We start from the raw sequence: 144,179 nt of genomic DNA on the forward strand, positions 1-144,179 counted from the left end.
GATGTACTGCTCATGTTGTCAAAATGGTTTAAGTGTGTGAGTGCATCGTCAAGAAAGATTATTTGAGGTTAGGATTGTCCTGGGAAAGCTGGAACTCAGAAAAGCCTTAACCAAAACTTCAGGCAGTGTTCTCCAAATCAGAGTTCCATATTCTGTGCCCAGATAAGTTTAACAGTTTTCTTTGTTGAGGGACTGAGCACTTGCACAGTTCCTATGTGTGTATTGTGGAGCTCTAAGGTGAACAGCATATGCAGCTGTATTCCATGTTCCAGCACCCATTCTTCATGCCTTGTTCTTTTCATCAGTGAGCCTAAGTCCAGCTGAATGCCAGTGTTACCCTCTACAGCAGCTTTAAATAGACAAAATATTTCCCCTCGGAACTAATCCAACATAATTTTGTTTGGTTATTTCCAAACTACTAGAATCTAAGTTCCATGAGAACAGTGTTTTTTGTCTGTTTTAGTCACTCTCATGTTCCCAGTGTCCAAGTAGGACCTGGCACATAGCAGGTGTTCAATAAATATTTATTTGAGAAAATGAACAATTTTTGTCCTGCCCTTGAGTCCACAAATCCTCAGTGAAGAGGGCAGAAATTTTGGTACAAGGTAGTTATACCAAATCCTGGTCCATGTGGTTCATATTTCTGGGCTTTTTGTGTGATATTTATTCTTGTTGCTGATATCCCCAGTGCATTTTTTTTCTGGATGGACAAGTTGGAGAAGTTAAGAAGATGAGACAGGTGTGTGGGCCTTGGGTTCTGACTCCACTCTGGTGGTGGTAATAGTAACTAATATTTGAACTGCAATTTTCTTCCAAGTTACTGCATTTGGTTCTCAAAATATCCCTGTGAAGCAGGTGTTATTACCTTCTTTTTAGGTAGATCCGCAGGCTCAGAGAGACTCTCCCGATTCACTCAGGTGGTATTAGATCAGCCTTGATCTAAACCCTAGTCTTACCATGTCAAAGTCCACATTTGTTCCCTGGCACCTGCTGCCTCCCTGGCTGGTTCATATGCTGGGAAACTACTTCCCCTTTCTCGGTTCCCATGTCTGCAAAATGCCCAGGTGATCTCTCAGTTTCCTTCCAACTCTAAATTCTATGACATTAAGCCTTTTCTTTAATCTGTAACCTACTTTTAAAATTTCTATAGCTTTTAAAAGTACTCAAATAATGATACCTTATCTCTACTTGTAATTGCACAGTTCTTTCAAACTCTGATTCAGGCACTAAAAATCAAATAAATTATGAAAAATTTCTTTTTCTTTTAAAGTAATGTCCAGAAACAGAATACCTTAAAAAGAAATGAATTGGTTTCGTTAAGCATAGCACTCTCAGGAGGGTCTTCATTAATCTTAAAAAAATGCCAGAAGAGGATTTTTCTCTCAGCTTATTTCAAAACAACAGATATGGAAGAAAATATAACTTTTCTAGAAATGAATCCATTTAAGAACAGAATAAAAATAAATAAATCTGAAGTATTTAATCACCAAGTAGCTAAATAAATAAACCTCTCCAAAATAAAAAGAGGCAGAGCCTGGTCTTCAGTTTATTATTTACATGGTAAATTCTTTTTGTATGCAAAACATTTGTATTATTCACATATCCTTGTCTGTTTAAACAAGGCACTGGGCCTCACAACCAATAAAGCAAGCAAATTGTATGTGTTATTTCCCTATAGGGTATTTTGTTTAGTCTCAAACTTTTATTTGCAGCCATATAGAAATGATCTATTTTCGGTGTCACATAAAAAAACTACACAGAAAAATCTGTGTTTGCACATCCTATTTTGGGTTTTATTTTGCTAAAAAGTAGGATTCACACTAGCAAAAAACAAGATAAAACATGCAAAATACTTTTGTGCAACCTCAAACACACAACATTCCACTTTTGAAATCTTAAAATTAAAAAAAATCCGAAGTAAGAGTACCTGGGTTGAAAAGTTAATGTTATAAAAGCTAGATTCCTAACACAAACACTCCAGACACTAGTCACTCAGTTGCAAAAAGTTAATGTTTATAAATGTTAAATAAATGTCAACAATGAGGAGACAAGAACTGTAGATTCAAAGTGTACTCCTCACCATGAACTATGAAAAACTGTGTTTGGTGGTATAGGACATCCATGATGTTAACTTGACACAGACACAACCTTAACCCCAACACTATACCAAACTTACAAACACCAAAGAGACCATTCTCAAAACTACTTCCTTTGCCTGCTACTTTTAAGATTTTTTTGTTTTGTTTTGTGTTTTGGTAAATAAAAGACTTCCTCAGAATCGACACTAGCTCTGAGATGGAGAAAACCTGATTCGATAAATGACTATAGTGAAGGCCTCCTTTGAGATACTTCACTTTTCTTTTTAAGAATAATACACTTTTAAATGATCACACACACACACACAAGTGTGTGTGAGAGAGAACAAGTGTGTGTGTGTGTGTGCCTGCGTGTGTGCATGCATACACATGCAAACCCTTTTAAAAGATATTTTTGGAATCTTAACTCTAGGGAACTTTTCTCCTTTCCTTGAAACCAGTCCCTGATAATTTAATAACTTTTTTTTTTAAGAGAAAACCTGCCTACAGCTTTCTGTATAGTCAGCAACCTCTTTGTCCTTGTACATTTGAACTTTCCAAAAATAACAGAATGCTCCAATGTACTTGTTTGCAACTCCTGAAAATCCCCAGGCATTCCCAGCAGATATTTACTCTGGTGCTTTATATTCACTTTCTTAACACACCAAAGGTGAAGAAGGGCCCTGTGCTAGGAGCACATTCATGTCCCACCTGGTGCTTCCTGGGGGACATTGGTGGCTTCACCCTTGGACAAAGAAAAAACACAGGCTTACTCCTAGGGACCTGTCTACCTCCTTCCTTCTCCCTCAGGGAGAAGGGTCACATTCAGGCAGAAGAGCAGTCCCTGGAAGCCTTAGTTCTCAGAAGAAACAGTGTTCTGATGCTTTCTCATAAAATATTTTCAAACGTGCAAAGAGAAAATCCAAACAGGAGTGAGGAGAGAATAGCACCGAGTTGTAAGAGTGCCTAAGTATTGTGCTCAAGTGAGAAACATCCACTCAAACTGCCTGCTTCAAGGCCACGTTCAATAAGCAGAGTAACAGTGCTTCCTAAAAGAGAGACTATACTGTTTCCAATCTCAGAAACTAAGCTTCTTTATCACCAAACAGCTTTAAAATGCTTATTAAACTCATACTGTAACTAATATTTAAAGAAGTTTGAAGGCCCAAGTCTATTTCGATAAATAGTTCAGTAACTGCTAGATCAACTCAGCTCATATAGTTTCAAAATATTGGCCAAAATGGCAAATGAGTATATATCAGTTCATTTTTTCCTTCTAACAGCCAACAACTGTACATGATCAGTGTGCTGTATGTAAAGGAACCTCGGAGAAGGATGGTGCAGATCTAGGTGGGAGGTCCTGCTAATCAGGGGTGCTTATTGAGCCGGCAGGAAATAAGGTTCCTCTTCCCCACCCAGAGTTTGCGCACGTTCTCAGCCTACCCTGCCATCCTGTCTCAGACACTGCCTCTCTCTTCCTTTCCAGAACACTAAGCCTGTAGAGGGAAGGGGTGCAGAGGAAGACTTCATAAGTGAGCAGTCACAGAATGGGGGTGAAATACCTGCACAAGACTGGACATTCATTCTAGTGAACCTCATAAAGCAAAACAAAGGCCAAACACAACCCAGCCTCATTTTAAAATCTCTTGCACACAGCAAAGCAAAACTGGAAAAACCCAGTTCCACTTTCCCATCACAATTCCAAAAGGAGCTAAACCTTCTGGGGACGTTGGGAGTTTTAGACAGAGAGAGGGTCGCTCATCTGCAGCATGTGCCAGGGCCCTTCCCAAGGCTGTGCGATGTGCCCAGCAGCTCCCAGAAGACATCTCTTTGGGTACCTGGGCTGCCTTAGAACATTCAGGTTTGTTAAGTTCTGAAGTCTGATGCGCAGAGGTAGTTCCATGACACTAGTAATGGAATAACACTTCCTTTTTTGGTGAGGAAAGTCCAATGGGTCTTAGCTAACAAGCTCTCAGCTATGGCTCTAAAAATACCCCACAGCGAGTACTGTCTGGCACTTCATCTTGTTGGCCAGAGAAGCTCTAAAAATCTGCACAGAATGCTCCAGATTCTCCATCACTGCTCTGAGCTCTGTCCTTGCTCTCATGACTTCAGGGAAGTGTAAGTGTATCCCTTTAGGAAAGTTACTTGCTGTTTTTCCCTTTTGAGTTTTTGGAATTCTGTCCTAAACATTTGAAGTACGGTTCCAGTCTTGGATTAATTACTAGCTTGGTTTAGGAATCTTCATTTGGCTTCTAGTCTAAACTATGCAAATACACAATCTGTGTGCAGGAGAAAGGAGTAAAATTTTACTTCTAAAAGGCTCAGTAGCTTTCTGTCTTCCCCTAACACCAAAAAGAAGCATCAGCCTCCTTGAATCCTTTGTTGCCAGCAGCATGAGTGCTCCCAGCCGGTCCACAGCAGATGTCTGGGGCTCCCTACACGTTGATGGCATGTGCATGTTTCTTGCACAGTGGTTTATCCTTCTTGGAGTAGAATGGCTGCCCCTCCAGATTCACGTGGCAAACCTGGGACAGAAAGCAGACAGGCATGAGACAGGGCCTCACAGCCCATGAGGCAGGTGGACATGAGCAGAAGATTTCAGTCACGCCTTTAAGACAACCCTGTCACGTGCAGATAGGAGAAAAGGCAACGGCCTTCTTCTCCCCACTACAAATTTGTAACGACAAAAGCAGATAGATGGGTTGAGCTGTATGAAATGTAAGGCATCCAAAGAGAAACACAGAATAAAACTCTAATTAAAATAAAATAATGAAGTTTAATGGAATACAGAAAATATATACGATGCAGATGACCAACTGATGCTATCCAAAATTATAAGGAACCAAAACAAGTTTATAAATCAATATCCATAGAGATAATTAACATCTACAGAAGTAGCATTAGTAAACTAACAAACACATTGGAAACAATTGTCCTCACTAATAATTAAAGACAAATAAGTTAATAAATCAAAAGTCAGCAATGCCAAAAGGGAATGAGGCCTAGTTGTGTATTACGAGGGACATGTGACTCAGCTCAGTCTACTGCAGGGATGCAGCAGCACTGAAGATGAGCCACAGGGATGTGCCTGCCCCATACCCCAGTAATAACACTCTGGAGAATCCTATCTGACAAAAACTATGGCACAGAACAAGACAGCACCATGTGCTCAACTAAAAGCTGAAAACCTCTAAAATTTCTCTTGATTGGGTGATGATTAAGTAAGTTTTTATGGTACATTTTTCCAATGGAATGCCACCGTGAAACAGATAAATCAAATATAGAAAAGTGTATGCAGGGAAATATTATATTTAAAAATGGAGGCAAAATTTTACATCCCTATGATCAACATATGAATGCATTTTGAAGATGGAGACATCAGAGAAAGAACAGCTAGGTAATGACTGTTGAGGTCACTGTGGGTCAAGCTGGATACCAGACACTCCATATAAATGATCTCATTTAATTCTCACAAAAACCTTATGGGACAGGTATGACTTTTCCTCATTTCACAACTGAAAAACTGAGGCTCAGAGAGCCCAAGTGTCTTGCTTAAGTCATAGACCTATGATGTCATAGAACTAGGAATCCATGTCTAGCTATTCTAAGTTCATTTCCCCCATACCCCACAGCACAGAGGGGCTGTTTACTTGAAAATGTTCTGGGCTTCCAGACTTGTACAGGGGTAGCCCTCCAAGTTTGTTGGACTCCCAGTATAGAGGCGGCCCTGGGTGGGCAATATGCTGATGTGTCAGTCAGCAGGGAAGGTCACGTTGGCCGGGATGGGCCCCAGCCTTGGAGAGGGTGCTGAGGATCCCTAATGGGGAACAGAATGGGGACCACATCCAGGACATTGCAACGGTAGAGTTCCCACACACAGGCAGGCATGAGGTTAGAGAAATCACCCTCCTGAAATGAGTTTTGGTCAGTGAGCATGTGTCTACTTCAAGAGAAATGGAAAGAAAAGTGGCATCATGGTTGCCCCATGTGCAAGGCCCTGATGGCCCAGTTGGAGATGTTATACTTGGATCACACACAGCTGCCAATGGGCCCTGAAGGCCAATGACCTGAAAAGGTCTTTGAAAATATTCCAAGTGGATGCCATGATATTGAGTGTAACCAAGCTCCTAAACTGGCTTCAAGCTGCTAGTGACAACTTGAAGTCCAAGAGGGTGGAACTTAAGATCCAACTGGTAAGGAGGGTTTTCAGGGGAAATAGAAAGGCAGTTCTGGAGTGAGTTGGCCAGGAGCTGCCTACCAATATCTGAGGCTCTGGTGGGGAGACCCTACCTGGTCTGGGACAGCACTGGCTCCTTGTGAGAACTTCAGACTGAGTCAGACTGAGAGGGTCCTGGGAGACTAGAGACCAAGGGGTGAGGAAGGGCCAGAGCCTCAGAGGTGACCCACTGATAAGAGGGGGCTGAGGGCAGGAACCATCATAGAGAGATTGTGCTCAGTGTCATTGGCCAGGATGCTGCAGACAGGATGCAAGGTGACTTCATGGTGGAGGAAGACTCCAGCCTACCTAGCACAGGGGCACTGCAGGGATGTACAACCCCAGACTCTGTGGTCAAATGGCATCAGGGCGTGGCTAGGAAGGAGTGGTGGCCATGGACAGTGTTAATGTCACAGAGTGGAAGGCAATGAAACAGGCCAGCAGCAGAGGCCCCTAGGACTGTCCATAAAAACAGTATGACCACCTATCTCCTCCTGATATCCACACCAGTGGAGAAGGGCTGGAAACCAATTAGAGGAAAAGAGGGGCTAGTAGGACTTCTTTCCCTCACTAAGACAGGACTCACATGCTTTCCATTGGAACTCAAGTGCCAAAGCCAGACAGGAGTTTAACACTCTCTCTTACCTACACTGCCCTTCTCAGCCTTCATTTTACAAGTGAACTTTAGAGATGTTGGCTTGTTCTGGTCTTTAATTGTGTTTTCCTTTCAAGATTCTAAATTCCTCAAAGATGGAGACTTGTGCTGGGATACTCTCATACTCCCCAAATTCAAGAAATACTTGGTAAATGGAATTAGTCTAAAATATGTGCTCTCCTGAGGTCTAACTGATGGGAAAACAGTGCATGAACTGGGAGAGCTGGTCCTGATCTTCTTTTATTACTAGGTTCTTTTTTTAAGTTATAGGAAAATAAATGTTCAAAAGTGATTTGGAAATATAAAGTGATGGAAAGAGGGAAAAAAAGACCTCCGTTTTCCCATCGAAAGACTGTTTTCCAAAGATTAAAACCATATTGCACTTTACAATGTCATAATGGGGCAGTCAATGCCAAACAGGGCTAGTCTGGGGGAAGACATGACAGTTTTCCATGCTGATTCTCAACAACCTGGGATCTGCCTGGTCTCTCTGGGTGGATCCTTTGGGCTTCTCCTGCCTGCCTATAATCGGACTTTGAAATCTCAACCTGAATAACCCTAAGCTTTATTACTTCCTCTGGTCGTTCTCTGGGACTTGTGCTCTCAGACAAACACCGTGGCTCAAAGGAACAGACCCATGCTTACTTCTGCCATGGTTCCCTCTCCATGCCACACAGACCTCTCATCAGCCTGCCCTCAGAAAAGAGGCATTCCATGCCACTGTCTTCCTTGGACCTTCTCCAAGTCTTTTAGATTCCTCTAGAAATTGGGTAACCAGACTTGCAGGCAGTGTCTCAGGATCAGACAAGCCTTTGCATGAATGCAAGGGCCACAGAGCCCTGTACTGTGCCTTGCTGAGCCATGGCTCTGCAGGAAACAAACAGCCACGAAGCTAATATATCCACATAGCTCCTTTTATGGAGGGGATGCCCTAATGTATTTAAAGGACCCCAAAAGGCAACTAGAAAATCTGTTCAAAGAGCTGGAAAATCTGAGTAATAGATTAAATTGTGTCCCCCCAAATTCATATGTCAAAGTCCAAAACCCTAGTACCTCCAGCCTACCCAGAGCAAGGACACAACAGTGACTTTATTTAGAAGTAGGACCTTTGCATATGTAGTTAAAATGTAAGTTAAGATGAGGTCATACTGGAGTAAGGCGAACCCTTAATCCAAGATGACCAGCGTCCTTATAAAAAAAGGAGAAGCACACAGAGTCAGACACCCACAAAGGAGAATGCCGTGTGAAGACACAGATGCGCAGAAGGAAGACAGCCATGTGGCACTGGAGGCAGGATTGGAGTCTTGCTGCTACAATTCAAGAAACACTAAGGATTGCTGGCCACCACTAGACACTAGGAGGGCCCTGCTGATGCCTTGAACTTGGACTTCTAGCCTCCAGAACTGTGAAAGAGTAAATCTGTGTGGTGTCAGCCATCAGCTTTTGGTACTTTGTTATGACAGCCCTAGCAAACTGATACACAGAATAAATACAATGCACCCCACGAACAGTGGAGTATAGGAGTGAAGTGTAAAATCTGAAGTGCACTGCAGTAAACTTTATGACTAGGGTTGTCCTTTGCCATAAGTCTATAAAAATTATTTGAATTTAAACTACATGGATAGTTTATACATTCCCCAAATTTACCTTGAGCAGCTCTGATTTTTTAAAAAGTAGTAATAGCACATTATTTTTCTCAAATAAGGTTTTGTCGATTACAGACTCACATTACAGGACTTTATTAGGGAAAACTATTTCCTAACTGTAATGCAGAGTCTAAATGCCAGTAGGCTCTTTTCTATGTCCCATCCCCAGCCCAAAGCCCTCAGAAGGAAGATGCCAATCTCTTGGTAAGAATGACCTGGCTGTTCAGCAGAAATTAATTGCGCATAGTTAATAGTTAATCTAGGGCTTATCTCCTGGCAACTATATATCACAAACAGGACCATTTAGGAAAAGAAAATGATACTCAATCCTGCCTTCTAAAGGTTCTATCAAAAGAAACCTTATCTCAGCCTTTCATAGGTCTAGTCAATAAGCTCTAATCTGGTGTTCATGGTAAAAATTTGGGGGAAAACCCTTGAATCACTTCATCTTATCTAACAACCTATACCCACAGGAAGCCACCTGCCCCTATTTAAACCTGAGTATCTATCATTCACTGCTTCCACCTATTAAGAGCATTGCTAGGGAGACAAGCTGCTGGTCTGCCAGATCCTGGGATACTCTGTTGTCCTTAATGGAATGGAATATAACAAAGCCCCATTGGCTTATAAGTAATTATTGGCTTACAGTGGTTTACAGTGACATGTCAAGGCATCAGGGTATTTGCTGGCTTTTGAAAACAATCAGAATATCAGAATGCCAGAGTTGAAAGGGAATATACAGGGATGGTCACCTGACCCCAATTGGTCCCTCCTGCCCCTTCTCAGAAACCCCAGGCCGAAAACATACTGCGCAAATGAAGCAGGTGTCATGCCAGGTATGCCCCAGGGCTTCGATAAACTTGTCACCAGCCTCCACTGGGAAGTCGCAGCCATGACACTTGGTGCTGAACAGATTGATGTAGTCTGAAATGAAAGGCAGAGTAAGGACCTGGCATCTAGGCAGGCTGAGAGAAACATCCCAGCCACATCGACCCAGTGCCAGGACAACTGCCCAATGCACTGGCCTGGGACAGTGGGGGCAACCTAACTGGTCATTTGTCATCTTGCAGACAAAATACTCAATCCCGATTTTTTTTTCCTTTTCCAATGATTTGCACTCGTGCAGATTCAGGCTTAGTCACCCCCTTGTGTTGGATTGATTTGCAAACACTTTCTGGAATTGTTACTTTCTGCAGGGTGATTTTCTCCTCTGCCTCTGTCACTCTTATAGCCCAAACATACTAATCCTCCCACCCCCAAAGATCATATTTCCCAATAGCTATGCTTGTTTTGGAAGAAGAAGAGCCCTTAACACCTTTAAGAGTTATAGAATGTTCTTTGCTTGGCAATTCTTCCATTATTGGGCATTAGTGTTGATACAAACTTTCACTACTAGAAACAATATTTGAACTACTTTGTCAGGACATGTCCCCGTCTTCCCTAGCCAAGGAGATAACACCAAACATTATTTGTACAATGCTTTATGGTTACCAACCATTCACATATAGATGGCATTATTTACTAGATTCTCAACATCATGGCCTATGTATTAGCACTCCCAGTACAGTGCCTGGCTCACAAGTCAACATGTCTGTGTCCAATGAATGAGTGAATGGATGAACCAATGAATCAGTAAATCAATGAATGAAACTAATCTTTGCAAAATCCCTCAGAGATTGAACTACTATTGTTTTTCTGTTTTGTTTTATCTTGTAGTTGAGTAAAGTGAGGCTCAAAGAGGAGAAAGGCTGAACCAGGGCCAGGGCTGAAACATAGCAGGCCATGTCCCCGGCTTCACCACAGAGAAAGAGAAGAAGTGTGTGTCCTCTCTGGGTCACAGGGGCAGCAGTTCTACTGCACTCACTGTAGAACTCTCCCAGATTCTTCTAGAAAAACTTCCACAAAGTTTTCCTTTCCCCAGAAATATACTTGTCTCTCCACAGCTCTGCCATGGTTGGCTTTTTCTGAGTGATTTTCTGCTCAGACCCCCTGTGGATAGTATTCCCTTTCACTATCTTAGACCACAGGCTGAGAGGAAGAGTGTAGGGGTTAGGAACTGGGGCGCTGAAGGAAGAAAGAACCGCATTCAAATCCCAACTTATACAGGAATTGTTCAAAACTGGGGCAAGTTTTCTAACTTCGCCTTTTAGGGCCTCCTGTTTCTCATCTGTCTGCTGGGAATAACTATAGTACCAAAGGCATGGGTTGTGGTACAGAGCACATAAGATAATGTATGTGAAGTGCTTGGTGCAGATACTCAAAAATATTGGCTTTTATTGTAACCATCTTTGAAACAATGAAAGGAGGGAAGAGAATGTGGTTTGAGTGCTTTCCACATACCAATGGAATTAGTTCTTTTCTATAATTCTTGTTGAATCTTTACAGCAGTTCTGTGAAGAAGTATTATGCTCATTTTGAAGATGAGGAAACTGGCTGTAGAGGTTCCGTTATTAAAGTAGAAGGAGCCTGACAGATGCAAAGTCCATCCTCTTCCATGGCTTCATGCGATCTCCAGGTATCTATTTGCCCTGAGCTTTGGTAAGTTGTATATCTTACATGTTTTTTCCAATGTATGGTTTCCCCTTTGGGATTTAATTATACTTTGTCATGCAAATGCTCTTATATCTATATTACACTCCATTAATCCTGTCTCTGACAGAATACTTAATCTCTTCAGTACGTAGAAATCTATCAAATTACCAGAGCTAAGAAGACATTATCTGCTTCTTTCAGAAAATTATGGCAGATTTACAGTTCACTTTGTGCTCTGTAGGAACTTAACCATGTGGGATAAGAAACAGGGCTGTAGGCTAACCCATCTCCTCTGGAAGTACTTCTGACTTCTCTCTCAGTACTCCCGGTTGGTCTCCAGGTGCCCTGGGCTCTCTCCTCCACCTCCACACCTCTGTATGAACCAGGTCCTAGGCTTGGAAAACCCTCCCTGCTTCATCTACCTGAATCACTGCAGTTCTTCGGGCCGTGGCTTCCTCTGGGAGGTACTCATCCCCCACCCCAACCAACAGAGGTGAGATGGCCTTTCTGAGGGGTTCTCCTGGGCTGTCCTCCCTCCCCATTCATTCATTCTCTCTTAACTGACTACTTTTGTGCTGGCATATCACGTGATGATGGATCTACTTAAGGATTTTAAGGGCCAAGACCCTCTCCTCCATGCTTGGCTCCTTTCACAGTTACTGGCACACATTAATGGATAAATGAAGGACAAACAAATGATCCTAAAAACCTTCTTAAATAGTGATTCCTTCTCCTGTTGTGCAACCTATGGTTTTTCACAGATTAAGCTCTTAAAATGGCTTGAATTTATTTTTGGAATGTCTAGTCTTGCCTACCCATTGATTTTTCTGTTTTAAAAAAATTTGATTCTGTATGACCTGGAGAATTGCCGGTTTGTTTTAAAATTTGGTAGCACAGGTCTCACCCTTATACACTTTTTAAAAAACTGGTATTTTTCCCCATTTGTTCTACAAAAGGAGACTAATTGGTATTGAATTAAGTTTGTGCATGGGTCTTTCCCATCAAGAGCATAATCTAATTCCTCATTTATTTATTTCTTCCTTTATTTCTCCTAATAGGTCTTTATAATTTTCTTTGACTAAGTCTCTTAAGCCCCAAGTTGAATTCATACCCTGTATTTAATGGATTTTATTGCTATTGTAAAAGGATTCCCATCCATCAAATCATAGATACTGTGTGTTGAAAAAGGGCTTAGTGTTTTTCTAGAGCAGTGGTTCTCAAACGCTAGAATCATCTGGAGGGGTCATTAAAACAGATTGCTGGATCACACTCCTCAGAGTTTCTGATTCAGAAGATCTGGATTAGGGCCCAAAGATCTGCATTCCTAACAAGTTTCCAGGTCATGCTGATTGCTGCTGGTCCTAGCACCACACTTGGATTTCCAAACCCAGCTGAACATCAGAATCACCTGGGCGGGAGGGCACCCCATGAAATTCTGTTTCTGTTGATCTGGGAACTTTTCTTCTCTATATCTTTACAGTTTCCTAGGTGACTGTGATACTGTACTATGTCTGGGGAGGTCCATATGAGAGGGCCTCAACCTCCCACCTCTCTTATTGTATAAGATATCATATACAAAAGTGTCAGCTCATCATTGCAGCTAACAGGAATCTTTTTGATTCTAGATCCTCCCATTGGACAAGATTTGGCATCCTAAGATTTGACAAGCCTCCCTTCTGTGTCTTCTAAGTTCTTGATAAAATGATGATGAGATACCACAGTGAGATACCATCTCACACTTATTAGGATGGCTGCTATAAAAAAACTGGAAAATAACAAGCATGGGCAAAGATGTAAAGAAACATGGACACTGGGCACTCTTGGTGGGATTGTAAATTGGTGCAACCACTGTGGAAACAGTATGGAGTTTCCTCAAAAAAATAAAAAATAGACCTACCACACGACCCAGCAATCACTCTGGGCATATACCAAAAAGAACTGAACACAGGATCTTGAGGAGATACGGGCATACCCGTGTTCACAGCAGCACTATTCACAATAGCAAGAAGCAGAAGCAACCCAAATGTCTATCAGCTTTTTTTGTGGGGTTGCCATGGAGGAGGCAATGGCCACAGTGGAACTCTATCACTCTTTTGCAAGCCTCAAACACAAATGTGGCTTATCACAAATTATGAAAGTTACAGTGCTTCTAGTTTATTAATACATCAATTTGTCCTAGCACAGCAGCACTTTTATGAACTGTAAACCATCACCATGTGCACATGGGAAGGGAAAGGACAGGTATTGTATTCTCCCTTTATGGGTGTGGAAACTGAGGCACAGAGTGACCCAGTGACTGAGTCAGTCAGCTCCTGTCAGAGCTGGAAAAAGAATTCACCAGTATCTAAGAACCCAAGACATTTCTTTCACAGTTTATTGTCAAGGGAAAAATGTTTCATTTTGTTTTGCTTTTCCCATGGAGAAACCTGGAAGTTTTCCCTTTCCAGTTTTAAAGTAAACTCACTTACTGTGTTTCTCTCTGTGCCCTCAAATTTTCTACCTAATCATTGCTGCTCCATTAGTCTTCATAATCACCCGCTGGCTTTTCCCCCTCCTACTTAGTGTTGATCTTCTAGTTCTACGGTTTGAACTTCCATGTCCATATTACCTTTGGTGGAAGCTGCCCCACATCCTTTTCTGAAGGACGCAGGCTATGAGCGAGTGAGTGGCTAGTTAGCCAGGCCACCCAGCTCTCTGCCGAGGGTGCTGTCTTCAGAATTCACAATAATTTACTCCAAGTGTTCAGATAACATACAGCATTTTGGCGGACAGAGACACTCTGATTCAGACAGGGAGATTATAGGACTCCAAAGGAACATCAAAGGAGCAGGGAAAAGGATGTATTTGGGGCTCTACCCACTTTCTCTGGTTTAATCGTTACCTCAACTCTGTGAGGCAGGTGTTTATTACCCCCTTTTTATAGATGGGGACAGTGAGGCTCAGAGATGTTCAGTAACTTACTCAAGGGTTACAAAGCTAGATTGAGGTGGGGCCTGCAACAGACCCTCGGACCAAGTCCAGAGCCAAAGCCTTCTCAGACTACATGTTGTCTCCAAATCAAAGTCATCTGAAAGGTGTCCCAGGTGGTTACAAGATGCTGCCTGTGTTCCACATATCTGGTACAGGCAGGGAAGGGAGCAGGAACTGAATGTGTAAAAAAGAAGCTCTAGACACCACTCCCCGCCACCTCCCTTAGGAAGCATGATTCTGCCTTTTGAACCTCCTGACGGTTCAAGTGAACAGACAGGCCGGAGTTCCCTGTGCCTGCCCCCTTTTTCCAGACTGTGGGGCCTCCCTGCACACAGTGGTCCTACCTTTCTCGCAGTAGGGCTCCCCATCTTCCATGTGGAAAAGGCTGTTCCCGAAGGGCTTCTTGCAGGCCGCACAGACGAAGCAGGTGGTGTGCCATGTCTGTCTCAGGGCATGCATCACTTCCTGGGGGCAAGAGCCTCAGCTCAGCATGCAACGGTCTAGGGCAGAGAAGGAACCAGGCCCCTTCTTCCCCCCAGGTCCCAGTTGTTGCTGGAGCATCCCATTAGTGAGCAGGGCAGGGGAGCTCAGGAAGCTGGCCTTGGATGTGCCAAGAAAAGACCCAGGGGTGGCAGAGAAGGGGTTCCTACTTATGCAGCACTTGTGGGGTGCCAGGTTCTTTCTGTGCTTACAAAAGCTGTGATGCTTAACCCACCCTTCAAACCTGGGAGGGGGGTACTGTTCATTCCCACCATTTTACCAAAGGGGCATCGAGGGTCAAGGCCACATGTAGGTGCATGCACAGTGAGGTCAGACTATGATGCAACAACTTGCTTTGCAGAAGTTTTACCACTACTTCAAGCTGTGTGGCCCAGGCATGAAATCATTTCTTACGTCAAATTCATTTGCTCCCTAGTTCATTGGTGGCAAATCTCCTTCTAGGAGAGAAATGAGTTGCTCTCCTGTTAGCAGCAACTTCTTGGCTCCCTAATAGGACCCCACAGTCTCGGAAAGGGGGAGAGACTGGGTGGGGAAGGCATGAGGGTCAGAGGAGAGGGATGCTGCCCACTTACCCCCATGATTTTGGTGTTGCACTTGGCACAGATGGGGGCAAAGAACTGTTCATAACACCGTTCACAGTAAACATTGTTCTGCTCCTCTACAAAGCACATGTCTGCCAGGGAGGTCTTGCAGTAGGCACAGTTGAACTCTTCTGGGTGCCAGGAGCGGCCCATGGCTACCAGAAAGGGACCCCTGGGGAAGCAGAGAATAGCACCTTCCAAAGCAGCCTCACAAGCCAGAGGTCAGTTATTTCAAGACCCCTAACAATATTCATACTTTGACCTAAAAACCCTGACTTTGGTGACTTTTCTAATATAACAATGTGAAATTCAGGTAAAACTCCATGAAAACAAATGTTCTCTGTTGCATCACTTACAGTAAAGAGACATGGCGAAGCATTCAAACACCAGCAGTATGGACTGGGTAAGCGTATTACAGAATATCCATTCAGTTGACTACTGATAATTATATTAACTAGAGTAACGATTGTGGTGCCACTGGCTAACATTTATTAAGTGCTTACTCTGTGCCTGGCACTCATCAAGAAGAAATTTGAATTTATTAACTTGTTTCATTCTTCCTACAATCCTGGGAAGTAGATTATGGTACCCATTTTCAGATAAGGAAACTGAGGCACAGAGAGGTTAGGTAAATTGTTCAAGGCCATAGGGCTAATATGGTAGATCAAGTACACAAATCTGGGTAGTCTACTTCCAGATTCCTAGTCAGAATAGTGGGACAATGAGGAAATGTTTTATATTTTAATTTTTACTTATGAATTTTCTAATTCTTCTCCAATGCATATTACTTTATTTTTACATAAGTGTATTTCTCATACACATAAGCTCATACTCTCCACTTGACACACACTTACTATAAACATTCTATATTCAAACAAGCACCACCCATGTTCCCTGACTTCTAAGCATGAAATGACTTTTCATTTCAGTGTGGTGGTTGCCCACCAAAGTTCTGAGCAGCATAGGCCTGTCTATGGAAAGACCCAGAAGCAGCCCTACAGGAAAGCTGGGTCAAAACTAGCACTGTCAGTTGGCTTGCAACATGCCCAATAAACCTACTGACAAGACCTGTGATTCCCAGAACCCGGCCTTAGCCCAAGGGGGAGGTCCTGGCATGGAGCACTGTGCTGGGAGCTTCACCCACTTACCTCATGGAATCTTCCCAACTTCCCAGGGAAGTGGGTATCACACGGGTATGGAAGCTAAAGCTCAGAGAGGGTCAGACCAGACAGTGAGCCAGAGAGGGACACAGGCTGTGCTGCATTCGGCCTTCCCCCTATACCTGCCCCCCACTCCTCCTGCCCCACCACAGAGCCCAGAGGGCAAGTAGCCCGAAGCCTGGTCCTGCCAGCACCCCAGCACTGGGCACAGCTGGACCATACCGGATGACGTTGTTGCAGTGGCCACAGAGTGGAGTCCGGCTGCTGGCTGGGAAGCGCTCGGCCCTCTGGACGGTGCCTCTGGCCAGTGGGGACACCTGGAGACCCGTCGGGGTGTAGGCAGGGGCTCCTCGGGGCAGAGTCTGCTTGCTGATGGAGGTGGTGCTCTTGCCAGGAGCAAACTTCTGGGAGAAGCTGTCATCTGTCACCCATGGGGGTCGGCTGGCAGACTCTGCAGGGCCCCCACTATAGGCCACTGAGGGTGCAGGGTTATAGCTTGGGGCTGGTGAGGGGGTATAGGCTTGTGCTGGGGAAGGGGAGTAGGTAGGAGCAGGCGAGGGGGTGTAGGCAGGGGCAGGTGAGGGGGTGTAGGGAGCTGGACTGTAATTGGCCCCTGGGGATGGGCTGTAAGTAGATGCAGGCACTGCAAGCCAAAAACACCCAAAGAAAAAGGCGTCAGGAGTCCATTTCTCCCAACTTCCCCACCCCTTGCCAGAGAACTGTAAAAGGCAACTTAAACATTAAAGCAGAATAATTCAATTTTCACAGGAGACAACATCCCTGAACCTCTTGATACCCTCGATTTGTCTTTGCAGCAAGGAGCTAAGGGAGATAAAGGGCAATCCGGGCAGAGCCCTCAGGAGCTTGGACAGGGCTGGGAAAGGGATACAGCTATAAATATCTGCAGCTGTGTAGGGTGGAGCTCAGCCAGGCCTTGCTGCCTGAGGCCTGCAGAAGACAGGGAGTGAGGGCGGGAGGTGCTGGGTGGAGCTCACATCTGGGTACCCCCACCCCCACCCACCAGGGCCGGGAAAAGGGTGGGAGTGGGTCAGCTTGGCCTCAACTGGAAGATGCTTTTGGTTGTACTCTGCCCAGTGATTTGACATCTGAAATGCCTCCATTGCATGCGTTTGCTGAACCTGGACCTGGTCCAGCGTTCAGGACAAAGCAGATGACAGCACAGCTAAGCTTTCAGGCTCAGGTTTCAGGTTTAGTTTCTATCATTTTCTTGAAAACAGCTTGGCTTGATTTGTACGGGGGTCAGGGGAGAGACTCCATTTTTGTTTAATTAGTGGGGGATGTGGGGGAGTCTTGAAGGAGTCATTCAGAGGGAGCCCGGGCAGAGATGCTGGGGTGACACAGCCTAGATCTAGCTGTCCCCTGGCCTGTGGCTGCTTCTGGGGCACCCATGCTGCCCTACATCACTTTGGTAGAAACTGAGAGTGTGTGCAAGTGACTGTGAGGAGGTTACCAGGGAAGTCAGAGTGCAGGAAAAGAATGAACTGTCCACTTCTGGAAGCCCCTCCTCTAGCTCACTGAGATGGGAAGACCTTTTGGGGGCAATAACACAAAGGAGCATTGCAGCTGCTCAGCCAAAGCCCTCTGAGGCCTGGGCCCTCAAAACCCGGGCTTCTAAGGTCTGCTGCCTCCACTGTGCAGCCAGCCAGGGCAGACCCAGCTGCATCCTGCACACATGGGCTAGCCAGCCTCCTCTTCCAGCAAGGGAGATTCCAGAAGCCTCACTTCAGCTCACAGACTGCTCCGCTGGGAAGAGGCCTCATCCCTCCCACCTGGAAAGCATGTTAGGACAGCCTCCCTCCATTCCAGAGCCTGGCAGAGGTGCAGCACAGTGGACACACTTCGCTGAGGGGAGCTGAGGCAGCCCCCATCAGGCTCCAGGCTGGAAAGGAAGGTCTTTCTCAGGCTAAAGTTCTCAGCCTGGTGTCTAGTCTCTCCCACCTGGGTCCCCAAGACCACCTTGGGTGGCCTGTGGCCTGCTGCTCTGACTCTGCACCTTCTCCTCCCAGCTGGCTGGCCCTTGAGAGCTGGGTGACACAAACGGCCCAGGGCTGGGGGTGGGGTGGGGGCCAGGCCTGAGTTACTGAGAGCAGAAGGGGTGAAACCCTCCATAGCCCACCCTGGAGCCATCCCAGGAGTGATGCTAGCTACCAAAGGGAAACCCTGTCCATAAGGCATCTTCTTCCCCCTTACTAAGGGGAGTAGAACAGCCATATAACGGGTTCATCTGGGTCAGCCCCCTTTACAGTTGAGGTCACTGAAGCTCAGACAGAGCCAGTGGCAGAGGAAGTCAAAAACCATTCTTCCTATAACTCTGAGCTGACTCAGTAAAGAACACAAAATGAGCCCAACTTCCAGAAAATCTTGGTGCACCATGTCATCATGACATAACTGTCCATCTGTATGTGGCTCCATGCTCTGGAGCCATCAAGAGCCCTGGGTTCAGATCCTAGCTCTATTACATCCTGGTTGTGTCCTTTGGCAAGTTCCCTAACATCTCTGGGCCTGAATTCCCTTGTCTAAAAATGGCAATAATAATTCTTAGTACCTCACAGGGTTATGAGAATTTGGGGAGGTAAATGTAAAGTGCTTAGCCGAGTACCTGGCAGGGTGTAGGTGTCACTAAATGTTAGTGAGGATGGTGGCGACAATGGCACCTGAAGCCCAGGATGGGGATGAACTCTCAGCTCATCCTGACAGTCTGATGGTCACCTGGGGCAACACCACCCAAGGAGACTGTGGGATGATGGAGGGTGGTGAGGGGGTAGGAGATGTGACACTCTGAAGTCAGATAATCTGGGACTAAGTCTACTCACCAGTGGTGGAATGTGTAACACCCCTGCCTGCCCCACAGGGAGTGGTGGGGACCTACTGGAGTGACATGGTACATGAACTTTGTAAAATTGGGAACCCCAAGTTTGAGGTGCTGTCACCTCCCTCATGACTTTGCAGAGATCCCAAGTGCCCGGAGCAGAGGGTCCCAAAATGCTGGGGGCAGGGGTATGCAAGGAATGTCACCAGGCAGGGGGAACCGGGAAGAACAGCTTCATCCCACTGGGTTATATATAACTGGGTTCTGCACAAGGTTTTTTGTTTCCTTTTTAAATTTTTCATAATGTGGAAGATCTCTTCTAAAAGGGATTAAGAACAAAAGCCCTAAACCTGTGCTGTCCAACACATAGCTCTGTATGGCTGTTAAGCTCTTGTATTGTGGCTAGTCCAAATTGGTAATGCTCTAAGTGTGAAATACACACCAGATACCAAACACTTAGTACAGGAATGTAAAATATCTCATTAATAATTTTTGTATTGATTGTATATTGAAATGATGTTTTGAGTACACTGAGTTAAAAAATATATTAAAACTGATTTCACCTGCTTCCTCTTAGTTTTTTAAAAATGCGGCTACTGGAAAATTTATTTTTATTGGACAGTGCTGTCCTATCACAACAGTGGCTACCAAGTACTGACTGCTTCACAAGCCAGGTCCTTTATGTACATTATTTCATGTAATACTTGCTGCAGTTCGATGAGGCCCATGATGTTTTTAAGTACATTTTACAGATGAGGTATGAGCCTTTGAGGGTTTACCAGAGTACCTGCAAGTTAAGGGGCAGGTGAACTATCGAGGTCAAACTGGAGCTCAGGCAGTCGGATTCGACTCCAGATCCCCTGCTTCATCACTCCCTCGGCAGCAAAACATTCTTTCGCACGCCACTTCCAAATCGGGCCCTTGCCCACTTTGCCCGCTTCACCCACCCTATCCCTCTGCCTGCCAGGCATTCTCTTCCCTCTTCCGGAAGGCCTTCCAGACTCCCTGATCCACCCCCTTTACAAAGCCCGCACCACACGGAGGTCTCAGCAGGTCAAAGGCATGTCCAATCTGGATCCCTGTAAACTGCTTCCTTGCTCAGGGCTACAACCGCCCAGAGCTAGGGACCTTCCTTCCCAAAGGCGCAGGCCAGCATACCTTCTCCCGCACCACGTCCCCCTGCTCCGGTGGGTGAGGTTCGGGGCGCAGGGAGCAGCTGCGTCATGGTCCCCTTCCCTCCGAGCCCTTCAGCCTGGCTTGCCGCGCCACCCCCCGACACGCCAGGAGACTCCGTATCCCATCTCAGAGCCCGGGGCAGTTGCTATTTCTGCTTGACGGAGTTAAGCCTGTCCAAATTAGAAGGTGATACTTCATCTCTAATTGGCAAGTTCAAAAGGCCCCTATCGCACTCGGCGGCCTCGGGAATGTGTAATTAAACAAGGTGATTTCTGACTCATTCCAGGTCCGGCCTGGCTCCCCGCGAGCGCCCGGCCTGCGGGCCGACGTGTTCTCCCTCCGCCCGCGCAGGGCTCTCCGCCCTGGCCCGGGCCTTCGCGCTGCCGCCGCCCGGCCCCCTCCCGGGCCCCAGGTGCTCAGGGGAGCGGCCGCCCAGCGCCGGCGCCAGCGATAAGATCCGGGCTGCGAACGCCACCCTCGGCCCTGAAGGACCCCTGCGGGAGCTGCGGCCCAGGCCAGGCCGAGCTCTCCCGGGCCGCGCGCCGGCTCCTCCCCCTCTCCCGGGCCGGGGTCCGCAGAGAAGGGGAGGGGGCTCGGGCCCAAGTCCCCCGCTTCTCCTTGGGCTGCCGGGCAGCCGCCCCGGGCCCCACCCGGCAGCCGGCCTCCGTGGGAAGGAGGGTGGTGGCAGGCTGACTGTGGCGCGCCCCTGGGCCGCCACCTTCCCTCCGGGCAGGAATGAGTTAACGTCTGCTCGGCCTGGGAACGCGGCGGGGGCCGGCGGCCCCAGGGCTCCGGCGCGACTCGCCTGCCTGGGCTCGGGCCGGGAAAGAGGAGGAAAGGGGCGCCGTGCAGATCAGGCCGTGTGGCCCCCTGGCTGGCCTGCAGAGGAGAGCGGCGGGCTGGCGCGGGGGCGCTGAGGCCCGGGGTCCGCCCCGGAAGGTGTCCCAAAGGACCCGCCGGGAGGGAGCCCTGTCCTGGCTGGGTCGGAAATGCCTTACTTTTGCCGCGACAGAGCCTCACCTCTACCCGCCACTACTCATCCAGAATCCCTTCCACCCTCCCTCCGGTGTTCCCCATCTCTGCAAAGCAGCCACTTTCTCCAGCGCCCGCTGAGATTTCTCACCATTGCAGCCAGCTCCAAATTGCTCCCTAATCCTGTGGATTTTTAACCTCAGAATTTTGTGTCTCTGCCTCTGAAGGGGCAGAGAAGGGCACCTTCTGGGTGCCAAGCACTGTGCTGGGGCCTTAATTTCATCCACAGAACATGACGTGTACAGAGTATCATGCCCATTTTTCAAAGGAGGGAATTCAGGCAGGGGAGATGAGTACTTGCCTCAGAGAACAGAGCGGGCCCTGGGCAGGGGAGTCGGTCTGACGCTAACGCTGCTTCTGCTGCCCTCACTCAACACCGTTGAGTGCTTTATAAAACAGGGCTGGCTGTGGCCCCGCTGCTCTACACGTCAAGCAGCCTTCCCCAAGCAAGGCCCCTTCTCACTTACCTGACTTGTCATCCCCACTCTCCAGCTACGGTAATACTCACTGGGGGTCTCTCATTTCCTCAACAGGATAGTCCGCTGGGTCCACACTTTGCTGTTCTTTACCCCATTGCTACTTGAGCAACTCTGCCTCTCTTGCATGACATAGAGAAGCTCCCTCTCTGCCCTCTTAGAATTAACTACCTTATTCTTTCCCAAACAAGTCATTAACTTCCTCACTTCATCAGTTTTGCCAAATGCAAAAATCGTTTGTGTGTACAATAATTTGAAGGGAAAGAGCAGCTTGGTTTCTACTGCAAGTGGAAAATCATTATTGCTTTCCACATTCAAAATGGCTATACAGAGAAATATGTTGAAAGTATAATGTGTTAAATGAAATATGTGTGCCCACCTAGATTCCTGTCTCTCCCATCCATGCAACTGGCTCCAGGGTTCCACTGTGGCACCCTGGTGATCCATTACCCCTGTGTGTCTGGCTCCCAGACAGCCCCTCCCCTCTTCATTCCCATGTACCCCCTCAACAGCATTCACTCCTTTATTTGTTTCTTCACTCACTACCTTTGCTGAGCATCTCCTCTGTGCCAGGCCTGAGTCAGGTGCTGAGGATACAGTGTAGAAAATCTGCCACAGCCCTGCCCTCCTGGGATTCAGAGTCAGAATCCAGTGGGAAGAAGGGGATTGATGTCAGCACTCAGGGCCTGGATGCCAGGAGCCCTTCTGTGAGCACATCCTATAGATCAGGGCACACAGGACCTTCTCCAGCCTAGGAATATACCTGCTAAAGAGCTCTTAGATTCATTGAGTAGGGACAGGCAGGGGAAGGTGGGGAGCAAGGCAGAATGTAAATTGCCTTTAGGCTCTGAGGAGCAGGCCCAACTTTGCCTAGGAAAGCAGGAGACATGAGTCTGAGCTCTCGTCCCTGCAAGGGGGCCCCAGGCAGTGATGAGAATGGGGACCAGACAGCCAGTGAGCTCAGCCACGGTCAGGCCCTGCAATGACCATTCTGCTCCCTGTCACGTATGCTCTCCATGCCTCCAGTTATCCTGCCTCAGCTGAGGAAATCAAAGACCTGTCAGGCTGAGTAGCTAGCTTGCCCAGTGTCACACTGTGATGCAGTAGGTCTGTTCAAAGTTATTTGAAATTTTTTTATAACTCATTTTTGTTATAGCTGCATGTCCTCCAGCTTGAGCCAAACCTAGACTCCTGGAGAAACAAACTCCTCCCCTCTAAACCCTCTCTTCCCTCATCTTGAGCCTGGAAATCCCCAGCCAAGAACCTCCTGTTCCTAAGAGCTGTGAGTCTCTAACCCTGCCTGACATTGCCCACCTGTCTCCCCAGGGCCAGAAGCAGTCTCCATGGGATTCTGGCCCAGAATTAGGGGAAGGAGGGCTGAGCCTCATTACTAGAGCCTTGCTGACCACCATCCTACTGTGGACATGGCCTTGGATCCAACTTGTGGAGCCTATACACTGCCTGACAGCCTTCCATACCTCTTCTGCCTCTCACCTGGCTGGTAGACAGAAGGCCGGATGCTGGCGGTGGTGACAACCCGGGGCTTGGGTGCAGGGGCAGCTGAGGCCTCACAGTATGTGTGGGCAACGGGTGCTGGAGAGGTTGCTGCTGCGGGCCTGGAGGCAGAAGCCTGGGGCCTAGAATCAAGGAGGCAAGAGTTAGAAGCCAGAAGGACAGCCCCACCCAGGCCCTGGGGCCTGCAGCCCTGGCAGGTTGGCTCCCTATATTCAGGAGCCTCTGAGAGGAGGAAGCCTGAGAGAGGTGATCCTGGGGAGCTGCCAGAGCAGTAAAGGAAAGACCATGAGGGTCTTGGAGAGAGGAAGCTCCTCCTTGGGTGCTGAGTCTTTGTGAGTTTGATTAGAGCAGCAGAGACACCTTGAGAAAAAAAGTCCATTGCTGGTGCTGCTACCTTAGAAGAGAGCAGGGGAAGCCACCAGCTGAACAGGAAGACCCATGGAGAACCCTCCACCCCCATGGGGAGAGACTGCCGGGGCTGGGGCTGGCACGGGCAGGGGCAGGAGAGAGGAGAGAGACAGAGGTGGCCAGAGCTACCCCACTCCCTCAACCTTCAGACCTTCTGGGCACCCCAGTCTCAGCCCACCGGGCCTCCCACTCCTCCTCCTCCTTTCTACTGTTGCTGGAGGAAACAGTAGGTTTCTGGGTGAGAGTGCTCCAGGAAGTACTCATGGGAAGCCAGGGGACAGGCAAACACACACACACACACACACACACACACACACACACACACACACACACACACACACACACACACACACACACACACAGGCTTCTCTTGCCTTCTTCCTACTGGATCAGCTGCCAAGAGGCCTAAGGCAGCCTGTTCCCACTTGTGACCCAGGGACCATGGGACCAAAGAGATGGTGAAAAAAGAGTCCCAGTTCATTGCCCTCAGGAAATGCTGTCTTTAGCCTCTCCTCTTGGAGAGTTAAAGGCTCCAAGAACTCCTGGAGTTAAGCAGCCTGTTTAACTCCGTCTGATCTAATGTTTTCTAGTTTGTCTGTGAAACCCTCTCTGCCCAGTTTTCTTTTTCAATTAAAAACTAATGAACATTTTACTTTTCTAAGAATGAGATGAACAGGTCCCTGGTTTCTCTCTGCACCTTTCACATCCCAGCAGGGACCAGCTGACCACACCAAGGGCAAATGGGCTATGGATGGGGGTGCTGGAGCAGCCAGCCCCTGGAAATAAGGTGTCCCTCAGCCATGGCTTCCTGCCACCCTTCCACCTGTTCCGCACGGGCCCAGGGCCTGCACACCTGTGCTGGTCAGAGTCGTAGGCTGACGGAGTACCTTCCTCCTTGGGACCCTAGGAGGAGGCAGCCCTGAGCTAAAAAGCCACTGCCAAGCTCCTGAGTAGATCCAGAAGGGTGTGCAGGACTGCCCCAGACAGGTTGGAGGTAGAATGAGCCTCAGACAGAAAGTCTCCCAGACCTGGAGGTTGCCCTGCCAGGTTGCCACATTTCTGGTTGAGTGAGGCCATTGTCTCCCCTCCCTGGGCTGCCTGCCCTTCTCTGATAAACCCCAGAGGAGTGGGGCCTAAATGGAAAGGAAGAGACAGTGTCCAAGGGGTGCCCAGCTTCCACTGTGGTGGGAGACAGCCAAGGGTAGAAGGCCCCATCTTAGCTAGACTCTCCCACCAGTGAAAGATGCTTCCCAACATCCCAGGAGCTATGGTCCTGTGTTAGGGATTAGTGTTGATGGAGGAAGTGGAGGCTTAAGACATCCAGTAAGAATTCTGAGGCCATGCACCAATGAAAGGCTGGGGTGTCCATTTGCCTCCCCTGACTCCCCCTAGCTCCATCCCAGCCCCTGTGCAAGAAGGGGAGGTAACTGGGCCCAGAATGTGGTCCTCTGCTCCCTTCTGCAGCAGCCCAATCGAAGTAGCCCCTCCAGGTCCCTCTCTGACCTCCACCTGGGCCTCATCTCTCTTTGCAAGACAAAGGAAGGAAGGGTTTGCCCTGCTGAGGGAGTCCCAAGGGCCCCAGGACACTGAGGCCTGGAGCATGGTGCTAGTGCCTACTTTTGAGCAGAGCGCCAGTGTACAGAGCTCCCCGCCCAAACTGGGAGGCATCTTGCCACTCAACAACAGGAACATTTCTACCCTCCTACAGTTTCTTCTTAGTGCCCTTATCTGAAGAGATTCTGGTGGGCAGAGAGGAAGCATCTTGTTAAGTAACCCCCAGGAAGCTGGGATAAAACAAGCCCTGGGGGCCCAGGTTGGGCTTCCCCTGGAGGTTTGGGTTGGGCTGGAGAAATCCTGCATGCAGCACCACCTGGGTCATTGTGAAGCCCGGGGGTCGGGGGCCCAGCACACAGGCCTGCCCGCCACTCTGCTCACTCTTTGTCCTGTCTCAGGCGAACCAGGCACATGTAAATCCTGACCCAGAGAGGCATGTCTTTCCCAGCAAAACACTGAGAGCTGTCTCTGACCCCAACACCATCTGACAATTCCATGCAGTCCAGAAAGAGCTGGGCCCGCCCAGCCTGTTGCACTGCTTGGCTGTTCCAGAATGACCCATTCAGCCTGCCCCTTTGCCTTCCTGTACCTCCCTGTACTCCTTTCAATGCCCCCCTCCTTTGCTGGGTATCCAGGAGGTCGGACTGGAATGCAGTAACTCACAATACTCCAGGGCATTTTATGTGCTAGGTGTTTTGCATATACCTTTTCTATCCCGACCCTAAACAGTAGACTTTTAGATAAACATCTTAGCAGATTAGGAAACTGATGTTGGGAGAAGCTAAGTCACTTTCTGAAGGTTACAGATAGTAAATGGTGGAGCAGAGATTTAAATTCCCGTACACCAGGTGCTTCTGGCATAGCATGTTTCTCCATCAAGAGAAGAGAGGGTACAGGACGAGAGCAAAGTTAACTAAATATCTGACCAAATCTGACCTGCCCTCTGTGCCCAGGTCAATGTTATCTCTTCTGCAGAGCCTTCCTTGTCTTCCCTGGGCAAAAGGGATAACTTTCATTCTCCCTGATCCCAGTCTCAAGAACACACTTGCCACGCAGTCTCTACTGAGTTACTGAGTGTGTGTGTGTGTGTGTGTGTGTATGTGTGTGACTTTTACCTCTCTCAGCACATGTGCCCCTGATCTCTAACTCTGTCCTCAGCCACACACAGTGCGCTCCCCTGAAACACACTTGCCCTTGTGCTCGCTCTCAGCACCAAGCAGTGCTAGGCTTGGTTTCCCCAGAGCCCTGGGGTCCTAACCACCTTGGATGAGACTTCCTGAGGGCCAGACACAGGTGCTGACAGATGGCCCAGGCGAGGCCTTTCCCGGGGTCAGGACCGGCACCTGCAGGCCAGTTACCTTGGACTGTCCGCAGGGCTTGAGGCAGGGGCTGCAGCAGAGGTGGCGGCACAGGCAGTGGCTGCGATCAGGGGTGGCGAGGCTGCGCAGGGAGAGGCAGCAGTGGGCGGCTGGGCAGAAGCGGGCAGCAGCGGGGTGGCAGCCTGGCTGGTGCACACTGGAGCATGCTCAATAGGGGTGCTGATGAGGCGGACCGAGAAAGACAACAAGTCAAGGGGGCCACTCCACATGGGGGCGGTGGCCACAGCAGAGGCAGGCTGGGTGGAAGGCACTATCCATACTGTAAACAGAGCAGGATCTTCCAGAAGGCGTGACCCCAGGCTCAGGAAAAGAGACCTCCTAGCACTCCAAGAGGGAAGGGTTCAGACCATAGAGAGGATCACAGCAATATTTCAAGCCTGGCAAGATTCCCTCCCACCCCCGCCCCACCATTTTTGTGTATTCCTAATTTTTCTTTCTCAGTATGTATTATAAGAACAGTGTGGTAGAAAAGTTGATTATCAGTCAAGGTTCCTCCCCTATCCTGTTTTCCTTTCGCTTTTGCCCTTTTCCATTTATCCAGAGGCTTGCACTGCCTTTGAGAAGGGGTGATAACAATGAAAAAAACAGAGGTAAGATATTTGAATGTCATGGGCTTAGGCTCTAGAGTGGTGAGAGCCTGGCTTTTGGCTGCAAAGGACTCAGGGTGCTGACAATACATTTGATCTACCATGCCAGACAGAACAAGGGGATCTGAGCCAGCAAGGGAACAACGTAGCATGGGGGATTCAAGAATAGGGGTAGCTGCACCCCTTTTCTGGGTTAACTCTGGGGAAGTAGCAGGACCCCTGGGTCCCCATACCCATAGTGAAGGGACAGGCAGACCTGAAACAGAATCCTGAACTCCCATCATGTGGCCTGGGTGCTGTAGAGGGTTTCCCACACACCCAGGAGTGACACGGACATGGCTCTGAGTACCTACTCATCTGAAAGGCCCTGTAATTGTGAACCAGAGAAGTGACTGCTCTGCCAGTGTGAACCAGTGTGACCAGGTGGGATGGGGATATCCCAGCAGATGCCAGCACACGTGGACCATGACCAAAAACCAGGTTCCCATGTGCCCCACCCCACCCCTTCTGGCACTCTCTAAGGGCCTCTTCCCCCTACAAGAGAAGAGCATCAGAGCCTGAGGGATGGGATTAGATTAGTGCCACCTGCAAAATAGGGCAAAGAATACAAATTAAATTATAGGAAAGCAAATAAATGCACATTCTTTGCTTATTTGGGTCATTGGACTAAGATTTGTACTTGCTACAACAGCAGCAGGATAAATGACTTCCCTGTCTAAATAAATGTAAGTCATTTGTCATTTATTGACCTCTTATAGACAATGTGCCAGGCATGTGTCTTTAATTCCTCACACAACCTCTGAGGTGGGTATTATTGACTCTACTAATAATGAGAGAATGGAGACTGAGGGAATCCAAGTGCTCAAGCTCCTAGAACATATCAGTAGTGACAGCAGGGTCTGACTGTGGTGCATTTGGATTTGAAGCCTTACCTACTACCTCAAGTGGTGGAAGGAAGAAACTTCTGGAGGGAGAAAGAAACTTCTTGTGATTAGTCCAAGTAGAACCTTTCCCCAACAAAAAGCAGTATTCTTCGGAAGAATTAGAATAATAATCTCCCTCTGAGTGCTTACCATATGGCAGGCTTTGTATTACATGGCTATATAAGTATTACTCCATTACTGCATTTGGTCTTTTCAACCTCCTGGGCTGTTGCTATCATGATCTCATTTTAGAGATGAGGAACCTGAGGTCCAGAGAGACTGAATCTCTGCTAAAACATCACACAGCTGCCAAGTGACAGAAAGGTGCGAAGGTAATCACTATACCTCTTCTCAGACTTTAATATGCACATGAAGTTGCCTGGGAATCTTGTTAAAAATGCAGCTTCTGGTTCAGTAATAGGTCTGGGGCTGAGAGTCTACATTTCTAAGCTCCCAGATGATATGGATGCTGCTTGTCTGTGGACCCACTTTGAATAGCAAGGCCACTCAGGTCTGAGTAGCAAAACTACAGAGGTCTGTCCCCGATAGGAATGCACATGGACCATGAACTGTTTACCAAAGCATTGCCAAATTGCTGTCCTCCATCCAGCAAGGGTGTGTGGTAGAGAAAGGCATGAAAGTGTGAGAGGGTTGGGGAAGAAGAGAGCGGAGATGTGGCAAGGTTGTGAGTTGACTGCCCCATGGGAGGGAGCACCATTCTTCTCTGTGACTGTGTGGGGAACATCCAGGATGGACAAGGGCAGTGGCCATATCCTGTCCAGCTCTTTCCCAGCTTAGTGGATCAGAGAGGAGGCCTCGGGCAGCCCAGCTCTCTGGCCTGCAGCAGCACCCTGCCACGGCCCTTCCATGAGGCTGCTCACCCACCTTCTATGAAAGAACCTGGCTTCTAGAAGCCATACCTACCGAGCAGCTGCCTCAGACAAGCAGCTGCAGGCCCTGAAGCCATACTGACAAGCTGGCTACTCAGACCCTCCTCTTGGCATGGGCAGGAGTAGCCTGGAAGACCCAGGCTGGCACAGGACACAAGGTTTCCTTTGCAATTCTCCCTGACCCTGTCTTCCATGGGCTTCTAGGAATTGAGGACACTGCTCAGGACACTGCCCCAGAAAACATCTGGGCTGGGGACAGTATTCTGCAGGGCAAATAGGAAGCTGGCTGTGCCTGTCTCCTTTGCTCCAATCCTGTCAGACCAGCTTACCTGGTGCTCTCCCAGGCAGTGCTCCAAATGTACCCTGGGTTCTGGGGGGTCAGGTTGGAGCAGGACCTAGGCCCTAGGAAAATTCATGGTCAACTGCAGTGCCAGGACAAAGGACACACATGTGAGCCTGCTGCTTGGGGTTCTTGCTGAGTGGCCTCCTACTGGGGACCACTGCAGACACCAAGCAGCCAGGGCCTAGGGGAGGTGGGCGTGGTGTTGGATGGCATCCTGGAGGGTCTTGTGTTCTTGTCCAGTCAGTTCCTGCCTGAAGTCCCATGAGCCCCCAGAAAGCCCAAGAAGAGGTACCAGAGAGCAAGCGCTGCAGGGAAGGTACTGGCTTCAGTCCTAAAGACAGTGCTCATGAGATCACCCAGCCTGGTCTTGGATATAGCTGCCATAAAGCACCTCAAACACCTAAATAAAAATTAAACCAAACTCCCTATATTCAAAAGCTCACAGCTGCATGGGGAGGATGTGGCCAGAGGCAAAACAGCCTCTGACAGCCTGGCTACTGTCCCCTTTCAGCCATCTCTTCCCTCAACCCAGCTGCCATCAGGGGGAACGTGCCAACCCTTTACCCCTGCTCTGTGGCAGTGGCCCTGGGTGGAGGGAATGGCAGGGCTTGGTGGATGGCAATGTTGTTACATATGCAGAGGGTGGGGGTGGTACTGGTGGTGATGCTGCGTTATGGGGTGGTCACTGGGCTCAGGCTAGAATCACTGGTGATGGTTGGAGGTGTTATGATTGATCACGCTGGGGGATGGTCACCATTATTGGGGTGATGATACTATTTTTATTGGTTGAGAGAATGGAATATGAAGATCTTTGTTAACTGGGTGATGACAGGACACCAGTCAGGTGACAGGTCTTAAAATTGTCCAGCTGCCGCCACCTAGCTGGCATTCCATCTTGTAGCCTGGTGACTGTTGTTGGGGGCAGCACTGACTGCGTCATTGCTGCACTGCACACTTCCAGATGCCCTGCTGACATCACTGTCTATGCAGAGGACAAACTCGAGAATGGTGTGCAGCGATCCCCAAGACTACAGAGTGAGTGATGTCCTGCAAGCGCTGCTGGTTGCACACTGCCTTCGGAGCACAAAGTACCCTCGCCTGGCATTCCAGCTCTGCACTACTAACCACAACATCTGCCTTCCCTCCATCCCAGCCAAACTGATCCACTTGGGATTCTGAGACCCCCTTTCTTCTCACCAGCACCTCTGCTCCTTCTGCTTAAGGTACCTGTCCAGTCTTCCCTAACTGCACATGCCCCCATCTTTACTGTCCTTGAAAATCAAACACACAGACTCCTTCTTCCAGGAAGCTGTCCCTGATTCTCCAGTCAGAGCACTGCATGTCTCTGGACCTCATATGGTCAGCCTCGCACCATGGTCACTCACAGCCACATCAGCCCTTTCTGATTCCTTTGACACCCCCAGCAGCCAGGCATGGTGCCCTGACTAATGCCCATAGACATAGAATGCTGAATGAGGACATCTCTCCTGTTTACTCCAGAGGGCTTTATGTGGACCCTTGCACTGGGGCCATCCAAGGTGCTGTGTTTGGGGGCCTGGGGTCACTGGAAAAGGCAGGCTGCAAAGCAAACAAGAACCTTCCAGGGCTTCAAGAGGACTACAACAGTTCAGGGGCTGGGGCCAGGAGGCTGCAAGGCCACCCACCAACTCTGATTAATTGGCTCAGTTCCCCTGCCAGTGTTAGGACATCCACTGTCTAGGTAGCAGCCCCTGGCCCCACCACCTACCCTTGGAACTTGCAAATCCTCAATAAAAGGTCAGCCAAATATGGTTGTGTTCCACGATGCCTGGATGTAGGCGGGAGCACATACACTCACCCTCCCCTGTTGGTCCTCCAGCCAGCCTGCCTGCCCCACCAGTCCCTGGCCTTGGCCCTGGAGTCATGCTGCAAGAGGTCGGAAGAGATGGGAAGCCAAGGTAGAACAGGTGAGTAGGGGACTTTGGGGGTGCACCACAGGGTAGTGGGCAAGATAGAGCAATCTCCCTGGCCAGTCCTTCAGACAGGATTGCCAAGGTCGCTGGAGGCAGAAAGAAAACCTATACCCAAGCAGTGGGAGTGGGAGCAAGGCTCTGGCCTGGTTCAGCTGCAGGGGAAGCCCTGAGAGATGGCCTTGGCATCTGCCTTTATTTGCTAAATGCCATCGCTCTCATGTTCTCAGCCTGTGGTTCCCAAAATCTGATGGGCAGACAGGTGGGTGGGGAGGACATGAGCCTGCCAGCATGGTCCTTCCTAAATGCCTAGGGCTGGACAAGGCCCCAGGTGGTTGGAGACTGACGACAAGGGCTGGGGAGTCTTTCTGCCCTTCTTGCTGCCTCAGCAAGACTATACCAGGCCCATCTTCTACTTCTCTCCCCTGAGCCATGGCCATGTCCCACCAAGGAACCCAGCAGTTTCCCTGTGAACTGCTCTTTAGGCCAGGCATGTCTGCCCAAGCCCCTTTTCTCACCTGCTGGACCAGGACTGAGCATGAGCAGCACCTTCTTGGAGAAAGGTTTGCAGAATGCTGGCGGGGTGGGGTGATTTCTGATGGGAAGGGATGGATGGTTTGGCTGAGTGGTTGTGATTGGTTTGGCAGGAGAGGCAGGGGGCATCTGGGTACCCCCCCCATTATACACTGCCCCTTGGGAGGCTATAGCTCCCCACCAAGTCTCAGCACCCACCCCCACCCACCATTCACCCTGCCTGAGCTCTACAGCCTGGGTGGGGCCCTTGAAGCAAGAAATTGACAGCAGCTGAGCTGCCCCAGGTCCCAGGTCCCAGCCCCAGAGGGCACTGCCCCTGCCCCTTCCCTGGTGGCGCCTGTCCTCTCCCCATCTCAGACATGCCCCTCTTGGGCGGTACACACACAAGCACAGCATGACTGGGCTGGTTTGGTTCATTTCAAATCCTCTTTATTTCAGAACAAGCATGCTTATATGTACAGAAGAGAGAACTAGGGAGCCAACACACAGCACAGAGAGGAGAGCACATGCCCCAGTCTCACCACAGCCAGGAGGGGCCTCTGCCTTATCTACCCTGGTGATTCCTCCTCCTCTGCAGAGCCCTGCTCCAGGTTGCCCAGGCTCCAGAGGGTGACAAGGGAGCAAGTGGGGTCAGGGAGTTGGCCTCTCCCCAGGACCCTGATCTACAGGCAACTGGGTCCAGGATAGCACTAGGCCAGGCTGCCTCTCCAAGGAACTGAGGTTGGTGGGAAATTGACCAGTGGCACTTTCTGTTTCCCTTGGTTCTGGGGTGTTATGCTAGCAAACCTTGTCATGTCTTCTCTGACCTATGGCTAAGGCCCTGGGCAGGGGAGCAGAGGCTCAGGCTATTTGGGGGCTGGTGAGGGTTGCAGTGAGGTGGGGTAGAGTATACGCAGAGCTGCGTGGGGCTGGGCCTCAGCTGTCAGCTCTGGGGCAGGCAGAGCAGAGCGACTGCAGCTGACTATCAAAGAGCCCCCAGCACAGCTTTACATTCTCAAGCATCATCGTGGAGCTCACATGCCAGATCTGTGGGCAGGGGAAGGAGGTAGGGGCGCCAGCCTGAGAGGAGTGGGGGGATTCCTGATAGACTTTTAGCTTTTAACATTAAGGATTTGGGCAGAAAGGCCATGATGCCATTTGCGCAATTTGGCAAAACGTGGGCTGTTACGTTCCGTTTCAAACCTTTCCCTGTGGCACAGAGAGAGAGAGAGACAGAGTGACAGAGAGAAGAGAAGAAGAAAGAAAGGGGTTAGGGGATATGACTGCCATTCCCCTGTCAGATAGCTGGGCAGAGGGCATGGGAGGGAGAAATTTGACTTGGAAAGGCTTGCCATCCATGGAGTATTGCCCAGGGGGTCAGGCCTAGTTTGGAGCAAGACCAGAGTCCCAAGGACCAGGATGGAGGAACTGGAGTCCCTGACTTGTGTGTGTGTTGGAGGGGATAGAAAAGGGGCCTGGCTAGTGGGCCTGAGGGCTGGTTGGGCAAAGAGGGGGTCTCTGGGTTCTCCCTGGCCCCTATGGTTAGGGATGAGCAGGGCTGCTTTGGCTGTGGGCTCTCAGGACTGAACCGAATAGGCAGGTGGGTCTAGCATGGTCTCTGTCCCCAAGCTGGGCATCAAGATGGAGGAATGCCTGTTCCTGTGATGAGGCTTTGGTGAGCAAACCTGCCACCTCCCTGTGCTGCCCTGGCCTCTGCCAAGCCTTCTCTGTTCCCAGAGAGTAGCCTTCAAATACCACCAAGTGCCCAGCCCACCAACACAGCCAGGCACGCATGTGCACACACACACACCCATGGGGCCACCAGCACACATACAGAGGGCCCAGACCACCCGCCACTTCCTACCAGCAGGGCCTCTGGGCCTCAGCCCACAGCTTGCTGAGCCAAGGGCATAGGACAAAGCAGACAAGGAATAGCCAGAAACAGAAATGGAAGAGAGGGTGTGCCTGGGACAGACCAGTGCCACAGATGCCAAAATCCTAGACCCTCCAAGATGCAGGGGCCTCTAATATCCTCCAGACCAGAGGGGCAACTTGGTGACCCAGGGGCCATATCTAGACACAAACGTGGTTTGTTTAACCTGGACTGTTTAAAAATTCCTTTAAAAAATTAATTGCTACATCCAGACCATAGACTACTACTCAGCAATAAAAAGAATGAACCACTGGTACGCTCAACAACTGGGATTAGTCCCCAGAGAATTAGGCTGACTGAGAAAAGCCAGTTCCATAAGGTCACAGGCTGTCTGGTCCCATTCAGACAGCATTCTTGAAATGACAGAATTATGGAACTGGAGAGCAGATAATCGATGAGCGATCGTCACAGGTTAAGGAGAGGGTATGAGCAGCAGGGAGGTGGGCGTTGCTATAAAGGGCAACACGGGAAACCTGGAGGTGAAGGAATATTCTGTATTTGTATCAGTGTCAACATCCTGGTTGTGATATTATACTGTAGTTTGGTAAAACATTACCATTGAGGGCAAAGGGTACATAGGATCTCTCTATGTTATTTCTTACAGCTGCATGCCAACCTTCAATGCCCTCAAAATAAATACTTTAATAAATGAATTGCCAGCATGTAAAAATCAGGAAGATCAGATTTAAGTCTTTGAAAATCACAGGAGGGGCAGTGCTGGTCTTACATTTCTGCGTGGCAACAGTCCCATGTCCCCACATTCACACTCAGCCACCTTCCCACATCAGCATTACCTGCAGACACCCCGGTACACCTTGAGTCCTGCTTATTGGGTCTGTGTAAGATTCTGTTTGACAAAAGGGGCCCACTGCTTCTAACACATCTGAAAACCACTTGTTGAGTCCAAACTTTCCTCATAGCAAGAGGAAGCCAAGGCCCAGAGACATCATGTGAACAACCTAAAGCCACGTGGGAACTTAGCAGCAGAACCATGATCTGCTACCCGCCTCTCTGAGGCTGGAGAGAAGGGGCTGAGACAGCTAGGACAGAGGCCCGGCGGCAGGGTCCACACAGCCCCGCTGACAGCACCATGGGCAACACCCACTGACCACCCCACAGAGACCACCCAGGACACAGATGGCCAGTGTGCCAAGCAAGTCCAACAGTCATCAGTGTTCGGTAACAAGGTCACAGGGATGGTTCTGGAGAGCTGGAGACTAGAGAAACAGCTCTACTTGCAGCTGTTCGGAAATTCAGTTAGCCAAAGAGAGGAGCAAGGAGGGGAAGGAAAAAGAGAGAGGGGCAGAAGAGAAAGGAAAGGAGGTCCTGGGCCACAAGGGCTGCTCAGAGACACCCAGGGCATCCTGGCCTCTCCAGTTGTGGTTTTTAAATTGGCAGAACACCAAGGACGAAAAATCCACAAAATGCAGGTAACTTTTGTTACTGACAGCTGTCCACTGTCTCCTTATGAGAAAGGGCCCTGAGCCATGCTGGCACCGTGAGAGACAGCCAAGCAAGCTGCAACAGAGCTGGACATGCCCAGGGGGTCTGCAGGGGGGAGTAGGGAGGAACTAGTGAGTCCCCGTGCTCTGTTGGAGGCAGGGGTGAGGAGAGGAAGAAAACCTTGGCTGGCTGTACAATGGAGAAGCAACTTTGGCCCTCTACCAAATTTTGGGTAAAGACTAGATGGCTTACTGGACCATTTGTGGGCTGGCTTCAAAGAGGGGGGTAGGACAAACTTGAAAATGGCATATAGGAGCAATAGAGCACAGGAGCAGGGGGAGCTGACAGTTCAGTCACACTTAAAATAGCCAGAGACTAACTTTTGAGCTAAATCACACACCATCTCAGTTCAAGCTCCTAACAGACACATTACAGGTACAATGTGTTAAGAAAACATTTCTTAACACAAAGGTTCAGAACTGTTTCTGGAACTGCAAGCCATCATTAGCAGGCCTGGGAAGACCACACTAGGTTTCAACGTCCCAGCCAAAAAGTGGGAGCATCTTGGATTGGCGAAAATGTAGGTTCAAAATGAAATCCACATAAACTCTGAGCTGTCCCCAGAGCCCCACTCCCCATACAGTCTTGTGGCTGCTGCGCACTGGTCAGCAAGGACAGAAAGCCAGCCCAGGGTGGAAAAGCACCTCTGAGCCCCAGCTCCTTACACAGAAGCCATGACAAGATGCGCTAGCCCAAGCTCGGCTCTCCCAGGAAGAGCATGCAGATGATACATTTTACCCCCAGAAGTGTAAACACGATCCCACTGGGCCCCACGCCTCACCATGGAGGGCCCTAGTGGGTTCCAGTGGGTTCCAGGGCAATGCACCCTCCTCATGCCCAGGGCTTGTCCTTCCTTTCAGCAGCTGCTGTGCTTCTAGGGATTAATGGAACTAGTACCTCAATGTAAGTCTGGAGAGCTAAGTCCAGGGGTCAGGGGCCATGCCCAGCATAGCCCTCTGCATGCCTGCTTCCCAGTGCCCAGGCTCCAGACTCACAGGGAACAGGCCTAGAGACACACATGCAGGCAGGGCAGCTGGCCCAGTGCCCTCACAGGGAGAGATGCCCGCATTCTTAACAGCCCAGCAAAGGCCAAAGCAGCCCTGCCCCCTGCCCAGGGACAGAGCTAGGAGAGCCCAGATTCCTCACTCCTGCAGCCTGGGTCCAGGGGATAAAGACTCAACTCCAGGCACCCGCCTCACTGACCTGGGATGAAGGCCCCAAACCAGCATCAGTTGGAGCCCTTCAGGGGCCAGGAATTTCCAAATACATGAATTTGAGAGGTTCCTTCCATGAGTCATGGGACCTGGGGGCTGCCAGGGAGGGATGGGGTTAGGAGGGGCAAGGCTGTGGAGCCCAAGTCCAGGCGCTTACCTTGACCTTTGCAAAGCTTCTTCGTCAGGGTCTTGCACTGTGGGTAGAAAGTTGCTGGTCAGGAGGAATCACAGGGAGCATAAGGAAGAAAAGCCACTGGAGCTCTAGGCATTGAGTTCCACAGATAGAATGGTTACTGCCCCCCAGCCAGTGGCAGGGAAAGGCTGTGTGCTGGGCAGGGAGCATGGGGAAAAAGAGGACATGAGAGGAAATGGTGCAGTTGGGACGGAGTAGTCAGAGGTGTGGCCTGGTGGGGGTCCTCTCATCCCAGCTCTGGCATCATTTTGCCTGCAGGGAGCATGGCAAGCCTGTTGCCCACTGTGGAGTCAGGTAACAGAGCAGAGGGCTAGTGTCATCTGCATCAAGGTCAGCTCATCTTCAAGGGGGGTGGGGCTTAACTCCCTGGCCTCTGTGGGCCTTAGGTGGAGTAGGGCCCTCTGGCTCCTCCGCATCTCCAATTCCTGGCCCTCCCCCAGCCCTCACTTACTGTATTCTGTCCCCGTCATCTGGGCCAGAATGCGGAAGGAGCGGGACTGCAGGTTGGAGGAGCGGCGGGCCCACTCATCAGCCTCGTCTTCAGGCTTGTTCTGGTTCTTGATCACGGCCTGATACACGGGAGAGGCACTATCCACAGTGAGATCTTTAACAGGAAGGCTCCTACAATGCAGAAGGAGGCCGTGGGCGAGCGCCAGGCTGGAACCAGCTCCTGTCCTCCCCACTCCCCTTGCACCCCCACACCCTGAACGCCCGTTGTTGGCCCCACTTGTCTGAACCCATCATGCCCTTCGCCCACTGCCATCTGACAGCCTGGGACAAGGCCTGGGTGCTCAGTGCTCAGGGTGGTCACGGAGGGTCAGGAGGCTCAGATCCCTCCTGCCAACCCTGCCCCCAATGCTAACTCCAGGTACAGGCTGAAGACACCCTACCCCCCAACCCCTCTTTCAAGGAGGAGGCAACAAAGGTCTTCTTGAAGTGATTTCAACCTCTCTGAGCAGGCCCTGGGTTTGGTGCTGGGTGAGGACCGTTCGTTCAGAGGACTCAGAGATTTCCTTAGGGCCAGTCCCTTGTCCTCGTCACACCTTTGGGTCCAAACAGGGAACCACTGACACCATAACTTCCCTGGAGAGGACTGGGAGCCTCCACTCAGCAAAACCAGGGAGCTCGGTAGGGAGGTGGTGTAAGAAACAAGGCACCCAGGCCTGTGTGGCCCCACATTGCCAGCAGACTGTGGGATTTCTGCCTGGGGGAGCTGGCAGTGAAGGAGGGTCACTAGTCCTCTGCCCCAGGACAGCCTTTAAGGGGGGCCTGGCGACCTTCCCTTAGACTCCCAGGGCCTGGCACACAGTAGGTACTCAAAACTTAGTTGATTGAACAAATCCTAGATGAGAGACAGAATGAGCCCCAGAGCCCTTGGGTCCAGGGCCTCCCAGCCCAGGTCAGATACACAGGGCAGGATATGGCAAAAGCTTTACGGGTGCCCACTCACCCCGGCCAGCAAGGGCTGGAGGATCCGGAGTCAGGGTGGACTGAAGTGGAGCTCACAGCAATAACAGCATGCCTCCCCAGCCTATGGCCCAGAGGCACAGCCCTTTTCTCTTACAGGTGCTGAAGCTGAGGCCCAGTGAGGCCAGTCCTCTGGCTCTAGGTTACAGTACATAGGGGCCCCACTGAGTCAGAACCCAAGCTTCCCAACTCCCACCTCAGTGTCCTTTCCATCAGATCCTCTGTAGTGACAAAGGCTCGGGAAGGCCACTTTTGCCCACTGGGCTGTACATACCCCAAATGCTCACACCTGGAGACAGAGCCTAGCCCAGACACTCATCCTACCCAGCCTCCCCTGGCCTGTGGCTATGGCTGCCTCTACCTGCCTCCCAGTGCCCATGTCTTCTACCCTCTCTGGAAGGAGCTAGATGGAAGCGTTGGCCTACACTCTCAAGATTGGTAGTCTCTCAAGTTTGGTCCCCAGTATCTGGTTCAGGGTGGACCACAAGAGCAGAGGTGGAGAAAAGTGTTGAAGGATGACCAAGGCCAGGCAGAGTGGCCCCAAATTCCCTGAGGGCTCTGCCCAGGCCCAGAGAGCTGCAGTCACTGGCAGACTGCCTTTGGGATCAAATGGAGAAGGCTACAGAGCCCTCTAAGTCCAGGCAGGGAGGATCCTGGACTGTCTAGGGAGCAGAGCACAGACTGGGATCTCACTGGGAAGGCCATTTCTGGCATAGGAAGGGGTCCCAAGGATTCCCAAGGCAGAGACTCGGCCTGCTGTCTTTGGGTGAGATGAGCAATCAAACGGCACAACCAGACCTCCCGGGTCTGCTAGGAAGAGAGGGAAGCAGGAGGTGTGGATTGTGCCATGGGAAGTGGAGGTGTAAACCCAAGCCCAGGCCCTGCCCTTGAGCCTGCCTACATGGAGCTTTGGGGTCAAGAAAGCGGATGGAAGGCGTCTGCAGCCATTTCCCTGGAACATGCCCTTGAGGTGATGCCCTGTTCCTCTGCAGCTCCAAGGGCTCAACAAAGCTTCCAGAAGTCCCTTGGGATTCACACTGTTGGCTTCACTTCCCACAATATCTTGCAAAGACAAGGGATGTGGAGACTGGGAGTCAGATGCAGGAAATGTTGTGCTTTTGGAGATTCTGGGGCTCCAGGAGAATATACATATACAGAGAGGATGGAACAGACCATGCAGTCCTGAGACCCTGGGTCTGAGGCTGCCCTCTGGAGCCACCCCCAGCATGGTCTTCTTGCCACCAAAAACACTCCACAGTCACTGTAGCCTCAAGGTACCTCTGGGCACTGACTCCACTCTCCACTTCCCCCCATCAGACTCATCTTTTGCCTCCCGTGAGTGATCCTGGCAGGTGCCAGCTCCTCCAGATCCATCTCCCATGAGACTCCTGGGGAAGGGCCTCCAAGATGTCCCCTTATCACCCTCTCCCCTGAATAATGGCTCAGTGTGGATTCTGACATTCAGGTCTAAAATGTCCCATTGCAGACAGGACAGCTCAGGGGGTGGAGGGGAGCGCCCGCAAAGCACGGCAAGGAGAACACAGGCATGCAGGTCCAGCCAGGTGGGGCAGTGTGATGTCACCACTTTGACTTCTGTGCCATAGTGACATTATTTGGGGCAAACCTCAAAAGACAAGTACTTCCCTGTGTAGGATGCTTGGCATGTCATTTGTGAGGTGGGTGTGAAGAAGAAGGTGGACAGAGCCACCGTCCTCAGACACATCCCACCACACCCACACATCCTCCCGCAACAAGACAGACCGGGGACGGAACAGACACTATGAGGTCTACTTACGCCAGTGGCGACGCCCTGCCAAGCGGAAGAAAGCCCAGCAGTAAGTTTGTGTCCATCATGGGATGGTAGAGGGGCCACGCACACACAGGGTTAGCAGAAATGAGTTATGGGAGTTGGGTGAATAAAGGAGGAAGAGAGAGACAAAAAGAAAACTATTAGTGAGAAAGGAATCATGGACATTAACAGCAGAAATGGAGCATCTCATTGCAGGGAGGGGCCACTCTTACCCACAAGCACCATGGCAGTATCAGCCCAGCAGGGCTAAGTTAGAAGGAAGGGGAAAGCATGTTGCTTCCCAGGTAAGCAAGGGATGGGAGTGAGAGGGGAGGGGATGGGGAGTAGGGAGGAAAGGACCTCTGAGAATCCTAAATTGGACCAATGGTACATAACGTTAAAAAATAATCATGGGTACCCTAGTGGTAAAACCAAATGATAGCAGTCTTTCCCAAGGTGCAGAAAATACAAAGTTAGTGAGGAGCAGTTCTTCATTATTCCCACTGAACTCTTCGGCGACCACCACTCATAAGGGTACCCCAAGGACACACGCGGCAAACAAATGTTAACAGGAAATCCCTGTTAGTTTTTTGGCTTAATCAGGCAGTCTTGTTTTTCTGGGTACACATGAGCTAATGGCTGTGTTTTTAAACTTGCATCGTCATAGTTGCTGCTCTAAATAATGGGATTAAATAAATCAACACTGCCCAGAGTTCCGCAGAGCGGCAGCCATGAGCCTGGAAGGTTTGGGACTCACAGCTCCAGGGCGAGCAAACTCTGCCCCCTGGTGGTCTACAGGAAGTACTGTGTGCCTGAGGCTGGCTCCCCACCACGGGAGTCAGGACCTCTGTACAGCATTCCATCGTTTGGCCTTCGGAGCCTACCCCTTATAACTTGCATGAACGTCATGGCAACAAGGGCCAGGTTCTACAAAGGCCGAAAACGATAGGAATTTTCTGGGACTTTTTTACGCCTCTATTGCTCTTACAACGTCTGTTTTTGCTAGCTTCAGAAAAAAGTGCAACCATCATTTTAAGATTTCTTGCTGAGTTTCCCAGGCATCTGGACTCAAGGATATGATGTTGCCCAACGAGATAATCAGTCAGTTCTGAACATTAACACTAATGGTATTCTCAAGGGGAAAACAGGAAGAGATTGTAATTGTGAGTGTGTGTGATAAAGAAGACAGAGAAAGACACAGACGGAAAGAGACATAAAGATTCAAAAATATGGAGAGAGACTGAGAGACAGAGACGGAGAGGAAGAGAGGTCCCCATTAATTTGCGCCATTAGCAGTTTCATCCACGAAGGATTTTCAGCCAGCTCTTTCCCTATGCAATACTCAAGTTCCTCAATCATTGCAAACAGGCAAATTCCAGGAACCAAGGATGTCCTAAATCCCACTGCCCTGAGGCTGGGCTTCTCTGGGCAAACAGGAGGAGGAGACACCCAGTCCTGGGTGCTCCCCAGGCTCTGTAGAGGGGCTGACTGCCAACAGCACCTTGGATGGTTGATCCTGAGGCCCCTTCCCAAACAAGAAACCCAGTCACATATTGAAATTGCTCTCATCGATGGAAGAATGCAGCAACTTCCCCCTCACCCCACCCCAAAGAATGGCTTAATTGTGAGAATGTGACCCTCATAGGATTCCAGGAGTCTCTTTCTACACCAGCCCCCTCATGGAGCCAGGAAAATGCAGAGGCTGTGAAAAGCTCTTGGAGGAACCACCATATTCTGCAGTTCTCCACCCTTCTCCTAAAGCTGACCATGAGATTGATTCTGCAGACAGAACATGAGGTTCTGGAAGACCCTGGCAAAGGTTGACTGTGCCTCAGGAGGACCAAGGCAAGGAAGGAGAGCTGGTCCGGATGCCTAGTCTTCTATGGTGCCCAGCAGCCTGGCGCCCTGGGCCTCCGCAGGTGATGAGGCTCGGCTTTTGGTGGGGCTGGTGGGTGATGAATGACGCTGAGTGGAGGAGGGGGCGCTTACCCACTGAAGTCACTGCCCTGGGCCTGGGCCTGCCCGGCGATGGCGTCCATGATGGCATCCTGGGAGTACATGCTGATGGGCGTGTTGTACTGCGCATGGATGATGGTGGCCTTGCCGCCTAGCCCCTTCACCTCGATGGGCTTGTGGGTGGACAGGGCTGAGTCCTTCAGGGCGCTGGGGTTGAAACGTTCTTGGTAGTCGGCGCTGGGGGTGGGGTGTGGAGCATGGGGAGCAGATGGGAGCGGGGGAGGCAGGCAGAAGGAAAAAAGGGTGACAGGTGGTATTACATGGAAGGTCGGTGTGAGGGCTGGTGGTGGAGAGATCTCCCAAGGCCTGACCCCAGGTTCGCTGCCCAAGTCCCGGCCCGTGGACGGCTGAGTCTCTTCAGGAAAACCCTCAGTACCGCACCCAAAGCCCTTGGCAGGTTTTTCTTGTCCATTTGGCTTTCCCAGATCCCTGGAGGCCCCGGCTCGGCCTGCGCTACCTCCCAGGGTCAGCAGGGGACGCCAGGCATTGAGAGCTCTCACCACCTCCGCAGGGGAGCAGGGACAAAGAGGACTGGAGAGGGGGTTGGGAGGGGACAGGAGCTGGGGCCACACGTGAGAGGCAGCGGCAGCCCAAGCGAGGTCCAGAACACTCCAAAGGCGAAAAGCAGCCCCGCTGGGCACCCACGCGGATTCTCAACAAGGTTCCTCTGCGAAGCGGCTCGTCCTGCTGGCCGCCCCCTCGGCGGCCCCGGGCTCTGCTCCAGGCCCTTCAGTGCGTGTGTTTCTTCCTCGGAGCAGAGTTCAGTCCTCTTGAAGTCCAACTGCTGTGTGGACCCCGGTCTCAACCCATCGGGGCTTTTGCCCCCGATGTGCACCCCAAGCAAAGACAAGGTCAGGTGCAGCTCTTCTGAGGGGTCCCGCAGGGCCGGAAATGACTTCAGGTTCACACAGGACCCCGCGGAAGCACGGCGCTCCACCCACCACCCACCGGAGCCAGCCTGCGGGTCTGAAGCAGCTGCATAGGCACGGAAGGCCGAAAGCCGGGCGCAGAAGACAGAGCCCTGGCACCCCTCCCCGACGCCTCCACTCCATACTCACAGCTCCACACACATGGAGTCTCCCTCAGGGACTCAAATGCTCCTCCACTCATGCATGCATACACTTGTACACATGCTGACACGGGCACACGCTGTCCAGACGGACACACAGACACATGCTGGGGTATGCACGCAAGCGCACACACATGCTTTCCTTGGATACTAACTTGGCTGGAGAGTTGGCTACCACCTGGGGAGGAAAGAAAGAGCAAAGAAGACAGGACAATCAGAGTGAGGATCCTGCCAGGAGCTTTGAACCGGGGATCCTCAGATTGGCCATGGTGGTGGCGGAGCCTGGGCCCGGCACTGGGGGAGGAGGGGAGCAGGGAGGAAGGAAAGAGCGAGCTCAGAGTAGGAGTTAGGCCTCTTGGTTTGGGTCAGAGATGCTGACAGCAGGGGTTCCCTTTGGTAGGTCCATAGTACCCGAAGCCTTGCCAGGGGGAAAGATTTTCTTGTCATCTTCATGGGTACTCATGCACCATGTACAACCTGGCTGTAGACCCCAGAAGAGGAATCTGGAGATGGAGATAGGACCAGCTGTGACTGCTACTAGAAGGGTGAAGACCCAGGTGCCTCCTGGCCAGACAGCAGCTCTGGATTTACCCTTCTGTAATGGGGGCAGTTCTAGGACTTCTGCTCCCTGAGCAAGAGTTGCAGTGGTGTTGGGTTGTGCGTGCTGCAGGGCATGCTCTCTTTCCCAGAGAAGGGCCAGAAGCAGCTCTGGCCACTCCTCCTGGAGCACGGGGTAGGGGGCATCTGTGCAGTCCCCAGTGACTGCCCTGAAGGCCCTCTGGTTGGGCAATGAGGTAGGGTGGAGGAGGTGAGGCTTAGGAGAAGTGTGGGTCCAAGGCTTCTTGCAGGAAAGCCCCCAACCAAGGCAGCCCAGCCTAGATACTACAAGAAGACCGGACCCTCACTCTTTTCTAAAGGAGGGATTGCCTGCCTTAAGTCTTTTTAAATGCAAATTTCCTGTAGGCAGACCATGGTAGCACCAGGGGCCCCATCTGAAGCCTGAAGGAGAAGAGCGCAGAAGGTCCAGTCCCTGCCCTCCAACTCTGCCACCTTCCCAGGTCTGAGACTCTGGGATCTGGCTGGGAGAGCATGAGACCCAGCTAGCCGGGCCATGGTCATCCCTTGGCCCAAACCCTGGGGAGCTAGGCCAAAGCCAGGGAACCCCTAGCCCCAGGCCCAACACTGTGTCAGAGCTGATTAATTCCTTCTGTCCTCCCAGGTTCAAAATAGCTGCAAGGGGAGCTATATTAGGAAAGAGCCAGCACAGATCTGCCACCACTTCTACATTTTGGCCAGTGCTAACAGCAGCATGGTCAGCTCTTGTGCTGCCAGCCCAGTGGCCCCCTGCAGAGCAGAGGGCAATGTTGGCCTCAGGAGCTGCCTCTGCACTTCCCTTTCCAGGCAGCCAGCTCCTTCTTTGGCATTGTTTCCTGCCCCTTGCGTTGCTTCCACCTGAGGACCTGGAGGCTGGGATGCCTGCAGCAGAGAGCTCAGAGAGGGCCCAGCATCAGGGGATAATGAACCAAATACCATTAGAAGACCTGCCAGGGCCTTTGCACCTGTGACTGAAGGACTAGATCCCGAGGACAGTGCCAGCTCCTGAGGATAATATGGAGGCTGCAGCGATGGTCATGCCTAACTGTCCTCACACTGCATCTGTACCTCTGCATGCCTCTCAAGAAGATACAGCTGCCAAAGAACCACATTGCTAGCTCTCCAGAGAGAGCATAGAGGAAGGCTTCCTTTTGGAGCCAGACAGGACAGAGTTCAAATCCTGACCCTGCTTCTTCTAGTGCTGTGACTCTGCAAATTATCCACCTGTCTCAGCCTCAGTCTCCTCGTTCAGAAAATCTAGATGGCAGTGCCCACTGCACAGACAGGCTGTGCAGACTAAGCAGAATCCTGAATGGAAAGCCCTCAGCATGGGTTAAGTGTGCAATGGATGGATACAGGGATTAGCATTTGCCAGCCCTGTTACCTGTGAGCCATGAACTTAGAGTAGCCCAATAGAGGCTACCCTTCTTGCTGGGATTGCCAGGACTACAGCATCAGCTTTCACTTTGGATAAAGTGCTCAACTGCGCTCTCTGCCCTAGACCCTAACTTCCCTTGGAGGAAATGGTTGGACCCTGCTGCTCTGAGCATCAGGTAATAATTTAACACCTGTCAGGTTCTGAGAAGCCCGTGCCAACAGGAGGGCACCATGAGATGCCTGTCTCCATGCAGGCGGGAGTCAGGCCAACTGGGTGCCAGTTCTGTCTGCCACTTCTCAGTTGTGTGACCTTGGGCAAATTACTAACTCTCCCTGGACTTCTATGTCCCAGCTGTAAAATGGAGGAAATGCTGTCTACCTTGAAAGTTGCTGGAAGAGTTATGTTAGAGAAAGAACACCGACTGTTAGCCAGCTCCCAGCCTAGCATGAGGGCTCAGGAAGGGGAGGCATTACTGTCACTTCAGGTGGGTTTCATGGAGGTCCCAGTCCTCCAGAGGCTGACCTGCCCTCAGGGGCCAGTCCCAGAGAGGACCAGGAAGAGCCACCAGCCTGTCCAAGGCAGGAGCAAGATGCTGTTTCTACTCTGCCATTCCTTGAGTTTTCTGGCAGAAGCTCCTTGCTGGAAAACACCTTGGTCCAGAGAAGCCAGGGACCAGGAGCTCAGACCATGAAAGGCCCAAGGCCAGCTTCACTCAGGATCCCAGACAGAGCTGGAGGATCTGGGGCAGACAGGGGTCCCCAGTGGGGCAGTGAGCTTGTAGGCCACAAGGGCAGAAGGAGGGCATCGGCATGGGCCAGACTGACCCCAGTTGCAATCAAATCCTGTCTCATGCATGCACCTGCTGTGTGACTCCAGGCAATGGTGACAAGTAGCATGCAGTGAGTGTGCCAAAACAGAGCTCAGTGCTGTGCATGTGTTGTCCCAGTCAGTCCTTCCAGTAATCTCTCATGTATGCCTACAAAGGAGAAGCCCTGAACCCCTAACCACTGGACCCTATTGCCTTGACCCAGCCTGCTCTGCCTCTAGCACACCAGTAATCACGTTGACTGCTTGGGGCCATGGGAGAGGTTAAAATGAGAGCAGTGTGAAGGGCTTGGAAGCTAATACACAGGAGCTCTGCTTGGAGACTCCCTCCCCACAGCCTTTCCAGGACCTCCACTCTAGCTTTAACTTCTGTGCTCACAGAGTGCCAGCAGCTAGACCTCAAGGGCTGAGCAGTGGGCTGCCGTTCTCCTGCACAGCCCCTTTCTCCCTGGAGTCCTGCTTTCTTGCTGCCCCACCCTAATAACCAGAGTCAGTCCTGCAAGCCCACTCCTTTCACATCATTGCTGATTCTGCACCCAGCTCAGGTACTCCCTCTCCAGGCAGCCTTCCTAGATTACTCCCAACCCTAGAGAACTTGCCTCTCACATCTCTAATTCTTCCCTGCTCCTGCCTCAGGGCTTCCAGAGCCGTGGGGATCAGCTACTTGCCCCAGAGTTCCTAGAGGCAGCAGGCTTTGTCCTTGTGGGTGGCCTGGTATGTTCACACCAGGGAGCCAGAGTCTTTTGCATTCAGGACCCCCTAGGCTACTTAGTAGCTAGACAGCTGGACCTCAACCTTCTCTGATACTCAGTTTCCTCTGCAAAATCTGACATGTCACCCCAGGTTGTGTAAAGTGCCTGGCTCATGCCAAATGCTAACAGGATCATAATGTTCATTGTTCTCAGCCTGCACTGCCTTATGGGCTTGGGGCTGGCCAAGCTCTGACCATCTGACCAGAGCTCTATGAGCACTGAAGACCCAGGTGACCCCAGACCCCCAGTGGAGAGCTGCATGCCCATTACCTACCCTCCTGGGAGTCCAGCACCTGAGGCTTTCCCTCGGAGGCTCATGTGATACATCTGAGCCATCTCCCTCAGGGTCTCTGCAGAGTACAGGCCAATGGGGTTGTTATACTGCCTTGGCTGGCTTGAGCCCAGCTGGACTTTCGGGCTGAGTGAGTCCAGGGCCCTCTCCGGACTGGTCTTGGCCCCCAGGCTGCTCTGTGGAGGACCGGGCTCAGAAGCCTCCATATGTGAGGAGAAGATGGAAGTCTGGGAGAAGGAGCTAAAGGTCTGCCTGATCTCCGGGGTGCCTGCGGAGCCCGGGCTGGCCCTCGCCTCGGGGTTGGGGCTGGGTGCCACCAGGCTGTCTTTCGTGTCCAGAGCAGAGTCCTGGCACAGGACAGCACCATACAGGGGAGAGAGAAGAGAGCAGTTAGAGGCCACACACATCCCAGCGCTTCTGCATGGACCTGAAACAGAGGTGTTAGTGCATGCCTGCAGCCTGCAGCCCTCGCACAGAGCTCAGGAGGGGACAGACTGGACACCTGCAAGAGAAGGGTTTGGTCAAGAAGAATGAGGTGAGGGGGAGGGAGGCACGTGGCTAATGGCCCTGAGGCTGGCATCCACCTGGACAAAATGCAAAGCCCTCCACACAAAGCCAAGCTAACCAGCCTACCTGCAGGGCTGGAGGAAAGGGGGGTAGTTTTCAGGGAGTTGGGGAGAACCCCCTCTATCCTATGTCTGTTCCACTTTCCCTGAGTGGGGACACCTGCTGGGCATAGCCCAATCTCCTGCTCTACTGACCCCACACTGAGATGCCCCCACATGGCCAGTGAGTGGGGCTGGCAGTGGATAGGCAGAGTGGATGAGCAGGAGGGGAAACTGAGGAAGGGGGGGCTGGCATTTGGTTCCCTCAGTCTACCTCTGCAGCTTCTCCCAAGCAGCCCTCTCCTCTGCCTACCTCCCCAGTCTGCCACCCACTGCAACTCCCCATCAACCTCTTCCTGTCCCCTCTCCCACCCTGCCTTATTCTTTCCCTCTGGACACACAGGGGTCAGTAAGAGATCATGCAGGTCTTACTACACTGATGGACAGTGATTGCAATGGGGTGTGGATGGACTTGATAATATGGGTGAATTTGAAACTACAATGTTGCTCATGTGAAACCTTCATAAGATTGTATATCAGTGATACCTTAAGTAGTTGGTTCTTGTTAGCCCAGCCTCAAGGCCCAGGGTGGTGGTTAGCACCCAGGTGGGCACCCCCATGTTCAGTATTTCATAGGGGCTCCAGTGCATCTGTTGGGGCCTGCATCATCTTCTTGGAGTCAGCCACAGCTGGGGCAGGGGTGGGACGGTCTGATACCCCAACTCATCCCAGCTGGGCCAGCCAGGGGTCAAGCAGGCAGACCAGGGCCTGTACTCCAGGAACCACAGCAGAGAGTAGAACCCCTCTGCCACTAGTCAGCACCTACCTTCTGGTGGGGGATCACCGGCAGTGGGGACTGGATCGGGGGTGCTGCCGTGGAAATGGGAATGGGACGCTTCGACCTGGAGAAACCAGAAATGGGACCCGATGAAGACAGTCCCTCCAGGGCCAGGATCTCCTGCCTGGGTAGGACTGGTAAGGGAGAGCAATGGAAGGTCAGGAACCAGGCCAGAGGGCCTGAGGCCCGCTGTCTGCCCCACAGACTGGTGTCCCCAGGAAGGCACTGGGCCTGACCAGGATGGAGAAGTCATGCCCTTTGAGCACTTTGCACCCAGGGGCCTCTGCTAGGTGCTTTGGGAGATGCCTGAGCAAAGAGGAAGCAAGGAAGACCTTGGCTTCCAGGCCTGACTGTGCACATATGGGCAGCACAGTGACCCTCCTTCTCTGAGCCTCATCTGTAAAATGAGGCACAGACACAGCAGATCCAGAGGCCATCCTTACTTCCCTGTGCAGTCCTGTAGCATAGGGCTGGGCCCAGGAGGCTGCTGCTGGCCAGCCCCTCTCTCAGACCCCTGATGCCACACCCCAGCCTTCCCCCCTGCTCCGGAGAGCTCCCACCTACTTCTGCAGCGTGAGACTCAGGTTGTAGCTGGCAGACTTGATCTTGTTCTGGGCCTCCAGGTGGGTCATGGTGTCTGTGTTGACGCCGTCAATGGCCACCACAAGGTCACCCTGGCTGAGCTGGGACTGGGCAGCCTTGCTGCCGGGTGTGATCTGAGAGGGTGGCAGATTGGGGGAGGAGGCGCATCAGGAGGGTGGACCTGAGCACAGGCTAGTCCTCAGAGAAGTCATTATCCAGCAGAGGCCTGCCAGTTTGTCTTCATTCACTCACTATGGTCAATCCCTGCTGCTCACCAAGCCTGATTCCTCTTCTTGGCGCACAGCCACCACAGTTCCTACTGCTTTGTATCTGAATGTGGCATTGACACTAGCTCTGGCTGGTGGAATGAGGGGGCAAGCAATGTGTGCCACTTCGGGGCCTATTCCTAATAATCATCCTTCCCATCTTGCACCTTCTCTGCTCATCAGCAGAACAGACGCAAAAGACCCAGAGGAGGACAGCCAAGCCACTAACTGGAAGGGACCCAGATCCTGGAATCACTGCTTGGGGAAGAGATGACTAAGAAGCGCTGCATCAGATGTGCATGAGTGAGAAACTTCCTCATAAGCCATTGAGATTTAGGGCTATTTGTTACACTAGTTAGCCTGCTATAACACCTGTATCCCCCAAAATCTCTGGAGCATTTTCCAGGCTCCAGGAGGGAGGGCACATGCAGGAGCTAAGTCTCAGCACTGCTACAGAGACACTGCCAGGCCAGCAGGTGGGGCACACTCACACAAGCATCCTAGTGCAAGTGCCTGGTGCTACCATGGCAGGTGTGTAGAGGCCCAGGGGAGCCATCAACCCTGCCTGGGGGAGCAAGGTTGGCTGGGACATGCAGCAGGACTCAGCACTCTGTGGTTGGTTTCATACTTCCAGAAGGAGAGGTGCAGGCATAGGGGCCAGTTTCCAAATCCTGCTCCCAATGACATCACACAATGTTAGAGTCTGGGGGCCCCACCCCCAATGTGATCATACAGAATGCCATGGATGCTCCGGAATGCCATGGAATCCCATGCAATGTCAGGAAGGCCACACTCCCAGGAACATTACTTGGGATGTCATAGTGGTTCAGACTCCACTCCCAGAGATGTTATGTACAATGCCAAATTCTGGGCACCTGGCCCCCAGTAATAGAATATTGAATGCCTTCATGGCATCCCCCCCTGCAGTGATAGCAAATGAAATACAAAATTCTGGAGGGCTTAGTGATGTCACCTAAAATAATTTGATTTTAGGCTGGCCCCTAGTGACATTACATGGAATGTGAGACCCCCCCCCTAAGGATGTCTCATGGACTATCACGGAGACTCTGGCTCCACCCCTCCGGAGGACTTCACAAGGAATACCATGGAAGCCCCACCCCCAGTGACATCATAGAAAAGAAGAGCCTCTGGGTGCCACCCCCACCGAACTGTGACTGGAGTGTCCATTGGCTTTTCCTCCCCAACATGCCCATCCTGGCTTCTGTGGGCTCATCCCAGTCGCCTTCCTGGCTATACCCCCAGGGACAAGGCTGGCTTCTAACACTGGCAAAAGCCATTTTCTGGCCAATGCCTGGGGACAGACCATCCTAGAAGGAGCCCAGAGAGGACTTGGAGATAGTCCTATATCCTGGGTACCAGGCCTAGGTGGGCCTCTGGCCAGGCCCTGGACTCCCAGACATGGATGGGAGCCTCCTGCCAGGCCCCTCACAGGGAATTCCCATCCAAACCAGGGCCCCCTGCAGTTGCCAGCTCCAGCCCATTCCTGGGTGGGCTCTACAGTGTGTGCTGGAGACCGTATGTGCATGTGATGATAGCAAGACCAGGAGAGCCCTCGCCAGTTGCCACTGACCAGCCATTTCAGCTCCAGGGACTGTGGTACCTTCTTAAATACCAGCCACCCTGTGCCCAGAGTAGCTTCCCCCAGCCCCTGAATTTGCCAAGATGTGGGAAGGACAATAAAAAAACAAATCCCTGGGTTGCGAGGAAGCCATGTCATCTGGTTTACAGTCCAGCAGGGTCTCCAGGCATCTTAGAACTACTTGGCCCTTCTCAAAATATCTATCACCCTTATACCCAGATTCATGGCCATAGTGAGCCTCTACTAATGACAGGAGCATGTTGTTTCCTCCTATTTAAGGGGTTGAACAAATGGTAAAAAAACAACAAAGAAAAACAAAACACTTTCTGGACTGAGAGGAGCCCCCTGAGGGTAAGCTGAGCTGCCCAGCCAGGCCAATCCTGCAGAAAATCGCCTTTCCCTACACCTTCTGGCTTCACATTCAGGCCTATGCTAGCCTGACATTTTATTATAGGCATCTTCAAACAGAAAAAGCGGAAAGAATTCTACAGTGAACACCCAAATAACCACTGAGACTCTACGGTAGCATTTCATTCAATTTCTGTACCACATGTCTATCCCTCTCCCCATTCCATCAACCCATCCTACATTTGAAGCATTTCAGAGAAAGTAGCAAACACTAGTCTGCCTCCATTCAGGGTGAATTGTGCAGTGCCTCTGCGGCCCTAATGGGCTGACCACAGGGTTCTCACACAGCAGGACACCCCCACACCAGAGCTCCCCTAGACACTTCTAACCATCTACAGAGAAAAGGTCCATTGTCTTGCAGCAGGGAGCTCCCAGGATGGTGGCTGCAGACCCCAGGCAGAAGAGCAGGCCTCATGTCTGCAGAGATGATGCCTGCCAGGCAGGACTGGAACTATGTCCAGATCATGCATAAGTATGAGCAAGGACACCAGACTGATATCCAAGAAATGCTGGGGCCGGATCAGCTAGGCCAGCCAGGGGGCCGTCTGGAATGCCTTCCTTTGGGAGCTGCCTTGGGGACATCCTTCTCCCTCAGGCATGGGCTGGCTAATACCATATACCTTCCCACTGGCCTCCTGCCTTCCCTTTCCCTGGCCCTGCTTGGCTCTCCTTCATCCTCAGGTATGGGGTGGGGTGATCCTCATCCCCAGGGAGAGCTCAGCCTCCCTGGGGCCTGGTCAAGAGCCAGACTTCCAAAGGGGAGCTGCCAAGCTGGCTCTGGCCTGCCCCTGGTGCCTCTCTCCCTGCACCTGTGTCTGCTTATCAGGGCTCAGCTGGCCTGGCCGTTGGCTGCCCCGCGCAGGGCCCAAGACCCCTCTGGCTGGTGGGTGAGGGTGCTGTAATCATCTTGTAGGATAGTACTCTTCTAATTCTGCCCAGTCTCCTCAGAGGAGGCAGGATTGAAGCAGGGACCCTAAGGAGGTTGCCCCCAACTTCTGCCCAAAAGCCATCAGATCCCCTCCCCCTCCTCAACAGTAGCCTGCACAGCAGAAGGATGGGTCCACCCTGGGACCCTTGCCTGAAGCCCAGGGCTCTTGTGAGGGCAGTCCTGGCATGAGGTATCTATGTATCTGCTGTCTGACTCTCTGCTTTCCTTGTCTCAGGGGGGCCATCTGGAATGCTTCCCTTGGGAGCTGCCTTGGGGACATCCTTCTCCCTCAGGCATGGGCTGGCAAGGACACAAAGGTGCTAAATCCTTGGAGGATTTTTTTTTTCTTCAAAGTTTTTCTATCCCGTTTTAAGCATTTGAAAGATTCTTTGTAATGACTGTTTCATTCTATCTCACTTTTCGATCTTTTCTAGTCACCAGCCACCTTTCAACTGGGAACCCCACTGTGAGCAGAGCTCCAGAACAGAGGTCCTGTGTCAAAAGTTTCCTGGGATTGACTCTGGGTGTTTGGGGGCCAAGTTGTCCTTCCGCCCTGCTGGGCCATGGTTTAGGGCATGCCAGAGGGGGCACAGAGATAGCTGGTGCCAGGGAGCAGCTGTGGCCCCAGTGACCTGCGGGTGCCTGGGAGGAGGCAGCAAAGTAAACTGCATGGACTTTAGTCTGACACAGGCCTGAGGTTACAGTGTCAGCCTTTGTGCTCTCTGTGTAAAGACAGCAACAATGCCTTTCTCTCGGGATTGTGGTGAGGACTACAGTATTTGATAGGGTATTATGTAAGGATGGTGCAGAGCTGAGAAAGTTTCAGGGAAGCTCCCAACTGAGGAGGTGCACGTACCATCCTGTCCCCAGCCCCTTCCTCCCTGGGATGCCAGAGGGGCTGAGGCCAGGAGGCTGCATCCCCTGGCTCCAAGGGAAACATGATCTGGAGCTGCGGGGGGGGGTGGGGGGGCAGAAGGCGGGGCCAGCCCTGGCCAACCAGTCCTTAGCCAGCCTGCAGTGCCAAACGGAGCCTGAGCATTGCGTGAGGGGGAGAGTCCCAGGGTCTCAGGGAAGCAAGGTGCCAGCTGGGGCTCAGGCTTACCCATGCACTGGCTCCTATTTCCCCAGCTCCCTGGCATGAAGTTCCCAGCCATCACTCCCAGTGCTCCAAACCTTTCTTCGCCTCTAGATCTGCCAATACAGGTGTGAAAGAGGATGTGGAGCAAAGGCAGAGAGTGGATGCCGTGGACTGTGCAACCTCTAACATCTCTTCCCAGCCCTCCCACGCTGACCACCTTAGGGAATTTCCCAGGGGGCCCTAAGTGCATTAAACATTGTGTGATTAAATTACCATCACACCAAGCTCTGCTCCCTGCCCATCTGGTCTCCCCTGGGGCCTTGCTTCCTTCCTCACCCTCTCAATGGAACCTTCTGTCTCCCAAAGCGCCTACTTCCCAACCCCACCCTGGATGATAAACAAGCCAGAGTCTTATCTGTTCTCACAAAGCCTCTCTTTGCACAGAGGAGTCTTCAGGCAGTGAAACTATTCTGTATGATACTATAATGATGGGTCCATGTCATGTTACATTGGTCCAAACCCACAGAACATACAGCACCAAGAGTGATCCTAATGCAAACTGTGGACTTTGAGTGATAACGATGTGCCTGCGCAGGTTCATCAGGTGCAACAAGTACAGCCCTCTGGTGGGGGATATTGAGGATGGGGGAGGCTCTGCATGTATGGGACAGGGGTGTATGGGAAATCTCTGTACCTTCCCCTCAATTTTGCTATGAACTTAAAACTGCTCTAAAAAGCTGTCTTTAAAAAAGAAAAAGTCCATTATGATTAGCATGTATAATGTGGGGGGGAGGCAGGGGGAGGGCTGTGCAACCCAGAGAAGACAAGTAGTGACTCTACAGCATCTTACTATGCTGATGGACAGTGACTGTAATGGGGTTTGTGGGGGAGACTTGGTGAAGGGGGGAGCCTAGTAAACACAATGTTCCTCATGTAATTGTAGATTAATGATACCAAAAGAAAAAAAAAAAGAAAAAGTCTCTCTCTCTCCCTGCCTTAGTTGTTCCAACAGCTCTTGTCCTGTTTCCCTTTCTTCACCTCTGGGCTTCTCTAAGGCGTGACCAGCGGGTCGGCCTCTACCATCTTGCATCACTCTCCCACCCAGCCATCTGGCTTTGGCCCCCACCGCTCCACATACACAATGACCTCCCTGTACCCAAAGCCAGGGGTCACCTTCCCCCGCTAGTGGACCACACCCTTCCCTGGCCTTCAAAGTCTCTCTCTCTTCCTCCCCTTTTCCCACCCTTCTGTGTCCCAGATGCTATCAGTAGAATGCTCTCATGGGCTCATCACTCTCGGTAGGTCCCAGAGAGCACTGGGCCATGGCCTAATCTGCTTCCTATCTCTTAGGATGGATCCTGGGTAGAGGGGGATCCTAGCTCCAAAGAGCAGAGAAGCTGTGTTGGGAATGGAAGGGCCCCAGGTTGGGGGACCCCTGCAATCATGGACAGCCCCTGGGTGAGAGAGGACTGTGTAGAGAGGGATGGAGACTCAGGGAACTGGAGAGACATCTCCTGGATGGGAGGGCTGCCCAGCAGGGCCTAGTGACGTTACTCAGGAAGCCCAGCCTCCTCACACTGCTGCCCCACAAGGCCTTTCACCTGAGGAGCCTGGGGGCTGCCCATGAAGTTGCCTTTGTCCTGCATCCCTGGCCCAATGCCTGGGAGGGTCTGCTCCCCAGGAGCCAGACAGCCTCATGCCCACTCTCTTCAGGCCTTCATGGGGTCAGGGACAGCTCTGTGCACCAGGGAGGGAAGTATGTAGGGGGAGGGCCTGGCCTGGGGACCTCTAAGAATGCATTCCCCATGTGTGACCCTCTATCCTGTTATCTCTCCCATTCGTTCATTTGGGGAGGCCCAGGCCAGCCTCCCAGCAGCCCTCCCAAGGCTTGCCTGACCTTCAGTGGGGCTATAAACAGCATGGCCTGTCAGCACCACTAGGTGCTGCCCAAGAAACAGCACGGTGGCCTCGAAATTCCAGGAATCTCTGGCACAGTTGCTCTACAAAAGTCTCAGCCAGTCCCCCTCCCCATCCCAGGGGACCCTCTGTTCTCTGTGTCCCCACAGTAGATAGGAGAGTCTGACAAATACTGGAGCCAAAATCAGTAAAGGGGCAGAGGTCTCTGGGCTGGTGACCCAGACAAGCTGCTAGTCTGGTGGATGAGACCCTGAGGAGTGGAGGCCTTGGAGCAGAGACACAGACCCCTGCACCCAGGCTCAGCCCCACCCCTGCCCTAGTGGGTATAAAGTATTCTCTCAAGTGCATGTTAGAAAGCCCTCTCACATGTGAGCTTTCAGGAAGGCACTAACCCCACTTTAACATGAGAAAACTGAGGCTGAACAGGTGAACTGAGGTTTCTAAGGTGACACAGCTGTGAGTAGCAGAGACTGAAGTCAGGCACACGCCTCAATAAAGTCAAGGGCCATGCGTGCAGAAGGGGCAAAGCCCCAGACCGTGGCAGAGTGGCTCTGATGGGGGTGGGGGCCAGACTCTGGGGCCGTTCCCTCCCTTCCCCCACTTCCTGGAGAACTGGCTGGGGTTGGGGGAGGATAGGAGTGAAAGGGCAGCTCATGTTGCAGACCCAGCTGCACCTGTCCAGGATAAATAAAGGCATTTCCCCTCCACCCTCCCAGACTCTTGCCTGAACCCCCTTTTCTGTGGGTCCTCAGGCTGTGATCCACCGAAGGGGGGCCTGGAGGGCCTGCTACTGCTCCAAGATTTACTCTGTGGGGCCAGTGGGTAGGGTGGGTTGGGCATGGGAATCACCACTAGCATGCAGGTGGCCAGACTTCTTACAGGAGGAGCCATGGCCTGGCCTGCAGCTGACAGGGGACAGACCACACTCAGTGCTTTTCTACTAGTCCCTCACCAGAGGGGTGAGGGGGCAGATATGTGAGTTAGGGGTTATCAAGGACATAGGGGCTCATGAACAGATTTGAGCCTCAGCTTGCCTGGCTCTGAACTGAGACAAGAATGCCAGCTCTGCTGCCTGACCACCCACCTCAGGATTGCAGGGCATGTGCCCCTGAGTACTGGCCCCCGGCACAGAATGAGGCCCTGCCTTTGCTAATTCCCCCACCACAATATGCCACTATGCCCTGTTGTAAAGGCTTGGGCCAGGACATGCAAGTATCCATTGGCCCTCTGTGAAGGAGGGTCATGGCTGGGATGGGAGAAGTGTCTCCCTGGAGAGCTCTGGCCCTGCACCCCTTTGAGGGAGAAGTTCCTGGTGCAGAATGGCCTTGAGAGCCTCAGTGGGAAATAACCACAGCCCTAGCGGGATGGCAGGGCCCCATGTCCTGGTCTGCCCAGCCAGGGTGGGAGACATTGGAGCCCAGGGTATCAGTGACCCACGAAGGAAATTTAACAAGAGGTTCTAAGCCCTGGGAAGGCCCCAGCAGTGCCCAGTCCAGCTTGCTCCATGTCCTTGCTGATTTGGGACATGCCCCTATGGGAAGCTGAAAGGCCATTATGGCTATCCCCTAATGCCCTGCCTGAGCTGCAGGGTCTATTTTTAAAGGTCCCCCCAGTCATTGGCTCCAATACATGGTAAAATACCCACTCTCTGCAGGGAGGACATTCTTCCTGCTGTCTAGTTAAGGCCTCTGTGCTGCAATTTAAGCCCTGGGCCAGCCAGGGCCAGGTGGCGCATAGACCCTGGGTGAGGTAAGTGGCTATCCTGGGTGCCGCTGAGCCAGGAGGCAAATTCCCACGCTCAGGGATGGGGCAGCGAGCACCAGAAGGATAGGTCTGGGGGGTGGTGGTCTGTGAGTGGCCAGTGGACCCACGAGAGTGAGGGTGGACAGCCCTGCCACCCCTGGACAGGAGGAGACCTGCACCATGGGGGTGGGGAGCTGCACAGGGTCCTGGGGAAACTGTGTCCACTGGGGCTCAAATGCCCTTGTGTTATCATATCACCAGGCAGGGTGTGCAAAGCTCTAGGTGCTTTTTAGTACTGGACCCTGAGATCTCCAGGGCAGTGGATTGGAAGGGTGGAGATGCAGGTTAGAATGAGCCAGATTTCCAGCAGAAAGATGGAGGGCAAGGCCTTTCCCTGCACTGGAGCCAGGCTAGTGCCCCACTCTGGAGGAGTGTGGCCTCTATAGGTATTTTGAGACTCCCAAAGCACCCCTGAGTATGGCTTCTGCTTCTTGGGGTACCATAGCCAGGTTCCATACCCAGGACTGCTCCAGTGGGGCACTTGCTCCCTGCTGCCCTCTGCCAAAGTCCAAGGCAGATCTCTGCTGCCCTGGAAAGAAATCATTTTCCTGTTCCCAGGTGGGCAGTAACCCATGTACCTCTGCTCATCAATCACCTTCCAGGGACAGCCTGGGGCCCCAGCCTGCCCCCTGTGTCCACAGCAGCAAGGCTGGGGCTGTGCCTCAGCATCCCCACCAGGCAGGGCTTATCTCTGCCCTCACGTACCTCACAGTCAACCCTGAGCCTTGGGGCCTTTCAGTGCCAGCTCTGCCAGACTCCCTGGGATGTCCTTACTTGACAAATGTTGCCTGCACACTACCATGTCCTAGGCTCTGGTGTAGATGCTGGGAACACAGCAGTGGTTAAAGCAGTTCCTCCTCATAGACAGCTTCCTCTGATGCATATCTAGCTTCTTGCCTCTCTGGACTTCAGTGTCTCCAGCTGGGCAATAGAGTTACTCCAACAATCTCCAGTGATCTGTGACATCCCCATCAGGCAGGGCTGCTCCCGGATCACAGACATTGCAGAACACACAGGCCATTTCCCCAGGTGAGAATGGGGAACAAGATGTGAGACAGGCAGAAATGCAGCTCTGGGCAGGTGAGGAAGGCCCAGTTCCATGAAGCCAGCTAGTGCAAGGTCCCAAGCAGGCCCAAGACGCTGGGGGGAAGAGGGCTGCTATCTCAGGTCTGGGATAGAGTGGGTGCTGGAGCCCAGTTACCAGCCCCGCCCCGCCCCGAGCCCCAACAGCATAGCAGCCAAAGTCAGCAGTCTGTCCATCATCTGTCTATCTGCCTACCTGTCATCTGCTCTCTCCATGCTAGGAGTGCTCTCTCCCCATAGCAGCTGCCCACTTCCAGGGAGATGCTCCAGGCTTAGGGGAAGGACTTAGGACAGAGCCGTACTCTTCGTCTACCTGCCTGACCACCCTCCACATTTGGCATTTCCTTCTCTGGTCTAAACACCCACCCCTTGCCCATGTTTCACACTCATATCAGGCAGGCCAGCTCGGACCTGAGGCCAGGTAGCTGAGACCAGGGCTATGGCCAGCAGCATCTAGCTGGGGCCAGTCCCAGCCCCCACACCAGCGATGGGACGTGCTTTGCTTTCTAAGAGCCTTGAGGAGGACAGACCCAACAGATGCACACACCCTCCTCTGCACATGTCCCACTCCTGAGGGTGCCAGGCTGTGGGCAGTGCACACTCACCCGGGAGATAGTGAGCGGCATGTTGAAGTCCTTGCCACCCTGCAGACGGAAGCCCCAGGGCCCAGGCCCGGTCAGGGTCACACTGTAGGACATGCTGGTGCTGACAGCGGCAGCCTCTGTGGACAAGGGGAGAAGAGTGGAGTGAGAAGGCCCTCACACATCCATCCGGAACCTCGGCTCCTGCCCCTGGACCCTCCAGTCTTGCCTGCTCTGTCCCTTGCTGCACAGCCAGGCTGTGTGGAGCTCCTGAGAGACTCCTAAGAATAGCTGGGGATGAATGCCATCGACACTGATATCTGCCCTCTGCTGCGCCCATAAATGGACTGTAACCCTACACTGTGCCCGCCCGCCCGTGGTCTCCCAGCCGGTCCACTGTGACTCACCAGGCTAATATAGCCCCTGGGGAGGGGTGTCCGGCACCCAGCGCCACCCCCCACCCCAGGGGGCAGGATGGACACTGGCCAGGTTAGTGATAACGCTCTCAACTCCTTACTCTCCTCTTCCTGCTCCTTCTGCCCTCTGGAGAGCCCAGATGTGCACTCTCTGGCCAGCCGAACCCACCCCTTGGCCCCGGAGACCATAGCTGAGCTCAAGGCCTTAGGCAGGGGTGCTGCAGTTTGCATCTTTGCTGTCCTTTCTCCCTGGTGAGGACCCTGAGGTGGTGCCTTATCTAGCATGGAGCCACAGTGGTACCTAGGACCAAGCTGAGCCTCCATCTGGTCTGGACAGAGCTTCAGCACAGGAGACCAGCAATTGGCTTGGTGTTGTCCAGCCATAAAAATGATCCTAATAGCAGCAGCTCTGGGCATGGCTAAACACAGCTCTGGTCCCCTCACTCCATTATCCCCTGAGAGGCTGCCACCTTAGCCCACAAGAACCAAGGCTCAGAGAGGTTAAGTGATTTCTCCAAGGTCACACAGGGCATGGCCCCAGGCTGTGCTGGAGCCTGGATTCATTCCTATAGGAGTAATTCCAAATAATGGGCTCCCAGTGGCCACAGGCACCTCCCACTGTCCAGACTTAGTTGAAAGAGGTGGGGGGCCCTACCTGTACCCTCTGCCCAGAGTCTGAAAGCAGTCTGGAGCAGGCCCACACCCTCCAGACCCTCTGGGGGCCAAGCAGTTATTCCTGGCTCTCCCGTTCTCATTTGTACTTTGGAAAACTTGACAGCAGCATGGAAAGCTCCAGCTGCCAGCGCCGCCCGCCAGGCCCCCATGTCCTTTGTGGCAGAATGGCAGAGGGCAGGGAGGAGGGGAGGAGATGTCATTTGCTCAGCTGCTGGGGCATGGGGCCAGAGGGGCAGGGAGGGGAAAGTGTGTGCGGTGTGTTCAGCCTGTAACCCAGAAACAGTGTGTCCTGGATTGGGGCCTAGGCACCTCAGGACTTCTGCCAATGTGCTCTTTGGACCAAGATACCTTCAGAAGCCCTTTCCCAAGAGACCTGAGTCCCCAGAAGAGATGGATCAGGGCCTACCCTGGCTCTCAGCTAAGGAAACTGAGTCTTGGAGAAAGCCACTGGGCTGGCCGCTCTCTTGTCCTCTTGGAGGGCTCTGGTCTGAGCTGGACCCTGGCATGTGAGCAATTTCCCAGCTGCCAGCACCCCAACTCATATCCTGGGCCTGGCACATCCAACGTGCATGGTAGGAGGCCCCACACATCATAGAGCATTTGGTAACTTGCCCAAGGTCACAAAAATATCAAGTAGGAGAAGCTGCGGAGGGACCTGTGTTCTTCCCCCAACTTTAACACCTCCTCTGCCCTGTATCATGCAGCCCATCCTGTCCTCCCTGCTCCAGCCTGGCCCAGGAGGTGGCCAGCACCCTGGCCCTCACCCACACCATTCCCTGCCCCTCTCCCAGGCCCCATCCCATCCATCCCTGACTTCCTTGGGGAGGAACTGTCTTGCCAAGCTGGAGGGACCCAGCCACAGGGCATGACCAGTGTAGGGAAGGGAGGGCATCAACCCTGCACAGGGAAGAAGAGCCCAGATCTAGGCTGTACCTAGAGCTGGAGGCTCTTTCTCTGGACTCAGCGCTGCCTGATGCTGCCTCTGGGGAAAGGGAGGGTAGAGGGAAGGATGCTCTTAAAGGGGAAGGCCAGCCTCCCTCCATCTGCCTCCCCTGGGAGTCAGAAACAGCCAGAGAACAGGTGGTACCCACGGGCTGTGTACAAGCTGCTTTCTGATAATAGCATCTCACTTGGGAGTGGGGATGGGGGCAAGCCTGGTCCTTCTCCCTCCTCTTCTCTACCTCCACAATGTGAAATGCGGCTTTAGGACTGAGAGTAACAAGGTGGGGGACACTGGAAGGGGAGGAAGAGAGGTTGCTGTGGGCATAAGAAGCCAGACCCTGGTTCTCCCTCCCTTGGCGGGTCCAATAGGTAGAGAACATGCTTATCCAAGAACTTCTCTGCTTTTTATTATCCTATACCCTGTCAGAGTCACATAGCCCTGGGGTGAACTTAGAACACTGAATCGAAATAAATCACAGGTGCATTACATGCGCACATGTGTTTGATGCACATGCAGATATGTACACGCAGGAAAGTGTGCCCCAAAATGCACGTGTGCACGAGAGTGTGAGCCATGGTAGAAACAGTACGCTGGGGAAAGAAGACAGAGGCGAGTAAGTTTCCAGTGCATGAAGGTCTGTGCTCGGCTTCAGCTGCAGGCTGCAGGAGACAGCGCTATCCCTCCCGTGGTGGTGAAAGGCCCAGCCCGGGTGCAGAGGCAGCTCATAATTAGCTGGTGTGCCCTGTGGAGCCATCACCATTGTCATCACATGGACAAGTACAGCACGCAGCATTTGAGGAGAGGCAGATGACTCCAGCAAGCCAGCAGGCTTGGGCTCCCACTCTTCAGGCTAAACCTGAGTTGCAGGCTGTTGAGATAAATGGGTGAAGACCACTTCACAGGGCAGGACTTTTGCGGTATGGGGCCGTGCACCCAGTACAGCATGGGTGACAAGACCACTTCCAAAGCCACAGGCTCAGGGGCTGATCCTGGGTCTGTGTGTGTGAGGGGGATATGAAGGGGCTGCATGTGTTCCTGGAAGAAAGCGAGAGCCAATGGGCACCCTACATCCTGGGGTCCAGGCTGGGGAGCAGTCCCTTGGTCTGAAAGCAAACAGCACACATCTGTTAGCCCATGGGGTGTCCGCTGGGAGCTGTCTCCCAATGACTCTCTGTGTTCCGGGTTACCGTGTGGTGAGGGAGGTTGCACAGTGGGGTCAGCCTGTCTCCTGGCTGGGGGATGGGCCTTCTCCAAGACTGTGGGCAGTGGTTTGGAGGATGGAGCCAGCAATGTCTAAGGTCGCTTGCAGGATGTCTCTCTCCCTGGGATGTTCCCCAGGCTCTTGGACTCCTGGGGTCCCAACTGAGCTCTCCACACCTCCACCATCCAGTTCCCCACTTCCCTCCACTTCCCTCCACTCCCGTGCAGCAGCCCCAGCATCTGCTCTCTCCCTGCTCCCTTAGAGCCCTCACCCCCTTCCCGTCTTACAGCACAAGCTCCCTCTGCTCTTCCCCCGGCAGGGGCATTCTGTTCAGCCTGTCCTTCCCTAGGTGCTGCAGAGGGGCCTGGGCACCCTGTAAAGTTGCCCCCCAAGCTGACTGTGTTCTCCAAGGGCTCCCTGTCCACCAGGGCATGATGCAGACCCTCAGGCTAGCACCTGGCTGGGCCTCCTACCACCTCCTGCCCCTCTCTTCCCTTCTCCTGCATCCCCCACCACCTGCTTCCAGTGTCCCTTTGGTTGCTCCCAGGTTCATAAGAGTGACATTCTGTTCCAGGACACACCAAGATCCTCGTGCCCACTGCTTCCACCCAAGCTGTTTTCTCAGCCTGGACTACTTAACCCCCAGCCCCACCCCTGCCTGGTAATCTCTGCTTCACCTCCACCTTCCCTGGGGAGCCCTTGGGGACTTGCCTCAGCTCTCAGCACCCTGTGTACTGATACCTCGACATCAGTGCTTTATCACACGTGTTGGCTGATTGCTGATGTGCTCTCCCCCTTTGCCCAGCGCCCCACCCCAGGCCAGTATTCCCTTTAGGACAGGCATGGTGCCTTTCATCATTGCCTGGAATTCACCAGGTGTGGGGGTGCTGCGGGTCTCTGTCCTGTCTCTGTGGCTGTGCACAGTGCCCAGGCTCAGACATGGGGAGGGAGTCCTCTCTGGAGCTGGAGCCTCAGGGGAGCAGTGCTCTCTGGGATGGGAATGCTGGTGGGGCAGATCCTCCACAACTGTGGGGAGCAGCCCAGAGCTCCCTGTCTGGGACACTCAGAGGAACAGTTTTGGGGAAGGAAGACAGAAAAGTGCCTCTTGTCTTGGATTTGCTGAGGCAACTGAGAAAGCCCAGGAACTGGAGGTGTTGTGTGGGTGTGAGCAGAGGGGCAGGGTGGGGAGCTGTCGGCTGAGGGGGAAGGGCAGCCTCAGGGCCTGTGCACACGGCATTTCCAGCGTTCCAGAATATGGCCTTCTCTAATTGCCATCGACATTCCGTTCCATAGGCACTTGGGCTGACAGCTGGCCTTCTTTTAATAGCCACAAGTATTCTGGGTGACATCCTAATCTCAGGGCATTCATAGCAAGCACATACACAGCTTGCAGCTCCCTGCCCCCTAGGTATGTCCAGCCTCCAATCACACAGAAAGGTACACACCACCCACACGTGGTTACAAGCATGGCTTAGAGCAGACATCTTGGGGCACACTCAATCCCATGCCCTGTCTTGTCACAGGGACAGAGAACACGTGCTGGGCACATGATCACACCCATGCACCAGTTACACCCCCCTGGCTGCACATCATATACCCTCATGGTCACACACACTTACACACATGCTGTGCATCCATCAGAGCACAGCAAGGCCACCACCGCCTGCTACGTACATGCGTGGTCAGGGTCATATACTCACACACAGACACTCAGCGGCAACCCACCACACTCATTCCTGCTCAGAGCACCTTGGAGTCACAGAGACTCTCTAGGCCCTCTAGGCAGATAAGGAAAGCAGAGAGGTGGGGGAAAAGGACGATTCCCAGAGAGCATTGAGCCTGCCCATCAGAATAAGCCCCTCTTTCCTGGCCACTCCTTGGGCTACTTGTCCCTTGTCCCTACCCCGTTATAGATTGGCAGGAGCTAGGGCCAGTCACCTTCCCAGGAGCTTCGGCTTCCTCTCCCTGGGGTCTGGGAGGGGCCTCGGCTTCCACATCCTCCAGGTCCTGACTGCAGGGTGCCAGTCTGCTCACTAGCTGGGCACCTCCCCATGCAGCTGTGTCCTCTGTGTCGGTCCAACCCTGGGGGAGGTAGGAAAGCCACTGTGAGATGAGAGGGACATTCACGGTCTTGCCCCTCCCCAACCAGGCCTTTCCCCATCCTCCCCACAGATATGCACTGTAGGGGGACCCACGACTGTTTGCGGGTCTGCTATAAACTATAAGTGTCTGTGCATGTGTGTGTGCAAGCTTGTGGGGTAAGTGTGCTACATGAGGGGCTAGGCCTCTGTTAACTGATGAGATTCACTCCTTGATGTTGTTTCTAAAGTGGTTTGAGAAAGGGACTGCTGACAGCTCTCCTGTGGCCCCTCAGCTAAGACCTCCAGGGATGGGGGCAGTGGAAGGAGGTCAGTGGAGGCTCTTGGTGAGGCCCACGGTGGGCATCAGGGGGCACTACAGCTCCAGGCCCCAAACAGGTCTGACAACAACTGTGGGGTCAGCATCCACCCATGGGCACCTTAGCCAGTCTTGATGAAAGACCACTGTTTTTCCTTTCAGAGGAGGACACAGGCTCAAAGAGGATGAGTGACTTGCCCAAGCTTAAACAGTGAGGACATGGTAGAGCTGAAGCCTGAACCCACATCCCCAGACTCCAGGCCACTGTTCCTCCCACTGTATACTGTGGGCTCTTCAAGACTCCCAGGAGACAGGGGCTTAATGCTGAGAACAAAGGGCCCTGAGCTAGCTACGGTCTGCCTCTCTGGAGCTCCACCTAGGGCCAGAAATGCTAGTCTTTTTGATCTATGACTCTAAACCCCTGGGATGGTGCCAGCACGGAAAAGAGATGACCTGGAGTTAGAAGACCCATGTTCAGTTCTGGCCCTGCTGCTAGGCGACCTTGAGCCAGTCCATCACCTCTCTGGGCCCAGTACATCAGGAGGATGATGCAGTGGAAAGCCACAGGAAGGTTATGAGGGGCAGTCCTGCCAGTGTCTCAGGTTCTCAGGGGTCCCTGAGTCTCAGAGGCAGCCTCTTCAAGATGCCTGAGGCTGGCCTGGCAGAGGAAAGAGTGGCTAGGTGCCAGCCAGTGAGGGCCCAGCATCCTTACCACCTTGTTCTCAGAGCCCAGGGATGGCTGGTGCCTTCGTCTGGAGATCCAGCTTAGGTCCGAGGCCTGACTGTTCAGCGTAGAGCGGTGGGTAGAGCAGTAGCTGGCGTACTGGCCAGTGCACTGGCCCGACATGCCCAGAAGCACCCCCAGGCATGGCAGGTGCTGGGTGATGGCCATTCTGCAGGCACAGCACATCTGGTTAGGCTGCGACAGGCACAAGAGGCTGGGGATGGATGGACAGACCAATACACGGCCAATGGAAGTGGACAGAGAGCCACTGGGGAAATGGGGATGTCCAGACACTGGGGGTATGAGGATAGACAAACAGTTGATGGGATGATAGTAATGGACAGAAAGACTCTGGGAGTCATAGGAGGTGATGAGGAAGGACAGACAGATGCTGGGGTGAAGGACACTGATAGGGTTTGGGATGGACAGTTAGACTCTGGGGCTGTGGGCACAGAGGGAGAGCCTCAGGGTAGCAGGTTCAGCCAAGTGCTGTGTTCCAGCCCTCAAGTGGCTGGCCCAAGCCACATCTCTGCAAATAGGCATAAGGGATGCTTCTGAGTAGCTGCTGAGCTGGATGGGCTAAAGGCTGCAGCTGGCCTCAGCAGGACAATGAGTTACTGACACCACCAGGCAGATGGAAGCACTGAAGGCCCCCTTGTGGAAGAGGTCCGTGGTGGCCTGGATTCTGTCAGCAGAGGGCATGCTGAGCAGAACCACGCCCAGGCCTGCTACAGTCCCTTCAGGATGTCACTGTCTGCGGCTCCTCCTTGTAGAGGGCAGCACTGCTGATCGTCTGTCCTGACTGCCTTTTGGCCTCAACTCCAAAAACCCCATAGTTAGAATTGTACGTTTCCCAGGGAGCTCTGATGTCCCTCCAAGCTGAGCCCCCTGGGAAGCTGGGGCAGCAGAGGGGGTCACACCAGCTCCAGACCCCACCCAGTGTCACTGGCTGCTCCCAGATACTAGGGGCTCCTGTCCAATACATATACAATGCAATACATATACAGTTTGCCGGCCCAGGCCTTCCATACCCATTAGGGTGGGCCTGGGGACCTGGAGCTGGGTTCTGCAAGAGGGTCACACCTGTACTTGGGGTGGGTGATGGCGTAAATGATGGGGTTGTGGATCGCTGAGGCCTTGGCAATGACGGCCGGCACCGAATTCATGTACGGCGTCAGGACATGCGCATACCTAGGACAGAGAAGCTGTGGTGCACTGCCAGCTGGCCCTCCCCGGAGACTCCACAGCCCACCCACCCCCTCAGGAACCTTCTTTCCCTAGGCCAGACCCTGCCAGGGGGCACAGCCCAACCTGAGTCAAACCAGCACAGCCAAGTCAGCCCTGTGGCAGGGACCACATTGCCAAGGAGAATTCTGATCCTAGGTGAGTGGCGCCCTGGGGTGCAGTTGTGGAAGGGGTGCTGAGAGGAAGCTGGGCCAGTTTGGGGGTTTTGCCAGGTCTCACTGTCCCTTTGAGACTGTGCTGCTGGCAATAAACCATACCCACCCCCAATGACTCTGGCCCTCTGCCCAGCTCTTCCCACACCCCATCCCACACCTGATGCCCACTGCTCCTCTGGCTCTCTTAATGACTTCACAGGCTAATCCAAAAGGGCACCAGGCCACTCCTGCACAAGGACAAGTTCTCCTACCCAAACATATCAAAGGATTATCAGTTCTGTCTCAAAAGTGCTTCTGAAGTCTGGTCTATGTCCATGCTGCTGCAGATGTCAAAGACCCCAAACTCTAGCCACAATGGACTAGAGGGCAGGAGGTGAGCAGCACCTCACAGTCTGGAGGAGGCTGGACTCAGGGTGTGAGGATGGCTGGCTTGGGCTGGGGAGGGAGAGGCTGCCCCCAGGGCCCCTTGCCCCTCCCCCATGCCTTGAGCCACTGCTCACCCAGCAAAGGCCATCAGGGCCACAGTGGAGTAAGGGGCCCAGGAGAGCACAAAGAGAAAAATAACCAGCAGCTCCATCTTGGCCATCTTCCACTCTCTCTGCAGCCGCTGTCGTTGCCGGGAGGACTCACCACCGCCCTCAAAGGCCCCGAAAGCCTGCAGAGCCCTAGGAAGAGTGGGTAGTCTGTTCCGATCCCACTTGGGTTGCAGGGAATGTCAGGGTCATGGCCATGTTGGGGAGCCTCCCTAGACCTGGCCATCCCCCCCCAGTGCAGGCAGCCGTCACTTCCAGAAAGATCTCCATTACATCCAGCCTAAGCTGCCTCCCTGTGGTTCCACCTATGGTGTCTTCTTTGCACCCCTCAGACTTCCTGACCGAGTCTAAAGACCCCCTTTTCAGAAGACCTTGTCTCCTGAGACTCCTCTAGGCACCCCGGTTGTGCTGATCTCTAGGCAGCCTGCCTTGTCCTGTGGTCCCCTGACAGCTGGCCCTCCCACATGTGTTCAGCTTGTCTTTGCCTACGTGGAGCTGGGGGCAGGGGCAGATATGGGCCTTGGGGCGTGGTGGGGGCAACCCTGGCAAATGGGTGTGGAGCCCCTCCCATCCAGCCCCTCCTCCGTGCCCAGCTCTTACTGGCCTGTCTCCCGGATGGCCCTGAAGATGAAGAAGTAGGAGTACATGATGACAAGCAGGGGGAGGAAGAACACAAAGCAGAAGAGCAGCATGGTGTACGCACGGACTGATGGCGTGAAGCTCATGTAGTCCCAAGAGCAGGAGGTCAGCAGCCCCTCAGGCACATAGGCACCTGGGAGCCAGGGGCAGGTGCTCAGCCTTCAGGACAGCACCAACTCTGGCTCCTCACCCATCAGGGGCTTTGGATGTGGGGCCTGAGATCCCCAAACACTAGCCCCAGCCCCAGCCCTGCCCAGTGCAGAGAGGAATCCGGGGTGCATGGGAGGGAGCTCTCCAAGCTGGTTCGAACAGGAGATAGCTGGCAAAGCCCACTGCTGCCATTCTTGCCAGTTTGGAACAGAGAGCTTGCCATTGCCCCAGGTCTTACTCCCCTCGGCTCCAGCCAGCTTCCTGGTTCCTGTCCCAGAAGGACAGGTGCCTTCCGCTAACCCTCCTACCTGCTGAGAGGCCTCATACCCCAACCACTGCCTGTCTGACTCCCTGAAAACTCAGCATCAAATGCACCTGTCACTTCCCACCACCCAGGAACTACATGATCTTACCCTCTGTGCTTGGGGATGGGAGCCAAAGTCATCCTCTGATCAGGATGGTGCAGCCTCAGTTTCCCCTGCTGCTAGCCATGCCCTCTAAATGTTCATCAGCCTTGAGGCTCAGGCAGTTCCTTGGCCCCTTCTGCCAGCTGGTGGACCCAAGTCCACCTACCTGCCCCCTGGCACATGCCCCTCCCATTCCCCCCCTGGTTTTCCCAGTCCACTTACTCCAGCCAAAGAAGGGTGGCAGACTCCAGGCCAGGGCATAGAGCCAGATGCCCAGCAGGACAAGCCCAGCCCTCCTCTTGGTTACCACCCCGACAGCAGCGAGTGGATGCATGATCACCAGGTAGCGGTCCAGGGCGATGGCCATCAGAGTAATCATGGAGGTGATGCCAGAGAGAGCCCCACAGAAGGCATAGAACTCACAGCCTGTGGGCACAGCTCCCTGTCCTCAGTCTATGGCAGGGAGCCCAGCAGGCACCCCAAGGGAGAGAGGGTCTGGGGGTGGCAAGTGCTGGGCTCCTCAAGGAGAGCAGCCCTGAGCTCCTCTCCGCCCTGCCTACTTGCCACATCTGGCAGAGGCTGGTGGAGCCCCAGGACAGGACCCTGAGTCCTCCCTCTTGCTTATTCACAGGATTGAGGGCGGTCACCCACTCTCTGTCCAGGAAGGGAAAATCATCTTCTCGTCCAGGCCACCCTCCAGGGTGGGCACCCCCTGCCACAGCCCTCCTCCTCCCTCCAGCAAAAGGGAACCCCAAGTATCTACCTGCCTCCCCAAAGAGCCACCGCTTATAGAGGCTGCTGGCAAAGAAAATGGGAGCCTGGGTAAAGGACATGAGGAAGTCGCTGACTGCGAGGTTGATGATAAACATGTTGGCAGGTGTCCTGAGGCCTCTGCTCCTGTGAGGGGGTGGAAACCGTCAGAAGGCGCTTCTGCTGGGGAGCTTCCCTCACTCACACCTGTACACACACTCACACACACATACAACATGCCCACATACATGCACATGACAAATGTGCACGCACTCAGGGGCAAGCTTCTGGGCCACAGGCCTATCCCACCGGCAGTAAGTACCAGCCCACCTAACAGCTCTGCGGCATGGCTGTGCCGGCTGAGAAGCAAGACCCCTCAAGTTGGCAACTTGCCCCCTACTCCTGAGGGCAACTGCTTTAGGATGAAGTGGAGAACAATGCCTTTCCCAGAGTTGCCGTGCAGCCCCGCAGAAGCTGGGTTCTGGACATGTCCGCTTCTTCTTCTTGTGCTGTGGACTCCCCCTTTGTGACCTATGCTCTTCCGAATTTGGCCGCATGCTTCATTTCTTCGAGCCCCACCAGGCCAAGGTCTCCCGAATGGCTTCTCCCCAGGCTGCTCGCCCTGTGTGCCCACATGCCACGTGCCTTCCCAGGAGCTTCTCACACCTCCTCCCTCCTCAGGCACCTCTCCTTGTCCCCTGCCTCCCAGTGTCTCTGCAGTCTTCACCCTCAGGGGTGGTGAAGGGCACTTTCACAAGCCGCATCTCCTATTATCATCCATCTTTGATGTACATCCTTCCCTCCACCCCCTGCCATTTTCTAAATAAGAACACTAAGAAGTGGCTTGCTCCAGATCACAAGACCCAGGACAGGGCACAGCCAGGACTCAAGCCCTCCTTTGGTGGGCACTGCACTGAACTTACACAGCATGTTGACTCCATGAAGTAAATTGCAGCAGCTCCATTTTGCAGACAGGAAAAGTGGACTCAAAGAATATAAATGATTTGCCCACAGTCATTTCAGCCAACAGGTAGTAAAGCCAGGGGTTCACTTCTCCACCTGCATGTCCCAGCCATTCAGCCTGCTGGTGGAGCAGGTGAGGAAGGAAGCCACAGTTGGTTGCCAGGGGTGCATGCTGCAAGTCTTGAGGACTCAGGCCCCTGGTGCCAGGGCTGCTCTTCAAGGCAGAGGGAAGATGCCCATGGGGGCAGGTAATAGTGGAGGTGAGCTGAGAGCAGGGCAAAATGGATGGACCTGTCATAGGAAAACCTGTGCTACAGAGGGTGAGCCTGGGGCCCAACCAGCACATGCCACTCAAGCTGTTCTGGGCTTGGGACCACTCAGGACTTAGCCCTGACCTCCCTGCCCAGGATCACCAGTGCCCTGACAGAGCTGGCACCAGCATTCCCACCCTGCATCCTGTCCAGTCTCTGCACGGCTGGCCGCCCTCAGTGCCTGGTCCCCAGCCCCACCAACCAGGCACCTGCAGAAGGTGTAGATGACGGTCAGGTTGCCCAGCATCCCCATGAGTCCCACCAGCAGGATCACTGAGCCCAGGGTGTAGTGGGCATGGTCGGGAACATCAACAGTAGGAAAGGGGACCCAGGCAGCAGCCTGAGGCCTGGCTTCCTGTGGAGAGACAGAGAAACAGGGCATTACATTGGCCTGTCACCTTCAAATAGCCTTGAGAAGGAGGGCTAGGGTTTCCAGGTGGGGTAGGTGCAGGTGGGGTAACTGAGACTCGGAGTGGCAAAGCCACTCGCCCACATGGCTAGCAAGTGACTGAGCTGGAGAAATACAGGTCTCCCTAAAGTTGAGTCCAAGCTCCTATACCATGGCACAGAGGCTTCTAGGAGGGAGCTCAGATTGCCTATTGGCAACTGTTAGGGCAGACAGACAGACAGACAGATAGCAGGCACATGGCTGGACTGACTCTAGCTCTCCTTAGGGAAAAGGCAGAGCCATCTCCTGGGTGGACTACATGGGTCCCATCCTGAGTATCCAACATAGTCAGCAATGGTGTTCCAGGCCCTGTAGACTCTGGGGCGGTGCATTCGGTTAGAGCTCCTCTCCTCAGGAGTCCCCCCATGCTCTGCCACCCAAGCCTCAAAAAAGAGGTTGTATTGCCCAATAGTATAACTGAGTAGCACTGACCTTGATGCCTGGTTGAAAGACAGGGAAAGAACTCCCCTTTGAAAAGAAAGCACAGGCTCCCAGGGTCACTGCAAGCAGGTCATGACCCCAAGAGGCCAGTATAAAGGGCTTCAAGGCCCCTCCCCCACAGCTCCTTTCCAGATAAGGGGGAAGTTTGGGGGTTTAGGCTCTGTCCTGCCCTGACATCTGTAGCTACCAGAGCTTTCCCATGCATCCTAGGCCAGCAACCCCCAGTACTCTGAGGGTACCCTTGGCCCTCCTCAGGTAACAGTGTGGCTGGCGGGGTGTAGAGCCCCGGGTCAGATGATGGAGGCAGCAGAAGACAGCCAACGCCTCGCTCTGGGCTGGACTAGAGGTATGCCTAAGGTATCCTTCCTCTCTGGAAGGCTCCACGGGGCATCCAACTACCCTCAGAAAGGAATGGTTGCAGCCAAGGGCAGGTCTGGGTCATTCTAGCCCCATATCCTTCAGGGATGGCCTTCCTGTGCCTTGAATGCTCTCTACAGGAGGGACATTGCCCACACTCTCGTCTATCGGCCTCTTTGTGCAGGGCAGGCTTAGAGAGGTCCAGTAACATGCCAAGGTCCTATAGCAGAGCTCAGGCCTTTCTATCTCCCCGTCAAAGCCCCTAGTGGTCCCCAGGAGGGAGACAAGGGGGACGGGGAGGGAAGGCTCTATGTGCACATGCTCACCCCAGGCTTACCGTGGGACTGATGGGTGTAGGTTGGTCCAGGCTGGAGATGCTGCTTTGGGAGCTATCCCACCTGCTGGGTGATGGTGGGGTGACCACGCAGCTGGGCTCCTGAGCCAGGCCCAGTGGGACTCCTGGTTCTGAAGAAGGGTTCATTCTGAGGTGGCGTAGTCCTCTCTCAAGCCCACAGAGAAGTCAAAGGAATGGGGGGCTCAGGATGTTAGCTGTGCCCAGGTTCCTGACTCTCCTCCATCCTCAGCAACTCTACCTGGTCCACCAGCTGCCTGCGCCTGCATCCAGCATGGACCCAGCCTGGAGCTACTCTTGAGGCTGGTGGCTGCTCTGTGTCCAGTGAAGCACTAAGGAGCGAGTGTCACAGCTGTGGTGACTCAGCCATGGGATCTGTTCCCACCGTTAAGTAGCAGACCTGGGAGTGCACATGCCCAGTTGCTCAGTGCCCCCAGCTCCCTCAGACACAGGTCCCTGGTGTCTGTCCACAGAAGCTCTGATGATGGTAGCATGGATGTGTGAATGTGTGTGAGTGTGTGCGTGAGAGTATGAGAGTGTGTGTCAGTGTGACTGTGTGTGTATGTGCTTACTTCAGGGGAGATAGCCAGGCTGGGCTCCTGGAGGTTGGCAGGTTTTGTCTTCCCCTCTGACCAGGCTCCCTTTCTTCCCCGAGCTCATCACAAAGCCTCTGCTGCCCCCAAGAACTCCCAGGGCTGTCAGTGGACAGGTGACCCTGTGGAGACCAGCCTTGCCCTTTCCATGGCTGCCCCGCCCTCAGGCCCAGCCCACGTGAGCCCATTGGCACAGAACCAGGCTGGTTGCCCATTTCACAGATGAAGAGGCTCAGAGTTTGGGCCAGGATATTGCACAGTCATGGTGAGATCAGATCACAAGGCATTTACTGTTTGTAATTTTCTGACAATAAACTTTTTTATTGAAGTATAAATATTTTTTTAAAACCCTCAAAGCTGGTAGAGACCTGGGAGCTCACTCAGGCCTGCTGGCCTGGCCCAAGATGAATAAAATGTTGGAGGCAGAGGGTCTCCTAGGCCCACACCTTTCCCCGTCTTGGAAGCAAGGAGCAACAAGCCCCAGAACCAGAGAGAATGAAGCTGTGCTCACTTTCCAGGGGGTTCACTTAGCTCCAGGGACATCCTGCTCGGAACGGTGTCCTGTGGCACAGTGCTGAGACTCGTGGAGCCTGGACTGAAGAGATGTGCTCTCTCCTATTCCAGGGTCACCCCAGTTTTTACAAACACTTTTCCTAGAGCCCCAGATTTGCACTGGTGGGTGGAAGCACCCACTCCCAAGAGAGAAGCTACACTTCCCACCAGGCGCCGACTTGCACTGCGGAAGGGCTTCCTGGCGAGGCCTTCTGTTTCAGGTCTTTGGCCTGTGAAAGCTCACCTTAGCAGGGTACAGGAGCATGAGGGACCGACTCCACGTTCTCTCCATAAAACCCTATGTGAACTTGCCAACTGCAGGCTTTGGAACATGGGGAAGTTTGTCTAAGCCAACACTAAGTCCCACAGGACATGCTCCCCGACTCTCCCACCTGGCAGTTAGGAGAGAATGCAGGTGTAGTAGCCAGCACCAGGGTCCCTGGAGATGGGTTTGTCAGCCGGACAGATGAGGACAGACCATACACCAGGGCACCATGGACCTCAAAGCAATGCTTGAAGTCCCAAGGGATTGAATCCCCCATGTCTGGGGCCTTCAGAAGCCCCTGGTCTGCTTTGCAGTGTCCTTTCTCCAGGGCTGATCTGCAGCTGCCCTCAGAGGTGATGCTGAGATCCCCTCAGGGCCCAAGTCCCCACCATCTCCTCCTGCACTGTGGCCCCTCTGGAGAGGGCCCACCATGGCCCTGATGCTCCCCACTTCCAGGCCTCTCACCTGCCAGGCACCGACTATCCAGGCTGAGCCTTATCTCCAAGGGCAGAGTGTGTGTTCTCTGTGGTCACCACTGCCCCGCTGTCCTTGTCATGACCCAAGGCTCTGAGGTGGGGGGGCCCCTGGCCTTCTATCACTCTCCTCAGACTTGTCCTCCCAGGTGCCCAACTGCACCCCCACCTGAGCCCTATTTCTACCCACCTCTCTGCCCCCAACGTCTCTCTCCAAGCTTGGCCCAGACTGGCCCCAACCTCTCCATGCCAATACTTGCTTCCCCATTGACCGTCCCATGGGCCCCACTCCACCCAAGAATCTCAGCCTAGGAACAGACAGATGGGGTCCCCAAACCTCACAGTCCCCACCCTGGCTGATGCCCACTCTCTCAGAGGCCTGGCATCTCTTCCTCTCCCAGCACCAGCCTGGGGGCAGGCTAGCCTCAGCACTAAGTGTCACTTGCACACTCCTAGGGCTTTGATGGCCTGGGGACCCCTGGGCTGAGCGCAGAGCTGCTGTCCCCACACAGTTCCTCTCCAGGGTCTCCCATTTTCTCTTGCTCCTCTCCTTACAGCCCATTTTTCATGCTGCAGCCCTAAAGGTATTTGGAAACACAAATTCAATCAGATAACCCCATGCTTAACCCTTTGATGACTTCCATTGCTCTTAAGACACAGACAAAGCCCTAATGTGGCAATAGGGTAAAGGAAAAGGCTACAGTGTCACAACTGTATGGGGATAAGAAGTCAGTTTTCTTGGGGAAACTAAATCACCATGCGTCAGCGAGAAGCCTGCTGTCCCCACCTCAGTGTCTGTGTGCCTGGGCCAGGCTGCCATCACACCAGCGGCTGTGCACCAGGGCAGGAGCCTGTCCCCTGCTACTGCTCCTTTTTAGTGCACATTCCAGATCAGCCTGTTTTCAGGAGTGAGGAGCCAAGCTCAGGTGCCAGGCGGTCTGGGTGTGGCTGCTCACCAAGCAGAGAGGTGTCTGAGAGCACGTACTGAAGGTTGGATTCAGGCTAGGGGCCGAGGGCCTGATCACATGGGGTGCAGACCCTCTTGTTGGGGAAGGAGGAGCCAGCTTGGTGCCAGGACCTGAACTTCTGAGCCCACTCACGTCACAGTGCTGCAGCCAGGCTGCCTCCTCCCAGACTGCAGAATGCTCGCAGTCCCTCTGCCACCCAGCCTCTGCCCATGCTCCCTCTGCTGCTGAAACTTTCCCCGTCCCTTTCCAGGCTCTCAGCTCAAAGACCACGTCATCAGGTCAAGGAAGCCATCCTGAGGACCCGAACTCTCACCGCCCCGTCCATCCTTTTGGAGCACTCACTAATGGTGCCATTTATAGTGACTGTCATCCAATCAAGTCTGTCTGCCTCCCTGGATCACAAACAGATCTGTTTGTTTCACCGTTTTGACTTACTGCCCAACAGAGTGCCTGGAATATTGTTTCAGGAAAATAAAAATCTCCCTGGTCCTTGCTTCTGGTGACATCCACATCAGTGTCACCTGGAGCTTGTTAGAAGTGCTCCAGACCTACTGAACCAGGTGACCCATCCACATATTATGTGGGAGAGGCCGATCTGAGGGGACACTGAGGCAACCCTGAGATTAGTGACAACAGGGCATGCTGTGATGCCCAAGGCTGGAAGGACAACAGGAGGAAGTGGGTGCTGGGACTCCAGGGGCTGGGGCTGCCCTGCAGGGTGCTTCAGAGAGAGGTTCCCCACGGCACCTAGTGGCAGTGGCTGCTGGCAGGGGTGCCACGGTGAGCAAGCACTGGGCGGGTTCCCGCTGCTCTCCTCTGGGTCTCCTTGCTTCTCAGGTGCCTCCCCATGGCCAAACCTACCGGGAAGCCAGGGGTAAGGTGACAGGGCACACATGTGTCATTGCTCCACCCCAACCCCCGCCACTGCAGCCAGCAGACAGTGGGGGTCCCCTGGCGAGCAGGTCCTTCTGCTGTTCAGTTTTCTTACCCCTCCCCAGGGGCTGCTCATGGAGGGACGGCCCGAGCCCTGGGTGGGGAATGGTGTCTGCTCTCTGCCTGGCCAGCCTGCATGGTTCCCTTGGACCAGCCCAAGCCACCCTTCTGCTCAGCTTGCCCTAGGAGCCTGAGGGCAATCACATCGCCCCCCACCCAGCCTCCAAGGCCACACACCCGCAGCACCAGGGAGATCTGAAGGGGTTGAGTGTGTTGTGGCTCCTGCAGTCTGGCCCACAGCCCTGCACTGACCCGCCTCCAGCTCTTCACACCTCCCTGGCATGGCTCGAGGTGAGAAAAGCTTTCCAGGCCTCTCCGTGCATGGGGGAGTACCAGGGGCACAGGAATTGGGAGGTCTGAGAGTGCCCTGGGGTGGCACAGAGGACCTAAGTGTCTGCACAGCAGGGGGCCAGGGAGGCAGAGGACGTGCTGTTTTGTTAGATCAGGCAGGAGTGAGAAACAAATTAGCAGTGGGCCCTCAGCAGACACTTAACCTGTATTTGTTCGGGCACTGGAATCAATCAGTGCCATGGACACTGTCCACAGGGCCCTGATGCCCACTTTACTTACAGGCATTCAGAGCCCCAGAATTCCTGTCCTTTGTAGAGGAGCCCTGTAAACCCTGAGAGGAAAGCCAGGAGGGCAGGAGGTCCGCAGTTCCTGCGCTTCTGTATTGCTGGCTATCACACCCAGAGTCTGGGGAGGCAAGTCTCTGCCCCCTGGCTGGGCCTGGCAGGCAGCACTGTAAGGCTAGTCCCATGCCATTCCCACCCTGACCACTGCTGGGGATCAGTTTCCACATCCAGGGATTGACAAGGCTATCTGGTTACCCAGAGACTCCTGGGAAACTCCCAGGAGCGGTTGCCAGGGGAATATTAAATGTGTCAGTGAACATATTCCTATAGACACCTGGCCAGCAGTCCCATGGGCCCTCCCTCACCTGGAACTTGCTGTGTTCCAGGAAAACCCTGTCAGGATAGGGCCCTCCTTCCCATGGCCTGAGGGCCTTGCTCCTCTGCTGTACTACAGAGCAGCAGGCACAGCCCTGGTCTTTTGCCTGCCCTGGGCTGAGAGGGGCAATCCATGCTCCGCAACCCCTCCAGTGCGGTCTGCCCATCAGGGGCCATCCAAGTGGCCCAGTGGTCCTGCTAATGTCCCCGGAGGCACCCAAGGGTCCTTTAGGTCCCTATGGCCCACCTGTCTCTCTGTGGCTCCTCTCGCCCTTACTCCCATCTGGAGTGCTCCCACTGAGCTTCCTCCTGTACAGCTTATGACAGCCAAAGTGGGGCAGGCAGGGAGACAGCCAGGGGGCAGAGTGTATACAGCACTGTAGGACCCTTTCCTGTCCCCACAGAAGCACCTATGGTGGCACCTGGGCTTGGCCCTTGCTGGAGCCACATTCTTGGCCTGGGGCCCTGACCCAGGGCACTTAGAGCTGTCCTCTCTGTCAGTGTCCTGCAGTCTGTATGTGTCCCAAGGAGTCTCTCTGGGGTCTCCAACTTCACATCCATCCAAGTGTTGTGCAGTCATCAATTGGCTACAGCAGTGCTCTGTGCCCTGGGCTGGCATCGCTCACAGCAGCCGCACTGGCAAGCTGGCTAGGTAGTCAGGAGGGGAACCACAGTCACCCCCAAAAGTGGCCCCTTCTCCCCTTAGCTGGAAGCTTCTGTTGAGAGGATCAGGGACAGTTAACAGGTACAAGAGAGGAATTAAAAAATACAAAGTCAAGGAAAACATGAGTGAGTCCAAAAGAACATTAACTTGAAAATTGATTACACACCCTAGAGAGGCATGTATGTTGCCACACCCAGCAGCCCATAAACAGCGAGACCTTGCTCCTAGGTTTAAGAAATAAAAGGCACTCCTTAGAGCCTTTGGCATTTCCTAGTGGGCACACAAAGCACTCTAATTGGGACACAGAGATAGGCTTGAACTACCCTAAACATTATATACTTTTTTTGACCTTTTGGTAAAACATGCTGGAATAGCAGGAGAAGCAACCTTCTTCTTCAGAATGCTTTAGCTGATCTTAACCAAGTTCCTGATCTGTTCCCTACAAAATGGGGCATTTGTCTGAGGGAGAGAGGAAAGGAGGAAGGCACCCACTTTGATTTATGACAACCCAGAGCAATCCCTGACTGCTCAGGAGGATAGATGTGGAAGACAAACGAGGCAGAAGGGAAATCTACATCAAGCCCAGAGATGTTCTTAGTGGAGAGAGGTGCTGGCATATACATCTGGCTCTGTTCTCAATGATCACTCCATGAGCTCCTGTTTATCTGAGCATCACATGAGCAGTACTGGAAGATTTCTAGATGAAAACCCTGCGTTGAATTGGCTTTGTTTTTCGATGTTACTGTGGACATGTCAGTTTTGCCAGTGGAATCCCAAAAAACTGCAAACTGTGTAGTTTTCCTCTTGGATCAGTCTAGCAGGTCAGATGACCTCGACTGGCATTCCAGCTTTGCCCCTATGTAAGGATCAGGGAAGTAACAGGGAGCTGCATATATCTGAGACAGTTTCCTCCTCCATAGAAGGAGGGTATTAAAACCTTCATTCATGAATAAGCGTGTCAAGTGCCCTAGCATGCCTCACCAATAGTTGGGGCCCCACGCTTGCAGAAGCTGCTGAAGCAGGAGAGGAGACATCCTGACCTTGCTTGGGACTGCAAGGTTTGTACAGCACAAATGCCTACACAATCCCCCAGGACCCTGGGATCAACCAGTCCTGCACACTGACCTTGAGTGACTCCCTCTTGCCCTCTGAGCCTCCTTCCTTATCTATAAAATGGAGATAGCAATGCCTCACTGGATGCAATGCTTTAATTTGACAAGAGACATGAATCACCCACACAGTGCCTGAAACACAGCAGGCTTCTGCAGTGTGAGGCCTTAATCTTTTACCTGGCTGCTGAAGGCTTGAGATGGATAATGGCCCCTCTTGGGCCAAGGCAGTTCTTGGCAGACCCATGGCCCACTCTCTGGCAGGATGGGCCCCTCCTCCAGCCCTCTGGGTGGGTTGGGCAGAGGGACAGTGGGAGGCAAGGCAGGTGTGGGGGCCACAACCCTTTTCCCAAAGAAGGGAAGGCCTTCAGGGGATGTGGGCTTGGTTATTTGCAGAGCAGTGTATTGTTAGGAAAGGTGCTCATTTTCTCCTGGAAGTCCAGCTAACTCCAGGAGCTGCCAACGGTTCCAGACAGCCAAAGTCAGAGAATGGTGATGGCTGGCACCCTCCACACTGGCGCTCTTAAATTCAGCAGAAAACTTTAGGGTGGACCCCAGTTCACTCTCCTCTCTTTCCTTCCACACTCAGGCCAGCTGGGCTCACAGGTAAGCCCTGTCCCCACCCTCCCACTGGCTCCAGGTCCCCTTGACTCCCAGCCCCAAATGCTCTCCATGGTGCTGCACCTTTGCAGCCTAGGCCTGGAGCAAACTCTTCCACCTTCTCTGACCTGCAGCTGGTTGGGGCAAGGCCTGAATCCAGGCCCCAAGCAGGCCTGTCTGAGCCCCTGAAAAGTAGGGAAAAGGGATGTGATGAGCAGTCCAGGTACTTGGTGCACAGGGAAGAGGAGCCAGGCCTTGCCTCTGCTCTTTGCACTCCAAGAGGCTGTGGTCTCTGCCAGGAGCCCTGGCCTTTTCCTGTTCATCTAAAAGCTTCTTGAAATCCTAGTTCTGAGAGCAAAAACTTCACAGCTTCTCCAAGGCTGGAGGACAAGCAAGCCTCTGGTTTCCCACCAGTGTGAAGAACAGCGGCTCCAGCCGTCTGTCCCCATGCAGCTTGGGGACTGCATCTGCAGAGTGACAGCGCTATGGGATTTAAGTGAGGGCTCCCCCTCCCCTGCCCCCACCACCCAGGTCCCCAGGGATGGGCCAGGGCAAGGGAATTCCTGGGTTTGTTTTATAGCTGTATTTGTGAGATCTAACTGCTACCAGCACATCCTTTAGAAATGAAATCATACTGAAAGGCATATGAAAAACAGTCCTGACCCCACCCTCGTAGTCCCTAGTTCTACTTGCTGGAGGCAACCATTTTCAGTCCTTTGGTATTCCTTCTGCTATTTACCTCCCTATTCATAAAAAAAAAAAAACTTATGCAATTGAGTCGTGTTTAGAAGGATGTGGAAAGAGACTTCTGTTGTTGCTTAAAGCCCCAAAGCAGAAGCCAAGAGGCTTGAGGGTCCCCATGTTGGAGAAAGAATGTCACAGAACTGCTCAACAGCCCTCAGAGGCCCACCCAGAGGAGCCCAGACAGGCCCCTGGACCCCACCCTGGCCAGTGCTGGCATTTGCAGGCACTGCACCTAGGGCTGAAGGCTGAGTGGATCCCTCAGCCCCACTTCTTAGGGATATCTGACTGAGCTATCTGTTGGGGGAGCCCTGATATCAGTCTTCCCAGAGAGGAACCACATGGAAAAGAGGGCTGGTGAGGGGGGGCAGTATCCCAGCATTCACTTAGCCCCCCATTTCAGTTCAGTACCCCCATGCTCACCTTTGCCTGATTGTCCCAGTGTAGAGACTCTGTGATTTGCCCTCTTCAGAGAAGACCCTCCAGTCTTTTACTGTGATGGGGAGATAGCTGTGCAAAGTGGGGAGGATCCCATGGGATCTAAACAGCATCCTGCAATACTCCTTGTCAGGCACCCTCCTCCCCTTCGCCTCCTCCAAGGTACAGAGCGCTGCTCCCAGCAAAACCTTTGGCAGACCCGGCCAAACGATGGTGAATGGTTCATGGTTATTCCCACGGCTAGGCTAGGACTTGGCTTTTCGGGGACTACCGAGTCAGTTTCCACTCATCCACCTGCTTCTAGATTCCAGATTGTTTTTAATGTTTCCTCTGCTGTCCTCCACATCTTTGGTAGTATATGCCTTCTAGTTTCCCATTTACTGTGATTTTAATGGAGTTTTGGAGGGAGACAAACTTATACACATGTGTTTCATCTGCTCTCTTTATCCAGAATTCCCCAGGTTGGTTTTTGCTCTGAATTACAATACGAGGCTGTGCATTTTATGTTCTTGCCCCTTCTCTGTAGGATGAAACGACAGGGTTGGGGGCAGGAGTGCTGGGCTGAGGCACAGCTAGCCTTTGTTAGGATGTCTGCATTCTGCTCTCTCTCCTAAAACTGGTTTATTAATTAATCACAAGGCCGGGGTTTTGTTATTTATTTCGTAGCTCAGTTTGTTAATTACTTGAGGAGTGAATATCTCTGAAGAGGTTTTAATTGACTATTGCCACCCCTGACTTGGAAGTCTCTCCATATATATCTTTGTGCATCAACTTGATCCTCCATGAGGCTTATTTTCCTGAGGTGCATGAAGCAGGATGCCAGGATGCAGGCCTGGTCAGGGATCTGGACCCCTGCTCTGAGGGCTGGCCTTCTTTGCCCTCCGCTATGCAGCATGGATCCTCCCACACAGCCACCCTGGCATGCAACAGCAGCTTGGACTGCGCTGAATGGAAAAGCCTGCTAGAACAAAGTGCCTTAATTTGGGGACTTGAAACAAAAACATTACTTGATCTTATAGAACCCTGAGCCTAAATCCCTAAAGCATGCCTTTCCTCCCTTCCAATCCCAAGGTGAATTGAAAAGCACAGTTGGAACTTGGAACCCTCTCCCTGCATCCCAGCCTGATCTGGAGTTCCCTTGGGTTCAGGCTTCTGATTGTTAGACTTAGACTTGTTGCACAGAAGTGATGTTTCCCTATGAGAAAGAATCCAGGCTGGGGGATCCTTGCTATTTCATTTTCAGCCTCATGGAGGAAAGCTGAGCTGCTCTCTCCTCCAGTGGCCTTGCTGCCCCTACCTCTGGTTAGCACCCCAGAGAGGCTGGAATCAAGGGCCTTGGGTGTGAGCCCCTCGATGTGGGCAGGGCTCCGTCCTGGGTCCAGCACCTGCTGAGGACAAAAGGACAAAGGTCTGCAGGAGCTGGTGGCAGGGCTAGGCTTCGTAGAGGAAACTGGCATTAGAAGCAACCCTTAGAGTCTCCCCTAGAGCAGGATCTCTGGCACCCCCCCATGCCCCAGAAAGGGTGGAGATGCTCCCCTGAGCATGTGCCTCACTGGGGGCCAGCACAGCAGGAGCTGTCTGAGAAGTTGGTCTGGGACCACCCCCTCCCTATCCTTGGGCCACCCTCCTCTGCCCCGGTCTTGGACCTGGCCTCAGCCATCCTGTACTCAGTACTGGCTCCTGACTTGGCCATGCACCAGTGCTGTGTTTGGGTGGGTCTGACCCAGGCGAGGCCCAGGAAAGGTTTCCATGAACCTTCCTGCCTTGCCTCTGCAGCTTTCCATGGGGAGGGACTGTGACTGGTGCTCTGTAGACCTTCGCCCCGCCCTGCCAGCCACTAGGTCCTGCCACCGTCCACCTGCATAGAGCCCCAGGAGCAGTAGCTCTCTTAGCCAGCTCTTGAGGGACCAACCAGAATGCTGCTTTTGATTCAGAATTCCTGGGACTCAAATTCAAGTGCACTGAAATATCAAAGTGGGAAGGGCTCCTCCCAACTTGCAGGTAGGGTAAGCAGGGTAGGGAAGGAGAAAGGCAGCAAAAGATCCCATTTCAGACAAAATCCCAGCCTCCACCTGATACTGCTGGGAAAGCTGGAGTGTAAATTACCCTTGGGAGTTTGTCCAGCCTCAGGGCAAGGGAGCTGAGCTTTCCTTCACTAGCAGGTCTTGGCTACTGGCCACCCTGGGGGTACATAGACACCCAAGCACTTTCAGCTCACTCCAGAGCCCAAGGGGTGAGGAAACTCCCAGATGCCAGTGTTAGAAGTGGGTGGATATACAAGACCATTGAATAGGGGTAGGGGTCACAGGATCTGGGCAAAGCACCAAAAATGCCTGCTGAGTTGAGCAAGTGACTGGAATGTAATTCTCCAGAAGACCACAGGTGCTCAGTGAGGCACAGACTCCCAGAGTGGGAGGAAGGTCTGAGGTCATTACAGGTAGACTTCCAGCTTCTGCTGTATCCTCTCTGGGGACAGGGAGACTCCCTTCCCCCTGAGGGATGAATGCTCCTATTTTGTCATTCTCTCAAGTCCACGAGAGTGTCCTGTCCTCTGGCCTGTGGTGCCAAGCTGCCCCACAAGCTGTTAAAAAACCCTCTGGCCAAAAAAATGAGATTCAAGATGGCAGCATGAGAGGTGAGACAGAGAACTCCTCCCAGAACCAGATACAGTAAGAAAATATACTTAATACAACTAACCCTAAAACAGCAACAGGAAAAAAGGCTGCAGCAGACTGCATACAGACCTCACGAACAGAGCAGACCTCACAAAGCAGGGTAACGTACGAAAGCCTTGATCTGGAGGGACCCAAGCCCTTCCCCCACCCCAGCTCACCAGCAGGAGGAAGAGAAACGGAGCGGGGATGGGGTGGAAGCCTAGAACTGCTGAACTTCCAGCCCTGGAGGTCCTCTTTGGAGTGCAAACCTGAATTGTGTGGTGCTCTGTAGATTGGTGGAGTTGGGGAATGGGGACAGGCTAAGTGCTTGAGAGATTGAGATGAATGAAAGGCAGGCAGTCTGAGAGACTTCCTAGCAGTGAGAGGGCTGCTGAAGGTGCAGAATTTGCATGGAGCTTGCTGCCCCAGAGAAGGCCTAGGTGAACAAGGTGGTCTGGGCGAGCTCTGCCCAGCATGTTGGGAACTTTGAGGAGCTTCAGACACTCCATCCCCCTGGCTGGCTACTCAACTCCAAGGCCCCCCGTTGTGACACTTCCTCCTGGCCTGATGGCACTGGCTTGTAAACCCCCACTCACCCCGCTGGCATCAGGCCAGCCAGAGGGAGGCCCTGCCTACAACAGCTAGAGATGCAAAGCACAGAGGCTTACACCTGTGTGCTTGGCACACTGGCTCTGATACTGGAGACAGGCACTGCAGCCCGGAATCAGGAAACAGCTCTTTCCTCCCACAAGGCACCAGTGCCGCTACCCTACAACCCCCAATCTCACTCTAGGGGCTGAGCAGCTCCAGAGACTGGAGTTCCTGGGCACTAGAGGGCACCACATAGAAATATGAAACGTCAGAGGAATCTGGTTCAGACCAAAATCTCACAAACCCCAGAAAAAGGGCCAAATGAAACTGAATTCACCAATCTTCCTGAAAATGAGTTCAGAATAAAAATCATAAACATGCTCATGGAGGTACAGAAAAATATTCAAGAATTCAGGAATGATTTTAAGATGGAGATTCAATCATTAAGGAATTCCATATCTGAAATGAAACACAGAATAGAGGGATTTAAAAGCAGATTAGATGTAGTAGAAGAGACAATAAATGGAATAGAAATTAGAGAAGAGGAATACAAAGATGCTAAGGCACAGAGAGAAAAAAGAATCTCTATGAATGAAAGAATATTGAGAGAACTGTGTGACCAATCCAAATGGAACAATATTCACATTATAGGGGTACCAGAAGAAGAAGAGAGAGAAAAAGGGATAGAAATGTCATTGAGGAGGTAATTGCTGAAAACTTCCCCAATCTGGGGAAGGAGATAGTCTCTCAAGCCATGGAGGTGCACAGATCTCCCAACACCAGGGACCCAAGGAAGACAACATCAAGACATATAATAATTAAAATGGCAAAGATCAAGGATAAAGACAAACTTTTAAAAGCAGCTAGAGAGAGAAAAAAGATCACATACAAAGGAAAACCCATCAGGCTATCATCACATTTCTCAACAGAAACCTTACAGGCCAGAAGGAAATGGCATGATATATTTAAAGCAGTGAAGCAGAAGGGCCGTAAACCAAGAATACTCTACCTGGCAAGGTTAACATTCAAATTTGAAGGAGGGATTAAACAATTTTTAGATAAGCAAAAGATGAGAGAATTTACCTCCCACAAACCACCTCTACAGTGCATTTTGGAGGGACTGCTATAGATGGAAGTTTTGTAAGGCTAAATAGATGTCACCCAAGGGATAGACAAAGAGTACAGAATATGATTCACAACATACAAGAATGGAGGAGGAAGAAAAAGGAGGGAAAAATAAGAATATTTACATTGTGTTTGTAATAGCATATGAAGTGAGTTAAATTAGACTTTTAGATAGTACAGGAATTACCCTTGAAGCTTTGATAACCATGAATCTAAAGCCTACAATGGCAATAAGTACATACCTATTGATAATCACCCTAAATGTAAATGGTCTGAATGCACCAATCAAAAGACATAGAGTCACTGAATGGATAAAAAAACAAGACCCGTCTATATGCTGCCTACAAGAGACTCATTTCAAACCCTAAGACATACACAGACTGAAAGTAAAGGGATGGAAAAAGATATTTCATGCAAACAATAGGGAGAAAAAAGCAGGAGTTACAGCACTTGTATCAGACAAAACAGACTTCAAAACAAAGAAAGTAACAAGAGACAAAGAAGGACATTACAAAACAATAAAGGGGTCAGTCCAACAAGAGGATATAACTATTATAAATATCTATGTACCCAACACAGGATCACCTACATATGTGAAACAAATACTAACAGAATTAAAGGGGGAAATAGAATGCAATGCATTTATTTTAGGAGACTTCAGCCCACCACTTACTCCAAAGGACAGATCAACCAGATAGAAAATAAGTAAAGAGACAGAGGCACTGAACAATGTATTAGAACAGATGGACCTAATGGACATCTACAGAACACTTCATCCAAAAGCAACAGGATACACATTCTTCTCAAGTGCACATGGAACATTTTCAAGAATAAATCATATACTAGGCCACAAAAAGAACCTCAGTAAATTTAAAAAGATTGAAATTATACCAACCAGCTTCTCAGATCACAAAGGTATGAAACTAGAAATAAATTACTCAAAGAAAATGAAAAAGCCCACAAACACATGGAGGCTTAATGACATGCTCCTAAATAATCAATGGATCAATGACCAAATAAAAACAGAGATTAAGCAATATATGGAGACAAATGACAAAAATAATTCAATACCACAAAGTCGCTGGGATGCAGCGAAGGCCATGCTAAGAGGGAAATATATTGCAATACAGGCCTACCTTGGGAAAGAACAATCCCAAATGAACAGTCTAAACTCACAATTAATGAAACTACAAGAGAAAGAATAAATGAGACCCAAAGTCAGTAGAAGGAGGGACATGATAAAGATTAAAGCATAAATAAATAAAATTGAGAAGAATAAAACAATAGAAAGAATCAATGAAAGCAGGAGCTGGTTCTTCAAGAAAATAAACAAAATAGATAAACCCCTAGCCAGACATATAAAGAAAAAAGAGTCTACGCACATAAACAGAATCAGAAATGAAAAAGGAAAAGTCACTATGGACACCACAGAAATACAAAGAATTATGAGAGAATACTATGAAAAATTATATGGTAACAAACTGGATAACCTAGAAGAAATGGACAACTTTCTACAAAAATACAACCTTGCAAGGCTGACCCAGGAAGAAACAGAAAATCTGAACAGACCAATTACCAGCAAAGAAATTGAATTGGTAATCAAAAACTACCTAAGAACAAAACACCTGGACCAGATGGTTTCACCACTGAATTTTATCAAACATTTAGTGAAGACCTAATACCCATTCTCCTTAAAGTCTTACAAAAAGTAGAAGAGGAGGGAATACTCCCAAACTCATTCTACGAGGCCAACATCACTCTAATACCAAAACCAGGCAAAGACACCACAAAAAAAGAAAATTACAGACCAATATCCCTGATGAACATAGATTCAAAAATATTCAACAAGATATTAGCAAACCAAATTCAAAAATACATCAAAAAGATCATGCATCATGATCAAGTGGAATTCATCCCAGGGATGCAAGGAAGGTACAATATTAAAAAATCCATCAAGATCTTCCACCACATCAATAAAAAAGAAGGACAAAAACCACATGATCATCTCCATAGATGCTGAAAAAGCATTTGACAAAATTCAACATCCATTCATGGTAAAAACTCTCAACAAAATGGGTATAGACGGCAAGTAACTCAACATAATAAAGGCCATATATGACAAACCCACAGCCAACATTATACTTGACAGCGAGACGCTGAAAACTTTTCCTTTAAGATCAGGAACAAGACAAGGATGCCCACTCTCCCCACTTTAATTCAACATAGTTCTAGAGGTCCTAGCCATGGCAATCAGCAACACAAGGAAATAAAAGGCATCCAGATTGGCAAGAAAGAAGTCAAACTGTCCCTATTTGCAGATGACATGATATTGTACATAAAAAACCCTAAAGAATCCACTTCAAAACACCTAGATCTAATATCTGAATTCAGCAAAGTTGCAGGATACAAAATTAATACACAGAAATCTGTTGCATTCTTATACACTAATGATGAACTAGCAGAAAGAGAAATCAGGAAAACAATTCCATTCACAACTGCATCAAAAGGAATAAAATACCTAGGAATAAACCTAACCAAGGAAGTGAAAGACTTATACTCTGAAAACTACAAGACACTCATGGGAGAAATTAAAGAAGATACCAATAAATGGAAACACATCCTGTGCTCATGGATAGAAAGAATTAATATTGTAAAAATGGCCATCCTGCCTAAAGCAATCTACAGATTCAATGCAATCGCTATCAAAATACCACCAGCATTCTTCAATGAACTAGAGCAAATAGTTCTAAAATTCATATGGAACCACAAAAGACCCTGAATAGCCAAAGCAATCCTGAGAAGGAAGAATAAAGCAGGGGGAATTACGCTCCCTGACTTCAAGCTCTACTACAAAGCCACAGTAATTAAGATAATTTGGTACTGGCACAAGAACAGACCTACAGACCAATGGAACAGACTAGAGAGCCCAGATATAAACCCAAGCATATAGGGTCAATTAATGTATGATAAAGGAGCAATGGATATACAATGTGGAAATGACAGCCCCTTCAACAGCTGGTGTTGGCAAAACTGGACAGCTACATGTAAGAGAATGAAACTGAATCACTGTCTAACCCCATACATAAAACTAAACTCAAAATGGATCAAAGACCTGAATGTAAGTCATGAAACTATAAAACTCTTAGAGAAAACATAGGCAAAAAGCTCTTGGACATAACGTGAGCAACTTCTTCATGAACATATCTCCCCAGGCAAGGGAAACAAAAGCAAAAACGAACAAGTGGGACTATATCAAACTAAAAAGCTTCTGGACAGCAAAGGACACCATCAGTAAAACAAAAAGGCTTCCTACAGTATGGGAGAATATATTCATAAATGACATATCTGATAAGGAGTTGACATCCAAATTATATAAAGAGCTCATGCACCTCAACAAAAAAAAGCAAATAATTCAATAAAAAAATGGGCAGAGTTGCTGAACAGACAGTTCTCCAAAGAAGAAATTCAGATGGCCAACAACACATGAAAGATGCTCCACATCGCTAATCATCAGAGAAATGCAAATTAAAACCACAATGAGATATCACCTCACACCAGTAAGGCTCGCCACCATCGAAAAGACAAACAACAACAAGTGTTGGTGAGGTTGTGGAGAAAGAGGAACCCTCCTACACTGCTGGTGGGAATGTAAAGTAGTTCAACCATTGTGGAAAGCAGTATGGAGGTCCCTCAAAAAGCTCAAAATAGAAATACCATTTGAGAGGGGCGGAAGATGGCGGCGTGAGTAGAGCAGCGGAAATCTCCTCCCAAAACAACATATATCTATGAAAATATAACAAAGACAACCCTTCCTAGAACGAAGACCAGAGGACACAGGAAAATATCCAGACCACATCCGCACCTGTGAGAACCCAGCGCCTCGTGAAGGGGGAGAGGAGGGCCACAAACCAACAAGAAAGGAAGTCCTTCCAGCTGTCACTCGTCCCAGTTCTGCAGACTATTCCTATCACCATGAAAAGGCAAAGCTACAGGCAGACAAAGATCAAAGAGACAACACCAGAGAAGGAGACAGACCTAACCAGTCTTCCTGAAAAAGAATTCAAAATAAGAATCATAAACATGCTGACAGAGATGCAGAGAAATACGCAAGAGAAATGGGATGAAGTCCGGAAGGAGATCACAGATGCCAGAAAGGAGATTGCAGAAATGAAACAAACTCTGGAAGGGTTTATAAGCAGAATGGATAGAATGCAAGAGGGCATTGATGGAATTGAAATCAGAGAACAGGAACACATAGAAGCTGACATAGAGAGAGACAAAAGGATCTCCAGGAATGAAACAATATTAAGAGAACTGTGTGACCAATCCAAAAGGAACAATATCCGTATTATAGGGGTCCCAGAAGAAGAAGAGAGAGGAAAAGAGATGGAAAGTATCTTAGAAGAAATAATTGCTGAAAACTTCCCCACACTGGGGGAGGAAGTAATCGAACAGACCACGGAAATACACAGAACCCCCAACAGAAAGGATCCAAGAAGGACAACACCAAGACACATAATAATTAAAATGGCAAAGATCAAGGACAAGGAAAGAGTGTTAAAGGCAGCTAGAGAGAAAAAGTTCACCTATAAAGGGAAACCCATCAGGCTAACGTCAGATTTCTCAACAGAAACCCTACAGGCCAGAAGAGAATGGCATGATATATTTAATACAATGAAACAGAAGGGCCTTGAACCAAGGATACTGTATCCAGCACGACTATCATTCAAATATGACGGTGGGATTAAACAATTCCCAGACAAACAAAAGCTGAGGGAATTTGCTTTCCACAAACCACCTCTACAGAATATCTTACAGGGACTGCTCTAGATGGGAGCACTCCTAGAAAGAGCACAGCACAAAACACCCAACATATGAAGAATCGAGGAGGAGGAACAAGAAGGGAGAGAAGAAAAGAATCTCCAGACAGTGTATATAACAGCTCAATAAGCGAGCTAAGTTAGGCAGTAAGATACCAAAGAGGCTAACCTTGAACCTTTGGTAACCATGAATTTAAAGCCTGCAATGGCAATAAGTACATATCTTTCAATAGTCACCCTAAATGTTAATGGGTTGAATGCACCAATCAAAAGACACAGAGTAACAGAATGGATAAAAAAGCAAGACCCATCTATATGCTGCTTACAAGAAACTCACCTCAAACCCAAAGACATGTACAGACTAAAAGTCAAGGGATGGAAAAACATATTTCAAGCAAACAACAGTGAGAAGAAAGCAGGGGTTGCAGTACTAATATCAGACAAAATAGACTTCAAAACAAAGAAAGTAACAAGAGATAAAGAAGGACACTACATAATGATAAAGGGCTCAGTCCAACAAGAGGATATAACCATTCTAAATATATATGCACCCAACACAGGAGCACCAGCATATGTGAAACAAATACTAACAGAACTAAAGGGGGATATAGACTGCAATGCATTCATTCTAGGAGACCTCAACACACCACTCACCCCAAAGGATAGATCCACTGGGCAGAAAATAAGTAAGGACACAGAGGCACTGAACAACACACTAGAACAGATGGACCTAATAGACATCTACAGAACTCTACATCCAAAAGCAACAGGATACACATTCTTCTCAAGTGCACATGGAACATTCTCCAGAATAGACCACATACTAGGTCACAAAAAGAGCCTCAGAAAATTCCAAAAGATTGAAATCCTACCAACCAACTTTTCAGACCACAAAGGCATAAAACTAGAAATAAACTGTACAAAGAAAGTAAAGAGGCTCACAAACACATGGAGGCTTAACAACACGCTCCTAAATAATCAATGGATCAATGACCAAATCAAAATGGAGATCCAGCAATATATGGAAACAAATGACAACAACAACACTAAGCCCCAACTTCTGTGGGACACAGCAAAAGCAGTCTTAAGAGGAAAGTATATAGCAATCCAAGCATATTTAAAAAAGGAAGAGCAATCCCAAATGAAGGGTCTAATGTCACAATTATCGAAATTGGAAAAAGAAGAACAGATGAGGACTAAGGTGAGCAGAAGGAGGGACATAATAAAGATCAGAGAAGAAATAAATAAAATTGAGAAGAATAAAACAATAGCAAAAATCAATGAAACCAAGAGCTGGTTCTTCGAGAAAATAAACAAAATAGATAAGCCTCTAGCCAGACTTATTAAGAAGAAAAGAGAGTCAACACAAATCAACAGTATCAGAAACGAGAAAGGAAAAGTCACGACGGACCCCACGGAAATGCAAAGAATTATTGGAGAATACTATGAAAACCTATATGCTAACAAGCTGGGAAACCTAGGAGAAATGGACAACTTCCTAGAAAAATACAACCTTCCAAGATTGACCAAGGAAGAAACACAAAATCTAAACAGACCAATTACCAGCAACGAAATTGAAGCGGTAATCAAAAAACTACCAAAGAACAAAACCCCCGGGCCAGATGGATTTACCTCGGAATTTTATCAGACATACAGGGAAGACATAATACCCATTCTCCTTAGAGTTTTCCAAAAAATAGAGGAGGAGGGGATACTCCCAAACTCATTCTATGAAGCCAACGTCACCCTAATACCAAAACCAGGCAAAGACCCCACCAAAAAAGAAAACTACAGACCAATATCCCTGATGAACGTAGACGCAAAAATACTCAACAAAATATTAGCAAACCGAATTCAAAAATACATCAAAAGGATCATACACCATGACCAAGTGGGATTCATCCCAGGGATGCAAGGATGGCACACATTTGAAAGTCCATCAATATCATCCACCACAACAACAAAAAGAAAGACAAAAACCACATGATCATCTCCATAGATGCTGAAAAAGCATTCGACAAAGTTCAACATCCATTCATGTTAAAAACTCTCAGCAAAATGGGAATAGAGGGCAAGTACCTCAACATAATAAAGGCCATCTATGATAAACCCACAGCCAACATTATATTGAACAGCGAGAAGCTGAAAGCATTTCCTCTGAGATCGGGAACTAGACAGGGATGCCCACTCTCTCCACTGTTATTTAACATAGTACTGGAGGTCCTAGCCACGGCAATCAGACAAAATAAAGAAATACAAGGAATCCAGATTGGTAAAGAAGAAGTTAAACTGTCACTATTTGCAGATGACATGATACTGTACATAAAAAACCCTAAAGACTCCACCCCAAAACTATTAGAACTGATATCGGAATACAGCAAAGTTGCAGGATACAAAATCAACACACAGAAATCTGTGGCTTTCCTATATACTAACAATGAACCAACAGAAAGAGAAATCAGGAAAACAACTCCATTCACAATTGCACCAAAAAAAATAAAATACCTAGGAATAAACCTAACCAAAGAAGTGAAAGACTTATACTCTGAAAACTACAAGTCACTCTTAAGAGAAATTAAAGGGGACACTAACAGATGGAAACTTATCCCATGCTCGTGGCTAGGAAGAATTAATATCGTCAAAATGGCCATCCTGCCCAAAGCAATATACAGATTTGATGCAATCCCTATGAAACTACCAGCAACATTCTTCAATGAACTGGAACAAATAATTCAAAAATTCATATGGAAACACCAAAGACCCCGAATAGCCAAAGCAATCCTGAGAAAGAAGAATAAAGTAGGGGGGATCTCACTCCCCAACTTCAAGCTCTACTATAAAGCCATAGTAATCAAGACAATTTGGTACTGGCACAAGAGCAAAGCCACAGACCAATGGAACAGACTAGAGAATCCAGACATTAACCCAGACATATATGGTGAATTAATATTTGATAAAGGAGCCATGGACATACAATGGCAAAATGACAGTCTCTTCAACAGGTGGTGCTGGCAAAACTGGACAGCTACATGTAGGAGAATGAAACTGGACCATTGTCTAACCCCATATACAAAAGTAAACTCAAAATGGATCAAAGACCTGAATGTAAGCCATGAAACCATTAAACTCTTGGAAGAAAACATAGGCACAAACCTCTTAGCCATAAACATGAGTGACCTCTTCTTGAACATATCTCCCCGGGCAAGGAAAACAACAGCAAAAATGAGTAAGTGGGACTATATTAAGCTGAAAAGCTTCTGTACAGCAAAAGACACCATCAATAGAACAAAAAGGATCCCTACAGTATGGGAGAATATATTTGAAAATGACACATCCGATAAAGGCTTGACATCCAGAATATATAAAGAGCTCACACGCCTCAACAAACAAAAAACAAATAACCCAATTAAAAAATGGGCAGAGGAACTGAACAGACAGTTCTCCAAAAAAGAAATACAGATGGCCAACAGACACATGAAAAGATGCTCCACATCGCTAATTATCAGAGAAATGCAAATTAAAACTACAATGAGGTATCACCTCACACCAGTAAGGATGGCTGCCATCCAAAAGACAAACAACAACAAATGTTGGTGAGGCTGTGGAGAAAGGGGAACCCTCCTACACTGCTGGTGGGAATGTAAGTTAGTTCAACCATTGTGGAAAGCAGTATGGAGGTACATCAAAATGCTCAAAACAGACTTACCATTTGACCCAGGAATTCCACTCCTAGGAATTTACCCTAAAAACACAGCAATCAAGTTTGAGAAAGACAGATGCACCCCTATGTTTATCGCAGCACTATTTACCATAGCCAAGAATTGGAAGCAACCTAAATGTCCATCGATAGATGAATGGATAAAGAAGATGTGATACATATACACAATGGAATACTACTCAGCCATAAGAAAAGGGCAAATCCAATCATTTGCAGCAACATGGATGGAGCTGGAGGGTATTATGCTCAGTGAAACAAGCCAAGCGGAGAAAGAGAAATACCAAATGATTTCACTTATCTGTGGAATATAAAAACAAAGGAAAAACTGAAGGAACAAAACAGCAGCAGAATCACAGAACTCAAGAATGGACTAACAGGTACCAAAGGGAAAGGGACTGGGGAGGATGGGTGGGTAGGGAGGGATAAGGGGGGGAGAAGTAGAGGGGTATTAAGATTAACATGCATGGGGGGGTAGGAGAAAAGGGAGGGCTGTACAACACAGAGAAGGCAAGTAGTGATTCTACAACATTTTGCTATGCTGATGGACAGTGACTGTAAAGGGGTTTATAGGGGAGACCTGGTATAGGGGAGAGCCTAGTAAACATAATATTCATCATGTAAGTGTAGATTAGTGATACTAAAAAAAAAAAAAAAAAGGGGCAGTTCCTTTGTGGTGACCTCCAATGAGTTCTACACAAGGGTATAAAGGGCATATAAAAGTGTAGGCAAACGGTCTGTTTGTGTTTATACAGAAGATCAAAGCCTAATTGGGCTACACCAAAAATGAACTAAGATACGATATGAAAGAGAACTTCCAACATCAGCACTCTCTGGAAGACTCATGCCAGAAGATGATCATCAAAAAACCCCAACAACGATCCACGCACTGCTACAGCTGTAGATGCACTCATCCCACCAGCTCCTGGACTTGCCATGGGAATGAGGAAGGAGATATCTAAGCTGGCCTGTGCATACAGTAAAACAACAAGTTTGACTGGATCTATACTGTTGGAACTCAACCAAGAATTAGGAGAAGTGCAAATTGTAGCGCTCCAAAATCTTACAACTACAGACTATTTACTGTTAAAAGAACATAAGGGATGTGAACATTCCCCAGGAATGGGTTGTTTTAATTTGTCTGATTTCTCTCAGACTGTTCAAGTTCAGTTGGACAATATCCACCATATCATAGATAAGTTTTCACAAATGCCTAAGGTGCCTAACTGGTTTTCTTGGTTTCACTGGAGATGGCTGGTAATTACAGGTATGCTTTGGTTATGTAACTATACTCCTATTATGTTAATGTGTGTGTGCAATTTAATTAGTAGTTTAAAACCTATACATGCTGAAGTTACTCTACAAGAAGATATGTCAAAGAAATAATCAATCTTCCCATGTTTTCTTCCGCCTGCTACTTCTATAGCTTTTCTTCTTCCTTCCTAATCACAACCCTTAAATAGAATTCGTGCCTCATATCAAATTTACTGAGTATCATAATTCTTCCAAGTGGTAAAGATACCTCAAGACAAATGCTGGGCATAGAAGCCACAGGGCATAAATATGCAAAGAAGTAAAAAGCTAACCTTTTCAAACAGTAAGGCTTCTCTCTCACTTACCAACTTTACATTTCCCTGTATGGCCCCGGAAGATGACTGGTTAGCCAGAGATGAGTAAGATTCCTCAAGGGAGGAACAACCTAAGACAGGCACAGTCGCAGGGGGGCCATCAGGTGAGAAATTGGGGATCAACAGAGGTGAGGCTTAGAACCTCACCCCCCCTGTTCTGAGAGAAATCTTCTGCATACGTGGATGTTTTATTGCCCTTGTCTAGCTTGGATTAACACATAGTCTACAGGCACACACCTGATCATCTACATTTGCTCTCTTACAACACTAAACTATGTTTTCTACCTTTATCTTGTATCTACCTACCACTTCAGCATTTTATTAAAAATAATAATAATAAAGAGAGAAATGTGGTATCCACATATAAATCAAGTATAAAAACCAAATGAGTATTCATATTTGAACTGATTGTTTATAGTTCATAATGCATGAGCAAAACCGAAAGTTTCTGTGATGACTGCCCTTGTACTGTTCACTATGTAACTTATTCATTATGTAAGAATTTGTTCTACATGTAAGAACTTGTTTGTTATGCCTCAGAAGATTGGAGACTGACGAAAATTAGGCTTGGGGTGTATTAATGATTGTGCATTGAGCATTGACTCCCCTATACAGAATTTTATTGTTGTTAACAACCATTTGATCAATAAATATGAGAGATGCCCTCACAATAAATAAATAAATAAATAAATAAAAATAAAAAAATAAAAAAGGACAGACTTCCAATGGTAAAATAAATAAGTAACCGGGATGTAATGTATAGCATAAGGAATATAGTCAAGATATTTAACAGCTTGGTAGGGTGATAGCTGGAACCTAGAATTATGTATATAAATGTTTTATCACTGTGTTCTACACTTGAAACTAATGTAATGTAATACTGTGCGTCAACTACCCTTCAATAAAAAATAATTATTTAAATAAATAAATAAATAAATAAAAATATTTCAATTCAAAAAAAAAAGAAATACCATTTGACCCAGGAATTCCACTTCTAGGAATTTACCTGTTTGAAAAAGACATATGCACCCCTGTGTTTATTGCAGCACTATTTACAATAGCCAAGAAATGAAAGCAACCTAAGTGTCCAACAGTAGATGAATGGATAAAGAAGATGTGGTACATATACACAATGGAATATTATTCAGCCATAAGAAGAAAACAAATCCTACCATTTGCAGCAACATGGATGGAGCTAGAGGCTATTATGCTCAGTGAAATAAGGCAGGTGGAGAAAGACAAGTACCAAATGATTTCACTCATCTGTGGAGTATAAGAACAAAGCAATAACTGAAGGAACAAAACAGCATCAGACTCACAGAACCCAAGAATGGACTAACAGTTACCAAAGGGAAAGGGACTAGGGAGAATGGGTGGGAAAGGAGGGTAAGGGGGGAAAAGGGGCATTACGATTAGCACACATAATGTAGGGGGGAGGACACGGGGAGGGCAGTATAGCACAAAGAAGACAAGTAATGATTCTATAGCATCTGACTACACTGATGGACAGTGACTGTAATGGGGTATGTGGTGGGGACTTGGTAATAGGGGGAGTCTAGTAACCATAATGTTGTTCATGTAATTGTACATTAACGATACAAAAAAAAAACCCCTCTTCCCAACATCTACTTGGATGACTGCTGTGACCCCACTACTCCCCTTATCAGCCCCCCTCCTCGTCCACCCTAGTAGACCTTCAGGAAAGATTATCTGGCATCCATAACTTCTGATGACTCTAGCCACTGCCACCTTTCTCCATGCTCACAGGTTTAAAAATTTACCAACAATAGGCATAAAGGCCTAAGGCTTCTAGAATTTGCCCTGCCTGCTCCCTATATAGTGGGATTTTTGCCCCCCTCATCTGCCTTGGTGTTTCTCCACCCTTGGGGCCTCTAGAGGCAAGGCCACTACCTGCTGTGCTCACCACAGCCTCTCTTCCTGCCCAGCAAACAGGAGAAGGTGCTAAGTGACTGGATATTGGGCAGAACTAATGTCACAGAACAAATTTTTATAAAACAAAGTGTGAAAAACAAGCTTTGTCTCAGCCTGGATTTCCCTGAAAAGAGAGTCTGCAGCAAAAGCTTAGATGCTAACACTTTCTGTGAATCCCAGGGAAGCAGGAGTGAGACAGGCAAAGAGGGAGGGAAGGTATAAGGGAGGGCATGACTGAGGGGCCACAGCTCTGTAATAAGCATCAATTGCTCAGCCACATAAGATGGCTTCAGAAGGGCCACATGAACCACCACCACACCAAGAGTTCTGCTTCAGAAGAGGAAAGGAGAAGAGTTGACCTACAGCTCCCATCTCCCAGTGGCTGTGTTTGCTGAATGTCCTCTCCACCACTGCATTTGTGTGTGGCACCCTCTGAGGCCCAGCAAGCACCAGAAGAGCCAAATTCCAAGGCCAGGGTGATGTATCTTTGCCATGGGCCACAGATTGTCAGGTGAGCCAGCCATCAGACTGAAGCCAGGGGCACTCCTCACCTGCCTTCCTGCAGTCTGCAGCTCTGCAGGCCAGCCTAGCACGCTGATAAGCTGGCACAGACACCAAGTGGGTCTGCAGCTACCTGTGTCTCAGTAGGGAGAAGTCCCAGGACAGGAGGAAGAGACATGCAGCATGAGTGCGGTGAGGGAGGCACAGGGTCCAGGGACTGGGCGGGCAGAGCACTAGGCGGACATGGCCTACACCACAAGGCTGTGCCCAGCTCAGCAAACTCCCTCCAATGAAGACTGAAACAGCCCCTGTGCCTCAAGGGTCCAGTGGTGCCAGGTAGCCCTCCAGAAGGGTCACTGGTAACATTAGGCAGGCAACCATGACTGAGCACATCTAAGGAGGTGCATACCTAGGTCTAACATGGGCATCTTCTCAGCAGCTGTAGGAGAAAAAGCCACCCCTCAATCAGAGCTGGGTGCCTGGCCCCACACTCAGCCAGGTTCTGTAACCCTTAGTTCCTGTGGGGAGGCATTGGGAAACAGCAAGTGAGGATTGAGATTGCAGAAGAGGGGTTGGTAGGCCTGGATGGGACAGCTGAGTTTCTGAGAAAGGAAGGCAGTATTAAGGAGGTGAAGCACAATTAAAGGTGGCTTCAAATTCTGGGACACTCTTCCCATTGAGAGGGGAAATCTGTGTCCCCTTCCCTTGAATTTAGGCAGTCTCTGTGACTGCTTTAACCAGTAGAATATTGTGGAAGTCATTCTGTACAAGACCCCGAACCCAGGCCTTAAGAGACTAGACTTCCACTTCCTGTCTCTTAGAACACTGTGTGGGGTGCCCCAGCTGCCATGCAAGAAATCTGATGACTGGGGCTGCCTTGCTGGAAAGGCCACATGCACCTGCTTCAGGTGACCGTCACAGCTGAGCTCAGACTGCCAGTGCCAAGCACATGAGGGAAGCCACCTTGGACCTTGCCATCTGCCAGCTAGATACGACTGAGTGATGAGAGTTCATGCTTGTGCACAGAAGAATCACCCAGCAGGGGGGCCCTGCCCAGATTCCTGACCCATAAAATTGTGAGATATAATAAAGTGGTTTTTAGTTTAGGCCTCTGGGCTTTGGGGTAGCTTGTTACACAGTAGCAGACAACCAGAACTGGATGCTACAGTGCCAGCTCACCAGTGTTTGCAGTTCTTTTAGTTGTGCCTCAGTGGCACTGGGCATCATTTCAGGCTTAGACTAAAATGGCCTCATTTATTGGTGAGTGACCCAAGGCTAAGTGATGCAAGGGTCACTTCCAGAAATGACACCCTCAAGGAAGAGAGGGGTTTCCTCTTATTAGGAAGACCGCAAATATTCTCCCCTTTAAGATAAGGGAGAATGCCCTTCCTAAACCAATTGCTAGCAAGGAAAACGGCATTATTACCACAATTGGCATAGATCTGCACTAATATGGTAGCCTCTAACTACTTAATAGCTAATTAAGTACTATGTTAATGTAGCTATTGAAATTAAACAAAATTAAAAATTCAGTCCTTTGGTTGCCTCAGTCACATTTCAGGTGCTCAATAACCACACTTGCCAGTGGCTATTGGATTGAACAAGGAATATGAGGCAATATTTGCATCACTGAAGCAAGTTCTACAGGATAACCCGGGTGCAAATACATCATGAAAGGAGTTAGGAGGGTAAGTTTGGGGATGTCAAGTGTAATGGTTGACTAAACTGGATGGGGTCAAGGGAGGGACTGGGGGGGAAGTGGTTGTGTCTGTCTCCCCTTATTTCAGAGCCAGTTAAATTTATAATTCCCTGTAAGTATTAGGGCCTCCTGCACGCTCCCTAAACCAGGGTAGGGTTGTGCTTCAGTGACCAGCAGAGGGCCCAGCAGGCCGTCAAGCAAGTCCACCTGGACCATGGTGTCCCACCTCACTGGCTCAGCCATTCCTACGCTGTGGTCCATGGATCTGGAACTAAGAATGCTCCATGAGCAGAGGTGGGTGACACATGTTTGTTTTCTTTCAAATAGCTAGCCTTTGTGCCAGTGCCATTTATCAAACACTCCTTCCTGTTTCCACTACGATGAACTACCATGTGGATCATATATTCTATGTTCATGTATGCTGGGTACTTTCCTGGCTTCTCTAACTAAATGTTAGGCTGATCCATTTATCTATGCTTATGCCAATACCATACTGACCTTGATGCCAGGGTTCTTGTTCACAAAGCCAAAGAATGAGCTTCACAAACACTTAAGGTAGGAGAGCAAGGTACAGGCTTTTATTTAGAAATAAAGTAAAAGGACAGAGCTCCAGGCTCATGCCAGGAGGGGACAAGAGAGACCATAGTGGTGCGTTATCTAGGGGGTTTTATAGGCAGTTGAGGATTTTTCCAGAACATCAAAAAAAGGCTTAGGAGTGTGGACTTGTACCACCTGCCCTGTCCTCAAGGTGGGCTGGGTCATAGGCTGATTGCTAGGGCTGACAGCGGAGTCACGGTTTATGCTGATACCCTTGCAGAACACTCAAACATTCCAGGACAAGTTGCTCCTGGCCTTTTAACCTTTAACTGATCTCACTGAAGATGGCTGTATCTTTAACCTAGAGAATTAGTGTGACCTTGACTTTGCATAATGCTTAGCACAGAGTTTCAGTAGGGACTTCTTTGCCCATTGTTACATTGCTCTGACTGTAAATAGTCTGCCCTGCTTTTCCTCAGGAGGCCCTCACCCTACTCAGACTACACCCACCGTCCCTGTCTCAATCTGATCACAGGGGCTCTGATATATACCCTGATATCTAATAACCTAAGTCTTACCTCACTACTCGTTATTTCTTGACTCCTCTTGGACATTTATTCTTCCCAATAAACTCTAAGATTATGTTATTAAATCTTCCTACCTCCAAAGAGAAAATTTACTATTTGGGATTGTTGGAATTGCTTTAAGTGGAAAATAGTAATTTTAAGAGAATTGACATTTATTTTTTAGTTTCCAGTCATTGTTGTGCTTTTCCATGTGATCAAATCTTATTCTCTATGTTCCACTGAGATCTCATAGCTTATTTAAAATATAGGTAGTGTGTGTGGCATTCTTGTGGAATTAATTTATAAAGGTTCTTGTTGCTAGAGTAGACAAAAGCCATAGATATTGGCATGTTTGAGTTGATTGAGCAAATTTCCCAAATTCACCTATTCGAGATATACACACACACACATACATATGCAGACACACAAACATACATACATATATATATGTAATTTTTTCAACTAGAGTTTCTTTGTTCTTCCAGTTTTCTGAGAAATAGATGGCTTTATTTCTTGTTACGAGGTGTTCAGGTCAGTTTTCATTTTCTCATTTTCTCTACTTGAATATCCTAAGCAATATTAAGTAATAATGCTGACAGTTGGGATCTGTCTCTAATTCCTGATTTCGATTGAGGTGAAATCTCTTTTTTCATCATGTATGGAAATATTTGCTGTGGATTTTAGCTCATCAAAATCCTTGTTCTAGGGTTAATCTGTTATTGTGTTGTTAATTTGGATCAAACCATCTGAAACTATTTTCCAAAACATCCATACTGAACTCTTACCCCTTTAAGGAAAGGAATTTAAAAAGTTAGGGAAGAGTCTTAAGAGTCTTACCTTTACCTTGTGTAGTTTAAACCTAGCGTTCCTAGGGTTTGGCGCGCAGGTTAGTGTGGGGCTGGGTGGAGGCGGGCAGGAGAGCAGGTGTTCACAAGGGGTCCTCAGGTTGCGTAACTGGGTCAAAGTTGTCCGGGAGACCCAGGCTCGGGGAATGACCGCCCTGGGGCTTTCTTTGGGTGTCTCTGCCTGGACCGTGGTGTCCCACTGTCCCCAGGCCTGGGTGCGGCGGACCTTGGGAACAAATGTGGCCTCAGCGTCCGTGGCCCCCGCCGCTTGCCCTGGAAGCTGTGCCCTCACATCCGCCCCGCCTCCCGCCCCTTTCGACCTGATGTCCGTTGGCGGGGCTGGAATCCGCGACACTTGGGCGCCCCGGGATCCCCACTCTGCACCAGCGGCCCTTTCGCTGCCGGACGCCCCACCGGCGGGGCCCTGTTGTCCGCGCAGCCGAGAGCGCCCACCGCCCCTGGCTCCTGGGCGTCCCCGAGGGCACCCCGCGAGGGTGGGCCACCGGCATGGACCCAGGAGTCCCGCTCGCGTGCGTGCCCCGACCCTCCCCGCGCTGCGGGCCCCGCTCTGGTCAGGGCCCTGCAGCCTCTCCGACCTCAGCCCTGGCCCGGGGAGGCTGCTGCTGCCGCTGCGGGTGAACGGGGAGGGCCGGGGTCTTAGAGCAGAGACCATCCGGCCCATTAGAGAGGCTTTACTGCCTGAACCACTGCGTGACGCAAAGGTAGCTTTTATAACCCGAGAAATTCGTTGTGAAACATCATCTTCAGGAAGAAATACATGCAAACAGAAACCTTGGAGGTGGGGGTGGGGGCGGGAAGGGCATAAGGAGAGGTCCATGGCTTGCCAAATAAAAATAAAATATGTACCAGAAAATTACTGTAATAAAACGCTGTGAAACCAGCAGAGGAATAAATAGACCAATGGAACAGAAAGAACACAGACGAATGGGAACACATACCCAAATGCCTAGTCATTTATATGTGACAGAGCTACACTTTAAACTCCAGATAGAGGATAGATTATTCTATAAAAGATAGTGTTAAACATTTAAATAGGTCACTTTGATTCATTTTAAAAAGATGTCACTTTCAGAAAAAATCTCAGAGCAAAGATTTAATCGTTTAAAAAAATACCATTAGCAAACATCAAATCCAATACAAACCAAACCAAACCAAACCAAACAAACAAGAAACGACAGAAGTGTATTTCCATAATCTTACAGACCTTTCCCGAACATTTCAGGAAAAATAAAGCCACCCAGGAAAGTACTGACAGATTCGTCTACATAAAATGTAAATCTTATCTGTGGAAAAATGCATGAAACAAAGTTAAAAGGCAAATGAAAAGCCAGGAAAAAGCATTTATGACATGTACAGCAGGCAAGAAGTTATTGTTATTAATATTTAAGTCTTAGCGAAAACAAACGAATATCCCAATTCATATCTGGACAAAACACATGGAATGGCCAATTCACAAAATAAATAAAAATGGCCAATAAGGATATGAAAAGCACCAAGCCTTACTAATAAAACAAGAAATAAATATTTAAAAAGCAACAAACAGGTTTAAAACTTCAGGAGTTTGCGTTTCTAATAATGATGGCTTGTATCAGATTGACCAGTCCACTGACAGCAATTACAAATTCTGGGCAAAATATTTTAAAAAACCAACTGTTTGAAGGCATTTGAGAGCAACCAAAAGCAGGTAGAAATTGAAGGGAATATGGTCCTTGAAAGAAGGGGAGAATATGGAGTGAGAGACCTTTAGCTTGTCTCCTGAAGGTCACCCCTGAATCGCTGCAGTGCAGCACTGGGTGGAGTGGGCTGGGGAGAGCCCACGGGCAGAAAGAGGCCAACATACAGGGCTTAGGAATCAGAGGTCCGGGCTTCAGAGCAGCTGAAGTTGAGAGGGGAAATCTCAGAAAGGGAGCAACAGAGGGAGAACTTCAAACTCGGTGTACAAACTCATTTTGAATCCTTGGCTGACTCCTAAACTGCACATTTACAGGGCAAGACTCCAAAGAATCCAGAGGAAAGCAAAATGTGAATGGAAATGTCAACAGCTGTTCAATGCTAGAGAACAAGAGTTTGGAGGTCAAATCCCATAAAGTTAGAAAAGCTTGGGGCACAAAAATCTCAATTGGAATAAAAGTTGGTCCTGGGGATGGAAGTGTAGCATGGAAAATAGAGTCAATGATTTTATAACATCTTTCTATGCTGACAGATAATAACTGCACTAGTTGGGGTAAGGATTTAATAATGTGTGCAACTACTGAACCACTGTGTTGTATACTTGAAACCAGTATAACACTGTTTATCAACTATACTTTAGTAAAAAAAAAAAAGAAGAAGAAGAGCTTAGTAAACATAGCTTTCCATTCAAACTCCAGAAGAGCCACACCTTAAATGTAAGGACCACTTCTTGGAACTAGAAACTTCACCCTACGACTAAGGACAAAATTAAAGTAGACAGACCTGCTCTAAAAAAGGCTAAAACTAAGCCTCCATAAGCTCAAAATGATCTCCCTGTGATTTAACATCCTCCAGGTAAATTTGCCATTTGTTAAGTAGAAGATAACAGAATTTAGAATCTCAACACTATATCAGCCACAATATTCAAAGCCCATAAAAATTTGCTAGCCATGCTAAAAAGTAGGGAAAATATGACTCATTACATAAAGGGAAATGGTTGCTAAAAGCAGAACAACAGATGAAACATATTGAAATTAGCAGACAAGTATTTTAAGAACTATAAATACATCAAAGAATGTATGGAAAAGATAAATATAAAAAGTGAAGAAATGAAAATTTCAGGAGAGAGAAGGAAATCATAAAAAAGAAACCAAATGCAAATCCTAAAACTGAAACAGTATCTGAAATAAAAAATGTATTGAAAGAGCTCAAAAATAGATTGAAACTACAGAAGACAGGATCATTGAACTTGAAAACAGTCAATAAAACGCATCCAAACTGAAAAATGGAAAAAAAGGAAAAAATGAATAGAATTTCAGTAACTTGATAAATTAAAGTTGCACATTGCAATTCTTAGAACTACTAAAATTGTAGTGCAAAATGCCAATAAAGGAGGGAAAACACAATGCTAAAAAGAAAATTTCAAATGACCCATAAGAAGCCAAGGACAGTGATACAAAGAATAGAATGAATGGGACAAATAAAAAATAAGTAGTGTAATAGAATACTTAAGCCCAACCATATGAAAATTACATTATGTGAAAATTATTCAATTAAAAAGAAGAGGGAGGGTGGGAGATGGGGAAAATGGATGAAGATGCTTAAAAGGTACAAACTCCAAGTTATAAAATTAATATCTCTGAGGATATAATGTACAGCATGGTGACTATAGTTAATGATACTGTTTTATATATTTCAAAGTTGCTAAGAGACTATCTTAAAAGTTCTTGCCACCACGAGAAAAAAAATTTATAACCATGTGAGGTAATAAACTTAATGTGGTAATCATTTCTCAGTAGATGCATATAGCGAATCATTACATTGTACACCTAAAACTAATACAATATTATATCTCAATAAAACTGGGGAAAACATTAAAAGGCAGAGATTATCAGATTGGATAAGAAAGCAAAACACAGCCATCTGTTGCTTATACTTAAGCTGAAAACAAAATGGAAAAGCTATACCTAAAATGATTAATCATACAAAATACTGATTTGGCTGTACTAGTATCAGACAGATTAGACTTTAAGGCAAGAAGTACTACCATACACACAGGACACTTCATTATCATTCTTTACTATTTGATTCCAATCAGCTTTATTTGGAGTAGCACTACCATAATTCTTTCTACTCTTCTCCATCTACTTACCTACCTAATTCCAAGTACCTTGAACCCATCGAGCTTGGTAAGACAGTGTAATCACCCCACCACCACCAAATCCATTCCTAACCCCCAGGTCCTCAGAATGTGACTGTATTTGGAGATAAGGTCTTTAAAGAGATAATTAAATTTAAATGACTGGTGTCCTCACAAGAAGAGGAGATTAGGACATGGACATACAGAAAGGAAAGACCTCAGGAAGACAAACCTTCTATAAGACAAGGGGAGAAGCCTCAGACTGGAACAACAACCCTGCCAAACCGTGATCTTAGACTTACAGCGTCCAGAACTTGGAGGAAATTAATTTCTGGTGTTTAAGTCCTTGATTTGATCCTAGCCTAAAGGCCTAGTTTTAATAACTTTTTGTTAAAGGCCTTCTCAATATTATAGTTTACCTGTTAAGGATGAGAAGAATTTGCCACTTGCAAACCTGAAAGTTTCTGAGTTTCTATAATCTCTCTATTCCCTTCCATTCAGGTTTACAATAGATAAGCGCATTATTTTTTGAATATTTCTCTTTCTTGAATTATCTTGTCACATGCAGCCAACACTGACCAACACATGCTGTTCACATTGTGTTTTCTAGTCTCTTCTGGAGCTACATGCTTCCTAGGTTCATTATTGTCAACAAAAAGATCACTAAAAATCACCTTGAAATAAAGACAGAATTTTATTTGAAGCAAACTGAGAACTAGCCCAGGAGACACGGTGTCTGTGAATAGGAGTGTTCTACGCAGCTAGTCATATGGAGGTTTTATCTCCTCCAGGAGGCAGACAAGAAAGACAGAACTTCAAAGGGGTACATTACATTAAAAAATGAAAGTGGGTGGTGGGTGGGTCAATATAATCTTGGCACCAAAGGGAATTAAGGGGAAGGGCAAAAGTCCTTGCTTATCTTATGTCCTTGAGCAGGAATTCTGAAGCCAAAGGAGAACAGACATGCTGGCACATACTTCATTTAGCTTTTAACTTGGTTTTAATTAACAGATGTTATTGTAGAGTTAGGACGTTTAAGTTCTTAGGGGAAGCCATTTTAAAACTCTCAAGAGTTAATGAAACCTTCAGTACTTAGGCCTTTAGAAATATTTTGCTGGTCCCTAGTACGGTGGTCAGCTTTTCTTTCGTTCACATTATCAACCGTCCACGTTATTGTAGGTGATGGTTTTGTCAAATGTATCAACATAGAACAGCTTTCAAAAGCAGTTTTCTTGCCCTATCAGTTGATCCCTAAGTCAAGGTCACAAAAGTCAGGTCTTTGTTAAGACAATCCAACTCTCAGCAGCAACTTCTGTATCATCCAAGGTGTGTTAAATTATGTCAAAATCTAACATAAAGTAACCAAGCTTTATCTCTTGTTCATGCTGTATGTCTGTTGCAAGTTGCTGGGGCCTTTTCACTTCTCCTGGTAGGATATAGGCTGGTGGAGCAAGCAGGGGGGTTGTTCTAGAGAATGACAAACTGACAGATGTTCTAGCCCTGAAGGGACACACACACATCTGCTTTATAATTGATTGGCCAGAACTAGTCATGTGGTTCCCTACCCATTCACAAGGGGTAAGTAGAAACTAAAAGGGGCCCTAAAGGTGGAGAGTGGGAAATATTTACTCAACAGTGTAATCCAACTGCATAGGAACTATATAATCAAGGGTACTTTAGGTCTGGTAAACAGAAGCCCAGTTTTATTAAGTTGCAGCCCCCTGTAAGCCCATTTCCAGACTTGAGGCCACAACCAGGTTTAACAGCACAAGGACATACTTTATACATTTCTCCTGGTCTTCACCAAGGAACCTGTGGTGATTTTGCCAGGTAGCTGTGCTGGGTAATGAGGAATCCCCCAAACTTTCAGTTACAATTGACTCTGACTCTGAGATAGAACCAGCTCCTTGATACTCAGACCACCAACTTAGTCCACCAATCAGGGCCTTAATAGTACCAGATGATAACTGAAGCTTTGACAAGAGCCAACAACAGGTAATGCTCAGGGTCATTTCCCCAGTTTCTGACTATATAGATGGAGCAGGTGGCCTACCTGCCTTGGAACTGCTCCCCAACTTAAAGAGTTAGTCTCTTGTAAGAGGAAAAGCGAAGTAGAAGCCACTGGGGTACCCTTCCAGGACAAGGGAGGAAATGAAAAGGACATTAAGTCCTTGACTCCTTAGGTTTGAGGAGTTGTGTTTGCCTTGTCTCCTGTACTTGAGTGATTGCTCCCTTGTAGCATGAAGGGCATGTGCAAGTAGGGAAACTGAGTTAGTAAGAAGCCAACAGAGACTCAGACGAAAGGGGGCAGAGCTGTTGTTACTAGGAGATGGCCAATAACCAGGGGCCAAATCCAGAACACGTTCAGAGTTCTTTGTGTGGAGGAAGGAAGTGAGAGACCAGACCAAGTGCAGTGGAAGGAGGAGTGAGTTCATACAGTCAAAAAAGAAAATGTAGAAGGACAAGGAGAGGCAGAGTCTTCTCAGGAAATGAGTCTGTCCTCCTGTAACCAGAAAAGCACCAATAACCCAACACGTGATAACTCCTTATCAAAACATCTCAGTTTTTCCCACTTTTGTTCATTGTGAATGTATAAAACTTTTAGGATATAGAAAAAAGTTATATATGTGTTCATGTTGTTTATTCATTTAGTTACTCATATTTTAAACCACACATTTTATAAAATAATATTTTAATCTTCAACGTTCTTTTTACCTTTCAATTTTTGGAAACAACATAGTGTCTTTTTCACCCCTAGAGCCTCCTGTTGAGTCATCCAACAGTTTCTTTTTTAAAAATTTTTTTATTTTGGTATCATTAATCTACAATTACAGAAAGAACATTATGTTTACTAGGTTCCCCCCTTCACCAAGTCCCCCCCACATACCCCTTCACAGTCACTGTCTATCTGTGTAGTAAGATGCTGTAAAATCACTACTTGTCTTCTCTGTGTTGCACAGCCCTCCCCGTGCCCCCACACACACTATACATGCTAATCGTAATGCCCTCTTTCTTTTTCCCCACCCTTATCCCTCCCTTCCCTCCCATCCTCCCCAGTCCCTTTCCCTTTGGTAACTGTTAGTCCATTCTTGAGTTCTGTGATTCTGCTGCTGTTTTGTTCCTTCAGTTTTCCTTTATTCTTATACTCCACATATGAGTGAAATCATTTGGTACTTGTCCTTCTCCGCTTGGCTTATTTCACTGAACATAATACCCTCTAGCTCCATCCATGTTGTTGCGAATGGCAGGATCTGTTTTTTCTTATGGCTGTGTAATATTCCATTGTGTGTATGTACATCTTCTTTCCAACAGTTTCTTGAAAAACTCATTTCTTTTTTTTCTTTTTAATTAAGGTCTCATTCTTATACAATCTTATGAAGGTTTCACATGAACAACACTGTGGTTTCAACATTCACCCATATTATCAAGTCCCTCCCCAGTTGCAATCACTGTCTATCAGCATAGTAAGGTACTGTAGAGTCACTACTTGTCTTCTCCATGCTGTACTGCCTTCTCCGTGACCTACCTATATTGTGAGTGCTAGTTATAGTGTCCCTTAATTCCCTTCTCCCTTCCTCCCCATCCACCTTCCCCACCCTCTTCCCTTTGGTAACCTCTAGTCCCCTCTTGGAGTCTGTGATTCTGCTGCTGTTTTGTTCCTTCAGTTTTGCTTTGTTCTTATTCTCCACAAGTGAGTGAAATCATTTGGTACTTGTCTTTTCCCACATGGTGTATTTCACTAAGCATAATACCCTCTAGCTCCATCCATGTTGTTGCAAATGGTAGGATTCGTTTTCTTTTTATGGCTAATATTCAATTGTGTATATGTACCACATTTATCCATTCATCTATTGACGGGCATTTAAGTTGCTTGCATATCTTGGCTATTGTAAATAGTGCTGCAATAAACACAGGGGTGCATATGCCTTTTTGAATCAGGTATTTTGTGAAAAACTCATTTCTTGACATCAACAAAACCAAAAAGCCTTGAGAATTCCATTTCCCTACTTACCATTAAAAAGGTCTCAAGGAAATAAGTTTTCAGTTGGTGCACTTATCATAGATGGAAATGGGGACCTGCCAGACCACTCTGTAAAGGTGTGAGGCTGGTGTGACACCAAGGGAACTCCAAAGCACTATCTACTAAATGGTGAAAAAAGCAAATGACCCTGGGACTTGTGACAGGGTCATAACAGATTATTATGGACAAAGGATCTGAAAGAGTTGATTAAGTTAAAAAAAGAAGGAGAACTTTCATAAATTAAAAAAAATTTAAGAATCATATTAATAGAATGCAGTATGTGACTCAAACCAACAATCAGGAAAATGTCACTCCCTGACTCAGTATTAGAAGTTTTTAAGAAATGATTATTTATTTTAAAGATGAGATAATGGTATGGTCTTTTGTTAAAAGAGTCTTTTTCTTACAGATACATAATATCCAGAACTTACTTTAAAATAATCCAGCACCAGAAGTTGAGGAGGAGACAGGGAGGGTGTGTTTATGTGTGTGTGTGAGTGTGTTGGGTGGAAAGTAAAGAGGAAACAAAACTGACCACATTTGACAATTGGTCAAGCTGGGTGATGAGGACTCAGGAGAATGATTATACTATTCTCTCTACTTTTAAGTATGACATGCTCCATATTAAAAAATAATAAATAAATAAAATGTTTGCAAAAATTTGCTTTTCAAATTCAATTATATCCCATAATTTGAGAGGATTTTAAGGACTTGATGATTATTTATTCTTCCCTGAAAACATCTTTGAAATGAGTAACTCTCAATATCAGTGTCTGTGTGAGTAACTTGACCAAATTTATGTATTTACTAAAGGGTAGAGGTGGAATTTGGTCTATAGCAGTTTCACTCCAGAGCTCTCTCCCTTGATAGTTAGGCTGAGTCACAGCCAATCACCCCAGAACCTCAAACTAGTTTATATCACAACCCTCTCATTTGTCTTAATCTGTGTTAGGACTTACAGTTGGTTGGCTAATCAGGCAGAAGTGAGCACTCATGTTGGAAAGTGGCCTACCAGCCTGAAATATTCAGTGTACCATGGGCACTGTCAACATGTTTTAAAGAAGGAAAGAAGAATGGATGTCAATGTGGAAAATCAGTGGAGTTCACTTAAGAGAGCTGCTATTGCATTTTTTAAGGAAATTATGCATTAGCTTTGTTGTGGTAACAAATAGCTCTCCTACCCCAATCTCAGTGACTTACATAATACATATTTCTCATTCACATTGCATGTTGGTATCTACAAGTCAGCAATGGTAGCTGTGCTTCAGGTATCTTCTTATTCTAGGACCAGCTCAAAAGATCAGCTCCTGCTTAGGACATGCCATTCTAATGGCAAAAGGAAACAAGCAAGAGACAGAGCTGTCATCTAATGGCTCTTAAAGTTTTTCTTCAACTGTGGTGTATATTACTCTCGCTTACACTCCACTGGCCAAAGCAATTTGCCAATGGGGTGGGGAAGTACACTCTACCTTTGGGGAGGCACTGCAGATCACACATATAATCCTCTTACAGGGAAGAGAATAGATGGTTGGAATCAATAATCGAATTGCCTACATACTGTAAGATGATAACTATTACTGAAGTAGAGAATAGGAATATCATTATTTTTCCATTCTTGCATTTTCCATTTTGCAGTATTTATATAATTTTTATAATACAACATCTGTTCTACTAGGATGAATTATAGTGACCATTACCTGGCCTTTTAATATGTTGCAGATTTGCTGACTATGAAAATCATATCATTCATCTTGCATCAATCAATCTGCTCACTTGATTTCTTTTTGAACAGAGCCCAGACTGCTTTGCTCTCACCTTAACTGAGCCTTGAACACTTCTGAGCATTGATGAAAATACATGTATGAAAGAAGTTGACATATACTAAATATTCATAAAGATTTCTTAACTCTGAATTGAGTTATTTTGTTTGTAAAAATTTCAGTGCAACATAATAAAAACCTCTGGTTTTACTTATAACATTTCATTTTGCAATTTATATTCTGTTACAAGAGTAATAAGCGCTCATTTTGGGAAATTTAAAAAATACAGAAGAGTGAAAACCAGTGGATAAAATCACTACTTATCTCATCATTCCAGCACAACCACTGTCAGCATTTTAGCAGATATATTTTCAGTGATATTTCTAGCATATGTAAATATATAAAAACGGATCCTTTTGTAACTGACTTGTTTCACTTATCAATATAATGTGACTATTTCTATGTGCCATTAGATATTATCCTGCATTATTAATGGCTGCACAATATCCCATTCTATGGGAGGAGCATTATGAATTTCCTATAAATTATTAACTTCAAACATCCAAAATTAATTATTTCCATACTTTCTAGGATCAGAAGTTCTGGAGGAAATGGTTATATATGATTTTAAGGAAGGACCATAGTATTCAATTATAAGAAAACTACTCAAAATCATTCTATTTTGGAGTCTAATATATGATTACAGATCATCTTGACTGTCAGTCTTGCTGCATTTCTCAACTTTCTAGAGAGTACCAACATATTATGCAACTTTAAAACAAGAGAACTCTTATTTTCAGAATTAGTGAACTAGAAATTTGAAACTAGCCTTCTACTACAGACAACAAAAATAATCCATATGAAATATAAAAAGCTTCTTCCTAAAAACATAAAAAAACTAATAAGTAGCAAGGAATCCTCCTGCCAATTATTGGCAAGGGACAATATCACAGGAAAGGTGGAAATCCAGAGGTATTTGGGCTACTTTGTCAATAAGAAGAGGTAGCTAAAAGGCCAATGAGGCTAGGGACACGTAAGTTGGACAGAAGGCTGGGGCAACACTGGAAAACCACTCCATGCCTAAAATTGTAATCCTGACTGGCTACACCCTGAAAGTAAGAGTGAACTGGAAATAAAGTGGCTCTTTTCTGTACTTCAGCTCAGTGTTAAGTAATCTGGGTGATTCAGAAAAATCTCAAGCACTAAAATGCTGGATGGCTAATGTCCCTATACATTTACAAAGGTAAATGAATATCCTTCTGCAGAAAAATGATGTCATCCTAGTCTTAAAATTGCTTCAATAAACTTTCAAGTACAATTTCCAGCACACAAGCAGAGATAATCAGACATAGGAGAAAAATAGGAAGACTAAGAGTCAATATAAACAATAGACAATAGAAAGAGACTCAGATACTCCAGATAGTGGAATCACCGGATTTAAATAGAGGGGGAAAAAACTACCTTAGTGTGGTCATTAGGATAAAAACTAAACTTAAAAATGTTGGTACAAAATTGGAAACCAAAAAACAAATCGAAGATGCAGAAACTGAAAAATACAATAACAAATTAAAAACTCAGCATACAAGTCTAAAAACAGATTAGATGAAGATAGCTTTGAAGAATCCATTCAGAATGAAGCACAGAGAGACAAATGAATATACAAATAAAAAGAAAGAGATAGTGAGAAGGCTTAATATATATTTATTTAGAATTCCAAAAGGGGAGGCAAAAGCCATGTGAATGAGACAAAAGCAGTATTTGGAAAGATAATAGATGAGAATTCCATAACTGATGATGCAAGGACATGATACAAAAATCATGATGAAATACAGTAGTGCACAGATTCAAGAAGCCCCTAAATCATTTAGAATATTAAAATTAACCACACCTAAACAGTCCATTATGAAACTAGAGAAAACTAAAGATAAAATCTTAAAAGCAAGCAGAGATTTTTAAAAATTACCATCAAAGAGGAACAAACAGCTGATTTTTTTATTATTAACAATAGAATCCAAAAGACAGTGAAATTATATCTTCAATGTGATGAAAGAAAAGCCTAGAATTCTATACCTTGCAGAATATCCTTCAGAATGAAGATGAAATGAACACATTTTTAGGAAAACAACAAACAGAAGAATTTGCTGTCAGAGACCACACTGAAGGAAAAAGTAAGCAGAGCTCTTCAGACAGAAGGAAAATTATTCCATAAGAAAGACTGGAAATATAAGAAGGGATGAAAAACAATGAAATGGTAAATATTTGGATAATTCTGATGAATGTTGACTGTATAAGCCACCAACAATAATATCCTTGGGATTAAAAAATATGTGGCATTAAAATACATGATAATAATAGCACAAAAAACATGTGCAGGGATGGTAAATGGAGTTAAAATAGTGTGAGGTCCTTGCATTCCTGGAAGGAGTGTAAATTCCAATTAATGTAAGACAATGATAAGTCAAAGGTACATGCTAAAATGTCTAAAATAAACATGATATCTTACTTTAAAAAAATCAACCTAAAAGAAGGAAAGAAAAGACAAAAAAGGAATACTGAGAAGACAGACCCAGTGCACAAATAGGATTCTAGTAACTTGAATGGAACTGCCCACTACCACTGCACTAAAAGCAGGGATCTAGTAAGAATATCACACTGACTGATACAGTTCCTCAGTCTTTGTGAGCAATGGCCCCAGCTGTATATTTTCTTTTTGCCCTTCCAGATCCATTCTGTGCCCTAGAAAGGGAATGGACCTAAGTGTACTTTTTCAATAAGAGGCCAACTAGTAACTATTTTAAGCTTTGTGGGCCATATGGTTTCCATGGCAACAACTTACCTCTGCTACTGAAGTGCAAAAGCTGTCATAGACAGTAGGTAAACAAATAGGTGTAGCTGTGTTCCAATAAACTTTATTTATGGTTACTGAAATTTAAATTTCCTATAATTTTCATGTGTCATGAAATATTGTTCTTCTGAGTTTTCAACTGCTTATAAATATCAAAGGCTTTCTTAGCTCACAGGCCATATAAAAACAGATGGCAGGATGGCTTTGGACAACAGGCTGTAGTGTTGCTGACCCCTGGACTGTAGCCAGGGATGATTTCCCTCTGAGTGTGTGCATGTGCACTGGTCCCATCTGGCAGGTTGTATCCACTTCAACCCTGCCCTGGAAAGTGAGATTTATGAAGGACCGACCCCTACACAGAATCAGTGTACCTGGACCCTGGTCCCAAGGATTTGCAGGAGAGAAAGAGCCCAGGGAAGGGAGAACAGACTCTTCACCTTCTGTGGGCCCCAACTATGATCCCAAAGAAACAGCACATTTCAGAGAAGTGAGAAATTGGCACCTGAAACACCAGAGGATACTTGGTACCCACAGGACCCTTCCAGATCATCCTCTGGCCCTGCAAGCAGAGAGTGCCCATTGCACAGATGCAGTGCTAGCACAGAAAGGGCATGTGTCCTATTCCTGTCCATCCTCCTGACTCTTGTAGCCAGCAGAGAGAGCCATTCAGAGCTTGGCCAAACCCCACGCTGGCCAGAGCCCCATATCTCCCCAGCCACCCTCAGAATTAGTGCCCTGGACCTGGGGTTGGGTAGCTCCAGGATGTGCACTTCCCCTTCACCTGGAAACAAAACGTTTTGATTCATCAGTGGTTCTCACACTTTGGTGGATGTCAGAATCACCTGGGAACTTGGTAAAAAGGCAAAGGCCCAGGGCCCACCTACTAAAATGAGCACCACCTCCATGCTACTTGGCTCATCAGTGATTCTGGCACACACCAAAGTTTGAGGACCACTGCCTTAGGGCAACAACCATATTTTGTCAGAGAGGCTGCACCACCTGAACCACCAAGGGGCTGGCTCTCATCATCCCCTAACCATCCCAAACCATCTACTTTCCACAGAAGTCAGCCAAGTATGCTATATCTTCTCTAATAAATCTATAGATGTAACGCACTTCCAGCAAAAGGGACTTTAAATTTGGGGGGAACTTAAGGAGGTAATTGCAAATGAGACTGAAGAAAAACAATTAGGATATAAACAATAATGGGTGGCAACATGATTAGTCATTGGGAAAATTCAAATCAAAACCACAATGAGGTACTACTTCACACCCATTAATTTGGGGGAAAAAAGAAAATAACAAGTGTTGGCCAGGATTGATATGGAGAAGTTGGAATCTGGTGCATTGCTTGGCTGAAAGGCAAAATTGTGCAGCCACTGTGGAAACCAGTTTGGCAGTTCATCAAAAAGTTAAACATGAAAGTATTATTCAGCCTTAAAAAGGAAGGAAATTCTGACACATGCTACAACATGGATGAACCCTGAAGACATTATTCTAAGTCTAAATAGGCTAGACACAAAGAAAAATGCTGTATGATTACACTTATATGAGGTGTCTAGGGAAGTCAAATTCATAGAAACAGAAAGTAGAATGTGTTTGCCAGTGACTGGGAAGAGAGGTAAATAGTTGTTTTTTAATGGGTATAGAGTTTCAGTTTTACAAGTTGAAAGTTTTCTAAAGATTTGTTGCACAACAATATGAATATATTTAATACTACTAAACTGTATACTTAAAGATGGTTAAGATGGTAAATTGTATGTGTTTCTTTAACCACAATTTCCAAAAAGTTAAATATAGAATTACTGTATGTTCTACCAATCTCACTTTCAGTTATATACCATCAAAAAATTGAAAGCAGGCATCCAGCAGATATCTGTATACCAATGTTCATAACAGCAATTATTCACAGTTGCTAAAACATAGAAATAACAGAACGGTCTATCAGCAGATGAACTGATAACAAAATGCAGTATACGAACACAATGGAATATTATTCAGTCATAATTCACAGTTGCCAAAACATAGAAACAACAGAACGGTCTATCAGCAGATGAACTGATAACAAAATGCAGTATACGAACACAATGGAATATTATTCAGTCATAAAGAGGAATGAAATTTTAATATATGCTATGACATGGTAGACCATGAAAACAATTATGCTTAGTGAAATAAGCCAGACATAGAAGGAAAAATACTGTGTGATTCCACTTATATGAGGTACCAAGGATCCATACATTCATAGAGACAGAAAGAGAATAGAGGGTACCAGGGCTGGTGGGATACAGAATAGGGGATGTTATTGTTTAATGGGTGTAGTGTTTATGTTGGGGATGATGAAAGGCTTCAGGTATAGATAATGGTAAGAGCACAGCTTTGTGAATACACTTAATGCCACTGAATTTTACACTTACAAATAGTTAAAATGATCAATGTTATGCATATTTTGCTGTAATCTTTTTAGTTAATTTAAATAATAATGAATGGCAACTTACTGGATCAGAGAAAAGCTAAAACAATCAAAACAGTGTGATACTGGGACAGAGTGAGAAATACTATAAATGGATCAGAGTAAACAGTCCAGAAACAAAGTCCTGTGTACATATGACTTAAAGAGTCTCCCTAGGAGCACAGCCTGACTCTGGGATTCTTGTGCAGTGATTTGCTGAGGAATGAGAAAAGCAGGATAGGAGGGAGAAGAAGTTATGGTTCAGGAAAAGCCTGGCCTCTGCCTGATCTCTCTAGGGCTTTGGACCTTGATGGGCACCACAGAGGTTGTTCTCAGCTTCGGTGGCCTGGTTTACCTTACATCTACTAGTCAGTGGCATGCATGGAATGGGGTGTGACCTCCCAGGCATTCCTAGGTAAGGCAGCTACCATCAGTCAAGGTCAACCCTCCTAAGAACAATGCAAATGTGAGCTATTAGCAGCCAAAGACAGCAGCAGCAAGGGGGTAGGAGTACCAGCCTGGAAGGGAGTCTAGACACCAAGATGCCAAGAGCCTCACTGTAATACAATAAAGTAATAAATAAAAATGTAGCCTTTCAAGTCAGAGTGGAAAAGATGAACTATTTAGTAAGTGATGTCAAGACCACTTGGCTAGCCATTTGAAAAAAGAGTTTGGTCTAGCCGTCATACTGTAAATGAACATAGGTTCCTAAATGGACCCAAGATTTACTCATTTAAAAAACAAACAACAGATGAACCAGATTAGTTCTCTATTTCTGCATAACAAGTTAACCCAAATTTGGCAGTTTTAAATAACAAACATTATTATCTCAGATTCCCTAGATCAGGAATCTGAGAGGGGCTTAGGTGGATGGTCTGGCTCAGAGCCTCACAGGAGGTTGTAGCAAATATGTTGGCCCAGGCTGCAGTCATCTGAAGGTTCAACTGGGGAGGTTTCACTTCCAAGATCATTCAGGTGGACTGCTGGCAGGCTTTAATTCCTCAGTGGCTGGAGACTTCATTCCCCAGCAGAAGCATCTCCATAGTTTGTCCAAATGTCCCAACAATATGGCAACTGGCTTCACAGAGTGGTCCAAGAAAGAAACAGAACCCCAAATGGAAGGCCCAGTCCTTTATAACCTACTGTCAGAAGTGACATACCATTAACTCTGCCATAGTCCTTTGGTCAAATTGTACCAATTCTGTTACAGTGCAGGAGGAACCATACAAAAGTGTGAATACTAGGAGCAGGGGTCAGAGGGGCCATCTTGGAGGCTGGCTACCCCAGAACAAAGTCCTTGAAAATATATAGAAAATATTTGTATGATCTTGGTAGCTAATCATGTCAGTAAATCCAGAAGGCATAAAATGTTAGTTTTGTCCATGGTAAGGTAGAAGACATGACCCATACGTCATTTCTCTTTTTATATTTGTAGCTTCCTGGTTTTCTTTTGGAAATGCTTCTCCCCTACTGTGTGTAGTTTGGGTGAGTGTGATGGTCTGGATATGTGAGCCACTGTAACAAACAGCTTCAAAAACTCAGTCTCAACCCAGCCATGGTCTCTTCCTCTTCCTCTTCCTTTCAGGCTGTGTCCAATCCAGATGTGCCATGACTGGGAGGCTTTCCTGCTGGGTGTGAGTCAGGGATTTAGGCTCCCTCCATTGACTCTCCTGTCCCCAGGACTCTTCTGCATCTGGCCAGCTGATGCATGATGAGAGAACCTTACAGGGTGGCATAAGAAGTTTTAAGAACCAGCCATGGAAAAGGCACACCTCACTTCTACCCACACTACATTTGCCAGAATTAGACATCTCGATTCCAGGGAGCTGGAAAATGTAGCTTTCTCATGACCCTAGGAAAAAAACAAGTCAGTGTGGTGAGCACGCAGCATTGTCTGCCATGAGGTCCTGTAAGTTAGGGCTCCTGTTCTTCACCAGCCAGGGCTTGGCTGTCCTATAAAAGGACTCACTGGACTTTTTGGCACTCATTCTTTTTGGCACTTTGAATTATGAGCCAAGTGACTCAAGGACTGAATGAAAGGGAGAATTAATGCATCCCAGCACCTGAGCCCTTCGAGATCTCCAGGTTGGCTTGGTTTCACTGACCCCCCTCATTCCCTCCTTTCCCAGGGCAGCTCTGACTTTATCAAGAATTGCTGAGTTATGTTACATGCACACTTTTAATGTTGTTAGAAATATCTAAAATGTTACCCAAGGGAATTTTGCTGAATATCCCTCTATTTGCTCCTCCAGATTTACCCTGGACACTTCTCCACCCTGCTCTGCTCCTTGATCCAAATGCAGATGCACTGAAATGTCCCGGCCCTCCATCTGCCTGCTGGGTTCAGCCCGCAGGAAACACCAGCAGGAGACCTAGAAGGTGGAGCTAGAGAGAGATTGTCAGGGCGCTTCTTCCCTTCCAGGTCACCATGGATTGTTGTTCAGTTTTTTTTTAGTTGAGATAAGATTCACAGAACATAAAATTTGCCACTTTAACTATTTTAAAGTGTAGTGATTTTAGCATATTCCCAATGTTGTGCAACCACCACCACTAATTCCAGAGCATTTTCATCACCCTTCTCTGCTCTCCCCATCCCCCTGTTTCCCAGCAGCTGCTGTCTCCACAGACTGTCATATCCCCCGAATGCCACAGCTGCCGTTCTGTCATCCTTCCTATGGAGCTTCCTATCTGAGTTGCAGGGACCACTGCCTTCCATCTTGCCCTCTCAGGACTAAGCTAATGACTTCTCAGTTTTCAGTATATTACGGGGGGAGTTGTATCCTCCCTCCCAAATCCGTATGTTGAAGCCTATCTCCAGAACCTCAAAAGACACCTGTATTGGGAGACAGGGCTTTACAAAGGTAGATAAGGTAAAATAAGGCCATTACGGGTGGGCCCTAGTCCAGTACATCTGGTGCCCTTGTAAAGAGGAGATGAGGACACAGATGCGCACAGAGGGGAGACCATGTGAGGCCACAGGGAGAAGACGGCATTTGCGAGCCAAGGAGAGGGGCCTCAGAAGAAACCAACCCTGCTGACACTTCAGTCTTGGACTTCTAGCCTTCATAACTGGGAGAATAAACTCCTGTTGTTTAAGTGCCCCAGCCTGTGGTATTTCATTACAGCAGCCCAAGCAAACTCATACCCCTTGCTTTATTACTATTCCTTGTTAACTTCCCTAAATCCTCTCCACACCGTTGTAAGAATAAGTTATTTTTTGGAGTGCCTTCCAGTGAACAAGGCTTATCTTGGCTTCCCCTACACATTGGCAGTAAGGCAGGTGCATTTTCAGAGATGACCCTGACGGCCCCACACCTCCTTGGCTGAAGGCTCAGCTACCGCCCTTCAGGCCTCCTATCCCGAGGGCCTGTCTGAAGCCACTCTGGTCTGGTCCCTGATTGTTGACCACCCCTCCAGCTCTGTCTTCGTTGTTTCTCAGTCCCTGACTGCTTCTCACACTCTTCCCTCGCACTACGTGGAAGCCAGATCTGAGAGAAAAGATCCATGAAAAGACCAGACCAACCACCATCCCACACCTCAAGCCACAGCCGTTTCTGATCCAGTCCACCCATAGTTTTCCACTCAACTGGTGCCCCTACATGGGTTTGAGAAGTGGCTACATTTGGTGAATTTGAAATATCCCCTGTAGTTGACTTTATTCCCTTCAATAAACCACTGAAAAGGAAAGTGGGGTCCCAAGGGATCCATGGTCCTACACCACCTCTCTATCTGCCTGTCTTTCAGCTCGCTGCCCATGGGGCTTCTGTGGCTTTGCGGTGTTGATACCATCCTTCCAACTTATGTGTGGTGTCAGTTTGAGCTTGTGTGTGATGTAAAGGGAGCTGACTCATGGAAAATGTTTGTGAGCAAGGCCAAAAACTGCAAATCAGTGGAAATGGAGTGGATGCTTGCCAGGGCATAGTCAGAAAAATTTCAGAAAAAAAATGAAAGAGTTTCAGGTCACAAGTAGAAGGAGAAATTCAGGGTGGAGTGAGAAAAGGCCAACTGTCCAAGGGGAAGTGTGCTCTCGGTCAAGGCTGTACTACCCACTGTACCTCCTGCACCTCTTCCATACCCCAGGGCCTTCAAGCAAGCTGCAGGGAGCTAGGACCTGCCAGGCCCAGTCTGGGACCCGGGCTACGCCTCTTTCCCTGATCACATGAATTGCTGGAGGACCATACCCATGGGATTCCTCCCTGGGCAGGTTACAGGCACCAGGGAACAGCCAGCCTGGCTGCAGGACCACCAGCACCCTCTCTCTTGGACCTTCTGGCTCCCAGCAAGGAGAGGCCCATGGCTTACAAAGGCAGCAAGTGAGCAGACATTATTAGCTCTGTCTCTCTGTCCTTCTGGCTCCCTCTGGGCTCCTTCAAGGTGCTTCCAACATTCTGGCTAGAGGTCAAGTCCAGGACCAGGTGCCAGCCAGATGGTGACTGGGAGCTTTGAAGATGGATTTGCCCCAGCCCACCACAGGAGTGAAGATTCCTGCTCCTTCAACACTGAGTCTCATACTTCCTCCTCCAGGAGGCCTTCCCAGCCTACCATCCATTCCACCCCCAGGGGACTCTCTCTCCTGTTGCTCTCTCTCCTCTACTTGTATCAAGTACACACAATAACTGCCTCATTCATAACTTTATCTCATAATGTTCTGTTTATGTGCTTATTCCTCTATCTCTCTTGGTAGTCACCCAGACCCTTCAAGGTAGGGTCATGCTCATGACTTGGCAGAGAGCAGGCTGGTTGGCAAGACCACCTGGATGGCAGTACCATCCAATTACAAAAATTATACATCATCATTGTAGAAAATTTGGAAAGGCAGAAAAGCACAAATAAGTAACAATCAGTCACTTTCCCCAACCATATTGCAAACTCCCATGCAGTTGTTTCACATCTGCATTTTAATGGCTGCACAACATACCATTCTATGGATCTATCGCTGTCTTCTATTGTTGACTTCTTTTATTACTTCCAAGTGCTCACTGTTGCCAAGAATGCTGTGATAAGCCTCCTTGTAAATAAATCTTGGTGCATATCTACTGTTATTTCTTTAGGAGAGATTCTTAGAAGCAGAAATTGTAAGAGCACAAGCATAATCATAAAGGGCCATTACTGGTATTAGGGGCTAACAGTATCCTCAGAGGGATGGGAGTTTGGACCCTCATATGTGACCCACATGCACGGCCTGCTAGCTGGCAACAATCTCCAGTAACATGGGTCTCCATCAAAACTTCAGAGCGGCCTTTCTCAAGATTTTAACCAAGATCCATATACAACTTTCTCACTCCAGCTTTTGTGCATCTCCAAAAAAACTGAACTTTGCATATGGTTGTTTACTTTATCAAAATCCTAGATTTATTGAATGTGTTTTTAACCTTTAAAACCCACCCCCCCATGTTTGAAATTCTGGCATTCTTTCCAGAGAGCAGGACCTCCCCGACCCCTGGGTGAAGAATAACTCCATTTGCTTGACATTTTCGCCAGTTCTCTAGCTGTCAGGAGCAATGCCACATATTTGCCGGCTGGACAGAGGATACAAATGCTGAAGGCTGATTGTGTTCCCACTCTCTCCCCCCTCACTCTCCTTTGGTGCACGAGGGTGGCCCCATCCCCTTTTTGCACAGCTGGGATCTGCCATCCATCTGAAGCCAGGCCTAAGGTGTCTCTGCTCCCTGGCTTCAGCCTGTGATGGATACACCCTTCCTGTGGAGGCAGAATGCCCTCCATCCCTTCCACTCATCCCAGGGCCATTCCTCCCTCTCTTGTGCCCAACTTCAGCCCTTCCTCTCTGGAGTAGAGCCCCTATCTGTTTCTCTCAGCAGGAAGCTTTATCCTATAACTAAAAGTATTGCCAATCCAAGAAAAAAGCTTGAGGGTAGGGGTGGTTTAGGATGGGACAACTGGGGCCTTTTCTGAGATCAGGAGTCCTGGGGTCCCAAGAGGGTAAGAACCACCTTGTAACAATGGACCCTAACCCCCTCCACCTACTCATGAAGAAACTGAGGCCCAGAGGAGTGTGGCATGTCCAAGGCCCTACAGTGGGAAGTGTCACAGCCAGGACTAGGATGGGGGTCTTCCCCTATCCCCTACTGCTCACCAAGACCCAAGGCAAAGGCTGTGTGTGGCCATGCCTCTGGCAGGTGCAGTGTTTTTTGAGCTCCTGCCACATGCCAGCACTGTGAGGATCCAATGAATCCAATACGGCCTTTGACCCCAAGCAGTGTAACTGACTGGAGAATAATAGTACAAATGGAATAGGCACTACAATTGCACATACTTCACCTGTTGGATTTTTTTATTCCTCACAACCTGCTGGGGCAGGTATTATAATAAACTGCCCATTTTATAGATTAAAAAATCTGAGGCCAGTGAAGTTAAGTAACTTGCCTGTAGTTTCACAGGAGAATGGGCAAAGCTGGGATTTGAGTCTAGGCTGCATAAACTAGGTATCTGTGGGAGAAGGTATATGAGGGTGAGGGAAGGTGTAGGAGCTGAGCCTTGGAAGTGTATTTTGATAAACTGGAAAAAGCCTCAGGCAGCTACAGCAAAACGAAGTCATGTCTCTGTGACCAAGGATCTCAGTCACTGGCTGTGCTCTCTGCTGTCCCACCCCCGTTTTGACCTCATCTGTGGCGCGCGGGAGCGCCCTGTCAGGAAGATGAGCGGATGGCCGCCTTCAACTCCTTCAGGAGGAGGCCAACGGCGAGCAGCCTCAGTACCGCCAGCCTGCCACTGGGTGGCCCTGCGGCTCCCAAAAAGGGAACCCACAGGGAAACTGGCCCAAAAAGGAGGGGGAGCGCGCTCAGGACCTCCTGCGCTGGGCACTGGGGCTGCAAAGAAGTACAATAGTTCCTTCCTTCCACGAACCCACGGTGGGACAGAGAGACACTTGGGAAACTAATTGCTGCAATAATAGACATAATTAATTGTTCCAACAACCGGTTCCAACTGAGGGGCCCAGGGGAGAAAGAGGCATTTGAGCCTTGATGTAGATTTGTCAATAGGCCGTTCATTCTAGGACAGGATGGCTGTGATGGCGCCGGCTCCCCGGGCACAGAGCACAGACGTGGAGATGGCAGGAGGGGGCTTGCAGAGTCCCCTGATAGGGCTAGTAGGGGGCCAGGCACTGGAGGCTTCTGTTGGCAGCCTGCCCCGAATGGTGGACAGGTGGGCCTCTGTGCACAGGGGCTTCAGCAGTTCCACCCCAGGGTACTGTTAGTCCCCATCAAGGATGTAGAGGAGAGGCCCCTGCTGTTAGGACAACTAGAAAATTCTGGAAGCCCTTCTCAGGGATGGAAGACTACTGGCCTTCTGTCTTCATGCTGTGCTTCCTGGGGCTTAGTCTCCAGTCCCAGCTTTGGCCCCAACTTGCTGTGGGACCTGGGCCCAGACACTGAAGCTCTTGGGGCTCATGACTACATCTGTAAAAGGGGTCTTTCATGTGCACAAATATGTTGAAAAATGAAAAAGATTAGTCAGATGCCACAGGGTGGGGAAAAACAAGTCAAACAGCTACAAGAACAATACATGTAATTTCCCACTGACCTGAAGGCGTGGCCTGGTCTTTTTTTGCCAGAAGGGATTAGCTGAGGCCCCAGACTCCCTTGACTCGCCTCACACTGGGCAGGGCCCAATGGAAAGCCAAAATACATTTTTTTCCTTGGAGAACAACTCATCTCCACAGCATCTGTAAAATCTGATAGGCTGAGCTTTGCAGCAGGGGAACAGTTTAATATTTGGTACATACATTTTCATTTAATTTTTTAAAGATGTAACAAGGATTTTCTGTTTTTAAATTTTCTACTCAGGAGTTAATCCATTATGGTGTTGAAACCCACATCCAAAAGGTAAGACTAAAATCGGCTTCCTAAAACAAAACAGGAATGAAGATGGACTGGTTGCAGCTTGCAACTGTCACCTTGCAACAGTGGTTGGTGAGGGGCTGGGCAGGACCTTTGCTGGCCTGTGCCCATCACCTGCAGGGGGCGCCTATTTTTGCCCCAATCCTCCCACAGGAATGGGCGGAGCAAGGGCGGGAGGGGCTGTAGGCCAGGGCCTACTGTATCATTTCTAACAGATACTCCACACCTCCTCTGTCATTTACAAATGACGCTGGTGAGAGGTGATAAGGGTGCTTGGAGGTGTCTAGCATGTGCCACACTCCCCTCCACTAGGGGGACCCCAGAGCCAGACTTACCCTCCCCAGCTGGGGAGGCCAGGTCATCTTTTAAAGACACTGCTTCCCACCACCCAATGGTGACTCCAGAAGAGGCACATGGGCCTTAGTTCCAAGCTGTCTGTGCATAGCATGCACACAACCTTCTCATTTAAATAGTGTATTAAAGGTCAGTTGAATTACCGTTTTCCAAAGATACTTTTATTTACATGTTTCACTGTAAAACAACAGAAAACTTAAATGAGGGGAGCTGAGGAGGCTTAAGGGAGATAAAGCCCTTTCCGTTCACCCTCCTGTCTGCTTGTGCTCCAGTTTACTCCTAAACAATTACTTTTTTAAAGTGTAGATTAAAGAGTCATGCAGCAATAAGTTAAGAAACGTACTTGGCCCAGGTTTTTAGCTACCAAACTCTGTAGTCAGATTGCATGTAATTTCATCCCCAAATTGATAAGGAGCTGCCAGGTCAGACCAGCCTGGTGCAGAGACACTACAGCTTTATGCACAGAAAGCTGACATTGGAGAAGGGGCAACAGAGCTTTTTTTTTTATTAATGTATCATTGATATACAATCTTATGGAGGTTTCACATGAGCAACAGTGTGGTTATTACATTCACCCATATTATCGAGTCCCCCCTGCAACCCCACCACAGTCACTGTCCATCAGCGTAGTAAGATGCTATAGAGTCACTACTTGTCTTCTCTGTGCTGTACTGCCTTCCCTGTGACCCCCCTACATTATGCCCTTTAATCCACTTCTTCCTCCCTCCCCAACCCCTCCCCTTCGGCAAACGCTAGTCTCTTCTTGGAGTCTGTGAATCTGTTGCTGTTTTGTTCCTTCAGTTTTGCTTTGTTGTTATATTCCACAAATGAGCGAAATCATTTGGTACTTGTCTTTCTCCGCCTGGCTTATTTCACTGAGTATAATACCCTCTAGCTCCATCCAGGTTATTGTAAATGGTAGGATTTGTTTTCTTCTTATGGCTGAATAGTATTCCATTGTGTATATGTACGACATCTTCTTTATCCATTCATCTACTGATGGACACTTCCATTTCTTGGCTATTGTAAATAGTGCTGCAATAAATATAGGGGTGCATATGTTTTATTGAATCTGGGATCTTTTTTTCTTTGGGGAAATTCCTAGTAGTGGAATTCCTGGGTCAAATGGTATTTCTATTTTGAGTTTTTTGAGGAACCTCCATATTACTTTCCACAATGGTTGAACTAATTTACATTCCCACCAACAGTGTAGGAGGGTTCCCCTTTCTCTGCATCCTCATCAGCATTTGTTGTTCTTAGGCTTTTTGATGTTGGCCATCCTTACTGGTGTGAGGTGATATCTCATTGTGGTTTTAATTTGCATTTCCCTGATAATTAGCGATGTGGAGCATCTTTTTATGTGCCTGTTGGCCATCTGAATTTCTTCTTTGGAGAAGTGTCTGTTCATATCCTCCACCCATTTTTTGATCAGTTATTTGCTTTTTGGGTGTTGAGGCATATGAGTTTATATATTTTGGGTGTTAACCCCTTGTTGGATATGTCGTCTATGAATATATTCTCACATACTGTTTATTCTATTGATGGTGTCCTTTGCTGTACAGAAGCTTTTTAGTTTGATGTAGTCCTATGTGTTCATTTTTGCTTTTGTTTCCCTTGCCTGAGGAGATGTGTTCAGAAAAAAGTTGCCCATGTTTATATTCAAGAGATTTTTGAATATGTTTTCTTCTAAGAGTTTTATGATTCAGGTCTTTGATCCATTTCGAGTTTACTTTTGTGTATGGGGTTACACAATAATCCACTTTCATTCTCTTACATGTACCTGTCCAGTTTTGTCAACACCAGTTGTTGAAGAGGCTGTCGTTTCCCCATTGTATGTCCATGGCTCCTTCATCATATATTAATTGATCACATATGCTTGGGTTTATATCTGGGCCCTCTATTCTGTTCCATTCATCTATGGATCTGTTCTTGGGGGGCAACTGAGCCTTTATTTTTATTTTTATTGAGGACCTGGGAATTTATCTATCCCTCCTCTGTCTGGCAGAATTTTTTAAATCTCTTTGCAAACTATCCTGGCACCACTGAGATCCGTTTATAAATTGTACATATGTAAATGTAAGTAAACAATGCTGTGTTGGGTCTTTCTATCAATCAAAGCTTACTGTTGACTTCATCAATATCTTGGTGGTGTATTGTTCTTAATACACAGTGTTCATACAAATCAAATAAAATGAGAGTGCCCCAATTGAAAAATGGGCAAGAGACATGAAAAATACAATTAACAAAAGGTTAAAAAATGCTTAGTATACTGTGAAATAGGCCCTCAGCTTCTATGACTATGCATAATTTTATACAATCTTTCAATTGAGACTAGTTCCAAATCTTTTAATGCATATCCCCTTTGATCAAGCAATTCCACATCTCAAAATTTATCCTGTGGAAACATCTGTCCAACTAAGGAGAGAAAAATGTACAAGGATTTTCCTTGTAATATAACTTACTATATAGGCAAACTGGAAAAGACATAAAAGTCCATCAAGAATAGACTGGCTAAACTGTGGTATAATCATACAATGGAATACTATGTAGCTCTTAAAAAGGCTAAGTAGCCCCATATCACTTGATGCATGTCAGTATGACCACAATCTATTGCCAGGTAAAAAATGCAGATGAAAAACAAGTCTGTTCCCTATGTTCTTCTATGCAAAAATATAAATCTCTATGTATATTTATATATAATGTATATAAATCTATTATGTATGAAATGTTTATTTTATATAAATCTACATATATATCAAACATCTGGAAATTTATGCATACAGTACATTAATTTTTACAAATGGCTTGCTTTGAGATAGATTTTTAAGTTTCCTACTTTCTACACTTCTGGAATTGAAAAACCCTTTATAATATTCTTAGTATTATGATAGGTAAAAATAATAGGATTCCCATTTGGGGAGAAAATAAACATTCCAACACTTAACCCTGTGTCTGTGGATGCTTTATGAGTTATCTGCCCCTCCACCAGTCATGGAGGTCAATCGTACAATCTCAGTTTTACAGATTGGTACCTTGAACCCCAGGAGTAAATGGAGCTTGGCCAGGATCACGCAGACAGAAGTGCATGCTCACACCTCTTCAGTTAAATGTTTCACAAGGAACTTTGCTTTATTTTGCTTTTTCTAGGAGCCATTCTCTCTGCCCCGAGCATCTTCAGGCACAGCCACTTTGATATCCTGTATTTTCCCATACCATATGCCACCAATACCCTGCCAGTACCTACCTAACTTTTATCATTTCATGGCAAACTGGCCTACTGTTGCATGCCAGCAGCTTCAGATAGTTGCCTGAGCACATCCTCTGACTGTTGGAGCCCATTCTGCCTTCAAAAGAGTCTTGAAGTGACAGAGAGCTAACATCTCCAGGTAGCAGCCCTCCACCTAATTTCAGGCAGCAATTGGTGTGTATATACTTCAGCTCTCTAACTCTTCAGGTGGGGTAACTCTGAGGCAGGTTATACACTGGATTCCAGAGTTCCATAGCAAGATTGACCGCCAGTTACCCACAGAGGTAACTTGCTTGATAACATACTCTGTATTGACTTCCTTCCCTACTTTCCCATGCCCTTATTGGGATTTCCAAGGATCCCTTCCCAAATAAATTACTTTCACTTAAATCCTTACCTCAGAATCAGCTTCTTGGGCTTACTCAAATTAAGGTGTTATGGTACTAGTATTAAAAGTAGACACATAGATCAATGCAACAGGATTCAGAGCCCAGAAATAAATCCTCATATATATGGTCAACGGATATTTGACAAGAGAACCAAGAATATTCAATAGTAGTCAAAAGGTAGAGACAACTCAAATGTTCATCAACTGATGAATGGATAAATAAAATGTGGTATATACATACAATGAGCTACTATTCAGCACTAAAAAAGTAATGGAGTACTGATGAATGCTACAACATGGATAAGCATCAAAAATGACATTTGTCTGATTCTATTTTTATAACTTGTTTAGAAAAGGCAAATCCATAGAAGGAGGAAGTAGACTGGTGACAGTGGGAGCTAGGGGAGAGAGGAAATTAGGAATAATCGATAATGGACATGGTGTTTATCTTTGGGATGACAAAAATGTTAAAAAACTAGATAGTATACTCTGTGAATATACTAAAACCATTGAACTGTACATTTAGAAGGGTGATGTGTGGTATGTAAATTATATATCAATAAAGCTGTAATTTAAAAATGGAAAAGAGACCATAAAACTTAGAGAAAACTTTTCAACCTTGGGATAGACAAATAACTTTTAGATAGGACACAAAAAGCACAAATCATAAAAGAAAAATGATTAAATTAATTTCATAAAAATTTGAAGCTATAGTACAGCACAGAGAAAACAAGTAATGACTCAATGGCATTTTACTACGCTTAAAGACAGTGACTGCAATAGTGGGGTGAGGACTTGATAATATGGGTGAATGTTGAAACCACAATGTTGTTCATGTGAAACCTTCATAAGATTGTATATCAATTATATTATAATAAAAAAGAAAGAAAAGAAAAAAAAATTAAAGCTATTGTTTGATCAACAGCATCAAGAAAATGCAAAAACAAGCCATACAGTATATACAGAGAGGACAAGTAGTGATTCTATGGTGTCTCGCTGTGCTGATGGACAGTGACTGTGGTGGGGTGTGGGGGTGTGGCGCTTGATGGTGGGGGGAGTCTGGTAGCCATAGTGTTGTTTAAGTAATTGTACATTAATGATACCAAAAAGAAAAAAAAAAGCCATAGATGGAGAGAAAAAGATCTGTAATATGCAGCTTGACAAAGGGCTTGTATCCAGCACATGTAAAGACCCCTTACAACTGAGGAAACAATTTACAAAGCCCAGTGAAATATGAACAAAACCTCACCAGAGAAGATTCATGAATGGTCAATAGACACAGGAAAAGATGCTCACCATCTGTAATCATCAGGGGAAATGTAAATTAAAACCATGATCAGATACCACTACACACCCACTACATCAACTAAAGTTATAAAGACTGGTGAGTATTTATGATTACAGAGATGAACCAGTACTCATATATTTTTCATAGGAGTGTTAAACGCTAAAACCAATTAGGAAAACAGTTCAACAGTTTTTAAAAAATAAAATTAAACATTTTCTTGTCATAAGATTCAGTGATTGTACTCCCAAGAGAAAGAAAATATATATACACAAAGACTAGTACATGAATGTTCATAAGAACCCAAATCTGGAAACAATATAAATGACCATTAACAAGCAAATGGATAAACAAATGATTGTATGTACATAAAGTGGTACATTATGTGGCAAAAAAAAAAAAGGAAAAAGGATGACCTACTGATACACACATGGATGAAACAATATGCTAACAAAAGCATCCAGAGAAAAGAGTACATAAATAGAGTTCTATTTATACAAAATTTAGAATGAACAAATCTAATCTATAGTTAGAGAAAGAAAACGTGGATTTCTTGGATCTGAGTGGGGTGGATAGAGATCGTCTGGGAACAGACACAAAAGAGCATGAAGGTCTGATAAAATATGTTCTATATTTTGATTGTGGCCCTGGTTACATGAGTGTATAATTTTTCTGAAGTTCATTAAACTATACTCTTAAGATGGGAACATTTTAATGGATGTAAATTACTCCTCAATTAAGCTGATTTTTATTTTAAAATTCCCAATTGGTTTGAGAAATGTTGGTAATTCATATCACAAATGCCAGTCTCTTTAATAACAAGAGCCTCTAGAAATCAAGAAGTCCACAATTCGATGGAAAAATGCAGAAAAGTCATGCACATAGTTTTCAGGAAAAGCAATACAAATAGCCCTTAAACATGAAAAAATGTTCAACTTCACTCAGAATAAGAGAAATGCAAATCTAAACCACACTGAAATTACATTTCCCACTGCAAGGTAATGTGATGTCTGGGCAGTGGCTAGCACGGTAACACAGGAGGCTGGGAAAAATCTAGGTGAAGATGGGTAAAAGAGAGCTTCCACTTTTTATTGTAAGGCTGCCACATGTATGAGCCTGCCTAACTTTTGGTAGAAGGCAGAGACTATCAATTTCCACTATGGAAACCAAAAAGGCCAGATACTCAATTTTCCAGCTTCCTTTGCACAGAGAGCACAGGCTCAACTAATCAGCTGCATCTGCCCCAGAACCTGAAGTTCTGTGGTGTGAAGAATCCTTTCTAGATCATCAATAGCAGCAAGGGCACCATCCAGGCCCTGGGGCAATGGACTTACCTGTACCTAATGTTAGTAGAGCCCAGAGCTGACAGTGGGTCCAGCAGTGACGTCCTGGGTCCTATGTAGACAGAACAAAGAGATGCAGCAGTGGTCTCATGTTACATCACCAGTTTCATTTTACAGCATAAGTTTTGCTGTGGCTCTGGCTGCATAGCTTCTGTTGGGCCTGCCTATATTCCAGGCTGATATCTCCAAGTTTCCCTGTATTCATTCTATACATTGCATTTTCCTTTAATCAGCCAGTTAGTTTCCATTGCTTGCAACTAATAAACCTAATTCTGGCATCTGGATTGCACCTGGGGTTCTCTAGCTGGAAATCAGTGCAAATAAGGGAACCCGGATCTCCAGGTCTGTAACTGCTAGTGGAAAAGAAAAAGAGGGTACAGAAGTCCCATCATGTGTGTGTAAGTGACAGGACAGTAGTAGGGGTGGGATCAGACATGAGAATACAGGAGGCTTTTCTGAGAAGAGGCTGCTGGACCTGGGTCCTGGGTTAGGCTTGTATCTGAAACTTGCTGGGAAGCTTTGACAGGTACACACAGATGATGGCCTCAGCCAATCAGCAACTGGAGGTAAAAACTTAAGAGTGGGAGTAGGAGAGTCTGTGAAAGTGAACTTTCTTTCACATACTACAATTTGAAATTGTATGATTTTTTGTATAATAACCATGAATTGCTATTATTTCTTTTAAATTTAAAAGACAGATGGAAAAAAAATGACAGATGGAAAAAAAGGCTTCAGATGAAGGTATGTGTAATTGGTCTTTTACGTATCCAAAAAGACTTCCATTAGATTTGATTCCTTATCCATTTAACACAAACTCACTGAGCAGATAAAGAAGTGAATTAAATGTGTGCATCTGGTTCACTCCTCTGGGAACCCCAATAAAACAACAATGAAGAGATTTAAAATTATTCTCTTCTTTTTGGATTTTATATCTCTTTTATTGTGGTAGAATACATATAATATAAATTTTGTCATTTTAACCATTTTAAGTATACACTTCAGTGGAAATTAGTACATTTATAATATTGTCCAACCATCACCACTATTCATGTCCAGAATTATTTTCATTGTTCCAAACAGAAACCCCATACCCATTACACAGTAACTTTCTTCCCTCCTTCCAACTCTGGTACCTCTATTCTATTTTCTGTCTCTATGAATTTGCTTGTTCTAAGTATCTCATATATTTGTTCTTTTGCGTCTGGATTATTTCACTTAGTGTAATGTTTTCAGGATTCATCCACATTCTAACATGTATCAGACTCTCCTTCCCTTTTAAGGCTGAATAATATTCCATTGTATAGATGTACCATTTCTGTTTATCCATCCATCTGTTGTTGGATACTCGGATTGTTTCCCCTTTTGGCTGTTGTGAATAATGCTGCCGTGAACATTGGCTTACAGTTCTTTATTTGAGTTCCTGCTTTCAGTTTTGGGTATATGCCCAGAAGTTGAATTGCTGAATCAAATGGTAACTTTATATTAATTTTTTGAGGAACTACCATACTGTTTTCTACAGTGCCTGCATCTTTTTATATTCCTATCAGCAGTGTGCAAGGGGTCCAAGTTCGCCACATCCTTGCCAACAATTATTTTCCATTTTTTAAATATAATAGCCATCCTAAAGAGTATGAAGTGCTGTCTCATTGTAGTATAAGTACTTTTTAGTGCAGGTATAATTAGGATTTAGTGAAAATATAATTACAATTTACTTTAGTGCAATCATAAAGCAAGTGATGCACACCCAAGCCTGTCCAATGCTGAGCTTTCCACTCCACATCCTGGCCCTTCTGAATCTCAAGCTCATTTGTTTTAACAAAGCAGAAAGTTTCCCCAACATTGCAGGACTAAGCTTAGATATGCCGTCTTAGGTGTTGATGCCGTGTATTCTTCAGGCCCATCCCCTCACTTCAGGAACTTTGGTGAAATATGCAACAACGAGGATGAACTCTGCTGTATAAAAATGTCCACGACAGATCTTCTTATAAAAGAAAAAAAACATAGAGTAAGATAAACATACAATAGGGGAATGCCAAACAAAGTACAACATAGTTTGGCAATGGCTACTATGCAATGATTATGGAATGATAGTTATGAACCACTGAACCACTGAAAAACACTTAATTGGAGAAGTGGTCTATAGCTACACAATAATAGAATGTTACATGAACAACAACCAGAAAGCACACTACACACACACACACACAAAAAAGCTGTTGTGTTAGGTGTGGGATTATGGGTGATTTTCTTTTTAAAAAAATCCATCATTTACATCATTATGTTGTATTTCTAATAGAAATGGGAAGGATAAAAGTGAACCAGACACTTCACTGAGGCTGGCTAATGAGTGACAACCGAGGATCAGTTCTCACTTTTTATTGAGATACAGCTGACATGTAACATTGTGTAAGCTTAAGGTGTATATAACATGGTGATTTGATGCATTTATATTTCAGTATGATTGCCATTGTAGCATCAGCTAACACCTCCATCATGTCACATAATTACCACTTTTTCTAGTGGTGGGAACAATTAGGATCTACTCTTTTAGCAAGTTTAATGCTTAGAATAGTGTTTTATTGTCTATAATTGCTGTGCTGTGTGTTAGACCTCCAGGACTTACTTATCTACCAGTTGCAAGTCTGTACCCTTAAACACCGGACTCTCCCATTCCCCTGACCTCCAGCCACTGGTAACCACCATTCCATTCTCTTGTTTTTTCAAGTCGGGTTTTTTTAGACTCCACATAAAAGAGGTATTATACAATATTTGTTTTTCTCTGTCTGACTTGTCTTACTTCACATAGTGTCTTCAAGGTCCATCCATGTTGTCACAAATGGCAGGATTTCCTTTTTTTTTCTATCATGGCTGAATATTATGCCATGGCATATATCCATATATCTTCTTTACCAATTCATCTGTTGATGGACACTTTGGTTGCTTCCATATCTTGGCTATTGTGAATAATGCTGGGGATGCAGATATCTCTTCCACATCAGTTTTCATTTTTGTCAGGAAGCACATCTCACTATGATTTTGGAATTTATTCTGAATCCTCTGCTGAAGCTTTTTGCATGGTTACATACTTACATGGGTTCTAAGAAAGGTGTGATTAAAAACTTGGTATCCAAATTTTAGGTCTAGCTGGATTTGTCAACTTTGGATGGAAACCATTATTGAGGTTTGTAACAGTTGGTTTGATGGGAATATCCTGAATCCTCACATTGTCCCATGAAGTAAATAACCACTAGATGCTGCTGTAGGCTGTGGTATACCTCCCAAACACACCATTTGCTTTCCCTCCTTCCTGCAGGGAAATGACGAACATGCATGTTCGTATTTTGTACTAGGACACATTCATACACATTTTTATACTATGTAAAGCCCAGCATATTGGAAGCACTGCCTTTTCTATGTCTTTTGAGCAAGAAGTTGGAACTAAGGTGTAGAGTGCCTTCTCCAGTCCAGGCTGTGTTCATTCATTTTTCCATATAATCTCTGTGCCCAGTGTATCCTGTCTGCCCCTCCAGATCCGCTTTTCACCCCTCTCTACCCACTGGGTGCCCCCAGAAGCCGAGCTGTTGAGAATCGCCAGCTCCCTCCTCCTTTGGCTCCCCAGCCAATGGGGAGCCCTGGCAGGGGGGCGGCACACCCAGAAGAGTGCAGCCAGAGAGTGGTCTCCCAGTTTCCACTTGCTGGCTATGTTCCACCACCAATGTCCCACCAACAAGCTCTCCTAGGTTGGCCCTCCACACAGCCTGTCTGTCTCCAGGTTCTGTCCTCCAGGCCCAGGGGGGGTGCAGTCCTATGGTCCCTAGTCCCTAGTCCCAGTCCCAGAGTGCTGCACTATCCCCTGTGGTTACTCTACTCCTTTGCAAATCTTCTTTATTAAACCCTCCTCAAGTTACTCAATCGAGGGTTTCATCTGTTTCCTGCCAGGACCCTGATTGATATAAGCCCTAAAGAGATAGGGAGTAACTCATCTAAGTTTAAGAGTTAGTAGGTGGCATAACTGGGCTGGTAAACAGGTCCGTCTGCATCCTTTGCCAGGTCAGACTGTACTGCTCAGAAAGGAGTCTACTTGAGGAGTGGGCAAGTTGGGTACCTGGGATAAGGTCCAGCATTGAGCAAAGGGAATGGATTCTTCTCCTGCTCCATGCCCTAGATCACTGCACATCCAGGGCCTGCTCCCACTTCTGTCTTTTCTGAAGTTGGTGGGTGCCCTCCTAATTGCTGTCATTAACATTTGCCCAGGAAGCCTCTGCTTACAGAACCCAGAGCACTCTCCTTCATGGCTTCTAGGGGGTATTTTTTAAACTGCCCATAAATTTTTGGAGTTTCTCTCCATCAGCAGTGGTGCCTAAGTCCCCTTCCCTTGAATATGGGCTGTCCCTAGCACTTTGCTTCTAACTAATAGAAGTGAGGCAGCATGACTTCTGAGGCTATGTCATAAAAGCAGATCAGCTTCTCCCTGACTCTGACTTCTTGGGACACTCATTCATGGAATCCAGCTGCCATGCTGTGAGGAGAGCTAGGCCACAGGGAGAGGCTACATGCACGTGATCCAGCTCAACACCCAGCTGAGGTTCTAGCTGTGAGAAAACCTTGAGGCCCAGCCATAATTTGACTACAGTTACATGAGGGAAGCCAACTGCCTACCTAACCCAGTGAACTCCAGGAACCAAGAGAGATAAAATAATAATAACAACAACAACAACAACAATGCCATTGCGTTAAGTCACTAAGTTTTGGGATGATATGTGACAGAGCAATAGAAAACTGATAAACTCCCTTCGGTACAAGAGTGGTGGAGTCACCAATATTGATTCTCTTTAGGGTTTCCAGTGTGTTCTGGGAGACTAATCCTTTCTAATTCCCTATTAAATCTCCCAATCTCTAATTTTTTTCCCCATGATCTTGTCCTAAATTTTGCTCCTGGATGCTTGAAAAGTTGATAACTTCTTGGAATTAAATGCATCTGAATTTTTTTTCAGAACAAGTTTATGTTCTAGAACTTGCTTTTTTCACTTAGTAGTATATTAAGATATTGACAACTTTCCAAATGAGTAAATATAAATATCCTGCTTGAAAAAAATGTAGCTTTATAGTATTGAGCTCCAATTTTTATGTTTTCCCAAGCTGAATATGCCACCAGGTAACACCCACTTACTTCAGGAGAGTTTGTTAACCCATTCATTTATACATTCAGTCTCTCACTCACTCACTCACTCATTCAAAACACCACAAAATGTTCACTCCATGCCCAGTGGTAGTTGAGAATATTAAGAACTTTTTAGAACTCTAAGCCTGATTTTATAGAGATGACTTTTTGCTTAAGTTAACAAGAGTTGTTTTTTAACCTTGCAATGAAGAAATCTGAGTAGAACATCAAGTCATATGAGGTTGAGGTGTAAGCAATAAACTCTCCAGGAAATGAAGAATCTGAGATTGGTCATAAGGAATTGAATGCTGTCAACAACCATGTGAGTGACCCTGAACATGAATTCTTCCCCAGTCAAGGCTTCAGATGAGATAATAGCCTTGACTGAGACCTTGATTACCACTTTTTGAGACAACATGGCAAAGTATTCGAATAAGTGCCCAGATCCTGACACACACATACTGTGACACAGGAAGTATATGTGTTATTTTAAGCCCCTAAATTGTAGAGTAATTGGTTATGTACCAATAGATAACTAACACAGTAATTATTTAGGGATAGGAACTTGTAAGTTATGGCATGTGCTGATGGAACACATAATTTTTTTATTGCTTAGGGTTGTCCATAATAAAATATTCATGAGGAAAAGCTCTGGGGGACCCAGTGGCTGCCACCAAGGAACATCTTATAAAAACCAATCAAGTCTCACGAAAGAAGAACAATCCCAAATGAACAGTCTAAACTCACAATGAATGAAATTAGAAAAGGAAGAACAAATAAGACCCAAAGTCAGTACAAGGGGGGACATAATAAAGATTAGAGCAGAAATAAATAAAACTGAGAAGAATGAAACAATAGAAAGAATCAATGAAAGCAGGAGATGGTCTTTTGAGAAAATAAACAAATTAGATAAACCCTCAGCCAGACTTATCAAGAAAAAAAGAGAGTACACACACATAACAGAATCAGAAATGAGAATGGAAAAATCACTACAGACACCACAGAAATACAAAGAATTATGAGAGAATACTATGAAAAATTATATGGTAACAAACTGGAAAACCTAGAAGAAATGGACAACTTTCTACAAAAATACAACCTTCCAAGGCTGACCCAGGAAGAAACAGAAAATCTGAATAGACCAATTACCAGCAAAGAAATTGAATTGGTAATCAAAAACCTATCTAAGAACAAAACACCTGGACCAGATGGTTTCACCACTGAATTTTATCAAACATTTAATGAAGACTTAATACCCATCCTCCTTAAAGTTTTACAAAAAGTAGAAGAGGAGGGAATACTCCCAAACTCATTCTATGAAGCCAACATCATTCTAATACCAAAATCAGGCAAAGACACCACAAAAAAAGAAAATTACAGACCAATATCCCTGATGGACATACATGCAAAAATACTCAACAAAATATTAGCAAACCTAACTCAAAAATACATCAAAAAGATCATCATGGGAAGATGGCGGCATGAGTAGTTCAGAGGAAATCTCCTCCCCAAAACATATATATTTATGAAAATACAATAAATACAACTATTCCTAAAAGAGACACTAGTGGATGCAGTACAACAGCCAGGATACATCTACATCAGTGAGAACTCAACATCACACGAAGGGGGTAAGATACAAGCCGCGGCCAGGCGGGACCCGAACACTCCCCCACCCCAGAACCTGGTGGGAAGAAAGGAGTCGGAACGGGGAGGGAGTGAAAGACCAGGACTGCTAAACAAACAGCTCTAGAAATCCGCACCTAGAGCGCAGATACAAGGTGCACGGGGTGCTGGATATTAGAGAAAAAGAAAAGCAAAACCTGTGGGCAGGTCCCTGCAACTGGTGCCCCTGAGACAAAAGAAAAGAGAGTGCTTTCTGCAAGTCTTATAGAGACAGGGACCCCATAGCTGGACGAAGTCGTCCTGGCACACTTAGCCAGCAGCGGGGAATCCTGGGGACCCTTAGGTGCCCTAAACGCTGGGGAGGCAGCGCAGCTCTGAAGCCCCTCACAGCACTAAGCAGCCTGCCAGTCGTTCCTCCAACTGGCGCAGACCCCGACACACCGGCCCAGTAGTGGGAGAGTGGTAGCGTGGGCCGGGGGCGGCTGCACCGAAAGGGACTGGGAGCAGATGGCATGCACCAACAGCTCCAGAGGAGACCAGGAGAGGCTTGTGCGAGCCTGCAGCGGCAGAAAACGAACAGCCCAGGTATGGCTTGCGCACACTGGCGGGAGTGGAGCCAGAGGAGCCCGGTAGAGGCCTGCACAGGAGAGCCCCGCATGCACCTGCAGCAGAGCCAGAGGGAGCAGTCATGCTCCCAGCAGCCGACTGGAATCCCAGCCCAATGCACAGCCACCTGGGCCAGACCCAAAGGCCGCTGCCGGTGCACAGCTGCCCGGCAGGGGCACCGCTGTCATGGAGGAGTGTACCTGGTGTACCTGCCACTCCCCGCAGGACTCTGTGCTGCTCTGATGGAGACCCTGCACACAGCAGCTTAGGGGACTAACTTGGTGGCTGCTCCAAGAGTTTGGGTAACTGACACAGGCAGTGGAGAAGGGAAGGGCAAAGCATCCTGCAAGCCGGAAAGGACTTTCTACTCACAGCTGACAAACCTGCAAACTGCCTTGAGCAACTGCTATCACCATGAAGCAAAAAAATTTAATCTAGTCCAAGATAGTTCAACAACACCTGAGAGAAGAGCTGCAGAGACAGACCTAACCAGTGACCCTGAAAAAGAATTCAAAATAAAAATCATAAACATGCTGACAGAGCTGCAGAGAAATATGCAAGAGCTAAGGGATGAAGTCCAGAGGGAAATTACAGATGTCTGGAGGTAGATTACAGAAATGAAACAAACTCTGGAAGGATTTATAAGCAGAATGGATAAGAAGCAAGAGGCCATTGATGGAATAGAAACCAGAGAACAGGAACGCATAGAAGCTGACACAGAGAGAGTTAAAAGGATCTCCAGGAATGAAACAATATTAAGAGAACTGTGTGACCAATCCAACAGGAACAATATCCGCCTTAAAGGGGTACCAGAAGAAGAAGAGAGAGAAAAAGGGATAGAAAGTGTCCTTGAAGAAATAATTGCTGAGAACTTCCCCAAACTGGGGGAGGAAATAGTTGCTCAGACTATGGAGGCACACAGAACTCCCAAGAGATGGGACCCAAAGAGGACAACACCAAGACACATAATAATTATAATGGCAAAGATCAAGGACAATGACAGAGTATTAAACACAGCCAAAGAGAGAAAAAAGGTCACTTACAAAGGAAAACCCATCAGGCTATCATCAGACTTCTCAACAGAAACATTACAGGCCAGAAGAGAATGGCATAATACATTTAATGCAATGAAACAGAAGGGGCTTGAACCAAGACTACTGTATCCAGCACGAATATCATTTAAATATGAAGGAGGGATTAAACAATTCCCAGACAAGCAAAAGTTGAGGGAATTTGCCTCCCACAAACCACCTCTACAGGGTATCTTAGAGGGAATGCTCTAGATGGGAGCACTCCTAAAAAGAACACAGAACAAAACACCCAACATATGAAGAATGGAGGAGGAGGAATAAGAAGGGAGAGAAATAATCATCAGACTGTGTTTATAATAGCTCAATAAGTGAGTTACATTAGACAGTAAGGTAGTAAACAAGTTAACCTTGAACCTTTGGTAACCACGAATCAAAAGCCTGCAATGGCAATAAGTACATATCTTTCAATAATCACCCTAAATGTAAATGGACTGAATGCACCAATCAAAAGACACAGAGTAATAGAATGGATAAAAAAGCAAGACCCATCTATACGCTGCTTACAAGAGACTCACCTCAAACCCAAAGACATGCACAGATTAAAAGTGAAGGTATGGAAAAAGATATTTCATGCAAACAACAGAGAGAAGAAAGCAGGTGTTGCAATACTAGTATCAGACAAAACAGACTACAAAATAAAGAAAGTAACAAGAGATAAAGAACGACATTACATAATGATAAAGGGCTCAGTCCAACAAGGGGATATAACCATTATAAACATATATGAACCCAATACAGGAGCACCAATATATGTGAAGCAAATACTAACAGAATTAAAGGAGGAAATAGAATGCAATGCATTCACTTTGGGAGACTTTAACACACCACTCACTCCAAAGGACAGATCCACCAGACAGAAAATAAGTAAGGACACAGAGGCACTGAACAACACACTAGAACAGATGGACCTAATACACATCTATAGAACTCTACATCCAAAAGCAACAGGATACACATTCTTCTCAAGTGCACATGGAACATTCTCCACAATAGATGATATACTAGCCACAAAAAGAGCCTCAGTAAATTCCAAAAGATTAAAATCCTACCAACCAACTTTTCAGACCACAAAGTTATAAAACTAGAAATAAATTGTACAAAGAAAGCAAAAAGGCTCACAAACACATGGAGGCTTAACAACATGCTCCTAAATAATCAATGGATCAATGACCAAATTAAAATGGAGATCCAGCAATATATGGAAACAAATGACAACACAACACAAAGCCCCAAATGAGGCCTAAGGTCAGCAGACGGAGGGACATAATAAAGATCAGAGAAGAAATAAATAAAATTGAGAAGAATAAAACAATAGAAAAAAATCAAACAAACAAAGAGCTGGGTCTTTGAGAAAATAAACAAAATAGATAAGCCTCTAGCCAGACTTATTAAGAGAAAAAGAGAGTCAACACACATCAACAGAATCAGAAAAGAGAAAGGAAAAATCATGATGGACCCAACAGAAATATAAAGAATTATCAGAGACTACTATGAAAACCTATATGCTAACAAGCTGGAAAACCTAGGAGAAATGGACAACTTCCTAGAAAAATACAACCTTCCAAGATTGACCCAGGAAGACACAGAAAATCTAAACAGACCAATTACTAGCAACGAAATTAAATCAGTAATAAAAAACTACCCAAGAACAAAACCCCCGGGCCAGATGGATTTACCTCAGAATTTTATCAGACATACAGAGAAGACATAATACCCATTCTCCTTAAAGTTTTCCAAAAAATAGAAGAAGAGGGAATACTTCCAAACTCATTCTATGAAGCCAACATCACCCTAATACCAAAACCAGGCAAAGACCCCACCAAAAAAGAAAATTACGGACCAATATCCCTAATGAATGTAGATGCAAAAATACTCAGCAAAATGTTAGCAAACCAAATTAAAAAATACATCAAGAGGATCACACACCATGACCAAGTGGGACTCATCCCAGCAATGCAAGGATGGTACAACATTCGAAAATCTGTCAACATCATCCACCACATCAACAAAAAGAAGGACAAAAACCACATGATCATCTCCATAGATGCTGAAAAAGCATTCGACAAAATTCAACATCCATTCATGATAAAAACTCCCAACAAAATGGGCATAGAGGGCAAGTACCTCAACATAATAAAGGCCATATATCATAAACCCACAGCTAACATCATACTGAACAGCGAGAAGCTGAAAGCTTTTCCTCTGAGATCAAGAACAAGACAGGGATGCCCACTCTCCCCACTGTTATTCAACATAGTACTGGAGGTCCTAGCCACGGCAATCAGACAAAACAAAGAAATACAAGGAATCCAGATTGGTAAAGAAGAAGTCAAACTGTCAGTATTTGAAGATGACATGATATTGTACATAAAAAACCCTAAAGACTCCACTGCAAAACTACTAGAACTAATATCGGAATTCAGCAAAGTTGTAGGATACAAAATTAACACACAGAAATCTGTTGCTTTCCTATACACTAACAATGAACTAATAAAAAGAGAAATCAGAAAAACAATTCCATTCACAATTGCATCAAAAAGAATAAAATACCTAGGAATAAACCTAACCAAGGAAGTGAAAGACCTATATCCTAAAAACTACAAGTCACTCTTAAGAGAAACTAAAGAGGTCACTAACAAATGGAAACTCATCCCATGCTCCTGGCTAGGAAGAATTAATATCGTCAAAATGGCCATCCTGCCCAAAGCAATATACAGATTCAATGCAATCCCTATCAAATTACCAACAGCATTATTCAATGAACTGGAATAAATAGTTAAAAAATTCATATGGAACCACCAAAAACCCTGAATAGCCAAAGCAATACTGAGAAGGAAGAATAAAGTGGGGGGATCTCACTCCCCAACTTCAAGCTCTACTACAAAGCCACAGTAATCAAGACAATTTGGTACTGGCACAAGAACAGAGCCACAGATCAGTGGAACAGAATAGAGACTCCAGACATTAACCCAAACATATATGGCCAATTAGTATATGATAAAGAAGCCATGGACATACAATGGGGAAATGACAGTCTCTTCAACAGATGGTGCTGGCAAAACTGGACAGCTACATGTAAGAGAATGAAACTGGATCACTGTCTAACCCCATACAGAAAAGTAAATTCGAAATGGACCAAAGACCTGAATGTAAGTCATGAAAGCATAAAACTCTTAGAAAAAAACATTGGGAAAAATCTCATGGACATAAACATGAGTGACTTCTTCATGAACATATCTCCCTGGGCAAGGGAAACAAAGGCAAAAATGAACAAGTGGGACTATATCAAGCTAAAAAGCTTCTGTACAGCAAAGGACACCATCAATAGAACAAAAGGGTATCCTACAGTATGGGAGAATATATTCATAAATGACAGGTCCGATAAAGGATTGACATCCAAAATATATAAAGAGCTCACGCACCTCAACAAAGAAAAAGCAAATAATCCAATTAAAAAATGGGCAGAGGAGCTGAATAGACAGTTCTCTAAAGAAGAAATCCAGATAGCCAACAGGCACATGAAAAGATGCTCCACATCGCTAATCATCAGAGAAATGCAAATTAAAACCACAATGAGATATCACCTCACACCAGTAAGGATCGCCATCATTGAAAAGACAAACAACAACAAATGTTGGCAAGGTTATGGAGAAAGGGGAACCCTCCTACACTGCTGGTGGGAATGTAAATTAGTTCAACTATTGTGGAAAGCAATATGGAGGTTCCTGAGAATGCTCAAAATAGAAATACCATTTGACCCAGAGATTCCACTTCTAGGAATTTACCCTAAGAATGCAGCAGCCCAGTTTGAAAAAGACAGATACACTCCTATATTTATTGCTGCACTATTTACAATAGCCAAAGTATGGAAGCAACCTAAACGTCCATCAGTAGATGAATAGATAAAGAAGATGTGGTACATACACACAATGGAATATTACCCAGCCATAAGAAAAAAACAGATACTACCATTTGCAACAACATGGATGGACCTAGAGGGTTTTATGCTCAGTGAAATCAGCCAGGTGGAGAAAGACAAGTACCAAACAATTTCACTCATATGTGGAGTATAAGAACAAGGAAAAACTGAAGGAACAAAACAGCAGCAGAATCACAGAACTCAAGAATGGACTAACAGTTACCAAAGGGAAAGGTAACTGTTTCCCTTTGGGAAGGGAGAATGGGTGGGAAGGGAGGGATAAGGGTGGGGAAAAAAGAGGGCATTATGATTAGCATGTATAGTGTGTGTGTGGGGCACGGGGAGGGCTGTGCAACACAGAGAAGACAAGTAGTGATTTTACAGCATCTTACTATGCAGATGGACAGTGACTGTGAGGGTGTATGTGGGGGGGACTTGGTGAAGGGGGTAGCCTGGTAAACATAAAGTTCTTCATGTAATTGTAGATTAATGATACCAAAATAAAAAACAAATACATCAAAAAGATCATCTATCATAATCAAGTGGGATTCATCCCAGGGATGCAAGGATGGTACAACATTCGAAAACCCATCAACATCATCCACTCCATAAACAAAAAGAAGGACAAAAATCATATGATCATCTCCCTCATTGCTGAAAAAGCATTTGAGAAAATTCAGCATCCATTCATGGTAAAAACTCTCAACAACATGGGTATAGAGGGCCAGTACCTCAACATATTAAAGGCCATATATGACAAACCCACAGCCAACATTATACTTAACAGCAAGAATCTGAATGCTTTTCCTTTCAGATTGGGAACAAGACAAGGATGACCACTCTCCTCACTTTTATTCAGCATAGTTCTGGAGGTCCTAGCCACAGCAATCAGACAACACAAAGAAATAAAAGGCATCCAGACTGGTAAGAAAGAAGTTAAAAACTGTCCCTATTTGCAGATGACATGATATTGTACATTATAAACCTTAAAGAATCCACTCCAAAAATACTAGATCTAATATCTGAATTCAGCGAAGTTGCAGGATACAAAATTAATACACAGAAATCTATCACATTCCTATACACTAACGATGATCAAGCAGAAAGAGAAATCAGGAAAACAATTCCATTCACAATTGCATCAAAAAGAATATAATATCTAGGAATAAACCTAACCAAGGAAGTGGAAGACCTATACACTGAAAACTACAAGACACTCTTAAGAGAAATTAAAGACACTAATAAATGGAAATTCATCCCATGCTCTTGGCTAGGAAGAATTAATATGGTCAAAATGGCCATCCTGCCTAAAGCAATCTACAGATTCAGTGCAATCCCTATCAAAAACCAACAGCATTCTTCAATGAACTGGAACAAATAATTCTAAAATTCATATGGAACCACCAAAGACCCCAAATAGCCAAAGCAATACTGAGAAGGAAGAATAAAGCAGGGGGAATTATGCTCTCTGACTTCAAGTGCTACTACAAAGCCACAGTAATCAAGACAATTTGGTACTGGCACAAGAATAGACCCATAGACCAGTGGAACAGAATAGAGAGCCCAGATAAAAACCCAAGGATATACGGTCAATTAATATATGATAAAGGAGCCGTGGACATACTGTGGGGAAATGACAGCCTCTTCAACAGGTGGTGATGGCAAAATGGACAGCTACATGCAAGAGAATGAAACC

The 144,179-nt window shown here is 47.7% G+C and overlaps 2 protein-coding genes across 12 annotated transcripts; both read right to left on the bottom strand.

Annotated features, from left to right (window-relative positions):
• Positions 1 to 1,771: 1,771 nt before the first annotated feature.
• On the bottom strand, positions 1,772 to 59,006 carry LDB3 (LIM domain binding 3). Of its 11 annotated transcripts, XM_036926550.2 has the most exons (15): positions 58,653 to 58,851; positions 48,947 to 49,098; positions 48,371 to 48,446; positions 43,254 to 43,276; positions 42,003 to 42,206; positions 40,020 to 40,034; positions 37,209 to 37,378; positions 36,722 to 36,758; positions 26,689 to 26,868; positions 23,348 to 23,490; positions 16,562 to 16,982; positions 15,171 to 15,351; positions 14,442 to 14,562; positions 9,404 to 9,519; positions 1,772 to 4,603 (listed from the first exon to the last, which is right to left on the bottom strand). In XM_036926550.2, the coding sequence occupies exons 1-15, from the start codon at positions 58,743 to 58,745 to the stop codon at positions 4,514 to 4,516; spliced, it is 2,022 nt and encodes a 673-aa protein (XP_036782445.2). In that variant the 5' UTR covers positions 58,746 to 58,851; the 3' UTR covers positions 1,772 to 4,513. The 11 variants fall into 11 exon arrangements, with proteins under 11 accessions (XP_036782445.2, XP_036782444.2, XP_036782446.2 ...); XM_036926549.2 differs by lacking the exons at positions 40,020 to 40,034; positions 42,003 to 42,206; positions 43,254 to 43,276 and adding exons at positions 46,922 to 47,286; positions 58,858 to 59,006 and having other exon boundaries at positions 58,653 to 58,768; XM_036926551.2 differs by lacking the exon at positions 40,020 to 40,034.
• A 2,720-nt stretch (positions 59,007 to 61,726) lies between these two features.
• On the bottom strand, positions 61,727 to 72,134 carry OPN4 (opsin 4). Its single transcript, XM_036926575.2, has 10 exons — positions 71,721 to 72,134; positions 70,347 to 70,492; positions 68,877 to 69,010; positions 68,336 to 68,539; positions 67,518 to 67,689; positions 66,885 to 67,049; positions 66,068 to 66,175; positions 64,973 to 65,153; positions 63,802 to 63,945; positions 61,727 to 61,765 (listed from the first exon to the last, which is right to left on the bottom strand). The coding sequence occupies exons 1-10, from the start codon at positions 71,862 to 71,864 to the stop codon at positions 61,727 to 61,729; spliced, it is 1,437 nt and encodes a 478-aa protein (XP_036782470.2). The 5' UTR covers positions 71,865 to 72,134.
• Between the last annotated feature and the right edge of the window lie 72,045 nt (positions 72,135 to 144,179).

The sequence above is a fragment of the Manis pentadactyla genome, chromosome 8 (assembly GCF_030020395.1).
Source record: "Manis pentadactyla isolate mManPen7 chromosome 8, mManPen7.hap1, whole genome shotgun sequence".
Taxonomy (NCBI): domain Eukaryota; kingdom Metazoa; phylum Chordata; class Mammalia; order Pholidota; family Manidae; genus Manis; species Manis pentadactyla.

Coding starts and splice junctions, on each gene's coding strand:
- LDB3 (XM_057505838.1), bottom strand. CDS start 58,745: ATGTCCTACAGTGTGACCCTGACCGGGCCTGGGCCCTGGGGCTTCCGT. Junction 16,983..23,347: donor GCCTTCTGTCTACCAGCCAG/GTGAGAGGCAGA, acceptor TTTGGCTTGCAG/TGCCTGCATCTACTTACAGC. Junction 14,563..15,170: donor GCAACACCAAAATCATGGGG/GTAAGTGGGCAG, acceptor TCTTGCCCCCAG/GAAGTGATGCATGCCCTGAG.
- OPN4 (XM_036926575.2), bottom strand. CDS start 71,864: ATGAACCCTTCTTCAGAACCAGGAGTCCCACTGGGCCTGGCTCAGGAG. Junction 65,154..66,067: donor ATCACCCACCCCAAGTACAG/GTGTGACCCTCT, acceptor CTGTGCCTGCAG/AATGGCCATCACCCAGCACC. Junction 63,946..64,972: donor TGGGCTCTGAGAACAAGGTG/GTAAGGATGCTG, acceptor TACCTCCCCCAG/GGTTGGACCGACACAGAGGA.